The 144,179-nt window shown below is 38.3% G+C and overlaps 1 protein-coding gene across 5 annotated transcripts; it reads right to left on the reverse strand.

The window, feature by feature from the left end:
* Nucleotides 1–8,460: 8,460 nt before the first annotated feature.
* Rps6ka3 (ribosomal protein S6 kinase A3) lies at nucleotides 8,461–101,103 on the reverse strand. 5 transcript variants are annotated; one of them, XM_090326400.1, is made up of 25 exons: nucleotides 101,009–101,084; nucleotides 75,565–75,658; nucleotides 74,561–74,597; nucleotides 67,159–67,179; nucleotides 66,444–66,500; nucleotides 52,510–52,626; nucleotides 45,404–45,485; nucleotides 43,421–43,501; nucleotides 41,884–41,963; nucleotides 41,261–41,367; nucleotides 37,716–37,753; nucleotides 37,049–37,191; nucleotides 36,292–36,362; nucleotides 27,428–27,516; nucleotides 27,154–27,218; nucleotides 26,409–26,511; nucleotides 24,557–24,681; nucleotides 21,678–21,803; nucleotides 20,669–20,758; nucleotides 18,478–18,636; nucleotides 14,390–14,551; nucleotides 14,070–14,146; nucleotides 13,471–13,588; nucleotides 9,788–9,928; nucleotides 8,461–9,254 (listed from the first exon to the last, which is right to left on the reverse strand). In XM_090326400.1, exons 5-25 carry the CDS (start codon nucleotides 66,483–66,485, stop codon nucleotides 9,132–9,134), a joined length of 2,139 nt encoding a protein of 712 aa, XP_090182526.1. In that variant the 5' UTR covers nucleotides 66,486–66,500; nucleotides 67,159–67,179; nucleotides 74,561–74,597; nucleotides 75,565–75,658; nucleotides 101,009–101,084; the 3' UTR covers nucleotides 8,461–9,131. The 5 variants fall into 5 exon arrangements, with proteins under 5 accessions (XP_090182526.1, XP_090182525.1, XP_090182527.1 ...); XM_090326399.1 differs by lacking the exon at nucleotides 67,159–67,179; XM_090326401.1 differs by lacking the exons at nucleotides 67,159–67,179; nucleotides 74,561–74,597.
* Between the last annotated feature and the right edge of the window lie 43,076 nt (nucleotides 101,104–144,179).

Consider the following 144,179-nt stretch of genomic DNA (forward strand, 5'->3'; position numbering starts at 1 on the left):
GGGTGTCTCCTAAATCAGCTTTTTGTTTTTGTTGGTTGTGGGCTTGAACTCAGGACCTGGGAACTGTCCCTGAGATCTTTTTGTTCAAGGCTAGCACATGACCACTTAAAGCCACAATGCCACTTCTGGCTTTTTCTGTGGTTAACTGGAGATAAGACTGTTACAGACTTTCCTGCCGGGGCTGGCTTTGAATTGCGATCCTCAGATCTCAGCCTTTCGAGTAGTCAAGATTACAGGTGTGAGCCACCAGCACTTGGCTTAGGAAATTCCATCCTAAACAAGTTGTGCAGGATAGCACGTGTTTGTGATCTCAGCTATGAATGGACAAGACAAGGAGGATCGTTAAGGCTGGTTCAAGGCAACAACATAGACTCTGAAAAATAACTAAGGTGCATGCCTAGCAAATGCAAGGTCCTGAGTTCAAATCCTAATGCCACAAAAAATCCCCTTAAAATTAACTGAAGCAGAAAAGGCTAGGTATGTGGCTCACATAGTAGAGCACCTGCCTAGTAAGCAAAAGGCTGTTCTCTCTCTCTCTCTCTCTCTCTCTCTCTCTCTCTCTCTCTGACACATAGAATTTAAAAAAGAACTGAGTGGCAGTGGCTCACTCCTGTAATCCTAGTTATGTGGGAGGTAGAGACTGGGAGCATAGAGGTATCAGGCCAATTGGGCCAACAAAGTGGAGACTCCCTCTTGGGATGGGAGCTGGAGGTGGTTATGCATGTCTGTGATTGCACTAATGATGGGAAACTTGAACTCTGAGAATCAGTTTCAGCATATGCCAGGGGTAAAAGACCCTAACTTAAAACAACCAGAGAAAAACAGGGCTTGGAGGCATAGCTCTGCGCTCAGAAGTAGAGCATTTGCATGCACGCATGTAACGGAGTTAAAATGAGGCCATTTGGACATGGATTGAATACAACATAACAAGGAGCCCCAGTGACATCAGATACGCCAAGCAGCAGCAAGAGGGTCAGGAAGTCATATGCAGGGGAGAGAGAGAGAGAGAGAGAGAGAGAGAGAGAGAGAGAGAGAGAGAGAGAGAGAGAGAGAGAGAGAGACAGACAGACAGAGAGAGACAGAGAGAGAGAGAGACAGAGAGACAGGGAGAAAGGGGGGGAGGGGGGGAGGGAGGCAGAAGAACCTAACTTCGCAGACAATTTTTTTTCTTCTCTTTTCTCTTTCTCTTTCTCTTTCCTTCTTTCTTTCTTTCTTTTCCTTCCTTTCTCTTCTTTCTTTTTTTTTTTTTGCCAGTCCTGTGGCTTGAACTCAGGGCATGAAGCACTGTCTTTGGGCTTTCTCAAGGCTAGCGCTCTATCGCTTGAGTCACAGCACCATTTCTGGCTTTTTTCTTTGTATGTGGTGCTGAGGAATTGAACCCGGGTCTTTGTGCATGCTAGGCAAGCACTCTACCACTAGGCTAAACTCCCGGCCCTGCAGGCACTTTTAATGGTGAATCTGTGAGAAAATAAGTTTCTATTTGGTAAGCCACTCAATGTGTGGCATCCATAATATAAAAGTACTCAAAAATGTCAACTAGGGAAACAGGGCAAACTTTCAGCCTATCTACTATATTCTTTCTCAGCCAGCTCTCAATAACTCGAATTTTCTTTCAAATATGCAGAGGTTTACTAGCACAAAGAAAATGCGAAGTTTGGGCTGGGAATGTGGCTTAATGGCATGCTTAGCATGCATGAAGCCCTCCCTGGGTTCGATTGCTCAGTACCACATAAACAGAAAAAGCTGGAAGTGGTACTGTGGCTCAAATAGTAGAGTGCTAGCGCAAAGAGGCTCAGGGACAGTGTGCAGGCCCTTAGTTCAAACTCCAGAACTGGCAAAAACAGCAAGAAAATAAAAAAGCCCAACAACAACAACAAAAACCAAAAATGCAAGAAAAATAAAAACAAAAACAAAACAATGCAAATGTTTTGTAAAATGGTTTTAGTAGATACACTTAAGATGGTTTACTGGATTTGAGTAATTGGATGGAGAATATAGTGTAAATAATGAATTATGAAAAGGGCATTTCCTTTTTCCTCCTCCACTTTTTTGGCAATATTGGGGTTTGGCATTCTACCATTTGAGCCACACCTCCATCCCTATAGAGGGTTGTAAAAGTGAATTATTCACCAGGAGTTTGGCCTAGTGATAGAATGCTTGCCTAGTATGCATGAAGTATGCATGGGTTCGATTCCTCGGTATCACATACATAGAACAAAAAAGCTGGAAGTGGCACTGTGGTTCAAATGGTAGAGTTCTAGCCTTGAGAAAGCCCAAGGACAGTGCCCAGGCCCCAGTTCAAGCCAGAACTGGCAAAAAAAGTGAATGACTCCTGTGTGTGTGTGTGTGTGTGTGTGTGTGTGTGTGTGTGTGTGTGTGTGTGTGTGTATGCCAGTCCTGGGGCTTGAACTCGGGGCTGGGGCACTGTTTCTATGATTTTTGCTCAAGGCTAGCTCTCTACCACTTGACCCACAGTGGCACTTCTGGCTTTTCCTGATCATGTGGTACTGAGGATTTTGGGCATGCTAGGCAAGTGTTCTACTGCTAAAGCCACATTCCTAGCCCCCCTGTTTTTTTTTTTTCCAAAACCAGATATTCACATATTAACCCTCAAACTAGCACTTTGATCCTGAATCAAAAATACATTATATAGGCCTGGAGTTTGGCCTAGTGGTAAGAGTGGTTGCTTAGCATGCACAAAGACCCAGGTTAGATTCCTTGGTACCACATATATAGAAAACGCTGGAAATGGTGCTGTGGCTCAAGTGGTAGAGCACTAGCCTTGAGAAAGCCCAAGAACAGTGCTCAGGCCCTGAGTTCAAGGCCCAGCACTGGCAAAAAATACATTATATGAGGGAGAAGGGGCATTTTAGGGCAAAGTCTGGTAGTTTTAGACTTCAAGAAGTTAATGTTTCATTTGTGCCTTTTGACCATTCTGATCCATTGAATCATTAAGCCTGATATTGGATAAAATGTAGGACTCACATGAGTCTGATTTGATAAGTCCTTTAAGATGATGCATGGCAATTTTTTTTGTATTTTTTTCTTTTTCTTTCATTTTTGGTTTTTTAGTTTGTTGTGAGGCTTGAACTCAGAACCTGGGTGGTATCCCTGAGTTTTTTTTTTGCCAGTCCTGGGCTTGAGCTCAGGGCCTGAGCACTGTCCTTGGACTTTCTCAAGGCTAGAGCTCTACCACTTGAGCCTCAGCACCACTTCCGGCTTTTTTTTCTATGTATGTGGTACCGAGGAATCGAACCCGGGTCTTCATGCATGCTAGACGAGCACTTTAACCACTAGGCCAAACTCCCGGCCCTCCCTGAGCTCTTTTGCTCAAGACTAGTGCTGTTCCACGTTGAGCCAGAGTTCCCCTTCTGGGTTTCTGGTGATTCATTGGAGTTGAGTCACGGACTTTCCTACTTGGGCTAGCTTTGTGATCCTCACATCTCAGTCTTCTGAGTAGCTAGGATTACAGGCGTGACCCGCCAGCGCCTCACTCAATTTTGTAATCTTTTTTGTTTGTTTTTGGTGGGTGCTGGGCAAGCACTCATACCTCCAGCCTATTTCGTATCTAACTCAGAAGTATTCCTGTTTTAATGTTCTAGCGATACAATCTTTTTTCACAAATAAACTTTGGATAGAATCATTTATTATAAGGGTTTAATTATATAATCAAAACAGACTGATAAAAGGGACATACATGCATTTATTTGAAATTTTATTATATAAATTTCCATTTCTTTTAAAGATTACAAAACCTGTTCTATGACAGGAATACAAGCAACATTGTTCCAGGATTATTCATGGATACACCTACAAGAGCTTTGATTACACATTAATAGTATGATTTGCAAACTTCTCAGATTAGACTCAAGTGAAACAATTGAAAGTATTCAGTGATATTTGATCCTTTACAAGCATGTCATAATTACGGCGGCAGTGCCAAGCATCTGATGCGATTTAACCACCAACAGAAGGTACAATACATAAGAACTTGTGATGTGGTACCTTGGGCTTCTGGCATGCCTTACTAGAGAAACTAGTATAAAGTAAGATCATATATAATAGTAGAAAAATATTTGTGATTTTTTTTAAAAACTGCTTAAGTAGACACCCACCCCATTCCCACCCATGGCCAAAAATGCAAAATAATTACATCCCTTAAGTGTATACCTTCCCTTTTATTTAGGGCAAGAATTAAGATAAACTAATATGTGTATATAATTTTGAGTTACAACTCATCGCCCATGATTATTAAGGATGCTAATGAATGGCAACACACTGACGCCTTTTAAGTTTAAAAAAAAAAACAAACCATAAAGCTTTAGATGGTAAACTACGCTTACAGAAACACAAACCAAACTCTTTATCCTTATACCCTTGCCTTGTATTTAAGTTTTATTTTAAATACTTGTGAAAAAACCCAGTATACAGTTCATTCAGTTCTACAGCAATAATAGGAGTAAAGATGTTCATTTCTACTAGATATTGAACTAATCTACTTAGAGAGGACTATTATAGTGACTCTCTTCATATACATTACATAGACTGTACTCAAATGGTATGTGCTCTAAAGACAGTTTCTTGAGGCTTGCACCTGTGGACTTACATCTCTAAATGTTCTTTTCCACTAATCTCTATTCAAAATGTTATATACTTTGTTAGTTGCTCTGGGATAAGTCATGGTTGCTTAATCAGCTTATCATGCAATTCAAGGTTATATGGCAAAACAATGAGGAAAGTGCCTTAAGAGGTAGGAAGTAAGCTCGCATCCCAACCCTTGGTATGCCCCATTATAAACAGTTAAAAGACTGGAATCAAAGTGGTAAATTTGAGACTGATAGTCATATCAGACTTAAAAAAACAAAACACTAAATTGACTTAGTTACTAGCATTACTTGAGAACACTCAGTCACATTGGAACTAGTTACAAGTCACTTGAACACACAGAATACAGCAGTGTCAAAAATACACAAAGCACACTGGAGATACAAACTCTTCTTGGCCATCCGTTTTTGGGTATTATCATTGTGTAGATTCTTCACTGGAAAAAGTGGTTAAGTGTGGCTTTATAGAATACCACAGTCTCAAGAGAGTGAATTCATTCCTTCATTAATTGGTCTCCACCAATGGCCACTTGGGGAGACTGGCAAAATGTAAGCAATCTGGCGCTGAAGAGAGAACTGTTTTCATTAGTTGAAATAAAAAGTTAAGTCAACTTCTCTGTGAATTAAATAAGGCTGAAAGCATATATCCAGTTTAGTCACAGGGCATGAGACCTTCCAGAGGGACAGATCTCTAGGACTAGACCAGAACCTCCTGGTTTAAGCACCAAGATACAGCCAAGGAATCTATATTTGGGAATCACAGACAAAAACCTTTTCTCACCCTTCATATTCCTGAGCTATCTGTCCTAATACCTTTGTAAGTCTCACATGGGTAACACTACCCTAAGATGTAATTGACTTGTAGAATAGAGGAAAGCAAGCCTGTAATCCTAGCTACTCAGGAGGCTGAGATAGGAGGATCAAGGTTCAAAGCAACCCAGGCACAAAAGGACCTGAGACTCTTATCTCCAATTAACTTCTAGAAAACGGGAAGTGGGGACTTGCCCCCCCCAAAAATAGAGGAAAGCAAGTCAAAATAAGTCAATTAGAAAGGGAAAGTAGATGTAGAGGCTGTTGGCCTTCCATAGCAAGCAAAGCTTCCAAATTTTGAATGCTGTTCTGCCATTTTTTTTTGTTGTTGGTCGTGGGACTTGAACTCTGGGCCTGGGCATTGTCTCTGAGCTCAAGGTTACCACCCTACCCCTTGAGCCAATCACCTCTTGTAGTTTTCGGGTGATTAACTGGAGATGAGTCTCGTGGACTTTTTAGTGTCTGGGCTGGCTTTGAACTGTGATACTCAGATCTCAGCCTCCTGAGTAGCTAGGATTACAGGTGTGAGCCACTGTGCCCGGCTGTTCTGCCATTTTTTAAAAATCCCAGGCAGGGCTTACCCCACTTCCATTCCTTCCAAATATTCTGCCTATTCTTGAAGCATTCATCACCCTCTGTTCAGTTTTCCTACACAAACAGTGCTAGGCACAGCAATGCGGACAGGCCCCCATGTCTTGATGTTCTCTGACTCCAACAACAGTCACTTTTTAGGAAGATGAGAAATGGTTGATCTAAAGCTGTTCTTTGGAGCATGCTTCATGTATCATATGGAAATAGTCATGCACACTCCGTATCTTCCCTCCAAACACACGTAAGTACACAAGTGACTTCCCACACTCTGTCCTTGTGGCATCTGAACTTTAGGCCTTGCAAAATGATTATATCCTTACACTTCAGAGCTTGCTTGTGAATAAATACATCCATGCCACAAATTTGTTAAAGGGTCTAATGAACTTAGATGCTATCTTTATCCACCAGAAGGAGCTGAAAGAATTCACAAAAAGTGAAAATAAAAAAGGCCAAAAAAATCCCCACTTACCTTAATATCATCACTCGAAAAGATACAAAACACATGGTCATGCATTCAGCAGTGTAAAACACAATCCTATCATTTTTGATATTAAACTGTATTTTAAGCTAAGAGAAAAGGGTGTCAAGGACAAGAGTCCTGATGGTTTAGTTCCTTCTTTCACAGTGAAATATCTTTAAGACTGGACTGACAACTCCTGGGAGGAGTCCCAGAAACTGGCAGCAACTGGTGAAGGGCAGAAGACTTCAGGCGCTTCAATACTGTAAGTATAGAGGCCCGGAAGATTGCAATTTGGGCAACTGATGCAGAGGCTAATCCAACACAAACACTAGGGCACACTGCTTGGCATGACTGCCCAAAGGCAATGAGAATACCAAAACCACTGCGAGACTCATTGATGTTCCTAAGCTGCTTTTTAGGCAAAGGGCCTTCCATTTTGTGTGAATACAACTTGCTTTTCTCCATGAAAAATGTCAGCTTGACTAGACAAAGAAGGCAATTATTCTGAAATGAAAGAAACTTGGCATCATAAGACAGCAAAGGACTGCCCCAAGAAATCTAAGGTGTTTTGAATTCAGCTACTGGTCAGGTGGTGATATAAGGAAAGGCAGCAATGGTGTTATGAGGAAAAAGGAACTAAATAGGAAGAAGTAGGAATTCAATATCAGTCTCAGCTTCTTTACATACAATATGGGAAATTGGGGATAATTTACAGGAAGTTAAATGTTTACTTCTAGTTCTAAAAGACTTATGGACAATACAGCTAAGCAATTATGGAATAGCATAACCAGCAAAAATCTCAAAATAGATCTATTTTCTGCTCAGAGTTACATTAACATTTAAAAAGTGACAAGAATTTGGGATTACTATGGTTTGAAACACTGAAGAGGAAAAGACAAAAAAGCCCTCTTTCCTGGCAATGGAAAACAGCTTTTACTAGGTAGCACTCAAAACTTCAAAAACTTTTCGCTAGATCTTCGGATATCCTTTCTCATATTCACTTTTCTTGTGTTTGAGACTGAATTATATTTGATTTCTATGCAATAACCATTTTCTGTTACTTGGGCGGAGTATTATAGATTTTCTCTTTAATGGCATAGAAGAGAAATTAAGGAATAACATACAGTGATTTCCATAACATTTGGTTTGGTATGCTTAGGGGAAGATTTAAAGCTTCTGGCAGAAGATTTTTGATGTGTAATACCTGAGTATGTATCTATTTGGACACTCTTTCTTTGCTGTATATTTTCACATTACATATTGATATGTACTAAACAGCCTGACAAATTTAGGGGTACTGATGTGTGCAGAAGTTTATTTTGTCAAATAGTGTAAATTTGTGGAAAATAACAAATTGTATGTAGATAATGGATGCTGCAATGGATCTAGGGGGCAACTATGAAAAATGAGCATCTTTGTAGTCGAGGGAAACATCATATGGCTATAAATCAGGAGGGATTCAGAAGACACTAAATGCAGAACATTTACTTAGCCTACCTTAGCTATAATTTCAGGTTAGAAGAGATAACTGCTTGATCAAGAATGCTTTATTCCCTACCATAAGAAAATTGAAATCAAACTTCAAATAGAGGCCCATGGCCTTTATTACATTCAAATTAGTGTTTAATATAGAATGTCTAATTAAACATAAATTTCCAATAGGACTTCTATTACTAGTTTTAACTTTTCCTTCACCAATCTCTTGACAATGACTTTTAAAGGACTTTGATGTATACTGACAAAAATCCCAAGTGATATGCCAGATTTTAAGAATGGACATTATGTGAGTTTAAAAGTGCAAGGAGTATTTCCTTAATCAAGGAAAAAGAAGAACCCAAAGGAGTTGCAAAGTAGATGGAATCACTTCACAGGTGTATTCTTGATTTCATGCCACACACATACAACTTTCTAGACCATAATGGCTCTCTTAAGTTAGTCTGACACAACACCTGATTTTAAGAAACAAAACAAATGAACAAACCAGTGAAACAGACACAGGGAAAGATATATACATTTTGAAATAGTACATTCAACAGCTGTTCCACAATCTGGCCATGTTTAGGGCTGTCCAACAATACTGTTAATCCAAGTGAATTAGTTAACCAGATTTAATAGTCATTGATTAATAATAGATTCCAAGTTAAACAAGGCATGTATACATTAAAGAAAGCAGTACAGAAATGTACTGTATATGAACTGTTTACAAAAACATACAAAATGTTGGATGGCACAAGGGATACAGTGCTAATATAAATGGACTGTTTAAGCTAAGTGCTTAACATAAACTGTCCATCCCTATAACTAACAAAGAATATTTAAGGGACATGAAATAGTTCCTATAAAAATAATGCTATATGGTGTAGAGTACTTTATTCAGTGTATTTTAGGTGGTATTCATATGTTCATTATTTTTCTAGTTGATTCAGTGATTATATCTCCATCATGTTTCCATATTCATTTAATCCGAAGCTCCAGGAAATCTAACTTGCTAACAATCATTTAAAGCGAGAAGAGACGAAAGCAGGAGCAGCAGCAGGAGCAGCAGCATTATGGGTACCAGCTGGGACAGTGTGTGCTTGCAGGTGTCTCTCAGATATGTGCTACCTGTCGCCAGAACTTGTGCTATCAGCTTACATCATGGTACCAAATATCTCACTGAGGTCACTTCACAGGGCTGTTGAGGTGATTTTTTTAATACCTCTCCGCTGAGCAAGAGTAGAGCGGCCTACTGGTTCCAAAACTGGTGACTGATTACGGTTTAAAGCAGAATATGTAGCTGCCATGGCACCCTGACAAAAAGGAAAGAAAGGTAAAATGACATGTATAGAAATGTAAAATCAAGATGTTTTCAGATAATTTTTCATATGCAAAGTTATTTTTTCTCATAATGAAAACAGCCACATTGGTTAAATTCTCAGGCTTAATGAAAACACAGGTCAATGTGGGAGGGTAAAACTGTACATGAGAGGACAGGGATGGGCTCAAAACAAGTGGTCCTCACTTTTCTCAGGGCTCTTTAACTTGTCTTGGCAATGTTCTGAGAGGTTGCAGGGCAAGCTCTTTCAGTTAGAAAATCTATAAGCTTATCTGTTCTAACTGATGATGAATATCTACTTATGTAGACTGACAAAAATTCAAAAGTTCCCCTAAGTTAATTCCATTACTGGTATTTTGACATGCTTAGACCTCTTTCATAAGTTAGCCATGTAAGAGCACTTCATACTTGAACTGGATTCAGGCTGAAAGGGGAAAGGTTTCTGAGTCTCAGCTGGCCCTGTCTATACTGTGGATATGGAGAAAACAGTGACTGTGAAGTGCTTACCTTTACTAGATGTGGTGCATCTTGTCGGTTTAATTGGTATTGTGGTAGTTGGTCCCAGTGGACAATCCAAGGATGTCTGAGCACAAGAGCAGCAGTCAGTCTTTGATGAGGGTCTACATGAAGCATCTTTGACACCAGGTCCTGTCAGATAAAGGGAACAAACCAAGCTTCATTGTTTGCTTTTATTTCTATTTGATTCTGGTAAGCATTCTTCTACAGCTTGTATGCGCTAGTCCTGGGCCTTGAACTCAGGGCTTGGGTGCTATTCCTGAGCCTCTTTTTGCTCATGGCTAGCAACTCTACCACATGGGCCACAGCTCCACTTCTGGCTCTTTGGTAGTTAATTACAAGTAGTTTCACAAACTTTCCTGCCTGAGCTGGCCTCAGACCTCAGCCTCTTGAGTAGCTGGGATTATAGATGTGAGCCATGAGTGCCAGGCTCTTCTTTAGCTTTCATAATATTTTCCCCTTTGGTTTGATAAATGTAGTAATGTAGGGAAAATACTCTTCCCTGAATGACAAAGTGCTACCTTATCACATTTCTTTCTCTTTTTTTTTTTGTCGGTTGTGGGACTTGAACTCTCTGGGCTTGGGTCTTGTCCCTGAGCTCTTCAGCTCAAGACTACCACTCTACCTCTTGAGCCACAGCCCCACTCCCCCTTTTCTAGTGATTAATTGGAGATGAGTTCTCTAGGTCTTTAGTTCCGGGGCTGGCACTGAACCAAAATCCTCAGATCTCAGCCTCCTGAGTAGCTAGGATTACAGGTGTGAGCTGCTGCGCCCAGCTCACATTTCTCTTTTTTATTAGGTATATTCATTGTACAAAGGAGTTTCACTGTGGCATTTTCATACATGCATACAATGCAATTTCATCAAAATGGACCCTCCTATTACTCTTTCTTAGGTTCTTCCCCACATTTAGAAACAATTTTAACGGGTTTTATTATTATATTCTTATACATGCTTATGAAGAACTTAAATGACTACATTTTATGTATCTTTAAGTACTCTAGGGGCTAGGAGTTTGGCCTACTGGTTGAGTGCTAGCCTAGCATGCACGAAGACCTGGGTTGGATTCCTCAGTACCACATACATAGAAAAAGCTGTAAGTGGTGCTGTGGTTCAAGTGGTAGAGCCCTAGCCTTGAGAAAGCCCAAGGACAGTACACAGGCCCTGAGTTCAAGCCCCAGGACTGGCAAAAATATAAAAAAGTACTCTGGCTTTTGATTCAAATCAGATTTTTATGAAATGTCCTATATATTTGGAGGTCTAAATACTCCAAACACTTCAGACTTTTATTGTGCTATGAGTAATACTGAAAAGCAGAACATAAATATCCACTAAAGGAATTGATTTAGAGGGCTTTAAATGTCCCCCAAAAGAGTGTAGTCTTTTATTTTTTTCTACTTCAAAAGCAACTAATAGCATTACAGATAAATTAACATGCACAATCCAGTTCTTTTAAACTTAATACCATTATCGGTGCCTAGCTATCTGAATATCATCTTATGATATTCAGCTATGTGGTTTTACACATTTCAAAGAAATAATGTTAATTGTGATTTATAAAGTCCAGAGAAGAACTCTTGCTTTATGAAGGATTCGTTCAGTTAGGGAGAAACTAATCAATTACATTGCAATAAGGGTTTTTTTTTTTTGCCAGTCCTGGGCTTGAGCTCAGGGCCTGAGCACTGTCCTTGGACTTTCTCAAGGCTAGAGCTCTACCACTTGAGCCTCAGCACCACTTCTGGCTTTTTTCTATGTATGTGGTACCAAGGAATCGAACCCAGGTCTTCATGCATGCTAGGCAAGCACTTTAACCACTAGGCCAAACTCCTGGCTCTTGCAATAAGGTTTTATCAAGTTCTTCTTCTTCCTTCTCCTCCTCCTCTCCTTTCCTCTCCTTCCTTCCTTTCCTTTCTTTTCCTTTCCCTCCCTTCCTCCCTTCCTTCCTTCCTCTTTCCTCCTCCTCCTAATTTTTTCTTCGGGCAGTACTGGCATTTGACTTCAGGACCTCGAACTTCTGAACCACGTTTTCAGCCAATTCTTGTGCTGGTTATATTTTTTGCCAGTCCTGGGGCTTGAACTCAGGGCCTGAGCACTGTCGTTGGGCTTTCTTCAAGGCTAGTGCTCTACCACTTGCTCCACAGCACCACTTCTAGCTTTTTCTGTGTATGTGGAACCAAGGAATTGAACTCAGGGGCTCATGCATGCTAGGCAAGCCCTCTACCACTAGGCCATGCTCCTGGCCCTGTGCTGGTTGGTTATTTATTTATTTATTAATTTATTATTTGGGTCCTAGGGCTTGAACTCTCGGCCTGGGTGCTGTCCCTGAGTTCTTCAGCTCAAGGCTACGGCCCTACCCTTGAGCTAAGCCCCATTTTCCGTTTCTTCTAGAGGTTAATTGGAGATAAGAGTCTTAGGTCCTTTTGTGCCCAGGCTGACTTTGAACCTTGATCCTTAGATCTCAGTCTCCTGAGTAGCTAGGAATCAAACCCTGGGCTTTATGCATGCTAGGCAAGCATTCTACTAATAAGCCAAATTCCTAGCCCTGATGTTAACTTAGATAATTTGAATCCTCAAGACAAAAACTCAGTGAGTTTCTTTATAATGTTTCTTTATCTCCTCCCACTCTCCCTCCCACCCTCTTTTGTTGGTGGGGCTTGAACTCTGAGCCTGAGTGCTATCCATGAGCTCTTCAGCTCAAGGCTATGGCCCTACCCCTAGGTCTGAGTGTTGTCCCTGAGCTCTTCAGTTCAAGGCTACTGCCCTACCCCTTGAGCTACAGCACCACTTATGTTTTTTTTAGTAGTTAATTGGAGATGGGACTTTAGTGGCAATGCTGGCTTTGAAGCGTGATCCTCGGATCTCAGCTTCTTGAATAGCTAGGGTTAAAGGCATGAACAACCGCACCTGGAGCCTCTATGTTTTTGTTATTTTAAAGAGGGACAGTTCATATTTTAAAAAGAATTTTCTACAAATAAAGTAAAAATAGAGCAGAGCTGGAAAGTAAATCAGTGCTATTCTGGGGATAGCAGATCTAGAAGGGCTTTTCAACTGATTTTAAGCATCATCATGCTCATAAGAAATAGCTTTAAGGCCAAACCAGTATCTTCTGGGAAAAGAAACAAAGGAAATAGTCCATTTTGGAGCTCAAGTTATTTGGTTACTTAACTTTAACATAATGGTACTTTGCTATCACACTACTCTTTAAACTACAGTACCGCTTCCAGTTTTCTGGTAGTTGATTGGAGATAAGAGTCTCAGGGACTTTAGTGCCCGGGCTGGCTTTGAACCTTGATCCTCAGATCTCAGCCTCTTGAGTAGCTAGGATTACAGGCATGAGCCACTGGTGCCCAGCTAACATATTCCTTCATAAGTAAAGTTTGCTATGGATAGTGTATCTGCTCATTATGGATTAGGACAAATGACAGTCTCAGAATGTTCTAATGGGACCTAGGCATATAACTCAGGGGTAGAGCACTTGCCTAAGCTTTCACAAGGCCCTTGATTCTATCCCTCGCACCACAAGGGAACAAAATTAAAAATAAAATAAAGCTTGTTAATAGGGGTGGGTGTATAGCTCAGTGAGTAGTAGACTGCAAACTTGGCATACAAGGCTCTGGAATCAAGTCCTAGTACTAAAAATAAAGTAAGTATATATAACAGGAAATCACACTTACTTTTGCTGTATCAGAAACCGAATTCCAGTAACCGCCACTGAGTGAGAACTTCCCACTACCTATTCGTGCCAGTATTTCTTCTGGTGTATCATCAGGACCATTTGCAAAGGGAGTGTAACTAAATTATAATAAAATTAAAACAATGAATAAAATGTCTTTAAGTTAGTAATCTATACATTTAATTGCAATTTCCAAAAGTACTCTGAGTAATTCAGTTAATACAATATTTTATTAACACCTATAAAAATCCCTATAAAAGAAATCAATAAAATTAAAGTTCTCTAAGCCACAGTATGTTACAAAACATTGGATTTATAAATGACACATTACGGGAAAAAAGAACTAAAAATAATGTTTGTGACGGGAAAAAAAGAGGTATTCTTAACTAACAAAATGAACAAAAAGGTTTCAGGATCTTGAGATAAAGCTTGAGATGAATATAATACATTTTTACGATGTTCTTACATTAAAATATTATATGTACTATATAGCTTGAGAACACATGAAGAGACATTACAGTATAAGAATTTTAAAAAATCCTATATAATTTAGGCAAAAAGTTGTTGAATAAATGCTTTCAATACATGTCACACACTTACCCGGTAAGCATTGTATACAGGAGGACACCAAGACTCCATATATCACAAGCAGCGTCATAGCCTTGTCGTTTTAAAACCTAGAAAAAAGGAAGGAGCATTATTACTATTCTATTTTCTGTATGTATAAGCTGTGAACTAACATTTTTCACACAGATATATCTAAGAAAAACTTCAACAGAACATGATTAAAATGAGAGTTTACCAATCCTATCACAGGACGTTCTACTATTAATTCATATATTAATTCGTATATTATTAACTATTCTATATGAAATCCAGCAAACAAGAACTTAGATATATCAAGACTGTTTCATAATTACCTCTGGTGCAACAAAATTTGCAGTGTAACAGGGAGTCATGAGAAGACCATTTTCTGCTCTCAGCTGTTTTGCAAAGCCAAAGTCACAAATTCGAATAGACTCTGGATTACCAGATTCATCGACATACAGAATGTTGCTAGGTTTCAAATCTCTGTGAACCACCTAATTGAAATACAAATTTAAAAGTCATATTAAGAATACATTTACTTACTAAATGTTCTTTATTCACAAGTGCTTAACAAGATAATTAATGCCAACCTTTAGATTATTGCAACATTATACTATGTTGATAGAGTACCACAAGCCTATCTTTAACACAGATCTAGGAAGGTTAAGGAAAAGAAGAAAGAAGGAACTGTACTTATTCCTACCCAAATGAGAAGTTGGGTTAAGGTAAATTCCAATAACTTGTCCAAGTTATTCACTCATTCACAGTAATTACTGTCTATCATGTTCCATGGTAAGTTGTAAGGGAGCATAGTCAGTGTGGTAGAAAAACAATCTGTGAGATCCTAGCTATTTCATACTAGGAACTTGCCTGGTAGCGGAAAAGGCAGAGAACAGATATACTAGGAGATGGGGAATAAGGATATGGTTAATTATTTATTTGTAGTACTGGGGTTTGAACTCAGAGTCTTGTGTTTGCCACTCACTATGATGCCAGCCTGTATTTGTTTTTGAAAAGGGTCTTTCTTTCTGTGTTATTGGCATGGACTGTTATCCTCTTTTTTAAATTTCTATATAGCAGGGATAAAGGGTGTTAATCACCACATACATTTTTTTTTATTGGTTGAGATAGAAGGAGGGGTGGCTCTCAAACTTTTGCCTGGGCTGGTCTCAAACCACAAGCTTCCCAATGTCAGTCTCACAAGTAGCTAGGATTACAGTTGTTTTAAAAGCTTGGTAAAGGAGGATTTTTGGGAGAGAATGCCATCTGACTCAAGATTCCAAAAACTGAAAAAGCCATGAAAGCAGCAGATAGGTAAGATTGTTCTAAACAGAAGGAACAATGTGCACAACACGTTACATATATAGTAAAATATGTAGTACTTTTTTGTCAGCTGTAGGACTTGAACTCAGGGCTTGGCCACTGTTACTGAGCTTCTGTGCTCAAGGCTGCCACTCTACTACTTTGAGCCACAGCTCCACTTCCAGATTTTTGGTGGTTAATTGAAGATAAGATTTTCACAATATTTCCTGATTAAGTTGGTTTGGAATCACAAGCCTCAGATCTCACCCTCCTGAGTAGGGCTACACGCGTGATGCACCGGCACCAGCACCTGGCTACATGGCTACATAGTACCTTTTTGGTACCGGGGTTTGAACTTTCAGCCTGTGTTTAGTAGGTAGGCATTATCATTTGAGCCATGCCAAGCCCTTTTTTTTCTTTGTCAGTAGAGACTTGTATTTTTTGCCTGGAGTGGTCCTTAGATCATGATTCTCTTATCTGCAGTCTACAGTATAGCTAAGGTCACAAGCATGAACCACATGCCTGACATACAAATATGTTGACAGATTAAATGCAATACCTATGACCATCAGGAGTAAAAAGAAAAAAAATGCAAATTCAGCCTTCAAGCATTGTGTATATGATATACAAGACAGCAAAATGTACAAAAACATATCTTTTGCCAGGTACTGAAAGCTCATGTCTATAATTTTAGCTTCTCAGAAGGCCGAGAGCTGAGTATTGTGGTTTGAAGCCATCCTGGGACAGGAAAGTCTATGAAAATTTTACCTCTAATCAAATCATTCCAAAACCGAGACACAGAAGTATAGCTTAAGTGGCAGAATGCCAGAGTTGAGCAAAGAGGCTAAGGGACAGTACCCAGGCCTTGAGTTCAAGCTTCAGGACTGACACAAATATTTTTTATGTATTTATTCTTTAGTTTTATATTATTTTCTCCTTCTTTAACAATCTCACAGAATACTTCTGTCATAAGCTTCTCTGATATGCCTTTCTAGATGTAAATGTTTCTTCCTTCACAAAATTTTAGAGTCGATATTCTATTGTTTGTCTTTTTTTGCCAGTCCTGGGGCATGGTACTGAGGAATTGAACTTGGGTCTTTGTGCATGCTAGGCAAGCATTCTACCAGTAGGCCAAACTCCTGGCCCTAGAGTTTATATTCTAATTAATCATCCTAGTTTTATTTTCTAACATCTAAAACACTACTCCTCTTTACTATTTTGCTAATTACTGACAGGACATCAGAAAAAGAACACAGATGATTGCAAATGATAAATTCTTCAGCCAATTACTGAGTTCTACTAATTTCAATGTACAATATTGGGGAAAATGTTGACAAGCTAGCAGCTGGAAGCGCAAGAATATTTGTGTGTGTGTGTGTGCATGTGTGCGTGCACCTTGGGCATCAGTCCTGGGGGTTGAACTCAGGGCCTAGGCATTGTCCCTGAGCCTTTTCTGCTTAAGGCTAGCTCTCTATCACCACTCGAGTCACAGCTCTTTTTTTTGGTTGTGGGACTTGAACTCTAGTCTTGGAGGCTGTCCCTAAGCTCTTCAGCTCAAGGATATCACCCTACCCCTTGAGCCTCAGCCTCACTTCCCATTTTCTAGTGGTTAATCTCACATTCTTTAGTGCCCAGGCTGGCTTTGAACCGTGATCCTCAGATCTCAGCCTCCTGAGTAGCTAGGATTACAGGCGTGAGCCACCGCGCTTGGCTCATGAGCCACCATGCCCGGCTTATACAATGATCTCTAGTTAACCACCAGAAAACTGGAATTGGTGCAATAGCTCAAGTGATAGAGCAATAGCTTTGAGATCAAGAACTCAGTGCCCAGGCCCAGAGTTAAGCCCAATGACCAAAAAAAAAAGGCTCACAAACTTTCCTGCCTGGGCTGGCTTCATAGTCTTCAGGGCTCAGCCTTCTGAGTAGTTAAGATTTACAGGTAAAGCAGGGGTGCAATGGCTCACGCCTGTAATCCTAGCTACCACAGGAGGCTGAGATCTGAAGATCAAGATTCAAAAGCCAGCCCAGCACAAAAGGACCGGAGACCCTTATCTCCAATTAATCTCTAGAAAATGGGAAGTGGGTCTTGGCTCAAGGGTAAGGCAGTAGCCTTGAGCTGAAGACCTCAGGGACAGTTCCCAGGCCAAGTTCAAGCCCTATGACCCACAAATAAAAAAAGATTTACAGGCAGGAGTCATAAGCACCCAGTCCACTTATTAGCTTTTAAGAAAAAAAAAGAACAAATGAATTGAAAATGAAATTCTTAAAAAGTAATCTTAGGTGGTGGGGGAGGGAAACGGGGACAAAAAGAGAAGGGGTATCAATGTGCCAGAAGTAATGCACCTACTACCTGATTACCATGACAAGAAAAAAGAAGTAATCTTTAACATACCTATAATCCTAGCACATGAAAAATGAAGATGGGGATATGTACATAGTGAGACTCTGTCTCAAAAAATGATAATTTTTTATTTTTTAAATTTTTTTGCCAGTCCTGGGCTTGAGCTCAGGGCCTGAGCACTGTCCTTGGACTTTCTCAAGGCTAGAACTCTACAACTTGAGCCTCAGCACCATTTCTGGCTTTTTTCTATGTATGTGGTGCTGAGGAATTGAACCCAGGTCTTCGTGCATGCTAGGTAAGCACTTTAACCACTAGGCCAAACTCCAGGCCCCAATGATAATCTTTTATATTATGTTGTATACTGTAAGTATATACCATTGTATTTGTAAATTAAAACCGTAAAAATATATTTTAAACATGTAAAAAAAAATCAATGGAATGGTTATCCCAGCTTTCGGTCCCTTTCCACTCCTCTGCTATTCTCCATAGACTTCCATGCTTTTAAAATAATTTTTGCCATTTACTAAAAATCTGTTATCTGGAAGAAATGAGGAAAGCATCCACCAGCTAGTAGCCAGGTGGATGGCTTTGCCTTACTAGTTTAGATGTGATTACAAACTAGGGTTACCTAGTGTGGCTCTGCTTCTAACTTGAAAGGCCTCTAACAGTATTGCTTATTACATACAGATAGTAACTTCCACATACGTAAATTGTTTCAAATATTAAGAAAGGTGTGCGTACATGTGAGGGAGTACAACTAATAGTAAAAAGACTTACCCCTTGAGCATGAAGATATTCAACAGTCTTGGTTATAGTAAACAGGACAGCACTAGCCTCTCGTTCCGAGAAAAATTTCTGTCTAAGAATTTTGTCCAGTAATTCACCTCCTTTCATGAGTTCTGTTACTACATACACATATTTCCCATCATCATATACCTATGAAATTCAATATCAAAACATAAGTACAATGATATGAGGCTTTATTAATGTTCCCATTTAAAGTTTAACACACTAAAGAGAATTAACTTACAGTGTATTCAAAAATTTTCCGCATCACAACCAATACAGAATATAAAACTCGGAAACAAAACTTAAAGACATGAGACATTTATCTCCAATTAACCATCAAAAAAGCTGGAAATGGAACTGTGATTCAAAGTGACAGAGCACTAGCCTTGAGCACAAAAGTTCAGGCAGGGACAGTGCCCAGGCCCTGAGTTCATGCCCCAGGATAGGCACAAATAAGAAAAATTTCTGAAAGCTTACTAGAATTTTGGATTTGTACTCCAGGAAATTTCTAACTGAAATTTTAGACTTTTTAATTTTCCTCTCAACATAGTTACTAGAATTAGTTCCATAAGAGTTTCAAGGTATGCTACAAGTGCCAAAGGTATCAAACACAGAGAAAAATAAAGTATGGGCTCTCAAATTTTTTACTCTGGTATCGAGAGGAGCAAACGTAGATAAGAGCAAAACAGCATTGAAGATGCTGTAACACAAGTCAGAAAAAAATTTAGAGTCTTTGGAATTGCAAGTGAAGGAAAGAACAAAGATGTTAAAAAAAAAAAGATACACACAAACACACATAGTGACAGCTTAGAAGGTTTCCAAGATTAGGTTAGAACTAAAATTTTCTAGACTACTTTTTTTTTTTTGCCAGTCCTGGGCTTGGGCTCAGGGCTTGAGCACTGTCCTTGGACTTTCTCAAGGCTAACACTCTACCACTTGAGCCTCAGCACCACTTCCAGCTTTTTGTTATGTATGTGGTACTGAAGAATCGAACCCGGGTCTTCATGCATGCGAGGTAAGCGCTCTACCACTAGGCCAAACTCCTGGCCCATCTAGACTACTTTTTGAATTTTTTGGATGAACTTTTGGATATTATGGTAATTAAAGAATCACTTAAGTTGAATACCTTCACATTTTAATATGGTTAACATTCTAACAATGTGCAGTGAAGTGAAAAGCTAATCTGAGGAAATTAAGAGTTTTGACAATACTCAGACATGACCTTAATTCCTGTGTGAACATCAGTAGTAAAAGAAGACTGAATGCGGGCCGGGAGTTTGGCCTAGTGGTTAAAGTGCTTGCCTAGCATGCATGAAGACCCGGGTTCGATTCCTCGGTACCACATACACAGAAAAAAGCTGGGAATGGTGCTGAGGCTCAAGTGGTAGAGCTCTAACCTTGAGAAAACCCAAGGACAGTGCTCAGGCCCTGAGCTCAAGCCCAGGACTGGAAAAAAAAAAGAAGACTGAATGCTACTTAGGGAGTAGACATGAAGAAAGGAAGTATGCTTAACTATAACATGACTGGAACACATGAAAAATACCACAGAATGACGTAGGCGCTTGGAGGGCTAGAGAGAATGAACTGCAAGCAGGAAAGTAACACAGGGAGACACGAGCACTAGCTCATTCTATGTGGAAGATAGCTTGGGGAGCCTCCAGAAAGACTAATCAATCCTGAATTATATATATACATATATATATATTATTGTAATGTATAGAGGTTCACTGTTATATTCACCAGAGGGTATATCACTTCTCCGCATTGATCAATCCTGAATTTTAATAAAGATTAATATTAGTTATCTGTGCATATATTCATGTAAATTGACATACTAAAATAATTAACATTAAAATACCTACTATTCGGGCCGGGAGTTTGGCCTAGTGGTTAAAGTGCTTGCCTAGCATGCATGAAGACCCGGGTTCGATTCCTTGGTACCACATACATAGAAAATAAGCCGGAAGTGGTGTTGAGGCTCAAGTGGTAGAGCTCTAGCCTTGAGAAAGTCCAAGGACAGTGCTCAGGCCCTGAGCTCAAGCCCAGGACTGGCAAAAAAAAAATACCTACTATTCATTTCTACTATCTGCTTTGTTAACTTATTATACTGAGATCTTTGTCTACCTTGATCCGATCTGAAAATATCTTCAAATAATTGCTTTGTTCAAAATCTACTTACATCCTTTAGAGTAATAATGTTTGGATGTTGTCCATAACGAAGAAGAATTTCAATTTCTTCTGTTGGATCTCTCTTACTTTTATCAATAATCTAAAAGATAAATATTTGGCATAAAAATCTCATGAACATAAACTTTAAAATTTTTAGACACATAACTTAGGTTTCATCTTCAGTAAACATTCTACATACAAGCCACTTATAAACCAGGTTTACTCAACTATTTGGTCAGATTGTTTAATTAGAAAGCGAGTCAATACAGATGAAAAGTCCATAAATTCTAATCCATGAATCACATCCCTGGCATGACTCTCCAATATAAGTTTGTGCATGTTTAGGGCTTGATGAAAAATTCAAATGCTTGGGGTCTGGAGTTTGGCCAGGGCTTGCCTAGCATGCATGAAGACCCAGGTTCGGTTCCTTGGTACCACATCCATAGGAAAAGCTGGAAGTCATGCTGTGGCTCAAGTGACAGAGTGCGAGCCTTCAGAAGGCCTAAAGACAGTGCTCAGGGCCTGAGTTCAAGCCCCAGGACTCACCTCCCCCAAAACAAAAATAGTTTTGTCAAAGAAAAGACTGTATTTTTTTGAAATAGAGCCAGCTGTCCTCAAAACTTGTTATTCTCTTGCTTCAGCCTCCTAGGAGTTGGAATTATTAGTCATGTACCATTGTCCATGCTCCTAGAAGAGTATACTTTTTAATTGATACTGATATGCATGAGTAAGAACTGCTAGTACTGAGCCAGGTGTGACCCTAACTACCCAGGAGGCTGAGATCTGAGGATTGTGGTTCAAAGTCAGCCTCGGCACTAAATGCTAAATGACCGTGAGACCCTTATCTCCAATTAACCACTAGAAAACGGGAAGTGGAGCTGTGGCTCAAGGGGTAGGGCGGTAGCCTTTAGCAGAAGAGCTTAGGGACAATGCCCAGGCCCAGAGTTCAAGCCCCATGACTGACCAAAAAAAAAAAAAAAGAACTGCTAATAATGGATTTTAAATCTAAAACTATTTACCTTCACTGCAAACTCCATGTTTGTAGCTTTATGTATACATCTCTTGCAAACAGAGTATGAGCCAACTCCAATATCTTCTTTTACTTCATATCCATCGGTAAACTGAATACTGTTCCTGTGCAACTGCTACAAATAGAATTATAAATTGATGAAGGAGTACTGTAATGCCTTTAGTGTATTTCATAAAAGGGGAATACGTTACTCAACATGCACTACTAATATTAAATATCAATAGGCAAAAATACCTAAACAAAATAAATACATAAAATGCAAAAGTGCTTCTTTAGCTGGGCATGGTAGCTCATGCCTGTAATCCTAGCTACTCAGGAGGCTGAGATCTGAGGATCAAGGTTCAAAGCCAGGTTGGGCATAAAAGGACCAGAGACTCTTACCTTCAATTAACCTCTAGAAAAGGGAAGTGGGGCTTGGCTCCAGGGTAACGCCGTAGCCTTGAGCTGAAGAGCTCAGGGACAGCGCCCAGGCCGAGTTCAAGCCCTATCACCCACAAAAGAAAAAGTGCTTCTTTAAAGCACTTACTTTTCTACAAGTACATATTTATATCAAGAAATATACCCTTTAAACAGTTTATGTTAACAGTAAGAAACGATATATACAAAAAAGAAAGCAGAAATACTTGATAGGTGGCCTATAGTCTTGTCTGTGATTTAATCTCTTTGACGCCCCAAATCATTTATAGGTTATTTGAAGCACTATTGCAAATGCAGAGAAGATGGAAACTTGTGGTGTAGAGGAAAAGGTTTCCAAGTGATACTGGTTATCATTTTGGTCTTTTAGTAGCCACACACCACTTTCTTTACCTTCAAGTTAATGTTTTATTCAAATTCTAATAATAACATATAGTAGATGAAGAACAGCAAATTATTGTTTCCACAAAAAGGCTAAGGGAGGCTGTGTTGCCACTCCCAGCTATAATTGACATGAAAACCTCTACAACCACAAATAACCTTTGTATAAGGCAGAACTTGAATTCTAAAGAATATATACTTGTAAGTTGGGTGTCGGTTGCTCAGAAATATAATCTTAGGTATTTGTGAGGCCGTGATCTGGAAGATTGTGGCTTGAAACCAGCCAGGGTAGAAAAGTCTTTTGCTAACACCATCTCCAATTAAAAAGGTGACAGTTAATGCTAATGTAGTAGTGTATTAGCCATGACGCAAGAAAGTGGAATGAGAGTATGATATCCTCAATTCCAGTACTGGCCAAAAGGAAAGAGAAAGAAAAACCAACTAAAATAAAACAACAACAACAAAAATGAAGAATAGTTCAGTTTTAGTGGTGCATGCCTATAATCTTAACAGCTTAGAAAGCTGCCATCTGAGGACTGAGGTTTGCCAGCCCAGGTAGAAAAGTCTGTGAAATTCTTATCTCTAACCAGGTATGTCGCAAGTAGAAAGCCTGGCTATGAACAAAAAAAGCTGAGCCAGAGCACAAATCTGTAAGTTCAAGCTCCAATACCAGCACCAAAGACAACAAAACAAGACAAGAATATAGCCAGGCACTGGTGGCTCATGCCTGTAATCCTAGCTACTCAGGAGGCTGAGATCAGAAGATCAAGGTTCAAAGCCAGCCAGGGCAGGAAAGTTTGTGAGACTCTTATCTCCAATTAGACATCAACTGGGCAGAAATGGAGCTGTGGCTCAAGTGGTAGTGCTAACCTTGAGCAAAGTGATCAGGGACAGCACTCAGGCCCTGAGTTCACGCTCCAGGATCAGTGTGTACCTACACACATACAACTTAAGTTTGTGGGCACATCTAGTTCCCTCTTTGATAAAAATATGAATTAATTTTTAGAAATAACTATTCATGCTAGTACTGAGGCTGGAATTCAGAGCTTAGCTTTGATCTTTTGCTCATTTTTTTTATCCCCCCCTTTTGGTCCATAGGGATTGGACTCTGAGCCTGGGTGCTGTCCCTGAGCTTTTCAGCTCAAGGCTACTGCCCTACCCCTTGAGCCTCAGCCCCATTTTCCTTGTTAACTGGAGATAAGAGTCTCTCAGACTTTAGTGCCCAGGCTGGCTTTGAACCTCGATTTCTCAGGTCTCAGCCTCCTTTGAGTAGCAAGGATTACAGGTGTAAGCCACTGAGTCCAGCTTTGCTCAGTTTTTTTCTGATTACAGTTACAGCTCTACTATTTGAGCTATGCTTCCATTTGATGCTTTTTGATGGTTAATTGGAGATAATATCTTGGAGTTATTTGATCTGGCTGTCTTTGAATTTCCATCTTCAGATCTCAGCCTCCAGAGTAGTTAGGATTATAGATGTGAGATACCAGCACCTTTTTTCCCCTCTCAGATAGGATCTTACTGTATAGCCCAACCTGGCCTCAAACTAACAATTCTACTTCCTTGACTTCCTAAGTACTGAGATTATATGTCACAACCATGCTAGACACTATGGCTGCTTTTGTGCTACAACATCTGAGCTGAGGAGCCATAAGAGACACCAGATAGCTTACAAAGCCTCCTTATTTTCTAAATCTTTACAGAAAATAAAGCTGACTTCTGCTCTAAGGCTTCAAGGAAACAAGGGATCTCAATCCATCACAGCTGACCTACAAGGCGGGAAATACACTAGGCCTGATAAACATTTTGAGGCACAAGAGAGGTCAGACAAAATGTGTGTGTGTGTGTGTGTGTCTGTATGTGCATCACTTTTCCTAGAATTTCACTTTCAAATCATATATTTAGGTTCATTCAATCTTTAAATGGACATCTAAAAGGGTTTCTAAGACTAATGTTCACAATGATATAAAATGCACGTTGAGTTGCTCATGTAAAGCTAGCACATAAAATTTTATTATTCAGAGTAAAATGTATCTACAACATTTCAAATGTAAAATTATTGCGATATCCACTCACCTGGACAATTGAATGTACACCAACTGTCTGCATAGCTTGGCTTTCATCATCTGAGGTAATAGCAACAAAACTAAACCCTCGAAAAAGCTGATGTGCATTAGCACTAGGTGGAATGCCTGGTGAATCTGAAAAGAATGAAAAATTACTAACAATCTGAGAAGAATATTATTTATTCTGGAGGTCTTCTCAGACCACTATACATCTCATACATACATACATACATACATACATACATACATACATACATAGAAGCAACACACATTCTTAAATATAATACCTCACTAACATATCACACCACATATGTACTGACTGCCTTTTGCTATCATTACTTTCTTAATACAGAAACTAGTTATTTTAGCACGATCCCATTGATCTGCCTGAAATGATGGAAATTTTCTTACCTGTGAGGTCCAATATGATAGCCAGTAGCCCCATATAGCTACTGAGCATCTGAAATGTATCTAGTGTGGTTTAGAATGTAAATTTTAACTAATTTAAATTTGGTTAAGGTAGTTACTGGCTGCCATACTGGACAGTGCAGCTTTATAAGACAACTTATCAATGCTACATTTGAAGATTCTTTATTTCTTTTGTGGGTTGTGGGGCTTGAACTCTGGGCCTGGGTGTTGTTCCTGAGCTCTTCAGCTCTAGGCTACCACCCTACCCCATGAGCCACAGCACTACTTCTGGTTTTCTAGTGGTTAATTGGAAATAAGAGTCTCACAGACTTTAGAACTTTTGTGCCGGGTTTGCTTTGAGCCGCAATCCTCAGATCTCAGCCTCCTGAGTAGCTAGGATTACAGGTGTGAGCCACCACGCCTGGCACATGTGAAGATTCTAGTGTAGAATTCTTGTGCAATTCATGTTGCTGGGCGAATAGATAATAATGTCAGTTCATATTCTTCTAATAGACTTTTTCATCTTTCAAAATTTTATGAAGAACATTAATGCAAGAATAATGGTTTTTGTTGGGTTTGCTTTTGCTGGTTTTTTTCTTTTTAGAGGAAGTAAAAGGGGGTTATAGAGAGAGAAGGAGGAAGGCTGAACAAAATGCATTCATGCTATTTAATATGTGGAAAATTAACTATGTAACTTGTAGGCAGGGCTGGGAGGGGAAAACTGCTGGAAAGCGAAGCAAGTGGTGACATTGTTCAAAAAAGAAATGTATTCATTATCTGACTCATGACATGGTAACTCCTCTGTCTAACACTTTAATAACAATAAAATTATATTAAAAATTTTTTGACCTGTTAAATCCTCTCCACAAGGAGGCTTTAGGCATATCAAACTATAAAATAACAACTGAGTAAGAAAAAGAAAGAATATTATCTGAGCCCTTTGTTCTGGTGGTTATTGAGACATTCCCTTTTTGCTTGTTACTCTTTTTCTTTTTCTGGTCCTGGGGCTTGAACTCAGGACATGGATGCTGTTCCTGAGCCTCTTTGTGCTCAAGGACAGTGCCCTACCATCTGAACCACAGTGCCACTTTCAGCCTTTTGTGAGTAGTTTATTGGAGATAAGAGTTACATGGATTTTTCTGTCTGGGCTGGCTCAAACCACAATCCTCAGATCTCAGCATCATGAGTAGCCAGGATTATAGGCATGAGCCACTGGCACCCAGCTTTGTTAATATTTCTTCATGGTTCATAAGAGGGAAGAAGATAAAAGTTTTATATATATAGAAAATTTAGGAGATTCAGGGTTAGCATACTGAATTACCATGGAAAAGATTTTTTGATTGTGTCTGTATGAATACTGGGGTTTGAATTCTGAACCTTTTACTTGCTAGGTAGGCACTGTACTATTTGAACTATGCCCTAATCTTGAATACATTTTTATAATTTTGACTTACCTTTGGGAGTTTTTGCAGTAAACTCAGGATCAAAATAAAATGTATCTTCAGGCCTGCCAGTTGCAGGTTTAAAAGGAGGGTGAATTTCTCTTCTATACAGTTTCTGGAGGAAAAAAAGAAAAAAAAAGAAAGATTTCAGATATATGTTAGTTCTAAAAAGTATTTCAAGCAAGCAAGTATTCTTTTGATAGCGATGGAACTGAGACCTTTTTTTTGTGGGTCATGGGGCTTGAACTCAGGACCTGGATGCTGTCCCTGAGCTCTTCAGCTCAAGGATACCTCTACCCCTTGAGCCTCAGCCCCACTTCCCGTTTTATTTTTTTTCCTAGTGGTTAATCAGAGATAAGTCTCAGGTTTCTGGAGCTAGGGAGTTTGGCCTAGTGGTAGAGCACTAGCCTAGCATACACGAAGACCCGGGTTCAATCCCTCAATACCACATACACAGAAAAAGCCTGAAGTGGTATTGTGGCTCAAGTGGTAGAGCTCTAGCCTTAAAGAAAGCCCAAAGGGCAATGCTCAGGCCCCAAGTTCAAGCCCCATAAAAACAACAACAACAAAAGAGTCTCATGTTCTTCAGTGCCTGGGCTGGCTTTGAACTGTGATCCTCAGAGCTCAGCTTCCTGAATAGCTATGATTACAGGTGTGAGCCATAGTGCCTAGCTGGAACCGAGACCTTTTGCATGCTAGTCAAGTACTCTACTGAGTGACATCCCTATCCCTCAAGCAAATTTCCATACATACTTACATTCCAGTCTATTGTTGAAAAAAATAAATGTCTTTTAATTTCTTCAACTCCATCTGGTCCTGCACCTATTAAAAATTGAATGGAAGCTTTATTTCAAGGAGATTTTATCTTTCTTTCTTTCCATAGATATCTATGTGCGTGTATGAGCATTTTTGTTATTGCCTTTAATATTTGTCTAAATAGCAACACAAAAACACATTCAATATTCACCCCGCTCAAGAAACCTTCAAACACAAACAAACATACAAAAGAAACAACTAATTAAAAATTTTACCTAATCTGTTTGCAGGATTTCTCTTGAAAAGCATTCGCAGAAGGCTCTGGGCTTCAGGACTCAAAAACTGTGGCATCCCAAGTTTGGCTCTAAATAATAAATCCACATAATATTTCATTTTTGAGATACTTTTAAAAAAATATTTCCTTCTTTTTTGTGTGCCAGTCTTGTGGCTTGAACTCCAGAGCCTGAGTACTGTTCCTGAGCTTTCTTGCTCAAAGCTAGTACTCTACCACTTGAGCCACAGATTCATTCTCAGCTTTTCTGGTGGTTCATTGGAGATAAGAGTCTCATGACCAATGTCTGGGGTGGTTCTGAACATTAATATTCAGTTTTCAAATTCTTGAGCAGCTAGGATTACGAGTATAAGCTACCCATGCCTGGCTGAGACATTTTTACTTTTAAAATGTCAAAAGCTAAGTTCTTTATTTAAAAATACTTATAGAATCCTTCTGAACTGAACTACAGTGTATTATCAGTAGAGATCAGTTTCCTTAATGCTAACAGCTAGCAAAGCTATAGTGCTGATACATTATTGAACCACAATCAAGATGGTGACTTTGGGATAATTCATAGATCTCATTCAGATTACCCTAGTTTTACTTGCACTTACTTGTGCTTTTAGGTATTTACCATGTCATCTTATCATGTACATAAACAAGCACCTGTACAGATATGTCACAATTTAAGATACCTGCATCATGTCTAGTTTGGGAATTATGAATAGAGCTGCTATGAACATTTATGTACAGATTCCAAGGTGAACACATAATAAGGATATCAGTTCATATTTTAGTTTATTTTATTATTTTTTGCTTGAGCTCAGGGCCTGAACACTGTCCTTGGACGTTCTCAAGGCTAGAGCTCTACCACTTGAACCTCAGCACCACTTCTGGCTTTTTTCTACGTATGTGGCACCAAAGAATCAAACCTGGGTCTTTGTGCATGCTAGGCTACCACTAAGCCAAACTCCTGGCCCCAGTTCATATTTTAATGGATTTTTTCAACTTTCAGAATTTTATTAAAAACATTAGTGTAAGAAAAATGTCCAAGCCTTAGTTCTGGTAGTTACTAAGTACTTTTTCCTGCTTGTTACCCGCTTTGTCAAGAGCAAACAGATTAGATTCTAGACCAATGGCTCCCAAATTGTAGAATTAGAATCCCTTTTCGAAAGGAATTTAAGGAACCCAATATTAAAAACTATGCCGACAAAATGGGCTTCATGTTATCTTCCTCTTCTCAGTCCTTGAATAGTCCTTGCAAGAAGGGGAACTAAATGGGAAAAATTTTGTCTGAACATTGAAGACTCCAAAGCCTAGTCTGGAAAACACTGGCCTAGATAAACTTAAGGTCTTTATTTCAGCTGTAGTAGTATGTAATTTTTTTTGTGGGTCATGGGACTTGAACTTTGGGCCTGGGCGCTCACTGTCCCTGGGCTCTTTAGCTCAAGGCTACTACCCTACCCCTTAAGCCCCACTTCCCCTTTTCTAGTGATTAATTGGAGATAAGAGTCTCTTGGTCTTTGGTCTTCAGTGCCCAGACTGGCTTTGAACCACGATCCTCAGATCTCAGCCTCTTAAGTAGTTAGGATTACAGGCGTGAGCCACCAAGCCCGGCTCAGTAGTATATAATTTTATTCTTTCCCATACCTACAAATTAAGGAAACCAATAATCCTGTGTGACAATAATAATACAGCTGGAGAAAATGGCTAGTAGAGAAATTCCTATTTCAGAAATAGATCCACTTATTACTCAATGAGTTGTTACTAAATCATTGTACTCCATCCACACTGCTTAGTGTTATGGATATACATCTAAAGTTAGGTCTCATACTCAGTGAGAAAGGTAGATATAGATAACCCTACTATACAAAGAAATAAATCCAGAAGGACATCTGAAAGGAGCGTTAGGGAAACAATGTTAAATTTAACATGGGTCATTGTGAAAGTCTTCAAAGCAATCAAAAGGCTGAATTTATATTAGACTCACTCATTTGGCCTGCATTTACCAAAATGATACTGAATAACATAACATAACCAAAGACTAAAGAATATTTCATGATCCACTGACTTTGTATAATGACATTTACTATATCCCTCTGTTGGAGACACAGAATAAAATACACTACATATATAAAAAGACTGAAAAAACTGCACAAGCAATCATTATTTTCTAGGTATGTGTCTTTAGTACCTCTTTCTCAGAGACTATTAACACATTGTAGAATTATTATGGTTCTCCTGAATAAAAGTGGGATAGCTTGAATAAAACTTAGATAGCTCTGTTATATTTGGTAATAGAAATATAGAGGTAGGTCTTGAAATGGCATTAATATAACAAATCTTATTTCCAAGGTATTTCCAAGGGTAGCAGAGAAGAATCTGTGGTGGAAAGAAATAGATGTGGTCCAGTCACAAGGGTAAATCTGGGTAAGGTGTCTCCATGGCCTGAGACCTGTGAGCAATGCAATGTAGAAGAAGGGCTGGAACGATGATGATGAGCCACAGCACCACTTTCAGTTTTCTGAGATAAAAAATTAGAACACTTGGTAATGTTCAAGAGCAAGGAGGAAGGAGGTAGACAGTAAGAATGGCTTCCAGATTTCTGGCATAAGAAAGAGGATGGATAGAAATGATAACTGGGAGTTCAAAAACAGGAAAAAGAGTAAATAGACAAACTTAAAGATGTTAAGTAATGTATACCATATGTTTTGGGAAAATCATGAAGGTGAGTAAATGGAAATATAGGTCTGGTCCCTGGTATATGGATTTAAGAATGATCTGGGCATAATTAAAATGACAAAAGTAGCTACAGGGAAGGCTGAGACCAGTTAGGGAAGTGAGAAGGGGGAGGTGGGTACGGGAACATAATAGATGGAATATTGGTGTGAACTTAAAAAAAGTGGTCAAAAAAGTACATACTTAGCATTAATGATGTCCTGGGTTCAACCTCCCCAATCAAATGTAAACAAAAGAAAAGAGTTGGCCACACACTGCTTATTTGATGAGGGCAAGTTCACTGTTTCAGAAAACACCAACTGATAAGTGAGGCAGAATTAATAGAAAAATAATCATGTTTGAATCCCTTTGAAGACGCTAATTTCAAATAATGATTATCAGTGGATTAAACCATTACCCAAAGCCTGACATTGGGACGTTCCCATGGTATATTAGTTGGAAATCAATCATTGAAAGTGAGGCAATCATAATTCAACTAACTCAGTGAAAATGGAGCTCAGAAACAGAATATGAGCTATGAAATAATCTTGACAAAAATGCCTAAACAGAAACAAAACACAAGAATAAGTTAATATCACAAGGAGAATAAAAGTTTACAGAATTCTAAGAAAAGATTGTTTTTGTAACCATGGAATCAATGAAAACTTGCCTGGAAAACACTTCTAAGTCAACTGATCATTAATTTTTTGTCTCTGAAAATTAGCCAAACAAGAATAGCCTTACTCAAAGAAAAAAGAAAAAAGAAAAAGAAACCTTCCCTAGGGCTGAAGGCATGGCTCAGTGGTAGAACGCTGGCTAATGAGCAGAAGCATCTGATATCTAAGAGTACCAGTGTCTAACAAAAAAAGAAAAAAATGAAGAACCTCACTCAAACACACTTGAGTGTTAAATGATCAAGAGTCTTGTTTTTGTCAGTCATGGGCCTGGGTGCTATTCCTGAGCTCTTTAGCTCAAGGCTAGTGCTCTACCACTGTGAGCCACAGCACCACTTCCAGTCTCCTGATGGTTAATTGGGGAGATAGGAGTCTCACAGACTTTTGTCTGGGCTGGCTTTGAACTGCAATCCTCAGATCTCAGCCTCCTGAATAGCTAGCATTATAGGTGTGAGCCACTAACACCCTGCTTGATGATTGAGTCTTATTTATGTAATTACCTTTTTATGAAAAAAGTCAGCTTATAGACATTAAAAGTCTTAAATTCTCTTTTTCCTTCCTTCCTTTTCTCTCTTCTTACCTTCCTTCCTCTCTGAATATAGGGGTATGAGTTTGGGATCTTGTTCTTGCCAGATAGGCAATTGGAACCTATTTCTTATGAATTCATGGCCTAAGAGATGCATAACCGCCCCCCCAAAAAAAATCCCAAACCCCCAAAACCAAAAAAAACCCAACCCAACAAAAAAAAATCCCTGGACTACAGCTTTGAGAAAAGCCCAAGGGCAGTGCTCAGTTCCTGAGTTCAACCCTCAAGACTGGCAAAAAAAAAAAAAGACCAAGAAAGCAATGGTCAAAGGTTAAGAAAAACAGACGAGAGAAGGAAAATATCTTTTTGTGTGGGTCACGGGGCTTGAACTTGGCTCTTCAGCTCAAGGCTACCGCCCTACCTTGGGCCTAGGTACTGTCCCTGAGCTCTTCAGCTCAAGGCTACCTCCCTATCCTTGAGCCAAGCCCCAATTCCCGTTTTCTAGAGGTTAACTGGACATAAGAGTCTCAGGTTCTTTTGTGATGGGGCTGGCTTTGAACCTTGATCCTCAGATCTCAGCATCCTGAGTAGCTAGGATTACAGGCATGAGCCACAGTGCTGGCCAGAGAAGGAATATATTTCTAAGGGAAGGAAGGAGTGTCTAACAGTGTCAATCACTCCTTTATCTTCCCCTGTCCTTAACTGCTGCCTGCCCCATTCCCTTCTTCACAGACTAAGGGGATTACTATTAGAGAACCCTGGCTTATTATCCTGTAGCTCCCACTATTACCTGCAATTATGATATTTCTTTGTTTAAATGAGTTCTTCATCTCTCTCATCAAAACAAGGTATGTGAGATCACTGGAGATTTTTCTATCTTGTTTATACTTTATCTGCAGTGTGCTTAGCAAGAATTACCTGTTGAACACATTGTGTGAAAGAATGTGGTCATCTTTCAGACAACCAGCCATGAGTTTTAGCAACCAGATGACCAATGACAACAATAGTGAAAGCAGTTTCGGTAGAGTGGTGGGAGAAATGACTGGCTGTGGAATCAAAGTAGTTAAAATGTTATGGAAAGCAGACACTACTCTTCAAAGTGGGTTTGTACTGAAATACTATAGGAAGGAAGGCTAGGTGATAGAAACAGTTTGGTTTTGTCAATATTAGAGCATGCCTATTAGCTGAAAGGAGAAAGAAGCTAAAATGAAGGTTTAGTAATGTGAATATACATTTACTCATTTACGTAGTACTCACCTTTTAACCATTTGTATTGCAATAATAACAAAATGCCCCCCAAAAATTCCTCTCAAAACAAAATAACCACCCAAAGTACATAGTTCAGTGATTCACCACAAAGTGAATAAGCTATCTGACCATGACATATAACATTCCCAGAAACCTTCATTCAACACAATCACTTTCCCTCTTTTGATTGTGGCTTTTTTAATTTTTTTTTGCCAGTCTTTGTCCTTGAGCTCAGGGCCTGAGCACTGTCCTTGAGCTTTCTCAATTCTATAACTCTACCACTTGAGCCACAGCACCACTTCTGGCTTTTTTCTATGTATGTGGTACCGAGGAATCGAACCCAGGCCTTCGTGCATGCTAGGCAAGCACTCTACCACTAGGCCAAACTCCTGGCCTGATTGTGGCTTTTACTGTCCAAATATGGGCCCTAAAATACTTTAGTTTTGCCTGTTTAGTAAATGTTATAGAAAGAATCACATAGTATTTACAATTTTACAGGGTGTCCTAAAATCCTAGAGTATTTGCATGTAAATACAATTCCTATTGTATTCAACTCTATGAATATACTATGGTTTATCTACTGCTAGTGATCCAGTTTCCAGTGTTATCAAAAATGTTGCTATGCATGGCTTTGTTTTCTGGTGTACCTTGATGCATATAAATTGACTACATGCCTAGGAGTGGGATAAATGTATGAAAATATGGATATATTTGTCTGAGGACAAGAACTGCTTTCCAAAGTGGTTATACAAGCATTTATTTATTTGTGTGTGCATGCACACACATTTGCACAAGTGTGCGGGTACTGGGCTTGAACTAATGACTCATGGCCCAAGCACTTTTTTTTTGCCAGTCCTGGGCTTGAGCTCAGGGCCTGAGCACTGTCCTTGGATTTTCTCAAGGCTAGAGCTCTACCACTTGAGCCTCAGCACCACTTCTGGCTTTTTCTAAGTATGTGGTACCAAGGAATTGAACCCGGGTCTTCGTGCATGCTAGGCAAGCACTCTACCACTAGGCCAAACTCCCAGCCCCACTTTTGGGTTTTTAAAATTTCTTTTTTGGTCTACTGATCTTAATTCCATCTTTAGATGATAAGCTTTTTTCCAGCATTATTTTCTGCTTCGTATTACTTCTCCATAGTAAAATAAGGATGGATGGACATATATGTAGGTTTCTGGCCTCTATTCTATTGCTTATGACTACTATCTATACTAATTTCAATGCCACATTGTCCAAATTATAAGACTTGATACAAGTAAACCAAGTCTTCCTATTTTTTTCTTTTCTCTTTTTTGCCAGTCTTAGAGCTTGGACTCAGGGCTTAGGCACAGTTCCTGAGCATCTTTTGCTTAAAGCTAGCATTCTACCACTAAAACCACAGCACACCACTTCCAGCTTTTTCTATGTATGTGGTATTGAGAAACTGAACCCAGGGCCTCATGCATGCTAGGCAAGCATTCTATCACTAACAACATTCCTAGCCAAGTCTTCTTATCTTGAGCAAGAGGGTTTTAGTTATTCTTCAAACATTATCAATAGTATATCAAGTTCTAGATAAAAATTACCAGGATTTTTATTTAATTTTCACTGAAACTCTAGGTTTATTACCCAGTGTAGTAGTCACTAGCTACATATGACCACGATGTACTCAAAATGTTGCCAGTACAAATTGTAAGTGAAAAATACATGCTAAATTTTAAATTTCAAAAAATAACACCTCAATCTCTTTCAAAGGCAATTTACATGTTAAAATGCTAATACTCTGAATGTCGGCTTAAAATTTTTTTATTATTTACTTTTTAATGTACATACTAGAAAACATACATGGCTTGAACTACATTCCATTGGATAATACTGGGTTATGGAACCAAAATCTTTGTAACACTGGGTCTTTTATAATATAAACATGGGTTTTCCTCCAAGATATTTAAATTTTTTGTTTTTTGTTTTCTGGGTTTTTTTTTTGTTGGTCCTGGGGCTTGAACTTTGGGCCTGGACATTGTCCTGAGCTCTTCAGCTCAAGGCTAGTGTTCTACCACTTAGCCACAGTGCCACTTTTGGTTTTCCGGTAGTTAACTGGAGATAAGAGTTTCATGGACTTTCCTGCCAGGCTAGGATTACAGGCATGAGCAACTGGAAACAGGTTTTTTTTTGTTTAAAAATTATCTACTTTAGGGCTGGGAGTTTGGCCTAGTGGTTAAAGTGCTTGCCTAGCATACACAAAGACCCGGGTTCGATTCCTTGGTACCACATACATACAAAAAAACCCGGAAATGGTGCTGAGGCTCAAGTGGTAGAGCTCTAGCCTTGAGAGAGTCCAATGACAGTGCTCAGGCCCTGAGCTGAAGCCCAGGACTGGCCAAAAAAATTTATCTACTTTAATGTGGTGGCTCTCACCTGTAATCCTAGCTACTCAGGAGGTTGAGATATGAGGATCATGGTTCAAAGCCAGCTTAGGCACTAAAAACCGTGAAACTCTTATCTTCAATTAACTACCAGAAAACTGGGAGTGGTACTGTGGCTCAAGGGTTAGGATGGTAGCCTTAAGCTGAAGAGCACAGGGACAGCACCCAGGCCCACGGGTAGGGTGGTAGCACTGAGCTGAAGAGCTCAGGGACAGTGTAAAAAAATATCTATTTTGGGGGTGGTGATATGGTTTAGTGCTAGAGTGCTTGCCTAGCATGTATGAAAACCTGGGTTCAATTTCTCAGTACCACATAAACAGAAAAAGCTAGAAGTGGCATTGTGGCTCAAATGGTAGCACTGTAGCCTTGAGCAAGAAGCTCAGGGGCAGTGCCCAGACCCTAAGTTCAAGTTCCAGGACTGGCAAAAAATTCTCTATTTTTTTGCATGTAAGTCTTGTATAACTTTTTTGCTAGATATTCTCTAGAAATTTGATCATTTTATTTTTTTTGTTGGTTGTAGGACTTGAACTTAGATCTCAGTGCTGCACCTAAGCTCTTTTGCTCAGGGTTAGTACTCTATCACTTGAGCTACAGTGCCACTTCCAGTTTTCTAGTGGCTAACTGGAGATAGGAGTCTCACTTTCCTTCCTGGGCTGGATTTGAACTGTCATCCTCAGATCTCAGTCTTCTGAGTAGCTAGGATTACAGGCATGAGCCACCAGTGCTTGCTATTTTAATATTTTCTTTGTAAACAGTATGTTTTTGAATTTTCATTTTCTGTTACTAGAGTATATAAATGAAAGATTTATATAGTAAGAGTTTTATTTATTGACCTTGTAAAACCTGCAATTTTGCCAAGATTATTCCAGAATTTTTATGATAACTAGATTTTTCTAAGGACATGTTACTTAATAATAACAATTCTATTTGTTCATCTTCCTTTTTTTTTTTGGTGTGAGGGGTGCGGGTCCTGGTCTTGAACTCAGGGCCTAGGCAATGTCTTTGAGCGTTTGTGCTCAAGGCTAGTACTCTACCATTTTGAGCCATGGAGCCATTTCTGGCTTTTAGATAGTTAATTGGAGATAAGGGTCTCACAAACTTTCATGCCTGGGCTGGCTTTGAGCTGCAATTCTCAGGTCTCAGCCTCCTGAGTACCTAGGATTACAGACATGAGACACAAGCATCCAGCTTAGTTATTTCTTATACTGTATCCAGCAATCTAAAATCTCATTTAGATTATTTCAAATTATTTTTTTAAAATCTCATCAAAATATCTTCAATAGGTAATACTTACTTAAGAATCATAGTCATTGTTTCTTTTCGATCTTTTCCTTGGAAAGGTAGTGTACCAGTGAGCATTTCAAACTATAGAAAGGTAAAATAACCATATTAGTTTTAAGTAAGAATAAAAATCTCAAGGCCAGAAGGCAAACAAGCATCACCTTGATTATAACTAAATTTTCTGAAACTATTATCCATCAAAAGGTTATTCATTATTTCTTCTATGTATCTGTGCCAGTACTGGGGTTTGAACTCAGGGCCTTGAGCTCTTGCTTGGCCTTTTCCAGTTTAACACTGCTATTTTTCCATTTGAGCCACACCTTCATTTCAGGGTTTTGGCTGGTTAGAGGTAAGACAGACATTCGTTTGTTCCTTTTTTTTTTGCCAGTTCTGGAGCTGGAACTGAGTCTGGGCACTGTCCTTGAGCTTCTTTTGCTCATAGCTAGCACTCTATCACTTGAGTCACAGCATCACCTGCAGCTTTTTCTGTTTACCTGGCACTGAGGAATTGAACCCAGGGCTTCATGCATGCTAGGCAAGCTCTCTACAAACAAGCCACATTACCAGCTTATTTTTCCCTTTTCAAATGAGGATAAGACTGAAACCATTAATGGGTTACACAGTCCTTCTATATTGTAGGTAAGTATTTTCTGATTATTTATTACATGTACTATAGAATATTAAATGCAAAAAAATGCTAGTTTGTTTCATAATGTTCACTGTTCAAAAAAAAGAATTCCCACCTCCTAAACAGAACAAAACAACCTTACCATTAACACACCAAAAGACCACCAGTCAGCGCTCTGAGTATGACCTCTACGATTAACTACTTCTGGAGCCATGTATTCCACAGTTCCACAAAAAGAATATGCCTTCTTTTCATGGTCAATAGACTCTTTACTTAGGCCAAAATCTGCCAAAATAAGTATTGATTCTGTAAATATCCCACAATAAATTGCATACATCAAATTTAAACTTTCAATTCTAGTATTTATACTAATTATTAGAAATTCTAATAATGCATTTTTTGGGCACCTCTCCTGGGGCTTGAATGCAGGGCCTAGATGCTGTCCCTGAGCTTTTTCTTCCCCTGAACCTAGTGCTCTACCACTTGAGCTACAGCTTCAGTTTCAGATTTTGGGTGATTAATCAGAGATGAACACTTTCTTGACTGGGCTGGCTTTGAACCATGATACTTAGATCTCAGCCTCCTGAGTAGCCAATAAGCATGAGCCACTGGCCTGGTTTACAATTTAACACACCGTATTACTCAATATTCATAATCAATTGTAAAGAAAATTTACATAGGGTAGAAAAAATTTATTTTTCTATTTCCTTACATTAGTTATTCAGGGACATTTGTTATAATTACAAACATTTATAATGTATTACAATTAATCTAGGAAAGACTATTTTAAGTAAGATGAGGATTTTTACCTGTTAACTTGATATGACCTTCTTCATCAAGAAGAATGCTAAAAGAAAAGAAAGTCAGAAAATCTTTTAACTCACCAAATAGAAATTTATATAAGCTACAACTAAAAAAATATATGTTTTAAAATGGTATTGAGATTTGAAACCTGAGCCTTTCAATTATATGGAAAGTACTTTGCCACTTCAGCCACACTCTAATCCCTTTTTGTTTTAGTTGTTACTTTGGATAAGGGTACTAGGTTTTTGCTAAGGGCTATCCTTAAGCCCACAATCCACTTACTATGTCACATGTAGTTGGGATCACAGGCATATTATCATCACACCCACCCCTCTGAAATTACTGAAAGCAAAGTTAGAATAAATGTGATCATTTGACATTTTAGACTGTTAACAAGAAGACAAAGAAAATAGGTGAAATTGTTTTTGACATGTATTTATAAGAGATCCCAAAGGCAAGTCCTTGTAGTAGTGAGCCAGAGGTAACTGAAAATTATTTGGAAATGAACTCAACAAGGACTATTCAAAGATGCTTTCTGTTTGATAGGACTGGGAATTGGACTTTGGGTTGTGCACTTGTAAAGGAGATGCTCTATCACTTCAGCCTCTTATTGCACTGGTTATTTAAAAAATATTCTGTTTGGCCAGGAGTTTGGTTTAGTGGTAGAGTGCTTGCCTAGCATGCACGAAGATCAGGGTTCGATTCCCGAGTACCACATACATAGAAAAAAAGCCAGAAGTGGAGCTGAGGCTCAAGTGGTAGAGCTCTAGCCTTGAGAAAGTCCAAGGACAGTGCTCAGGCCCTGAGTTCAAACCCAGGACTGGCAAAAAAAAGGCCTGGAGTTTGGCCTAGTGTTAGAGTGCTTGCCTAGCATGCACGAAGACCCGGGTTCAATTCCTTGGTACCACATACATAGAAAAAAGCTGAAAGTGGTGCTGAGGCTCAAGTGGTAGAGCTCTAGCCTTGAGAAAATCCAAGGACAGTGCTCAGGCCCTGAGCTCAATCCCAGGACTGGCAAAATATATTTTGTTATTATAGTGTTGTACAGAGGGGTTTTAGTGTCCCCACTAAAAGAAAGCAAAAAACAAACAAACCCCAAAACAAATGAACAAAAAACCCCAAAGCTACCACCACTACAACCAACACCAACACTATCAACAAAAACATTGGTTATTTTTGAGATAGGGTCAGTCTGGACTGGGATCCTCCTACTTTTGTTTCTCCTGGTATTATTAAGGATGACGGGTGTGCAACACTATGTTTAGCCACTGGGTTTCCTGCCTAACTGGGTTAACAGTAGTTGCTAACCACTCTCAGCATTGAGGTGGCGTCTCCAGAACTACTTACTCTCTAGGCTGCCCTTGAGCAGTAAGCTTAACTCTCAGTATTTTCCTACATGTACAAGCAACTGTGCCCAGGTCCAAGGTGTTCTATATTTTAATGCAGGTCGTTCTCTTGGTTAGTTGTGTTTTGTACTGGTCCTAGGGCTTGATCTCTGGGCCTGGAAACTTTCCCTGAGCTTTTGTGTTCAAGGAAGCATTCTATCATTTGTGCCACAGCTTCACTTGCAGTTCTTTGTGGTTAATTGTAGATAAGAATCTCATGGATTTTCCTACTCAGGTTATCTTCAAAACATGATCCTAAGATCTCAGCCTCCTGAGTAAGCTAGTGTTATAGGTTTGAGCCACTAGTACTCAGCTCTCAGTAAATTTTAAGGTAGTTAACACAAGCATGTTTTTCTAATTTTTTTTCCTGACATAACCTATACAATCTGCTTGTCTTTTAATGTATCTTTTTCTGCACATTCCTTGTTTGTCACTGAGCTATCTTTTTTTGGTCAGTCCTGGGTTTGAGCTCAGGGCCTTGAGCACTGTCCTTGGACTTTCTCAAGGCTAGAGCTCTACCACTTGAACCTGGGCCTACACGCATGCTAGGCCAAACTCCTGGCTTCTCACTGAGCTATCTTTTGATGTACACTTTCTCCTGTGTCTTAACTCTTTCCCAGGAAATTGTCAACTCTTAGAGGTTTTGACCTTACTTATTTTGTTGCTCAGTGTCTGCAGAGTACAGACAAAGAACTGCTTGTTAGCCAGTTACTAGTTACTCTGGAAGTTGTGACCTGGGAAGTGGTGATTCAAAGTTAGCACAGGCAAAAAAAAGCAGAGCCTCTATCTACATCAAATAAGCAAAAATCCTTGCTGGAGGTATGGCTCAAGTAGTAGAATGCCAGCTGTGAGCAAGAAAGCCAAGCAAGAGCTAGAGTTCATATGCAGACACAGAAGGTAGAGATAATCAGATCTGTAATTTAAGAAAATAATTTGGAGAGAAAATAAATGGCATTTAGTGAGTAAGCTCTTTGGTCCATGGCCAAGAAGATTGCAAAATGACACTCAGGTTTCTGGCTTGAGAAGATACTCCAGTGGAGAATAATGCCATTAATTATGAAGGTAAAGAAGTAAGTAAGTAAGCAAGCCAGGTGCTGGTGGCTCATACTTTTAATTATAGTTGTTCAGGAGGTTGAGATCTAAGGATCAGAGCTCCAAGGCAGCTTAGACAGGAAAAGTCCATGAGAATTTTATCTCCAATTAGTTACCAAAAAAGTCAGAAGTGAAACTTCTGGTTGAGTGCTAGTCTTGAGCAAAAGAGTTCAGTGACAGTACCCAGGTTCCAAGTTCAAGTCCTATGACTGGTGTACACACACACACACACACACAGGTAAGTACTATAAGCTAATAAATACAGTGATATAGTAAGTACTACAAGCCCATAATAGTATTTCTGGATAGGTGTTTTATTTGCTTATTGTTGATTTATTTATTTTTGTCAGGGCTTAAGCACTGTCTCCTGGGCTTTTGTGCTCAAGGCTAGTGCTCTAGTACTTTCACAGCTCTACTTCCAGTTTTCTGGTGGTTAACTAGAGATAAGAATCTCAAAGACTTTCCTGTTCTGGCTGGCTTTGAACAGCAATTCTCAGATCTCAGCCTCTTGAGTAGCTAGGGTTAAAGGCACAAGGCACCAGTACCCAGCTTGGTAAGTATTTTAGTACGATTTCAATACTCAGAAATTAACCACCAAGAAGCCCAAAGTAGAGGTGCGGTTCAAGTGGTAGAACACCAGGTCTAAGCGAAAAAGCTAAGTGACAGTACACAGGCCTCTGAGATCAAGGCTCAATACTGGCACACACATGCACACATACACATACATACAAATTCAAAGATGAGGGATGTGTAACACTGATCAAAATGTGCTATAGTCATAAACTACATACACATACATACAAATTCAAAGATGAGGGATGTGTGACACTGATCAAAATATACTGTAGTCATAAACTAATTTGTTGAGTTGAAACTCCTTTGTACAACTGCTTAAAGGTAATAAAAAAATCACATCAGAAAAATATCAAAGAATGCAATTTCAAAAGTGTATGTAGTGATGAAGTGCAGGTACCCTAAATGCAATGCTGTGGGAGTTCTTTAAGGTTACTTTTTATACTATCTCCTTAATAATTATATTATACAGTAGTCAACTTAGCAGTAGGATTTCTTACTTTTCTGGTTTTAAGTCTCTATAAATTATTCCCAGGCTATGTAGATGGTCTAAAGCAAGTGCAAGTTCAGCCAAGTAGAATTTGACATCTTCTTCTGTGAACATCACCTAAAATAAAATAATACTTTTTATCTCTTTTCTTTTTGTGTGTGCCATTTTTAAGTATCCATTTGAGAGCTTAAATATTCAAAGAATATTTATTTATAAGTATGATAATTATATATAGCTTTTATCTACAATTTACTTAAGAAAGAAATCTGAAAAATGATCTTATCAGTCAGGTAAAATCACTTATTAAATCTTAACTATGCATTGTGAGGGCCTCAATTTTACACTTAAAGTAATAACTATATTCAGGGTTGTGCTATTGTTGCCTTACCACAGTATTATTTTAGAAGTGAAAGTGATATTTAAAATGCATGCTGAATTGCCACTATTAATTGTTTAAAGATATGCTGCTAATGCATTATTGCTTCTGAAAAATACTATAAAAGAAGCAAGGATGAAAAAAAGATAGATGGTCAAATGAAAATTGTTTTTATTATAAATTCAAAAGAAAGGAAAAGAACTCTTTGGCTCAGGTTCTTCAATGTAACAATCTCTGAATTAGAGAAAATATAATACCTCTTTGGATAAGCGTGTAAACAAATCTCCTCCCCTGAGAAAATCCAAAATAAGATACAGCTTCCCTTCAGTCTGAAAAGCTGAATGAAGAAATGACAATTTCAATTTAATCCATTATAGTTTTAATTTTTAGGTTTACATAGGTCAGTGCATTCACAAGTAAATATTATTTTCAGAAAATTAATAATCATATCACCCTAAATTTTCACTTAGAAGAAAACATTAATTTCTCTTAGTTTCCATGTGGGAATGTCAAATGTAGCCTGCCTGGCTTTTCTTCCTTTCTTTCTCTTCCTTTCTTCCTTCCTTCCTTTTTTTTGCCAGTCTTGGGCTTAAGCTCAGGGCCTGAGCACTGTCCTTGGATCTTTCTCAAGGCTAGAACTCTACCACTTGAGCCTCAGCACCACTTCTGGCTTTTTCTAAGTATGTGGTACCAAGGAATCAAACCTGGGTCTTCCTGCATGCTAGGCAAGCACTCTACCACTAGGCCAAACGCCCAGCCTCATCTTTCTATCTTTCTTTCTTCTTTCTTTCTTTCTTTCTTTCTTTCTTTCTTTCTTTCTTTCTTTCTTTCTTTCTTTCTTTTCCTTCCTTCCTTCCTTCCTTCCTTCCTTCCTTCCTTCCTTCCTTCCTTCCTTCCTTCCTTCCTTCCTTCCTTGCTCTACAACTGGGCAACAGACCCACTTCAGGCCTTTTCTGTGTATGTGGTACTAAGGAATCCAACTCTGGGCTTTGTGCATGCTAGGCAAGCACTTTATCGCTAGGCCAAACTCCCAGCCAAATGCAGCATTTCTACTTTTTTTTTTTGCCAATCCTGGGGCTTGAACTCAGGGCCTGGGTACTGTCCTTGGACACTTTTGTTCAAGGCTAGGACTCTGCCAATTGAGCCATAGCACCACTTCTGGCTTTTTCTGTGTATGTGGTTCTGGAGAATTGAACCCAGGGCTTTGTGCATGCTAGGTGCGCATGCTAGGCCACGCCCGCAGCCTGCAGCATTTCCTATTATGTAAACCAGTAGGTCTTTAACAAGCAAAAATCTTTCAGGAATATAATAGTTCTAAATAAGTTCTGAGCAATAAGAAAAAACACCCAGCGGAAAAAGACTTTCTTAACCATGAGGTAAAATATACAAACCATACCACATGGGTGGGTTGATTAGATTTCATTACACATAGGAAAGAGCTATGGTACCTTTACTCACTAAGAAGAGGCACATGGCTATATAGAAAGTTGATAAAAGTTTAACGATGCTGACATAGAAATCTTAACTTTAGGATGGGATTACATATATGGACTAATAAAACAGTGGTATATCATTTTTAATTATTAGAATAAAAGGATCATTATACATTCTACAGGTACCTCTTAGAAACCATTTTTTGTATTGTTTAAACAGTATAAAATAAAATTTAAGAAGTTTTAATTTCTATGACTTTATCTGCTAAAAAACTACTTTTAGACATTCATATATCACAATACACTTAGGTGGTAGGGGAATGAGGTAATGGGATGAGACAGATAGTAGTTCAACACTTACCATAATGCAACTTGACAATGAAGGGATGGTTAACTTCTACCAAGATATCACGTTCCATTTTTGTTCGAACACGGTCTCGAACTATAAAAAAATTGCATATGTATTACATTGTAATTATCTCAAAGATAATGTTAAAAACAGATTTTAATGTCTACTTTAAAATTTGCCTGTATCTATAAAGTATGATTTTTATTGTTCTTAAATTCACAATACTTGTACTATATTATATAACTAACCCAAAGAAATTACGTAGTTATAAAATCTGTGCTCCAAGTGAAAAAAAGTAAACTGATGACGTCAATGTAAAATCTAAAAGTACTTTAATCAAAGTTGTGAATGAAATTTTTTTAAAAAAATAAGGCATACTATAAATTATTATTTAAAAAAACTAGAACATTTTTACTAACTCTAATGGAGCTGATACTACCGGACCTTTGAAAAATTTGTGACCACTTGATGAGATAACTTGTCTGGCCAAAAAAAAAAAGTAAGCTCAATATCAGTTTTATTTGCATAGAAAGGCTGGAGGAAAGAGTGAGGGTTAGGGAACAAGCTTTAAGAATTTTCTAGTGGACTTTAGGACAAGAAAGAGGGCCTAAACAACACTGGGTATGGAGTATAAGTAAGGTCACGGAGACACGAATGAAAAACAGGAAGGAGACAAATTAGTATGGAAATAAACCTTTATAAGACGGAATGCAGGAAGAATTTATGTTTCATTCTGAGGGTAAATTTCTCTTCTACCAAGGAACAAAGTCTAGGTAGTAGTAATTTGAAATACAAATAACATAATTTTCCGTAATTTTTTTATTTTTCAGTGGTGTATGTTTTTTACATTCTTACTGTTACAATGTTGCAATAATTTTCAGTAATATGAATTCCTTTTTGAGTTTATTCTTTTAGATTAATTTAGCAATATTAATAATAGCTCTTTATACTTATTGTAAACTGCTTTCTAATTTACATTCCAGCCATATGACATGGTATCCCACTATTTTAACATGCATTTCTTTGCTTTTTTTCCAGCAAAACCCAACATCTTTGCAAAGACTATTTTATTTTCTATTTAAACTATTCTGAAGTCCTTCACATGGAGGTTGTAATGATATTTATTACCAACTTCTAACTCTGTCATTCTTTTTATATTTATTAGTTGAAACTCTATTGGAAGGGAGAACTTTCCCATCTTCCTAATTCACTTATGGATTAACTGAGATGGCTACTCAGTTCAATGGGCTATACTTTATAATAATTAATTTGTGAAGTGTTCAAATTATTACAGATTTAGCCAGCTGAAGACGTTTAACAAAGTGTTTAAATTAATTTACTATTTGAGGCAAGTGTTTTCCTCTTTTCCATTTAAACTATTTTTCACTGTACAAAATGTTATTTTTTGTATTGTTAATTAGTTGTAATTTGTTCAATTTTTACAAGCTTCCTAGATATGTTAAGTCATAAAATTCAAATTGGCTGGAGTTTGTTATGGTGTAAGGTTGAAGGGAAGACAGTTTCTAGAATGCTCAGGGACATTTCAAACACAACTTGCGAAACTTCTAGTTCATTTCCCATTCGTCTACAAACATGTTTTGTTATACAACACAGCAGGAACCCAATATCTGTAACAAAAATATTTTATGTTCAAATCAAAGTTTAGTTGGCTTGAAATTCATCAAATAAAAGTTCAATCTTAAATTCCACTTGTCTAAAGCCCAAGATAAGCTTCTTTGCTTTATAATGTGGCAATTCTTCTTTCTCCTCTCTTTTGTTAACAGTACTAGGGGCTGACTTCATGCAAATGCTATTATCATTTGAGCAATGCCCTTAGTACAGAAATTCCTGTTCTTATATGATTCTTAACACAGGACAAAAAAGTCTCTAAAAAAGGCAGTAACAGGAATATAAGTGGCCCTCTCTCACATCAGAGCAATATGGCAACCTTTCCATTTGTTTAGACTACATGACCATTATAGCAGAAGCACTTACCTTTCAGTGTAGCCTTCTTCAATACCTTCATGGCATAAAGCTGTCTAGCATCAGAGCCTGAGATTTTTTTAACTAAGAAAACCTGTATTTAAATAAGAGAAAAAGTATTACCAAATTTTCATAAGCTATGTTTCATGAACTATGCTCCTTTGTTAAAATAAGACTCCTTGGGGGGACCGGGAGTTTGGCCTCGTGGTTAAAGTGCTTGCCTAGCCTGCATGAAGACCCGGGTTCGATTCCTCGGTACCACATACATAGAAAAAAAGCCGGAAGTGGTGCTGAGGCTCAAGTGGTAGAGCTCTAGCCTTGAGAAAGTCCAAGGACAGTGCTCAGGCCCTGAGCTCAAGCCCAGGACTGGCAAAAAAAAAAAAGACTCTTTGGGGCCAAGAGTTTGGCCAAGTGGTAGAGTGCTTGCCTAGCATGCACGAAGACCTGGGTTTGATTCCTCGGTACCACATACATACAAAAAAAGCTGGAAGTGGTGCTGTGGCTCAAGTGGTAGAGCTCTAGCCTTGAGAAAAGTCCAAGGACAGTGCCAGGCCCTGAGTTCAAGCCCCACAACTGGCAAAAAAAAAAGAAAAAGACTCCTTCATAATAAAACTTATTGTATCTATCAGAATGCACATATATATATTCTGATATATTATAATCTCTTATATTCTGTATATATGTACATACATTAAATTCTGTATATATATTCTGATACATCAGATTTATTCAAACGTATCCCTTACAAAGTTATACACAGGAGTTATAACTTGAGGTGTCAATGTAAGCAATTTTTTTCCTCATTTTGTTATTTGCCTTTCCCCAAAGGGCATATAATACAATAAGACAGAGAAAAGTACTACATGTTTAAGTATAATACAAGTTATGGCCTGATTTAACAAAAAATAACTTTTTTTTTGAGTCCGTTGACTTTTTTCTGATCTGGGGATGGAACACAGGGCCTCACATATGCGGGCAAGTATTTCACCACTGATCAACAGTCTCAGCTTCACAACAAAATTCTTTCTTTTTTGTGGATCATGGGGCTTGAACTCTGCTTTGGTGCTGTCCTTGAGCTCTTCCTTAGAGCCCTACCCTTGAGCCAAGCCTCACTTCCCATTTTCTAGGGGTTAATTGGAGATAAGAGTCTCAGGTTCTTTTGTGCCCGGGATGGCTTTGAACCTTGATCCTCATTTCTCAGCCTCCTGAGTAGCTAGGATTACAGGCATGAGGCACCGTGCCGGCTTCAAAATCCTTTTACATACCAGGGGTAGAACACAGATCTTTACACTTGGTAGGGTCATAGCTGGTGCTCTTATCACTCAAACTATGCCTCCAGCCTAGATTTTCATTGGTTATTTTGGAGATGGGAATCTTATGGACATTTCCATCTAGGCTGGCTTTGAATTAGGATACTCCAGATCTCAGCCTCCTGAATAGCTTGGAATACAGATGTGAGCTACTCAGGCCCAACCTCAAAATTCTTATACAAGGCTTTCTCTTGACAATTTTCTGTTGATATAGTCACTGGTGTTCATATCTATATATGGAAACTCATAGAAATGTCACTGTTGGGAACATTTCGAAACATTTATACAGCGAAACACTAGTCATAAATATCTAATATGAATACAACTTCCCTTTTTTTTTGCCAGTCCTAGGGCTTGAACTCAGGGCCTGAGCATTGTCCTTGGGCTTTCTCAAGGCTAGAGCTCTACTACTTAAACCACAGCACCATTTCTGGCTCTTTCTCCATATGTAGTACCGAGGAATCGAACGTGGAATGCTAGGCAAGCATTCTATCACTAGGCCAAACTCCTGGCCATTCCCTAATTTTTTACAATCAAATTGTCACAAAACCTTCAATATAAATTTCCAGGCATATTATTAAATACCTTTATTTTTCAAATATTTTGGCCTGCTTTGAAAAAAAATGTGGGACTTATGCAAAATAAACTCTAAATAACTAATTGTCATGCTGTCTGAAGTCTAAAACAATCCTACTCATTTTTACTATTTCACGGTATTTTTGACCAAACCTTTAAACAAACCCGCTAAATGGACATGAGTTTCAACTCAATTTTCCTACCCTGTATTTGATTTGCCACAGGTGGAAGGGAAGCAATTATAATCAAGAATTAATTTTAGAGTAAATTCTCAATTTCCTGACTTAGCATACCAGGGCTGGCAGCCCGAAGTCACAAAATGATTTACTGAACTAGATTCTAGGGCAAGTTAAGAGTTTTCTTGATTTAAAGAAATGGAACCAAGGTAATAAGAATCAAGTAAAAAGGACCACGACTAACGCAAAAACCCTGAGGCAGAGTATGTATGTTGTTTTCCTCTAATCATGTCTTCCCCACCTTCACCAAGCCCCAACCTTTTGCTCCTTTCAGAAAATTATAGGGAACAATCTAGGAAGAAAAAAGTCTTCTTTTTTTTAATGGGTCATGGGACTTGAACTCTGGGCCTCGGCACAGTCCCTGAGGTCTTCAGCTCAAGACTACCGCTCTAGCCCTGAATCACACCCCTACTTCCCATTTTCTAGAGATTAATTGGAGATAAGAGTCTCACATACTTTAGTGCTGGGCTGGCTTTGAACTGTGATCCTCAGATCTCAGCCTCCTGAGTAGCTAGGATTACAGCCAGCTGAGTATTCTTATGTGCTTCTAATGTAGATTGCTGTTCAGTTAAAGGCAATCATAGATTATCAATACTTTTAAGCAGAAATAAACTTGAATTCAGTGGCGATAATTAGGATTTATCTGAATTTCTTTGCTAAGATTCTTCTATCAGGTCCTTTCCCATAAGAAAAATTCTTGTGGATGCCAAACTTTCTTCAGCAGTTCCTTGAAAACACCTTCGAAACACTTTTCAGCACTTCTTAACTTGCAGAATATTTTAACAAGCAATTACAGTACATCACCATGACAACTTTGGGAGGTAGGCATACGAAACAAAGCCTATTTTATAGCTATCCAAATTAGGGCTTAGAGAAGTTAAACAATTTGCTTAGTGTCACAGTGTTGGTATGGGAATAAGATCTGGACCAGCCACCCACTACTGGGCTTTTTGCTCACAGCATTCTTGAACAGCAGGAGTTCTAGCTGCCACCTGACTTTCCTCACCAGAGCATTTCTGACCTTTCTAACTCCTCCATGAAGCTATTCTGAGCTCTGACAGGTCATCCCTGTTTTCTTGGCTTCCATTGGCCTTTAAGGATGAGTAAGAAAGGAGACACCCTATTTTTAATGTTTGTTATTTATAGTAAGGTATTGAAGTCACTAAAAAAATAAAAAGAGAAGCATGTTAATTCCTAGGAACTTAAATATTGTGTTCTTTTAAATCTAACACATAAAAATAAACTCATCTATTTGTGCTTATTGAGTCACATGATAACATAATTTAACAACAGATATTATGTGTTTGGCTTTATATTATTTCTCACCACTACCCTATGAGGTCAGGGCTATTACTCACTCCTTAATTCTTTTCAGAACTGTATGGTAGGCACCGTGCTACTGGTTAGTGCTGAGGCATGGCTCTTGCACTCATGGAACATAGAGTTTAGTGGGGAACACAGCTAATAAAGAATTTTATGAGGGGAAATTGCAATTATGCTAAGGGTTATAAAGCTGAGGTATGTGATGTTGAAAGGGTGTAACAAGGGATTATGACCCAGGCAAGACAGAAGGGAAATTTCTTTGAGATCACAGGTACAAAAGAAGCTAACCAGCTGAGGAAGGGGATGGGTGGGGCAGGGTATTTCCGGCAAATAAGGAAGAAAGGCTTTCTACTGGAAAGAAGCCTAGCTTGCCTGAGAAAAAAAAGGCCAATGGGATCAGAACACAGAGTGAAAAGTACATAAAGCTTACGTTTTAGAGGTAACTAGGGAATACGCTGAGAGGTTCCTTAGCTATTATAAGAATTTGTCCTTATCATAAAAGCAAATGGAGGTCACTAAAAGGTTAAGAGGTTAAAATCTTAAACTATCATGTAAAAAAATACACTGAGGTAAGAATAATTTAACTTTGGGAAAACCCAGTTCAGAGATTCCTTCAATAGGCTAGGGAGACAGTGGTAGCATATTCTAGAAAGCATTATTTAAGAAATCTATTAAATCAATAGGACTTGGTCATAGATCAGTGTGTGTGCCACACGCACATGTGTATGTGTGTGTGTGTGTGTGTGTTTGAGAGGGACTTAATAACGATGTCAAGAAGGCTTTCCAAGTTTCTGGCTTAACTGGATGCCATTCATAATAAAAAAATGAAATAGGATAGGTTTGAGGATAAGGGAAGATCTTGAGAGTTTGGTCTTAGACTAATGAGGTTACGGCCTTTCTGACAAACAAATCGAAAATGTAGCTGTATAAAGAGTGCTCTGATCTTAAGTGAAGCGGTGGCTCACGCCTGTAATCTTGTAATACTAGCTAATCAGGAGGCTGAGATCTGAGGATGGAGGTTCAAGACCATTCGCTAAAGATTCTTATCTCCAATTAATCACTAGAAAACAGGAAGTGAGGCTGTGGCTCCAGGGGCAAGGTGGTAGCCCTCAGCTAAAGAGCTCAGGGACAGCGCCCAAGCCCAGGGGTAGGGTGGTAGCCTTGAGTTGACGAGCTCAGGGATAGCACTTAGGCCAGTTTAAGCCACACGACCAAAAGACCAAAACAGTTATGAGCTAAGAAGAATAATTTAATTGGATTCATTATATCAGCAGTATGTGAATTACAATTAAGATGGAGCACAGAAACAATCAATTAGTAGGAAGTACATGGAGATGGCAGCTTAAAATCAAACATGAAGGAACTTTAGTATTTAATCACTGGCTAAAGAAAGAAAATGGGGCTTCAAGAGGTTAAATAACGTGCTGAAGAACATACAGTAAATAGAAGAAAATGGAATTCAAATCTGGCTTAGAAGATAGACTTAAACCCATTATGTTCTGCTGGCCACTGAGTCTATATTTGGACTAAAAGCATGCTTTGGGTTTGAAAGACATTAACAACTATAACAAATTATCTATGTTACTCAAGAATTGCTAATAGTCTCAGTAAAATACACAAGAGAGTTAAGCTGGGGCTGTTTTGAAGCTTGTAAAACATGACATCTTTAAATGTTTCCTTATAGAGAAGTATTAGGGAATTACTGCACTGGCAAAGTAGAATACATGCTCTGAATTTTCCTCTTGCTGAAAACAGGTCTAGAATTATAATGTTATACTTCTCAAAATGGAGTAAAAAATGCCCCGGTGGTATTCAGAAGGGGGCTAAGGACTGTTTGAAGAAAACTGACTATGGTGCATGCTACCATCCCAGGGCTTGAACTCAGTGCCTGGGTACTCTCCCTAAGGTTGTTTTTTTTTGCTCCAAGGCTAGCACTCTTCCACTAGAACCACAGATGTACTTCTGGATTTTTCTGAGTAGTTTATTGGAGAAAAGAATCTCACATGAGGGAGGAAGAGGGGACTTGGGGGGGGAAGTGGGAGAAAGTGGAAGAGGTAACACTATTCATATAGAAATGAACTCATTACCTTATCATGTAACTGTAATGCCTTTCCTGCCTGGATTGGATTGGAACCGTAATCTTCAGCTATTAGACTCCTGAGTAGCTAAGATTACAGGTGTGAACCACTAGTGTATGGTTTAGAAAACATTTTTGATAAGCCAGTTAATGCTATAAATAATGAGACCCTGTCTCAAAAACTAACCATCTCCCAGTCCCCCCTCCCAAAAAAAGATCCCTATGCCCTACAGATGTTATAGAATAAAAACTTTACATTCTTTTTTCCATGCTTGAACTCAGAGCCTCAAGCTCTTGTTAAGCTTTTACCCACTCATGGCTAAAGCTCTACCACTGAGCCCTTCCTCCAGTTTTGACTTTTTCTGGAGATAAGACTCATATTTGTCTGCCTGGACTGACTTCAAACCTTCTTAGTCTCCTGAGCAGCTAGGATTATGGGTGGGTGTGAGCCACCAGTGCCTGGCTTTGCACTCATTTTCAATCTACACAGGGACTAGAAAAGAGGCCAATATATAGACAATCATGTGAATTTTAATCATTTAAAAAGCATGACTAAAGAGGTCATGTAGTTGTAAACATAAAATGAATATTAAGTAAATACTTCTAATTTCTTAAAATTTCCAATGTACTTTTTTTTTTTGCCAGTCCTGGGCTTGAGCTCAGCTCCTGAGAACTGTCCTTGGGTTTTCTTAAGGCTACAGCTATAGCACTTGAGCCTCAGCACCACTTCTGGCTTTTTTCTATGTATGTGGTACCGAGGAATCGAACCCAGGTCTTCGTGCATGCTAGGCAAAGCACTCTACCACTAGGCCAAACTCCTGGCTCTTCCAATGTACTTTTGAATAACTTTATTCATTTTTCCACAATTACTAATAGAGCTATAAAAATATAGCAAACTACTGGTAGGTAGATTCTGTGACATTTCATAAATACTTCAACTTTCCATGTGAGGAAATATATATACACGTATATACATAACTCCAAAAATCAACTAAATTATCCCAAGATCTTTTTTCGCTTATATCTTTTAATCTAAACCTTATTTTACGCCTCTTCCTTTACAGTACATATATATGCACATGCATTTTAATGGATACATTATAATTCTACACACTTATGTGGTAATGTGATAATTTGATACATGTATATAATGTATAGTATAATTACCAAATCAAGTTAGCATTAGCATTTAAATTAGCATTCCCTTCTGTTTAAATATTTGTAGCTACGTCTGATGCTATATGCCTACAATCCTGGTATTCTGATGCTAAGAAAGAAAGACTGTGAATTTGAGTCCAGTCTGGATCACATAGTGAGACCCTGTGTCAAAAAATATGTCTTTTTTTTGTGTGTGTGCTGGGAAGCCTCAAATTCCTCCCTTCTAACTCTTAATAAGGTACATCATAAAATTTTGAGATATAATCACACTACTATACTGAGCAACATTAGATATTATTTCTGTGTAATTGTGTTTTGGTTTCCCATTATCTAGCTTTGCAAGGCCTTATCATTCCTATTCTTTAGTGACTACTATTCTAGTTTTTACTTCTATGAAACATCTATGAGCTTTTAAAAAAGAAAACATGCATGACTTACCTTTCCAAATGATCCCTGCCCTAATACTTTCAGAAGTTCAAACTGGGAAGGATCTGCCTTTTCATGTCCTTCCTTTACATGATGTGTGATCGCAATTTCTTTGATACTGCCTTCTTCCTGTTGAAGTAAATATAAGGGAAGAAAACAAATTTAGTGAGAGCTACAGTCTCCCACTAGAGATTAAACAATCGTAATATACTATGACATATTAGAAGCCCCTATACCAACCAATCTATAAAACTACTCTTTACTGAGTAGAAAACATGCCAAGCAAATATACTTTCAAGTTAAACATTAGACAGATATATATATACCATCCCAATTGATAAGTCATATTAGTTTTTTAAGGATATTAGCAGTATTTTCAAGTTTTTAGTCTATTGGAGATAATCAGAATACGTAAGAGGGGGAAAGGATGAACAGAAATCTGAAAGTAAGAAATTTGAGTTATATTGTCCTCCGGCATGGGGCAAATACTATATATTAAAAAAAAGTTTATTGGGGGCAGGGACTGAAAAATATTCCAGGATGAAGAAGTAAGGTTCTTCCCTAAATACAGCTGTTTAAGAAAGTATCTAAATTTTGGCTGGGAATGGTAGTTCATGCTTGCAATCCTACCTCCTGGGACAATGAGATAGGAGGACAGTAGTAGAGGATTGTCCAGGCAAAAAATTAATAAGAACCTATCTTAAAGTGTAAGACAGGACAGAAGGCCTGGCTCAAGTGGTAAAGCCTAGCAAGCACAAGGCCCAGAGTGCAAATCCTAGTATCACCTTCAAGAAAGAAAAAAAATGAAATGAAGAGAAAAGACAAAAGGAAGGAAAGAAGAGCAGAAAAAAAGAAAAAAAGGAAGGAAGGTAAAGAACAAAAAAAAGCCAAGTATGAGGGTGCACACTTATAATCTCAGCTACATAGGAGACCATGGTTCTAGGCTGGCACAGGAAGAATGCACAATACCCTATATGAAAAATTAAAGGAAAAGGGATGAGGATGTGGCTAAGTGGTATTTTCTTCAAGCTACTGCTAGGTATAATTTTACATTTTTGTTAACAATAACAAAACGAAACTCTCAGGCAGATGAGATGGTACATGCCTGTGGTCCCAACACACTTGGAAAGTAAAAGCAGGTACATCTAGAGTTCAAGGCCAGCTTGACCCCATAGTGACATTGTCTCAATCAAAAAAGAAAACTAAATTAAAATCCAACAATCTACACCAAAACTTCATGCATTCTCTACAGCTTCATCCTAAAGTTGAATGCCTATACAACAGCATTACCATGATGTATCGTTCAACTGAAGGTAATATATTAAATCTGTTTATATGAGCCCATAGTAATGATTTCTAGGGCACTAGGAAACTTACAAAAATAACATGCTAGGTGCCAATGGCTGATGTCTATAATTCTAGCCATTCAAGATGCTGAGATCTGAGGATTGAGGTTCAAAGCTAGGCCAGGCAGGAAAATCCATGAGACTTTCATCTGTAATTAACCATAAAAAAGCCAAAAAATGTAGTTGTGGCTCATGTGGTAGAGCATTGGCTTTGAGTGGAAAAGGTAAGGGGCAGTGCTCAATCCTGGAGTTCAAGACTCTGTACTGGATCATGTGTATACATGTATACACAATTTATTCTCTCTCTCTCTCTCTCTCTCTCTCTCTCTCTCTCTCTCTCTCTCTCTCTCTCTCTCTCTCTCTCTGTCTCTCTCTCTCTCTCTCATCAAATGCTTAAATTCCCAATGATTTTTATTTGGACTATATAGTTTCCTATTTTTCGGGTTTCTAACAGTCCTTTATCATTCTTGAGGGAGAAAGAGAAGTTAATTTGATCATTAATCTGTTTGTAGCCCTTAACCCATAATTCCTATTTCTATGAGAGCCCCTTACTACCTTGGAAACCTCTCTTATTCTCCCACCAGGATTAGTAGCTTGCTACAAATCCAATTATCTTGGGTTAGCTTTTCTGGATAAACCTATCATTTTTAATTCTCTATATGTCTCCTTTCTAAATTATCCCTTATAATTTGCTAAGAAAGGTGACAGGGATGAAAACTGAACATTGCAAATCTGTAATGTCATTATTTTGGCTCATATATGTATAGTGTGGCTTGCTATCAAATTTCAGAGGATAATCTTGCATCAGAACTTTGATGCCACTTTCCTACTGCCTTCTAGTATCCAATGTTGTTCCTAAGATGAATGACAGGCACATGGCAAGTGGCAGAAAACCTAGCACAAAGTTCAGACCCCGACAATACCATGTCCCCCCACCAACTGGAGATAAAGGATGCCAGTCTGGTGACCTGTTTCTTGTCCTTGTTTCCCTGAAACTCCACACTGAAGAACTCAGTATCTTCTTAGTCTCAGAATACTAGGTGCTTTGTGAATTTTATCATCTAATTGACCTGAATTATTTAATCTCGTTATGGGAATTCCAACATTTCTGACAGTTTCCCTCCATCTATTTTTTGTTGTTGTTGGTTTGGTCCCGGGTCTTGAACTCAGGATCTGGGAGCTTTCTCAAGGCTAGCACTTTATCACTTGAGCCACAGTTCCATTTCTGGCTTTTTCAAAGTTAGAGATAAGACTTTCCTGCTTGGGCTGGCTTTGAACCACAACCCTCAAGTTTCAGGTCCTGAATAGCTAGGATTAGGCACAAACCATCAGTGCCTAGCTCTTGGTAATTTTTTTTTGTGGGTCATGGGCTTGAACTCAGACTGTGTGCTGTCCCTGAGCTCTTCGGCTACTGCCCTACCCTTTGAGCCAAGCCCCACTTCTGGTTTTCTAGAGGTTAACTGGAGATAAGAGTCTCAGGTCCTTTAGTGCCCCGGCTGGCTTTGAACCTTGATCCTCAGATGTCAGCCTCTTGAGTAGCTAGGATTACAGGCATAAGCTACTGGTGCCTGGCTTTGCTGAATTTCTTTTTTAAAGAATTTTCCTCCAACCTTCACCCTCTCCCTGAAAAATGAACACAATAATTACAAATCTCTTTGAGGATTCAAATTAGCATTTAAAAATGTTCTTTAAACTGGGCTTCAGAGAACACAGAAAATCTTCCTTGGGGGTGAAAGAGAAAAGAAAATCAAAATGGGTGGCAAGGGGTTAGGAGCGCAGCCTAGTGGTAGAGTGCTTGCCTAGCATGCATGAAGCCCTAGGTTCAATTCCTTAGCACCACATACTCAGAAAAAGCCAGAAGTGGAGCTGTGCCTCAAGTAGCAGAGCACTAGTCTTGAGCAAAAATGTCCAAGAACAGGCCCTGAGTTCAAGCCCCAGGACTGGCAAAAAAATGTGAATGTGTGGCAAATTTGACATTGGTTGACTTCTAAAACTGTTATGGTTTTGTTCTAAATATTTTTGTTCCTTCTAAAGCTCAAATTTTGTAAGATCTATTTTTTTACTTATCAAATAAACTCTTCTTTATTGACTTATGTATTATAAGCTTGCAAAATATTTTGTTTCATATCTCAGTGCTCAGATTGTGCTTAATGCCACTAGGTTATAAGGCCACGAGTATTTTAGAAAAGATCTATAGTTCAACTAGGTCAGAATACTAATACTTAGGTAATCCTGGGCAACAAGTAGCAATTAAACAATATTCTTCTAATGCATACCTGGAAGCCAATATGAAGAACGCAAATTTCCAACATGCCAGTAAACCAAGCAGGAACTGACATATATGTATATGACAAAAATATGCCATTAAATCATTCTGAAATATATCTGTTACATTAAAAACATAAAACTACAGTTTGACAGCTTGTGAAATTGTGTTTGTGCCTGTAAAGTACATGATTAAACAGCTATAATTTTATTAAAAAAAGAATTTTGTCAACAATGTGGAGTGTAGACATAAAGTCATATTGTGTTCTAATTGCTATACATAGCTCAGGTATTTTACCTTGTCTAGCACAACCTTAGTTATATTATTTGTCTACTCATTATCACAAAACACCGTGTATTTAAGATATAGTTATAAACTTATACTGTTATTTTTACAGTCTGTTTATTTGATAAGTAAAGATCCCATTACAGACAAAATTTTGAGGCTGGCAGTGAATCTGTAATTACAATCTGTCATGTTCCGAAGTGGTGCTGTAGCTCAAAGTAGTAGAACGCTATCCTTAAAGAGCTCAGGGACAATGCCCAGGCCCAGAGTTTAAGCCCTGCAACCAAAACAACAACGACAACAACAAAAAATTGTGTTTAAAGTTTAACTTGTTAATCAGGGAAAACCATTAACCTAATACTTCCTTTTCAAGCTGTGAGGGGAAAACATAATTTGGATCTTTACATGTAAAAGGGACTAAAGGAACTGCAATTAGTGTTGTTTGCTTGAGTAAAAAAAATCCTTAATAGTGCAACATACTAACATTAAGGAAACAAAATGAGGGATACTGATTTTTTTTTTGCCAGTCCTGGGTTTGAGCTCAGGGCCTGAGCACTGTCCTTGGACTTTTTCAAGGCTAGAGCTTTACCACTTGAGCCTCAGCACCATTTCCGGCTTTTTTCTATGTATGTGCTACCGAGTAATCGAACCCAGGTCTTCATGCATGCTAGGCAAGCATGCTACCACTAGGCCAAACTCCCGGCCTGGGATACCGATTTTAAAGAATGATTCAACCTTTGGCATTATGCCCTGCCTTGTATACATGATTTCCTTTTTCCTCCCCTCCCTCGAGTCAGGAAGTGTGGTCTTGAGGCATTTGTATTTTCTAAATTGTTTTAAATGCCAAAAAAACACAGTTAAATCTTGGGAGTAAAATATTTAAACATTCTTTGGTAATATTGATAGAAAGGATTTTAGAACCATGGATATGCAACCATTTTTTGGTAACATAAAAGAGATGTTACAAATGAAAAAAAATGTTTTTACCTCTTAAAAGTTAAAGAAATTAAAGCATCATTTCCTTATGGATATCTAGTTTTTAATTTGAAAAAAGATAAATTAACTTTTAGTTTTTATGTGGTCAAGAGCCGTAAAATTTGGCAATGATACAAAATTAGGCTAGTTATTCAAGCTATTGAGAAAAACTACATTCTAATTTATTCTAGATTACAGTTTCCTTCATTTGCAAGTGAAATAATAAATGTACTCAGTACTTTACATTTGTAACTAAATTCTTTAAGACAAACAAGCCAGCTGTGTATATGTCTAAGAAAATTTCACTGCTGGTCTTCAGATCAACAGTCTCAATTGTGGTGGCCATGAGCAGTTTTCTTCCAATTCAAAATCTTATCAAATGAAATTTTCTTTAAAGGCAGCAGCACAACACAATTCTCATAGAAAAATATAAGACTGATTTTGGCAGAATTTTAAATACAATGCAAAACCATCTACTAAATTGACATGGTGACTCTGAAAATTGTGCACACTCTAAATTAGATAAAATTAGTTCCTTAAAGTTACTGAAACAGAAGTATTTAGAATCGTTCAAGTTTTTACAAAAATTTTTAACAGATATCTGATTTTAAGTTTTTGATTGCTTAAAATAACACATTCTCCTATGTATCGTTAAATTTTCAACTCTGTTCATTCTTGGTTTAATACTGGGAGTAAAAGTAATTTTTGTTATAAAATTTCAAATTACTCTAGCACAAAACTAAATATACAAATAAGTTAACTAAAAATACACAAAGTTGAACAGTATAGTATAACTAGCTCACTTTTAGTAAATATTCTTAAAAGTTCTATAAAAAACTTTTTGAAATGTCAAGTTTTTAAAAAAAGAATATATAAAATCGAAGTTATTAAATTAGCTTAACAATACTTAGCTCCATCTAAAAACATTCTCTTCTTTAAAAGAAGTAAACTTACCTGTATAGAGCGAACACGAAAAGACAAAAACTTAAACATGGCTATGAAACCATGTTGATAACAGAATTTCTGAGGGTAAAGCTTAAGTTAGAATAGGAAGGCCAAGTGCCTGCAAGTTTTCTCCTACCAGCTGTTCCGGCAATTAGAAAATTTCCTGTCAGGCGGGTCCTGAAAATGCTAGAAAAAAAGAGGCTGGACACTTTTCCTGTGGTAAAAGAAAGGAGAAATCTGCCAATAGGGGCACTAGTGCAGCTGATAGGTAGGGAGGCCAGAACAGGAAACCACAACAGATTTTCTGATAACCAAATCCTGTTGAAATGTTCTCTTCTTTGTTCCCAGAAGTCCAGACAACTTTCACAACCAGTAAAATGAATGTCCTTATTTTAGAATCATGAGAAATGCCAACATTTCTTAACTATATGTATAAAGCAGCTAAAACTAGTCAACACTATTAAAGTAAGAAAAGTTGCTGAGGCACATGTGGAAGTTTACCCTTTGTAATGTTTATATACACATTCCAGATATGGTCTCAAGTTGAATGTAAGGTTATATATAGACATGCTACTGTTTCCTGTCAATAAGGGAGAATTTCACAACTATACACAGAAAATGAAGACCACACACAAAAATATTTTCAAGTGTGATTTAAAGACAAATTCTTCCCATCCTAAATGAAAGTAAATTATATTTAAATTTCCTTGGGTTACAAACATTTATCAACCAAGTTATAGACTGAGGCCCATAGCTTAAATTTCATTCCCGATGGCTAAAGTCTAAATGAGAAGACAACCTACAAAAGCAGGTGTCAAATAATCATAACCATCTATTTTATCCATTAATATTTTATACAAGTTCTGCTTTTTTTCCCTTCCTTTCTTTTCTTTCTTTCTAGGGGAACAGTTTTGAATTAAGGCCTTAAACTTGTTAGGCAGGTACTTTTATCATTTGACCCATGTCCCTCAGAAGTTCTTCAAAATTATTTTGGTTTTTGGTTTGAAAAATACTTTTAGCTGGATGGAGTTGCTTACACCTGTAATCCTAGCTACTCAGGAGGTTGAGATTTGAGGATTGTGGTTCAAAGCCGGCTGGGGCACGAAAAAGTCATGAGACTCTTCTTATCTCCAATTAATCACTAGAAACCAGGAAGTGGTGCTGTGCTCAAGGTGTAGGGAAGTAGCCTTGAGCTGAAGAGCTCAGGGACAGCACCCACATCCAGAGCTCAAACACCAGATCGACAAAAAAAATTTTGGTACCTATCTTAGGGCTAGAAGTGAATCAGGGCGTGGTTACTATTTGTGAAGTTTTTGGTTTAGGCTAGCTGTATATGCCATTTGAGCCAAAGTTCCATTAATGGCTTTTTGGTGGTTAATTGGAGGTAAGAGTCTTCCAAACTTTTGTGTCTGGATTGGCTCTGAACCATGATCCTCAGATCTCAGTTTCCGGAGGAATTGGGACTACAGGCGTGAGCCACTAATACTCAAGACCATCATAATAGTGGAACTTAAACAAATAGCCAAAGGACCAACAGCTTTAAGAGCTGAGAGAAAATGATCCACTTAATGTTGATTTAACCATAAAAATCTCAGATGTTAATCTATAGAACCTATAAGAATTTTTAAAACCTGGAGGGGTACTAGAAAACTGTAAGAACATAGGTTAAGGATGTAGCTTAGTGATTGAGTGTATGTTTAACACATAGGTTAAGGATGTAGCTTAGTGATTGAGTGTATGTTTAACGTGTGAGGCCCTGGCTAGAATTCCCAGCCCAAGCAAAGGAAAAAGGAAAAGAAAAGGAAACAGCAAGAACAATAAGCTCATTTTCTAGATGAAGGAACTGTGGTCAGATGCTTTTTAAAACAGCTTAAGAGAACCTTCAAGGAAATGAGATAAAAACAAGTAGATAAATGCCAAGTGCTGATGACTCATGCTTATAACCCTAGCTACTCAGGAGGCTGAGACCTGGAAGATCATAATTCCAAACCGTCCCAGACAGAAGTCCATGAAACTACGGCTCCAATTAACCAACAAAAAAAGTCAGATTGGGGTTGTGGCTTAAGTGGTAAAGCACCTGCTATGAGGAAATAAGCTCACAGCTTACAAGGGCTTGGGTTCAAGCCCTAGTACCAACATATACACAGGTAAAAATTCCCTGAGTATTATGAAGGGTCAAGTAACCTTATATAATTAAGGAACAATAGCTGGAATAATCATGCATGAAAGATGGATGAAACTACTGCTAACATCTCCAACATGACTTAGGAGGATCTGAGCAAAGCAGGCCATTGTCTATGTAGTCTTGGTGTGTGTGTATGTGTGTGTACACACATGTGTGCGCCCACGCACACATTTGTCAGTCTTGCGGTTGAACTCAGGGCTTGGGTGCTGTTCCTGAGTTTTGTGCTCAAGGCTAGTGCTCTAACACTTGAGCCACAGCTCTACTTCCAGCTTTTTGCTGGTTAATGGGAGATAGGAGTCCCATGGATTCTGGCTGAATTGCTTTGAACTGTGATCGTCCGATTTCAGCCTCCTGAGTAGCTAGGATTACAGGTATAATCTACCAGTGCCTGGCATATTTTCTCATTTAAAGGACCTCAGAATGCAATGCGGTGACTCAAACAAAACCTGCTTTTTCTGCCTACATAAAAGTTTGTAGGTAAGAGGGTAGAGTTTAGGTGCAGTAGATGATTGGATTATTAAGGGACTCCATTTTTTCCACACATTTTTCTTTACCCCCTCTACTATCTCTTGTCTTCACCAAAACATGCGTATTTGCTAGGCACCTATAATACTAGCTACTCAGGAGGCTAAGATCTGAGGATCACAGTTCAAAGGTAGCCCAGGCAGGAAAGTCCAGGAGACTTTTATCTCCAATTAATCACCAAAAACAGCTAGAAGTAGAGCTGTGATTCAAGTGGTAGAGCACTAGCCATCAGCTGAAAAAGCTCAAGGGATAGTGCCTAGGCCCTGAATTCAAGCCCAGTAGTAGAAAAAAATATGTATAGATAACATAAATTGTGACTATCGTGTGGGTTTAATACCAATAAAGAAAAATTAAATACTGGGGCCAGGAGTGTGGCTCAGTGGTATAATGCTTGCCTAGCATGCACGAAAACTTGGGTTTAATTCCTTGGTACCACAAACAAAGAAAAAGCAAGAAGTGGTGCTATGGCTCAAGTGGTAGAGCGCTAGCCTTGAGAAAAGCCCAAGAACAGAGCTTAGCCCTGAGTTTAAGCCCTAGGGCTGGCAAAAAAAGAAAAATTAAATACTAAGCTTTTTGTTTCATGTATAAAGCTAATTCATAAAATCTAGAACGACTTAACAATCAAACCCACATTGCTCATATCTTATTCCCTAGAGCAGTCTATCTTGTTTACAGAATGCAATTTTGTCCCAGATGCAAATGTTACAAATGCATAAGAGAAAATACAAGTCATTTAACAATAGAATGGAAAAATACTTTAACTTCAGGCTGGAGAAAGCAGATTTTTCCTTTCAAAGGAATTATAAAAGAAGGCAGCCAGTGGTAGGAAAATAATTATTAATACTTATTGTTTTTACATTTGCTTCCATGTAAATATATATTATAGATCAATGAAGAAAATAATGGCTCAAAAGGTTTGGGAAGGATAGGAATATATATCAAACCCAAAGGAAGTACCAGGCTCTAGGACTCTTAATACTTTTTCAGGTATACAAAGGCAGATATGGCAGCACAAAAGAAAAATGCTTAATTCAACATCTAAGTGAAAGTGCTAACTTGTGTTGGGAAGATATTTCAGTTGAAATGATACCTAAGTTACATCTGAAATATGATCAGGAGTTAAGTGGAAGGAGATGATCAGGGAAAAGAAATATAAGGAGGAAACATGATCTGTGAAAACATAGAAGCAAAAAGAGAAACTGATACATCCGAGTGAGTGACTTAAGGGCAGGTGTGTGGGGCTAAGAAGGATATGGAGAAAAGTATGCAAAGGTAGGTCACATTGTGAGTTTAGACTGGAACTACAAAAATACTGAAGGGGAAGTGGTGCCGTGAATCAAGGGGTAGGTTGGTAGCCTTGACAATGCCCAGACCCAGAGTTCAAGTCCCATGACTGACCAAAAAAAAATACTGAAGGGGGCCGGGAGTTTGGCTTAGTGTTAGAGTGCTTGCCTAGCATGCACAAAGACCAGGGTTCAATTCCTCGGTACCACATACATAGAAGAACCAAAAGTGATGCTTGGCTCAAATGGTAGAGCTCTAACCTTGAGGAAAGCTCAAGGACAGTGTTCAGGCCCTGAGTTCAAGCCCCAGGACTGGTATAAAAAATATTGAAGGGTTTTAAGGTGAGTAAAATGACCTTATTTTTCTATATTGGATAATTTAATTTCTGAAAAATGAACTTTTCCAAGATGTTGAAAAGCTAACAGAATATGCGTGCTCTCTCTCTCTTTTTCTCTCTCTGTCATACACATACACACACACACAATCATTTTAAAGTAGACTGTTCAATTCATCTAGAAAATTCAATGCAGGGTGAAGGGAGATTGACTAGAATATATTGTAAAGTTGTGGAAACTGAAAAAGTATATAACATTGAAATATTCAAGGGGATTAAGGTTAAGCTGTCATTCAAATAGGCCAAGTTCAAGTCTCTACTACAGGCTAATGGGACCTTATTTTAAATACAGTCATTGAAAATGTAATTAAATGAGATTATTCTGTGTAGGATGCTGGGGCTATAATCCAATGACTGATGTCCTTATGAAAAGAAATTTGGAGACAGAGACACAGGAACAGAATACTATGTAATGACTGAGGTAGGAATTGGAGTGATATGTCTATAAGCCAGGGAGTACTACCTGGCAACCATCAGAGACTGGAATACGTAAAGAAGGACCTGCTGCTAGATATGCCAGAGAACACAGTTCTGTAGAAACGTTACGTTCAGACATTTAGCTTCTAAAACAGTGAGAGAATAATCTTTTATTGTTTTAAGTCTTCCACTTGGTGATAATTTTTCTTTTCTTTTTTTTGCCAGTCCTGGGCTTGAGCTCAGGGCCTGAGCACTGTCTTTGGGCTTTCTCAAGGCTAGAGCTCTACCACTTGAGCCTCAGCACCACTTCCAGCTTTTTTCTATGCATGTGGTACGGAGGAATCGAACCAGGGTTTTCGTGCATGCTAGGCAAGCACTCTACCACTAGGCCAAACTCCCGGCTGCTGGTGGTAATTTCTTAAGGTAGCTCTGGGAATCTTACACAGGGATTAGAAAACAATTTAAAATAAAAGTTATTTCAACTGAATAAAGAAAGAATGGATTTTGTTTGTGCAATAGACAACAGTTGATCGACTCGGAAAAAAGTAAGATTTCTACTAAAAATGCCATTATCACGGTTTATGCCCATCATCCATAGCTACTCAGGAGGTGGAGATCAGGAAGACTGCAGTTCAAGGCCACTGTAGGCAAAAACTAATAATGAGATTCCCATCTTTTTTAACCAGGCATGATGATGCACATCTGTAATTCAGGCTATGCAGCTATGAGGTAGAGGTAGAGTACTCCTCTAGCAAGTACAGAACCCTTACCATGTTTTTGTTGCCAATCATGGGACTTGAACTCAGGGCCTGGGCACTGTTCTTAAGTTTCCTCAAGACTAGTGCTCTACCACTTGAGCCACAGCACCACTTCTGGCTTTTTCTGTGTATGTGGTAGAGAGGAAATCGAACTCAGGACTTCAAGCATGCTAAGCGAACACTCTACCACTAGTCCACAGTCCTAGCCTAGAACCCTACCTTTTTGGCTTGAACCTTGGGTTCTGTACTTGCTAGGAAAGTACTCTACCTCTACCTCATACCTGTATTCTATCTGTCAAAGATGTACATCTCTAAAGATGTAAATGAAAAAACAAAAGATAATAAACCACCACAATAAAATCCCCAAGAAATATTAAGTAATCATGCAAATTTTTTACAAGAGGACATTCTAAGCAAAACATGGATCTCTTCCTTGTCAATAAATAAATAAATAAATAAGAAAAACGGAAAATAAGGAAGAATTCCAGAAGCTAAATATGTTTAATATTATTTCTGTATAAATACATAATGCAATGTTTAGAGATAAAATTTTGGAAGACCCATAACTAGAATATATTCAGAGATTGTACAAAACAACAAGAGAAGCAATTCAACAGAAAATTGGATGATATGTGGAAATGAAAGGGAACCACAGAAATAGCAGGATAAACTAATGCAACATTGATACTCACTTGACACTATGTTGGATATGAACAGTGTGTGGAAGAGATGAGTAGGGAGGGGTAAGAGGGAGAAAATGAGGGATGGGGTAATAATGTTTAAAAACAAATGTACTCATTACTATAGTGATGTAACTGTAGCCCCCCTGTTCATCACTTTTCAAAAAATACATTAAAAATAAAAATAAATCAAAGCACCCATAATATGTGAATATTTAATCTTTCTAATATTCAAACAGGATGCAAATTAAAATGATGAAGTATTAATATTTTCAGTGATTCAAATAAAATATTTTTTGGTAACATACAAGGAATGGTTGAATAGCACATGTACTGAAGTTTTTCTTTTTTCTTTTTCTGGTCGGTCATGGAGCTTGCACTCTGTGCCTGGGCACTGTCCCAGAGCTCTTCAGCTCAAGACTACCACCTTACTCTTGAGCTACAGTGCCACTTCTGGTTTTCTGGTGATTAATTGGAGATAAGAGACTCATGGACTTTTTAGTACGCCAGCTGGCTTTGAACTGTGATCCTCAGATCTCAACCTCCTGAGTATCTAGGATTATAGGCATAAGCCACTGCACCTGGCATGTGCTGAAATTTTTACAATCTTTTTGGTAGGTCTAATTTTATAGACTTTGTGGTAATTCCCATTAAGATGTAAATGTTAATAGTTTATAGTCCAACACATCTTCTAAGGTTATATTATACTGAAATGTACACTTATGAAAATAAGGGAAAACAAAACAAAAACAAAAACAAAAAGGGAAAATGGCATTAAATGTCAGATATATATATATATATATATATATATATATATATATCAATGAATGTTTATAATGTAATAGATACTAGTGATTCAGGAGTGAATAAAAGAGATGAGGGAGCCAGGAGTGGTGACTCATGCCTGTAATCCTAGCTACTCGGGAGATTGAGATCTGAGGACCACAGTTCAAAGCCATCCCAGGCAATAAAGTCCCTGAGACTCTTATCTCTAATTAACCCCTAGAAAACCTGAAATGGTGTTGTTGCTCCAGGGGTAGGGTGGTAGCCCTGAGCTGAAGAGCACAGGGATAATGCCCAGGTCCAGAGTTTAAGCCCCATGAATGACCCAAAACAAACAAACAAAAAACCCATAGAGGTGTGGGAATGGTTAATATTCACTCTCTATGTTAAAAATTTCTATAAAATTATATATATGAGGGAGGGAAAAGGACAGAGTTGAACAAGAAGATAGATACTTTTATGTAGCCCAGGCTGGCCTCAAATTTGTGGTCTTTTTGCTTCAACTTTCCATTGTGTTAGCATTTTAAAATCAATCTTAACAAACAGTTTTATTGAATGGTTATTAGCATATTCAGGAATATACATGCATTCTTTTTTGGAAGTGTAGGGTTTGAATTCAGGGTTCCATGCTTACTAGGTACTCTACCATTTGAGCTCATTATGCTTTAGTTTTGTTTCCTTTTTGGATAGCCCTGGGACTTGAACTTAGGGTTCTACACTTGCTAGAGAGGTTACTCTACTTAAACTATGCTTCTAGTTGCTTTAATAATTTCCAGATAGGCTGGTAAGCTTTTTCCCAGAGCTGACCTAGGACTACAGCAAGCCTACCTGTATCTCCTGCATAGCTTAAATTACAGATGTGAATACCACACCTAGCTAAAAGAGATGGAAATCTCATGAACAGTTTTTGCCTAGGCTGGCCTTGAACAGTGATCTTCCTAATCTCCAGCTCCTGAGAAGCTATGGATAAAAAGGCACGAATCATGACAATTGGTGACAAGTTTCTAATATTATAAAGTAATTATTCTGCTCAGTTTAAAAATAAGAGTAATTTTATGGTATCTGATTTGTCTCTATCCTTTGTGATACTGTATTTTACTTACAGTTTGTGGATTAATCTCCTCCTCTCCCATAGGTTCATCCATAATTTGCTGTCCATTCTGTGAAAAGCATAGCAAATAGAAAGTTAGCAGAACACAGTATACATCAAAAGAACATGAAGGCAGACAAAATGTCATTCAGGAATATTTTCACCCTTAAAGGGCTCTAAATAAAGCGAAGAACCATCATGTAAGAAGGCACTTGCAAATTTGTAACAGGTTGTGCTTCAAAAAGTTATATGCAATTATTTAAAACCATAAAACATTTTTCATGGAAATAATAAATGATGATTACCTTTACAGGTGAGCTCTTGAGTTTATTTGAATAGTTAAATGCATTACAAATGGTCTTAGCTAAGCCTCAACAAACATTTACAACACTTTGTAGTGCAAAACAATTCCATTAATAATTAATCAGTTTTTCTGATTAATTATTTCAGGGAAAATTAAAGTTAATCTCTACATCAAAATAAATTCCAGATGGGTTAAACATTTAAATGTCTAAAATAAAATTATGTAAGCATTAGAATATAGATGAATAATAACCATGAAGGACGGTAGAAATCATAAAGAAAAAAATGACAATTCAATCCATAAAAGTTTAAAATTTCTGCTGCCAGACACACAAAAAATATAAAAGACAAACTGATTACAAAAAAGTAAAGCAACATGACAAAGAGTTGGTATCCTTGATACATAAAGAGCTTGTTTTACAAACCTGTAAGAAAAAACGATGAACCTCAACAGAAATGAGCAATAAAGGAAAAAAGAGTTCAGCCTTAGTACCAATCAGAGAAATGCATTTAACCCAAAGATACTTCTTGCCCTTCAAACTGGCAATGGTTTACAAAATAAATACTTGGTGTGCTAACATGGGCAAAGGAAAAAGAGTACCTTGGAGTTACTGTTAGAGAAAATATAAATCAGCACAACCTTTCAGGAAGACAATTTGATTCTGTATTAAAAAGTAAGTAGAACAACTACTAGATAAAATTTTGGAATGTCCCATGAATTCTACTTTGTTTTTTAAATGGGCAAGTGTACGAGGATGTATACACAACAATGCTCACCATTTTTCCAAAAGAACTCCAAATTGGAGACTTAAATTCCTAACAATAGAGAACTAGTTAAATATATTATGGTACATCCATATTATGGAATACTACGTGGTTATTAAAATGATGATAAAGATGTAAATTTATTGACATGGAAAGACAGTCACATGTAATAAGTGAAAAAAGCAGTTTACAAAACAATATGAATTGTATGATCCCATTTTAGACAAATATATACATGTTTCAATGTATATATTTGTATGGGAAAAACTCTGGAAGGATATATACACCAAAATGTTAATAAATGGCTATCTCTAAGTGGTAGAGATTTTACACAATTTAAGATTTTTGTCTGCTTATTTGAAATTTCTAATGTGCCTACAATATTGACAACCAATTTGGTAAATTTGCACATGGTGGTGCAGCCCTGGTGAAGCTGAGGCATAAAAATTGCACGTTAAAGGCCTAACTGGACTACATTGTAAGATTCTGTCTCGTACCCAACCCAGAAGTCAGGAATACATAGGGTTTTCTTTCATCTTCACCCACTACTGGAATAAAGGAATGGCTCCCTACCTATCTGTTACTTCAACAAGTACACAAGTATCTAAGCTCATCATTTTTGGAGCATTGTAACTGGGAAGTAAAAGGCAGCCTCACACCACTCCATACACCACATAAGGCAAATAAAACATGGTCCTCATCCTAGAAGATCTACTGACCTACACAAAGGGTATCTTTCATTTTTACCCATTCATAGAGGATGTTACTAGGTTGGGGATGGTCTACATAACACCACAAAGTATAGAAATAGTGCCAAATGCAGCAAACAGGTATAAAATCATTTTTCCCCCACAAAGATATTATCGGAACCTATAATATTGCCTGTTCTATTGTATGGATAGCTGAACTATTTCTAGGATGCTTCTCCTAAAGGCTAAATCAGTGTTTAACTGACTAGTGGTTGTTTGTAGTTCCATACCCAATCAGTATTTAACTGATTAGTGATTGTTTTTGGTCCCATACCCCAAAGAAATTTTAAAGTAGCACTTAGAAATGCTGACTTTGTCTGGGCAAGGATGGCTCATGACTGTAATCCTAGCTCAGGAGGCTGAGATCTGAGGATTGTGGTTCAAAGCCATTCTGGGAAGAAAAGTTTGTGAGACTCTTACCTCCAATTAACCATGAAAAAGCCAAAAGAGGAGCTGTGGCTCAAGCATGCTATCCTTGAGCAACAAAAGCTCAAGATAGCACCCAGGTCCTTAATTCAAGCCCCAGGACACCATAAAAAAGGAGGGGGAGGGAAAGTAGGAGAAAAACATGTGAAAAGGTAATAACCAGAAGTAATGTACTTAATACCTTACAAATGTAACTGTAACCCCTGTATACATCAATTTGACAATAAAATAAAATTTACAAAAAAGGAATGCCGACACTGGAGATTCACATGTAGCTTCAAAATTCTATTCTTTTTAAAAATATTTTTCTTATTGTAAAGATTATGTACAGAGGGGATACTGTTATATAAGTCAGGTAAAGAGCATATTTCTTTCTTGGACAGTGTCACTCCCAAATCCTGTTCTTGGGGCTGGAAGCGTAGTCTAGTGGTAGAGTGCTTGACCAGCATGCACAAGGCCCTAGATTCGATTCCTCAGTACCACAATCACAGAAAAAGCTGGAAGTGGTGCTGTTGCCCAAGTGGCAGAGCACTAGCCTTGAGCAAAAAGTGTCCAAAGACCGTGCCCAAGCCCAGAGTTCAAGGCCCAGGACTAGCAAAAATAATCAACAAAAACAAACCCAACCTGTTCTTACCACTACTGATTATGATGCCTGTGACAGGTTATTTTTTTGACAGGTTATTAAGTTTTAGTTTCCTTCTAAATGGAAACTGAAAGAAGTCTTATCTTCAGAGGTTTATTGTGAAGACAAAATGATATAAATGATAGAAAACCATGAGTACTTGGCATACTACACACTTGGTAAATGTGAATTACTTTTTTTTTTACTATGTTCAAAATTCAAATACTTTACCCATGGCCCATCAATCTGCTACCTCTCCTTTATTTTCTATCTTAGTGAATGGAACCATTATTCACTGAGTAGTTTGAAGTATAACTTCTCTATAACACAGATCTGCTTAATGGCTACCTATTAGGATTTAGCTTTTAGAACTTGGTCTAACTTGAGCTATACTTATATTTGCCGTGGGAATACAGTTTGAGAACCATCTGCTCCTTGCAATGTTTAATATATGCAAGCAAAAGAAACACAACTTCTAATTTACTTTTAAGTCAAACAGGTACCATAGAAAGCACAGTGAACTTTTGATAGGGCCATAGCTACCTTTAAGCTTTATGATCTTAAATAACCAATTCAGAATTTTTCAACCTATCACCTTATGATGTGGTCAAAGTGAGGATATCTGCCCTGTCTACCCAAAGGTTATTATTTAATGCAAAAATGAAGAATTTCATAGATTCCCTTCTTGAATACTTGTTTGTTAAACATGTCATTTGAAACATGATGTAAATTCTTTAATAAAAATGAGATCTTGTAAGAAAGCATGTATAAACTTTAAAGAGTTATACTAATGAAAATTACTATTAAGGCAAAGTAGCTTCATGATGATAAAATGGTACTTATGTCCTTTTGAGCTTAGAATTAAAAGGAAAAGATCAGTAAGGGATCTCAGAAGTTTTCTATTCCAACTTCTATGTCATATGTTTCAATTCTTTCTACCCCGTTTTCACCTATACTCAAAAAGTATTATGACAAAAAAAATCACAGGCTCATCAGGCAGCCTCTTATATTGTCTCAGAAAAAGTACTGCATTGCTAGATTTAATTCTTCAATCCATAGTAATTTTCTTTAGCTGCAAATTCTCTTTTGGAGAATTGTTAATAAATGAAGACTAACTAGCATGGAGGCTACATGCAAAGTCATAGGAAGTAAACCTACATCTATAAATGTAAATCAAGATAGCTTAAATGTCATCATGTATCATCCTCTTTTCTGAGAACAATGATTCATCTTCAAGAACAGGATATAAAGCTGGGCATAGTTCCATCTGCCAGTCATCCTAAACTATATGGGGAGCTAGGATTGTGAGAATCATGGTTACAGGGCAGCTTGGACAGAAAAGGTCATGAAATTCCATCTCAATGGTGGGGTGTGTTGGTCATCCCAGTAACTAAGTACCCTGGCAAGAAGTAAAATCCTCTCTTAAAAATATGTAGCGAGGGGCTGGGAGTTTGGCCTAGTGGTTAAAGTGTTTGCCTAGCATACATGAAGACCTGGGTTCAATTCCTCGGTACCACATACATAGAAAAAAGCCGGAAGTGGTGCTGAGGCTCAAGTGGTAAAGCTCTAGCCTTGAGAATGTCCAAGGACAGTGCTCAGGCCCTGAGCTCAAGCCCAGGACTGGCAAAAAAAAATATGTAGCAAGAGAGGGAAATGGGGATAAAAACATGATAAGGGGTATCATTGTGTGAGAAATAATGCACCTACTACCTGGTGAATGTAACTGTAATCCTCTATAATTATCCCAACAGTAAAAAATTAAAAAAATGCAGTGAAAAACAGGGCTGGAGGCAAGTACAGGGCCCTGAGTTAAAATTCCAGTACTGTAACAAAAATAGGTGCTATAAAGAATTACAAGCAATCAACAGCCAATGCTGGTATAACCAATGCAAAGTGAAGGGCATACTCCTTCCCCCTTTAGCCTAGACATTAAACTTATATTAATTCCTTTCACATTTACATTATTTTTGGTGTGTCTACAACACATTGTCCATGCTGAAATTTTCTACTGATTTAATCCTCAACTTATACTCTAAAGTCCTGTACCCTCTATGCTATACCTATTGTTCTTCCCAGTCTTATGAACAAAGCCACTATCTATCTATCTATCTATCTATCTATCTATCTATCTATCTATCTATCATCTATCTATCTATCTATCTATCTATCAATCAATAGAGTTTAAATTCAGGGTTTTGTGCTCATGTGGTATGGTTTCCCCTGCAAGCTATCACTTAAGTTACACATTTTGTCTAGGTTTTTTTTGTCATCATGGGACTTGAACTCAGGGCCTGGGCACCGTCTTTGGGATTCCTCAAGCCTAGTGCTCTACCACTTGAGTCACAGCACCACTTTTGTTTTTTTTATGTATGTGGTACTAGGAATCGAACTCAGGGCTTTGTGCATGCTAGGCAGAGGCACGCTATTACTAGGCTATGCTCCTGCCCCATTTTTTTTTGGTCGGTCATGAGGCTTGAATTCTGGGCTTGGGCATTGTCCCTGAGCTCTTCAGCTCAAGCCTAATGCTCTACCATGTGAGACACAGTGCCACTTCCGGTTTGGGGTGGTTAATTGGAGATGAGAGTCTCACAGACTTCCATGCTTGGGCTGGCTTTGAACCTCGATTCTCACATCTCAGCCTCCTGAGTAGCTAGGACTATAACGGTGAGCCATAGGCGTCCTGATATTTTTTGCTAGTTAACTGGGAGATAAGTTTTATGGACTTTTCTGTCCAGACTGGCTTTGAATCATGAACCTCAGCCTCCTTATTAACTAGGATTATAGGTGTGAATCACCAATGGTCCATGGAGCCTTATAAATTATTATTATTATCATTTTGTTGATCATGGGGCTTGGACTCTGGGTCTGGGCGCGGTCCTTAAGCTCTTCAGCTCAAGGCTACTGCCCTACCCCTGGGCCTGGACATTGTCCCTGAGCTCTTCAGCTCAAGGCTACCATCCTACCTCTTGAGCCACAGTGTCACTTCTGGTTTTCTGGTGATTAAATGGAGATAGGAGTCTCACAGACTTTTGAACATTTTAGTGCTCAGGCTAGCTTTGAACCCTGATCTTCAGATCTCAGCCTCCTAAGTAGCTAGGATTACAGGAGTGAGCCAATGCACCTGGCTGAACCTTATAAATTTTGAATCATCTTTTTTCTAGCTCTGATACACGGTTACAGTTTCTATAGTGGATTCCAAATTTGTTGATTTCTTTACTATTTTCAGCTTCATTTTTAAAAATTGCTTTAGTTTTTTCAGCTTCATTTTATAATGTATTTTATTTCCTGAACTATCCAGTTAAGAGTATATACAAACAAAGCAATTAAAGGAAAAATTTAAATGAGCCTATCTCAAAGCTATTTTATTCTCCATTGTTTTGAAAAATATCAGTTGCCTTTCTAAGTTTAGCAAAGATTTAAAATTTTAAACTTAATTTTTCAAGTAGAAAAATATGAAAGCCTATATTATTTTACATACCAGAGAAACACTACAAAGTTTTTTCCATCAAATCATCTTCATTTCAATGAACTGATTTTCATTAAAAAAAAAACAAGGATTCAAATGTTATTCATTAGAAATGATAAAGTTACTTCTACAATGGGAAATTTTCAGTTTTCTTTAAAAACTAATCCTCATGGGTAAATCTGTTTGAAGTATAGTGTATGCATCTATTGAACTATCCAAATGAAATCCCCTTGTAAAATATAAGCTAATAAAGAGAAAAATGACCCTAAGCTTTTCTTTCTTTTAATATTAGGTTAAATGGATCATGTCCAAGTCAATACTGTACTTTTCTAGTCCCCTAAGTTCAATGAGTAGGACTTATTAAACAACAAAACATATTTCTCTTATTTTTAGAAACAAATAGAAAAACACGTGTTCTGAAACTGGACTGGACTAAGTCTGAACCAGTATTTTATCATTTACTGGCATATTTACATGATCATCATTTAAGTTAGTTAAAATTCTGAGCCTCAGTTTCTCTATTCATGAGATGTACAAAATGCCTACCACACAGGGATGTTGTAATTAGAGATATTTGCCAAGAGACCCTAAATCTTCGGAAAAATGCTACTTTTCTTTTGTCTCGATTTGACCATGTGATATTTATGTTTCTTCAGATAAATTCTAAAGATGTACCACAATAAAAATAAGTATAGGAGAGATGCTTGTCTCACAACTTTTTGCAGAAAATTTCCTGCAACACATGTGGCTAAAGAATGAGTATGGACAAAAAATAGTATAAAGGCAAGACAAATGTATTTATCCTCTCTCATCCCACCATAATGCATGCCAGCCAAAAACACTGTGGAGTCTGGCAGATTGCACATATGCGAATATGTGAGATAATGAAAAAGGTTAAGAGATACTAATCATGCTTTGTTAGTTTGAAATATATAAAGTTACAAATCAGAATAATCTACAATATGGTCATCAGAACAAATATAAAAAAGACTGTTCACTCAGTTTCAGCAGAAACTGTTTTCAAAACAACTTTCAATTTTGCATAAAATTATCACTAGGATCATCTTTCAGGTTTAGAGTAGAACAATGTAATCAGTTACTAGGAACTGAGGCTTTCAGAACCTCAAGAGAATTTCCAAGTATTTTAAGGGAAATAGGGACATGTTTAAGAATATTTTCATAATTAATAAACTTTCTTTTTAAGCAACCTTATCACTGACACTTTGTTGTAATGCCATGTTACAATGCACAGTCACAGACTCTTGACTTTTATTCTAGAAAGATCATCATGTACAAATATAGTAGGACTTAGAAATTATCTGTGGTTGATACAATTTGACCTTTATCTTTGTAGAACATACTAACTACTGACATACTCTTACCTAGAAATAAACTGTTCATAGGAACATAGGGAGAAAAAAGATTCCTCAAAGAGAATAAGTCTGCAATAATAGGAAGGGAAAAGGAAAGGAAAGGGTTCAGAACCATAGTGTGTTGCTATGGAGACCCACATTGTAGGAATAAACAGGGACCACACTTTTGAATAAGATCTTCAAGTTTCCACAAGTGTATCTGCCTTCCAAACTCCCTGACATCAGCAGTGGCTTTTCTGCCTAAAGCATATGCCAACAGGAGTTCCAACATGAAGGTGCTGAGAATGAGGTACCAGAGACCTCTTTCCAACTCTGGTTAAAATACCATTGCACTTTGTATATCCAAAGAATCTTCTATGCAATCACATTGAAACAATAAGAAACAAGCATTTTATATTCTTAATAAGGAATGTATATAATCCTTACCAATGTGACAGGGTTAAGAATCAGCTCCTCATTTATCCTAAGGAAATATCAGAGATGTGCATAAAGACTTATGTACAGTGATATTCATCATACTCATTATACTGAAAAATAGAAAACAATCTAAATGACCAACAGGGGACTGGTTAAATAAATCATATACATCTATTCATATGTAGGATACTATGCAATGGTTAAAATTAGGGCCTCAACAAAAAATTAATGATGCAAAAATATGCTTGCAATATATCAAATTATAAAGGATATTAAACGGTAAGTAGGACCCCAATTTTGCACCCTCCCTCCCAACATGGGTGCATGTAAGTGGTAAAACATATAAAACCTTATTAGTATTTACCTGGGCCATAGGGTTTTCTTCTTTGTACTGTCTTTTCAAAATATATGCATTTCTTATGTATTATTTTTATAAAGAGAAAAACTGCCAATTGTAATTGGAAAAATCAGCTTATTTTAGTCACAGTGCCCTATGCCTGCTGTGATAACTTTCTAGCTACTAAAGACCTGTTAGCACCCCAAACTGTTCTATTTTCTAGAAAAGGGTAGGAATGACCTCTGGTTATATATCTATATTTTTAAGTTTATGCGGACCCTTTCTGAAGCTTTCATTTTTTTTCTGGTCCTGCAGTTGTGGCCTCAGAAAATAAGTTTTAGGTCTGAACCCACCTCGTGTTTTTTGAAGTGTACCTCTAAGGGGAATTTTGCTTATGAAACAAGGTATGTTGAGGCAAGAATAAAGAAATGAAAACACAGTAGCCAAAATTAAGTCTGTATTGCAAATAGCAAGTATTAGAACAAACACTGCAGAAAACAATTCATGCCACAGAGGACAAACTTGAGTAAATGAAAAAAGGAAAGAAAAGATTTAAAACTATGGAAGACAGACAAAGAAATAATCTATGAATAACAAATGTTCCTAAAGAAAAAGAAACAGAGCAGTTTAATTAATCAAAAGCATAAGAAAACTTTCCAGTTCTGAAAAAAAATACCTGAGACTGCAGAGTGAGAAGGTTCAACAGAGATCATCAACACCAAGACATGTCCTGGCAAATGTTTTTAAATTTCAAGGATAAAGATATAATCCTACAAGCATACAAGCAGAAAAAAATAGGTTATTTCAAAGCAACTAAAATCAGATTGATCTCAGATTTCTCCTCTGTGACAATAAAATGTCAGAAGACAACGAAGCAGTGACCTACAGAAAGTCAAAAGGGAAAAGTTAAGATCCAAGAATTTTATACCTCATCCTATGTTTTCATGTACAAGTCACAGAAGATTATTCTTAGATCTGCAAAGTCTTACAAAATGTCACCATCCTGGTAGTATCATTTTAAAAAGAAATTGTTCAACCTAGACCATCAAAACAGAATCAAAAAAGAGGTCAAGAATATTGAAGTAGGAAAGATCTAGGGGAGCATACTGACATCAACTTAACATCTAGAAATAACTGAATAAAAGAATCAATCCCACTAAAAGAAAACTAGTAAATAATGAAGAATAATTGATACAAGTACAAAAACAACATAAAAGAAAAAGCACTTGAGAAAGTTAAAGTTTGTAACTTCAGGCTAAATTAATCAAGGCTTAGAACAAAAGGTTGTGGGAGAAGGAAAGATTCCAAATTCTCCATTTTTCTTAAAAGGATTTTTAGCAATGGTTAGTTTTAGTAATTATCTAACAGATTTTGAAAACCATACAGTAATCAAAAATAGATATTACAGTTTGAATCACTAGATTGAATAATAAATGGCTGATAATGGTATTTTGTACAGACATCACATTCAATCCTAAGAGCATGACATAGCATAATTATTTCCCCTTTACAGTAGGGGAAATGATGTCTAAGCAAAATTAATCAGTGAATGGCAGAAGCAGGATTCAAACCCAGGTCTTTCCAGCACCATAATTCTTCTATATCTCACTATCCCCTCAAAGAGAACAGTTCAAATGGCAGAAGAAAATAGTCCACAAGGAAAGAATACATAAAATGACAGAAATCCTTCTAAAAATAATAATGCAAGAAGTGTAAAGTTTAATGGGAATGCAGTGGGTCACACCTGCAATCCTAGCTACTTGGGAGGCAGAAATTTGAGGAACATGGGCTGGGAGCGAGGCTTAGTGGTAGAGTGCTTACCTAGCATGCATGCAGCCCTGGGCTCAATTCCTTGGTACCACATACACAGAAAAAGCGGGAAGTAGTGCTGTGGCTCAAGTACTAGAGCTCTAGCTTTGAAAAAGCCCAAGGAAAAAGCCCGGGCCCTGAGATCAAGCCCCTGTACTGGTAAAATTAAAAAAAAGAAAGAAATTTGAGGAACATGATTAAAAGCTAGCTCAATCAAAAAAGTTAGTGAGACTACGTTTAAAACAAAACAAGCCCGGTGTGGGGTCATGTGTCTGCAATCTCAGCTTTACAGAAGGCAGAAGGGGATCATAGTCTGAAAGCTGGCCTTGGGCAAAAGCATGAGACCTTATCTGAAAAATAGCTTAAAAAATTAAAAAAGGGCTAAGGGGTGTGGTTCAAGTAGTAAGAAGTGTAAGGTCCTGAGTTCAAACTCCAGTACCATAAAACAGAAGTTTAAAGTGTCTAATTTATGGAAGTGGCACTGTAGCTCAAAGTGGTAGAGGTTAGCCTTGAGCTGAAGAGCTCAGGGACAGTGCCTAGATCCAGAGTTCAAGCCACATGACTGACCAAAAAAATAAAACAAAACATAAATAAATAAATATAATATATATAGGATTAGCTTAGAAATAATCCACTGGAGCTAGGAATGGAAAGTATGTTGGATGAAGCAAGAATGAAATGATTGATCATGAATCGATAATCCTTAACTCTGGTTATGGAGATATGGTGACTCATACTATTCTCACTACTCTGGTATGTATTTAAAATAGTTCACAATCAAAATTTTAAAAGTTGGCTTATATTTTCTAAGAATTAAAAGAGAAACATTGTTTAAAACCGTAAGACGTAATACAGTGACAGGCACTGATGTCTCAACCCTATAATCCTAACTACATAGGAGGCTGAGATCTAGAGGATTGCTGTTTGAAGAAAGCTGGGGGTAAGTGGGGCACATGGGAGTGGGGGTAGGGGGAAGCCCTCAAGACTTCACTTCCAATTAATCAGCAAAAACTTGAAGATGTGGCTTAAGTATGACAGAATGCCAGCCAGGAACCAACAAAATAAATTGAGCTGTGGACTCCAGACAAGCCTCACTTCCAGAGATTATACCTCACTATGAGAGGTATACATAGGAGGACTTTATCTGAAACCAGCTCAGGCAAAAGTGAGACACCCTATCAGAGAAACAAACATTTCTGCTTAGCTCAAAAAGGCTGGGGAATGACTCAAGTGCTTACTTAGGAAGCACAAGGCACTGAGTTCAAACATCAGTACTGCCAAAAAAAAACACCCCAAAATAAAACAAGAAAATCAAAGGGGTAAACAAAGTATGAAACCCTAGCCACATGCTGGTGTTTCACTCTTGCAATCCTAACGACTGAGGAGGTAGATATCCAGGGATCATAGTTAGAAGCTCGCCTGGGAAGGAAAGTCCAGTGACTCTTTTCTCTGAATTACTCAGCAAAAATCTAAAAGCAGAGCTGTGGCTCAAGTAGTAGAGCATTAACCATGAACAAAAAAAGTCTCAGGGACAGCACCCAGACCCTAAGTTAAGCCACAGTACTAGCATATGCCAAGTATGAAGATCATTTTGTACAATATATACTAATTTTTACAAAAGCAAATATTTTTAACATTAATGCCCCAACATAAAATAAAACATTAATCTAATCAAAAGCCTGCTTTATTTGGACTGAAGAAATAATTAGTATTGAATATACACAGTAATAACAATTGCTGTCATTTTGCTACCAGGCAAACTCTAAGCACTATTAATGATCTTTGATGCTTATTTTATGATGTATTAGCCCCAAACTGAAAACAGTGAAAACTAAGCCAAGATAGATAGATCACTATTTTTAAGTAGTATAATTTCCACTAAAATGCCTGGCAAAAGTAGGTGCTCAGTTAATATCTGCTGAATATATGAAAAACGTCTAATATCTTGTTTAACACTAGTAAGTAGAGCCTACATTTAAACCCAAATCAAATCTAAACTCCTGAGCTCTTCAGCTCAAGGCCCTAGCCCTTGAGCCACAGCTCCACTTTCAGTTTTCTAGTAGTTAACTGGAGATCACAGCTCCACTTTCGTTTTCTAGTAGTTAATTGGAGATAAGAGTCTCATGGTTTTTAGTGCCTGGGCTGGCTTTGAACTGCGATTCTCAGATCTCAGTTTCCTGAGTAGCTAGGATTATAGGTGTGAGCTACTGCACTCGGCGTAAACCCCCAACACTTAATTACATACAATTCTAAAAATAATACTTCAGAGTAAAAGTGCAGATGTTTAACTTTTATGTAACTCTTATCTGTATCATGTACAATTAGCATGTTTTATTTTCTAAACATGAAAGTCATGAAAAGTAGTAAATGTTTATATATATATATATAATAGTATTAAATATTTAGCCACAAACTAAACAAATCTCAAACATAAAAGCAGATGCTCTAGGACGATAACATGAAATAAATGGAAACAAATAGATGTGAAAGTTTCAGCACAGCAGTATCAACTAACATAATGAACAAATAAGGGCATATCACTTGGAATATTTTATATTAGAATAGGTAAATACTGAACTTAAAAATACTTTGAGGGGGCCAGTAGTTTGGCCTAGTGGTAGAGTGCTTGCCTAGCATGCACGAAGACCCAGGTTCGATTCCTCGGTACCACATACATAGAAAAAAGCTGGAAGTGGTGCTGAGGCTCAAGTGGTAGAGCTCTAGCCTTGAGAAAGTCCAAGGACAGTGCTCAGGCCCTGAGCTCAAGCCCAGGACTGGCAAAAAAAAACCTTTGAGCTCTTTACAAAAAAGAATTATGTGATAGGCCATGAAGTATACCTAAATTCTTTTTAAGTTTTTATTGTTATTTTAAAAGCGGTTGTTTTTAAAGTTATTATTTGTTATTACAGAAGAGTTTTAGTTAAATATGTCAGGGAATGAGGACATTTCTTTTTCTGTTATTGTTGGCTGTTGGGCTTGACCTTAGGGCCTGGATGCTGTCTCTGAGCTCTTTCACTCAAGGCTAGCACTCTACCACTAGGAGTCACACCCCCAGTTTTTGAGTGGTTAAATGGATATGAGTCTTACTGGGACTTTTCTGCCTGGGCTGGCTTTGAACCATGATCTTCAGATCTCCACCTCCTGGGTAGCCAGGATTACAAGCATGAGCCACTGGTGCTCAGCATGAATACATTTCTTGTTTGACATGTCACCTTCCCGCCCTCCTAATTTCTCCTTCACGCCTCCTAATTTCTCCTTCCTGCTCCCACTCACAAGTTGTATGGTTTAGTTTCAACATAGTATCTAGTTGAGTACCACTGTTGCATTTGTTCACTCTTTGTCCCTTCATATCTTTGTTCCCTTTACCTTCCTCAAGGAGATAAATTTACAAAGAAAAAAACCTTCTTGTTTCCATTTCCTGGAGTTCATTTTATCTAAACATTTTTTTCCTGTAGTTTATGGGGCTTGAACTCTGGGCCCGGGTGCTGTCTCTGAGGTCTTCACCTCAAGCTTTACCGCTTTTGAGCCACAGTACCACTTCTGTTTTTCTGATTAACTGGAGATGAGTCTCATGGACTTTCTTGCCCAGGCTGCCTTTGAACAGTGATCCTCAGATCTCAGCCACCTGAATAGCTAGGATTACAGGTGTAAGCCACTGGTGCCTGCACTATCTCTTAAAAGCAAAAATCAAACATACTTTCTGATCATGACAAAAACAGAAGAAAATAAAGCACTTGTAAATTAATATTCTCTTAACTACTGACACAAGGAAATACTAATAATTATAAAAGGTTAAAAGTTAATAATTTGTCCAAGACACCAGAGCTAGTTTGTTAAAAAAATAACTAAGCCCAAGTCTAAATCCAAAGACTCTACTATCTGTATCTACCAGGAGAGCATGTCTTTTTAGTGTTAGAACTAATGTGCAGGCATAGCTCTGCTCATGACTCTATTCATAAAAGAAAATTTTGTAATAAAAAGCAGAGAAGGCCGGGAGTTTGGCCTAGTGGTTAAAGTGCTTGCCTAGCATGCATGAAGACCCGGGTTTGATTCCTCGGTACCACATATAGAAAAAAAAGCCAGAAGTGGTGCTGAGGCTCAAGTGGTAGAGCTCTAGTCTTGAGAAAGTCCAAGGACAGTGCTCAGGCCCTGAGCTCAAGCCCAGGACTGGCAAAAAAAAAGCAGAGAAAACTAGACTTCTTTAATACATCATGTTCTAAAAGCGTACATTTGTAAATATACTACTCTAATAAGCTTAAGGTTCATTTTCCTAACATATCACTGGTTGGATGTAATATTTCAAATTATATAATCTCTTACAAATATTTCTTATAAGTATATTCATTCTCAATAGGACAATAAAAATCAAAGAAAAGCATGAAACCAGTTAAACTGAGTATGTGATAAAAATTGAACATGCTTTGCACTAAATTTCTATAAACTAGCATGACTTTAAAGCATCATTTTTTCTGATATTTACTACAATTCAGGACAATTCTATAGATTGTTGGTCAGCATGGATTTGAAATTATGCCCTAAGCCTTTCTGAGCTGTTGCTTCTTGGCCATAAAACATGTGGCTAAGAGCTCTACTTGAAAAAATGTTATAATCCTTTGACTTAAAGGATTAAAGTTTTAGTGTAAGATTATTTAAGAATCTGTGTGGTTTCTGTACCTGAGAAAATTAAGATTTTGTACATAATGCAGTTTTTATTTTTTACCTCTTTCTCTTTTACTTGCATTCAAAACAGCTTTCTCTATAATCATCTGTAAAGTATTAGTTCCTATGTAACCAACAAAAAATGTCAAAGTCCCAAAAAGAAAAATAGTATTATTTTTCTGTGCAGATTAAAGAATCAAATTCACATTTATAGTGTCTATTATCCAATCTTATAGTATTCTTATTTTACTAATATAGACAACTTGTACATTTCCAACTTCTTAAAAACTGATTTCCTGCCTCTTTAAACCCTATCGTGTGTGTGTGTGCGTGATATAATCCTAGGCTCTGAGATTTTTTTGCTCAAGGAGAGTGCTCTACAATTTGAATGACAGCTCCACTTTCGCCTTCTAAGTAGATTATTGGAGATAAGAGTCTCAGGATCCGGGCCGGGAGTTTGGCCTAGTGGTAGACTCCTTGCCTAGCATGCACGAAGACCCGGGTTCGATTCCTTGGTACCACATACATAGAAAAAAGCCAGAAGTGGTGCTGAGGCTCAAGTGGTAGGGCTCTAGCCTTGAGAAAGTCCAAGGACAGTGCTCAGACCCTGAGCTTAAGCCCAGGACTGGCAAAAAAAAAGTCTCAGGGTTTTTCTTGTCTGAGATGGCTTTGAACTGGGATCTCAGCCTCCTGAGTCACTAGAATTACCTCTTAATACAAAATAGTAGTATTTGTCATTTCCCCTGGCAAGATAAATAGAAAGAGCTGGGCTCTGGTGGCTCATATATGTTATTTTAGCTACTTAAGAAGTTGAGATCTGGGCCGGGAGTTTGGCCTAGTGGTTAAAGTGCTTGCCTAGCATGCACGAAGACCCGGGTTCGATTCCTTGGTACCACATACATAGAAAAAAGCCGGAAGTGGTGCTGAGGCTCAAGTGGTAGAGCTCTAGCCTTGAGAAAGTCCAAGGACAGTGCTCAGGCCCTGAGCTCAAGCCCAGGACTGGCAAAAAAAAAAAAAAAAGAAGTTGAGATCTGAGGATCAAGGTTCAAAGCCAGCCTGGGCATGAAAATCCCCAAGAATCTTATCTCCAATGAACCACCAGAAAACAGGAAGTGGCAGTGTGGCTCAAAGTGGTAGAATGCTAACCCAGGGACAGTGCCCACGCCCCCCCAAATATAAACAGAAAGAAAGGTGAGTTGATACATAGCAACTAACATCTGGTTTAGCCCGGCACTCACCACAACTTCCAACACATTTAGTATCCAAATCTTATGGAAAACAAAACTGTAATGTCTCTTGTCCAAAGTTATACCTATAACAATGGGCAAAGCCAGGTCTTGAAACTTGACATATAACAGAGTTTATAACTGTGTACTATGAACTATATCTTGAAATACAGGTTTCAAGTGAATTTGAGGGAATTTACTAAGAAACAATCTGAAAATCACTCTTAAGAGCAGAGCAAGAAAATCATATTAAGTGAAGTAAGCCAGACTCAAAGGAACTTAGGCTCAATGGTTTCCCTCATTCGTCATAATCAGTAGAAACCTTGGGCTCTACTAGCAGAGATCTGCAATAGAGCAAAATCTTGATACATAAGGCCATATAGTATGAAGCTAATTGAAAGGACCTCCAGGATATTGAAACAAAAGCCATATAACGAATGATTGTTGTCCTTAATGTACTATGTTGTCTCTCATCTCCTTTGCTGTCCCTTGGTTATCTCATATTGTTATAGTATCTCACTTTGTTATCTGATATATTGAATTTATTTGTATTTGGTTATTTGAAATTTGATAGGGAAGGGGGGAAAACCAAGACGGGTGGGGGTGTGGGGGGGAGGGTAATGGGTACCAAGACATGTGAAAGGGTATCAATGTATGTGAATTAATGCACCTTCTATCTGGCAAATATCATGTAACCCTTTTACTAATTACAATAAAAAAAAAGAGCAGAGCAAGCTAGTGCATGACTGTAATTCCAACGACCTGCAGATTATGACTTCCAGGCCAGTCTGGGCAAGGTTAGAAGACCTCATCTCAAAAAAGAAAATAACTCAAATGATAGAGCCCTTCCCTAGTAAGTATGAAGCTCTGGTTCCATGTTGGAATAAACAAAATCTGACAGCAAAGCCAAGACTTACTTAGTTCTGAAAAGATATCCACAAATAAATGTACTTTCTAATTACTGTTCCGTGATTAATTCTACCTGCATATTTATTACGCCTAACACTAACACTACTTTACTAAAAACTGTTAGTAATAGCTGTTCATGTAAACAATAAACCATTTACAGAAAACTAAGGAAAATTTAAGAATTTTAAGTCTGAGAGCATTCATTCAAGATACAAGGAAAGTTACTTTGAATTCTTAAAAAACAAAACAAAACCAAAAACCTCAAACTCTAAATTACATTAAACCATGGACTTCTCTCATTTTGTTTCAAAATATTCTTCAATGCAACTTAGTAAAAGCTACTTTATTGATTTTGGAATATATTTAGTTTAGTATCATTTGTTGATTAACCTTTGTTTTAGCAAATCTTTTTTTAGTAGGCTCCTTCAGATTATCTGAATAGATGGTTATATCTATAAAGTTATCTTTTATTCTTTTTTGGATACTTTTTTTGACTAATTACATTAGCAAGGTCTTCTAGAATACATAAGTAGAACTGAAAATAGCAGGCATATTTAATGTGTCTGTATGATCCCATCAATCATAATGCTGGCTTACTGGATTGAGATGACATTTTAATATTAAGGACACATTCTTGACAAGATAGAATTGCAGAAATGAATAAATATGTAGTTACCAGATATTAAGAAGAAACTGAAGTCATAACAGGGTAACACGAGGAATCCTGGTCTTGATACACTGTTTTGCTGTGGTGATAGATACTGAGACTTACAAATGTGATAAGAAACTTATACAGAACACACATACACAAACATGTCCCTGTAAAACTAGGGAAATCTGAATAATTTCTGTGCCTCACACCAGTATCAATTCTTGGGTTTTGATAGGAAGTTATATAAGATGTTATAATGGAGACAAACTAAGCTAAGTGTATGTGAGACTTCTCTTATTTTTGCAACTTCCTATAACTGGTCATTTCTAAATAAAAGATAATAGAAAGTATTAGGTTATGTTAAATATTTATTTTTGTTTAAAAAAACTACTGTTGCTACTATTTGCGATCTATTCTTTTTTGAAATATGTTTATCCCTTCTGTCCATTTTCTATTGTCTGTTTTTGCTCCTGTTCAGTTTTTTTGCCAGTCTTAGGGCTTGAACTCAGGGCCTGACCAGTGTCCTTGGGCTTTTTCAAGGCTAGAGCTCTACCACTGGGCCACACTACCACCTCTGGCTTTTTCTAGGGGGAATCAAACCTGGGTCTTTGTGCATGCTAGGCAAGCACTCTACCACTAGGCCAAATTCCCAGCTCTCCTGTTGAGTTTTGAGTTCTTACAAATACCTCAGATATAGCTTTTTTTTTTGGTTGGTTGTAGGGTTTGAACTCGGCCTGGGCACTGAAATCTTCAACTCAAGGCTATGGCCCTATCCCTGGGCCTGGGTGTTGTCCCTGAGCTCTTCTGCTCAAGGCTACCACCCTACCTACCCCTTGAGTCACAGCACCACTTCCTGTTTTCTAGTGGTTAATTAGAGATAAGAGCCTCACAGTTCTCAGTGCTAGGGCTGGCTTCCAACCATGATCCTAAGATCTCAATCTCCTGAGTAGCTAGGATTAAAGGCATGAGCCACTGCACCCAGCTCTCAGATACAGTTTTTAAACATACTCAATTAGTAATTATCTTTTCATCCTCTTCAAAGAGCTTTATTCAGAGAGAAATGTTACAACCTTGATGAAGTCTAATTTTGAGTGTACAGTTCAGTGTATTCACATTATTATGCAACTAATATTTCTAAACAACTGAAGTATCCATTAAACAAAAACTTAATTCTACAGGTTTGGTTTTGAATCTAGGAGTAGGTAACTTTAGCTTATCTTGTTTGAGGTTAGGGTTGTGCCTTTTATCACATTTGAAGATCTTTCAGCCCTTAAATTTGTGTTGGTCCATTTTCTTCTTTCTGGGAATTAGATGACAAGAAATTTTTGATGTCTCTTAGGCCAATGTTCACATTGTGCAATTTCTATTGTTTCATCTTCAATATTACAATTTCTTTCTAATCATGTCCATTTTTTTCACTGAGCTCATCATAGTCATCTTGTTATTGCATTTCTCAGTTTTAAAATTTCCATTTAGTTCTTTGTACCTTGTATTTAAATTTTGGCAGTTACAGAGTCTGAAATCAGGGTCTCATGCTTGCTAAGCAGGCACTCTACCACTTGAATCATCCCTCTAGCCCTTTCTGTCCTTGTTATTTTTTTGAATAGAGTGTTTCTTTTTGCCAGGGTAAGCATGGCATACTATTAATGGGATGATAGGGAAATAGAACCACACCCACTTTAAAAGATTGGTTTAGGGGTTTGGGCATGTAGCCTAGTGGTAGAGTGCTGCCTAGCATGCATGAAGCTCTGGGTTCGATTCCTTGGTACCACATAGTCAGAAAAAGCTGGAAGTGGACCTGCTCAAGTGGCAGAGTGTTATTCTTAAGCAATCAAGTGTCCAAGAATAGTGCCCAGGACCTGAGTTCAAGCCATAGGACTGGCAAAGAAAAATTGGTTTAGATGGACCCTTGAAAACTTTGTCTTTTTTTTGCCATTTGTGGGGCTTGAACTCAGGGCCTGAGCACTGTCCTTGGACTTTTTTTTGCCAGTCCTGGGCTTCAGCTCAGAGCCTAAGCACTGTCCTTGGACTTTCTCAAGGCTAGAGCTCTACCACTTGAACCTCAGCACCACTTTCGGCTTTTTTCCTATATATATGGTACCAAAGCATCAAACTCAGGCCTTTGTATATGCTAGACAAGCACTCTACCACTAGGCCAAACTCCCAGCCTCGAAAACATTTTTGAGCTTGATGTTCTTGAACCTTAATCACACTGATCTCAACCTCCTGGATAGGTAGGATTACAGACATGAGATACCATATCTACCCCTCTTCATTTATTTTCTGAGACAAAAACTTCATTTAAGTGTGTTTATGAATGTTCACTAATTTCTACGATTGCTGCTTTAAAATCCTGGTTAGGTATTTCCAACACATGAATCATCACAATATTGGTGTCTGTGGATATACTTTCTAATTTATTGTTATTTTTCTGGCTCTTAGAGTATAGGTGATTTTTGAGAGTCTAATAAATGCTTTGGCTAGATTTTATTTAATCCTGTGTGTGTGTGTGTGTGTGTGTGTGTGTGTGTGTGTGTGTACTAATGCTGAGCTTGAACTCCAGACCTGGGCTTTTTTTTTGTCAAACCTAGCACTCTACTGCCTCAGCCATAGTTCCATTTCTACGTTTTTGTATGTTAGCTGGAGGTAGGAGTCTCAGACTTTGCTGCCTGGGATAGCTTTGAAACCACAATCCTCAGATCTTAGCCTCCTGAGTAGCTAAGATTACTGGTGTGAACCATTGGCATCTGACCTAATCTGCTTTTTGGTAGATACACTGTTGAGGTACAGTATAAGGGTAAGGTGAGTGCTTTTGTATAGCTTCTCTTTGGGTTTCATCAAGACCACTCAGACAAAAGTAGAGCAATGAGCTGGGAGTGGTGGCTCACACCTGTAATCCTAGCTACTCAGGAGGCTGAGATCTGAGGATCAAGGTTCAAAGCCAGCCTGGGCACTTTTAACCTGAGACTTTTAACCTCTAGAAAATGGGAATTTGGGCTTGGCTCAAGGATAGGGCGGTAGCCTTGAGCTGAAAAGCTCAGAGAGAGCGCCCAGGCTGAGTTCAAGTCCCATGACCCACAAAAAAAAAATAGAGCAATGACTCAAATATTTTGTTGGAGGATGGACGATGGAGGTTCATCTCTACTCTTGAGTGGAGCACCAACCTGTATCACCTTATTACCTCTGAGGAGGGTATTAAGTACAGTTTCTGGCTGGGCCCCACTGACAAAAGGGAAGAAAAAAGATGACAGCTGACTCATAGTTCTTTGTTGTTGCACTACAAAATTAAAAGCTTAGCTCCCTCAAGGTGTTCTTTATAAAAAAAATACCTGACACTTTGGGGGCTTGAACTCAGATCCTTGTGCTAGGCAGGCACTCTTACTGCTGAGCTACATCTGTGGAGAACTAACACAAAAAGAATTGAGAAGACAGACTTCCAACTGGTCCCACATCAGTTGATGGATGGGGCTGGGAAGCAGTGTTTAGTACTCTACCTTCACTATCTTGTTCAGCTTTGGTGACGCTGGTTAGGTGAGTATGGAGATTTAGTTTGAGTATAGAGGTTTACTGGAGACTAGCCCTGTCTCCTGTCACCACTGAGTCTTGTTACTTTGGCAATTGGGGTGGAGGCTCAACTTGCTACTGGACTCTGCTGACAGTACCCTTAGGAGAGCACAAACTCCTTCTATAGGAAATAGAATATTGAGGAGAAAATTGCCATTTTGTCAAAATCACTCAGCAGGGAGAACCCAAGTAGTGTATGCCTTTGCCAGGCAGAGAATGAGTAACTGACACTTGTCCTGAGTCAACACCACTGGATTAGGGAGTCAGACCACTGACTTATTAAATGGAGTGCAATGAGGTTTTTCTGTGTTTTGCTAGGGTACGGTAAGTATCATCAGAACAGATTTAGTCTCATTTAGCTACCGTTATTAGTTGTTTGGGTAAAGAGATAGGTTGTTTGGGAGAGTTCTTTGTGTGTGAGCTGATACTTCATAGCACCCTATCTGCAATTTATGGGAGGCAATAGGAAAATCTAGGGAACTGTACTTGTATTCTTTCTTGAGTCTCAATTTCCACAGACAGTCTGCTTTTCTCCGACTTTTACAGTATTTCTGTGCTCATTTATCATGCTATGTCTAGGGCATTTAGTTGTGAGGACCTAGAAGAACCTGGGTTCTTCAGACCTGAAGACTTCTCCAAGAGATTTTTTTCTGTCAGTCATGGAGCATGCATGAACTCAGGTCCTAGGTGCCATCCCTGAGCATTTGGGCTGAAGGCTGGCCATTCTACTACTGCTCCACATGTAGCTTTTTCAGTGCTTAATGGGAGATAGTCTCACAAATTCTCCTGCCTGGGCTGGCTTCAAACTGTGATCCTCAGATCTCAGAATCCTGAGTAAGTAGGATTACAGGTGTGAGCCACCAGTGTCCAGCTTCTCCAAGTGACTTTTAAATTGAAAATGACATTTATGTGTTTCCACATTATGATTTAAAATGAACTACAGAAAACTTACATTATAGATCATAATTTTCTCCTAAACATTCAATTACATCTGTTTACATTATTCCTAATTTAGCTTGCTTAATGCTATTCAGCTGTCTAGACAAGCTGGTACTTTTAGACAGGAAAAGATTTCTATTTAACTCATTATCATCTAGTACTCTATTAAACCTACTCAGAAGGATTAGGAGGAAAAAATGTCATCTAAAACAAATTTATTAGTTCTTTTTCTGTCCTGGTCTCTGGTTTCAAGTCAAGGCCTGGGTGCTTTCCTTTAGCTTTTATGCTCAAGATTAGTACTCTACTACTTGGAGTCACAGCTCCGTCTCCAGCTTTTTGATGGTTAAGCTCTGCATGGCTTGCTTTGAACATGATCTTCAGATCTCTAGGTAGGACTATAGGTGTAGCTGGAAACAATTTTTTGGTCATTGTGGGGCTTGAAATCAAGGTCTGGGAGTTGCCCTTGAGCCTCTTTGTGCTCAAGGTTAGTGTTCTATTACTTGAGTCACAGTGCCACCTTTGGTTTTTGAATGGTTTATTGGAGATAAGAGTCTCACAGGAACTTTTCTGCCTGGGCTGACTTTGAACTGCGATCCTCAGATCTCAGCCTCCTGAATAGCTAGGATTATAGGTGTGAGCCACCAGCAGCTGGCAAGATTTATTTTATTTTTTATAAGTCATGGGGCTTGAACCCAGGGCCTGAGAGCTATCCCAGAGATTTCTCACTCAAGGCTAGTGCTCTACTTGAAGCCACAGTGGCACTAACAAATCTTATTTTTACTTGCCAATGGCATATTTCTCTTTAAGCAATTCTCTTATATAAACATCGATTATGAGTTATTCCTCGTGAGTTCTACCAATAGCAAAAAAACAATTTGAAGGAAAGGAGACAAATAGAATTCTATTTGTACTTTTACTTCTTCAAACAAAATGCCTATATAATCTCCCTTTAAGATAATTTTTAAGATAATTCATTTACATGTTGATTTACATTTAATTTCAGAGATTTTTGATATTTTAACTTTCAATGAATTCCTGTACTTTGCTTTAAATAAGAAACTAAAGAGTAGTAATAAAACTGAGGAAACTATATCACTGTAACTTTTTATAAGTTCTTTAGGAAGCCTCTTTGGTTCAGATACTTTCTGGGTAGGATATTTTCATAGAACTTAGGGCTCTAAGAACCTAGAAAAAGTCTTTTTTAAATTATATCTATAAATAAAAGAAGTATGTCAAAAATACACATTAAAATCAAGCTTTCTGAGAATATACATATACTATAAATAACTTCTAATACCATTATCAGAGAAAAACTCCATTTAAGTTCACAAATCAGGTACAAAATAAGCACAAGATTTAAATCTTGTAGGACAATAAGCACATGTAAAGATCCTGAATATCATTGGTCGTTAGTAAAACACAAATTAAATCAATGAGCTACCACTTCATACCTGCTATGACGGTTACATGTAAAAATAAAGACAGTAACACATGTTGGAGAGGATGTAGAAAACTAGAACTCTTATACATTGCTGATAGGAATGTAAAATAGGACAGGTGAGTTAGAAAAGTTTGGCAGTTCCTCAAAATATTAAATATAGACTTGAACACATAACTCAGCAACTTCTTTCCTAGGTATATTAACCAGAGAACTGAAAACTCATGTGCCCTGAAAAGCTTATACTCAAATGTTCAAAGTAGCATTATTCATAGTAGCCAAAAGCAGAAACAACTCAAATTCAACTGATGAATGGATAAACAAAATGTGGCATGCCTGTACAATGGAATATCAACTACAACACAATGAAGCATTGACACATGTTATAACATGAATAAACCTTAAAAATATCATGGCAACAGACACGAGATACAAAAGCCACATATCGTAGGATTCCATTAATATGAAATGTTCACAATAGGCAAGAATAGAAGTAGAAGATAGATGAATGGTTCCCAGGGACTGGGGGAAAGGGACATAAGGGGAATGTTTCCTGATGACTGTGACACTTTCTCCTGGAATAACAGACATGTTCTGGAATTCTATTTTGCAAATATATTAAGGACCAATGAATAGCATGATTTACAGAGGTGAAGCTTATGGTGTAAAATTATATCTTTTTTGATCTAATTATAGATTTTTTTTGATCTAATAGTTTCTAAAAGTCTAAAGGAAAAATCCAACGACTATACAATTTTATTATTTTCCTTTTTCTTATACTATAGCAAGGTAATTGCTTTAAAAAATCAGTGTTCCAGGGTACCAGTGGTTCATGCCTGGAATCCTAGCTATTTAGGAGGCTGAGATCTGAGGATCAAGGTTCAAAACCAGCCCAGGCAGGAAAGTGTGTGAGACTATTTTCTCCAATCAACCAGCAGAAAAACGGAAGTGGTGCTGTGGCTCAAAGTGGTAGAGCACCACCAGTCTTGAGCAAAATAGCTCAGGGACAGTGACCAGGCCCTGAGTTCAAGCCCCATAACCGAGAAAAATAAAATCAGTGTGTTGCATATGAGCCATATCCTGTTTTCTAGCAATTTGAAGGACTATGTCAAATACATATTTTAGAAAAGAGGAAGCAACTACATACAGGTAATATTTTAATAAGCTGCAAATAACAGCACATTTACTCAAGCATATACCTAGAAGCATCTGCAAAAAGAAATGTTAAGTAGTATCTATGTGGCCTGTCTCTGTCTCTGTCTCTGATACATATCTTGAAGCTTGAACTCAGGGGCTGGGCACTGTCACTAAGTTCTTTTTGCTTGAGGCTACTGCTGTATCACTTGAGCCACAGCTCTGCTTTTTTTTTTTTTGTAGCTTACTGGAGATGAGAGACTCGCAGACTTTCCTGTTTCAGTGAGTTGGCTCAAGTGATCTCAGATCTAAGACTCTAATAACTAGGATTGCAGGTGTGAGTGCTGTTACGTCTAGGTGCTAGGCCTTTTTCTTCATCTTCAAATAAGACATTTTCTCATTTGTAAGATAGTTATTTTTCAGAAAACTCAAGGCATTTTCCCATATAATGTCAAATGTTCTTTCTTAGGCCAGCTTATAAAAGCCCACTTGGCTCCCACTATTTAGAAAGTATATTGAGTTTACTAAATTTTCTAGCTTCATTGACTACTTAAATATTGTGTCTGTTATGAACAGTGTTTCTAGCTCCTGTCAGGATCACAGTTTTTTCACAGGCCCACTCAAGTAAGAGGAATGTTTCACACTAAATATATGTAAGAAGATACCTGTCTTTAGAAGAGAACTGTTTTTTTTTTCTGATCTCTTACTCTGGAATGGCTGAAATCACAGGCATGTACTATTACACACAGTCCTACCTAAAGCAGTTTTTGACAGCTAAATTTCATCAGTGCTTCAGTGTTATCAACTTAAATGAGGCTTTCCACTATAAAACTAGTATAGCAGAAAGAACAGAATGGTGATTTGTAGGGTACCACTTAAAAGTAAAAAATTTAAAAATGATCAAATCTATTTATGAGAAACTAGCTTATTCATTTCAAAATATAAAGAACTAAAAAAGCACATACAGCAATTTATAGAAATCATATAATCTAGGATTGTACTATTTAGTGTATTAGCAGACAGACACTGGTGATTATTTTAAGTTAAAGTAAAAATTCAGAGCTGGAGACTTAGTTGAGTGGTAGAGCACTTGAAGTCCAGAATTCCACCTCCAATGTAAAAAGCAAAGTGAAATTAAAAAAAAAAATCAGGCCAGGCTCTGGTGTAAAAAAAAAAGATATGTAGCCAAAACAGTCCCCAAAGTGGGTGCACTGAAATATTATTAAACTTTGGCTATCTATTTTCTGGGAACTACAAATTAGATGAAATCAATTTAAGAAAGGGCAGTGGTGGAGGCATGCAGATTGTTGGAATAAAGTGGTGTATAAAAAGAGAAAATTTTAGGGCCGGGAGTTTGGCCTAGTGGTAGAGTACTTGCCTAGCATGCACGAAGACCCAGGTTCGATTCTTTGGTACCACGTACTTAGAAAAAGCCAGAAGTGGTGCTGAGGCTCAAGTCGTAGAGCTCTAGCCTTGAGAAAAATCCAAGGACAGTGCTCAGGCCCTGAGCTTAAGCCCAGGACTGGAAAAAAAAAAAGAGAAAATTTTATGGGGCCAGGAGGTTAGCCTAGGGGTAAAGTGCTTGCCTAGCATGCACCAAGACCAGGGTTTGATTCCTCGGTACCACATATATAGCAAAAAGCCAGAAATGGTGCTGTGGCTCAAGTGCTAGAGCTCTAGCCTTGAGAAAGCCCAGGGATAGTGCTCAGGCCCTGAGTTTTTTGCCCAGGACTGGCAAAAAATGAGAGAAAACTTTAAACAAAGACTATTAGGCTTAAATTACATTGAGAGCAAGTCGATATAAGGGCCATTTGTTGACTTTACCATCACCAGTGATTGAACTCAAGGCTTTGAGCTCTCATTCATTCAGCTTTTTCTGCTCATAAATGGTGCTCTCCATTTGAGCCATACTTCTAGTCTCACATTTTTTGTGGTTAACTGGTCTCTCTTACACCTCTTATTTAAATTATAAATTTTTAGTTCACTATTAAGCTGGAAATTACTGTACAAAATTTTGGCTTTATTAGGGTTTGGACTCAAGTCACCTCATTGCTAGGTAGGTGCTCTACTGCTGAACCACACCTTCAGTATGTTTTCTGTGCTGGTTATTGTGGAGATGAGGCCTTGCTTTCTTTTTGGGTGCACACTTGGACTGCAACTTGGCTATTTTAAGCTTTCCATTGTATGTGTTCAGTGCATCCAGCTCTCAATTATGAGAAGGTCTTGTGGACTTTTCTTCCCAGGCTGGCACTGGACACTCATTCTTCTAATTTCAGCCTCCCAAGTAGCTAGCATTATAACTGTGAACCACCAACTCTGGGCTTTTGTATAATTTAACCCATAAAGATTTCAATCAAGGGGCCAGGAATGTGGCCTAGTGGTAGAGTGCTGGCCTAGCATGCACAAAGTTCTGGGTTTGATTCCTTGGTACCACACACATAGAAAAAGGTGGAAGTGGTTCTGTGGCTCAAGTGGTAGAATTCTAGCCTTGAGAAAGCCCAAGAACAGTGCTCAGGCCTTGAGTAGAAGCCCCAGGACTGGCAATGAAAAAAAAAAGATTTCAGTCAAAAGTAAAATGAAAATGCTTGGCAAAACAAAAAGAATTGATATAGTCAGTTACATATAATGGCTCATTTCCAGGTAATACTGGATCAAGTGGCTACAATTACTAGATTTCACAAAATCATGGTATTCGAAGCCCTTTGCCCTTTGACCCTGTTCATCTGAAATGAAGTCTCATTTTAAAAGTTCTAAGAAATTAAGCTATAAAATCACCATTTATACCTTGTTTAACTCCACTTTCCAAACTTATTTCATCATGCCATGTTCTCTTGTTCTTTTAGAAGGGAAATGATAGTTGAGGCACATTTGAGGCACAGATATACCTCTTTTTTTGTCGGTTGTGGGGCTTGAACTCTGGGTCTGGGTGCTGTCCCCGAGCTTTTCAGTTCAAGGCTAGTGTTCTACTACTTGGAGTCACATTGCCATTCTGGTTTTCTGGTGGTTAATTGGAGATAAAAGTCTCCTGCCTGGGCTGGCTTTGATCCTCAGATTCTAGCCTCCTGGGTAGCTAGGATTACAGGCGTAAGTCCTGAACAGTTGGCCAACAGATACACTATTTTTTTTTGCCAGCCCTGGGGCTTGAACTCAGGGCCTAGGCACTGTCCTTGGACACTTTTTGCTCAAGGCTAGCACTCTATCACTTGAAGCACAGCACCACTTCTGGATTTCTCTGTGTGTGTAGTTCTGGGGAATAGAACCCAGGGCTTTGCGCATGCTAAGCAAGCACACGGCCACTAGGCCATGCTCCCAGCCCCCAAATATATCTTTTTAACATTATGTCGTCATAGATTTCTCTGTTCGGAAAATACCACGAAGTATTTAAAGTTTCTTAAGAACCAATATCTTTTAACAGACAACAGTCCAAAGGAATGGATTTCTAGACAGGAAAATCCAGTTGTTCATGGCATAGTCAAACAATTAGAATAAATGAATTTACAGTAACAGTGAGTTGCTCTATATTAGCTCATTTCCCTAAAATGAAATAAACAGATCTTATTAATCTTAATATAGGAAAAGTAAATGATTCTACCTATTGATGTTGTATATTGACTTTTAATCTTTTCTTCAGGGACACATTACCTTCAAGAGGTTGGCTTGCAGAATCTAACATATTTTACTAACCATAAGACACCATGTGTGTAAGATATATTATTACTTATATGTCACTAATGAGAAAAGTCCACTTCTATTTAAACTATGACATTCAACAAATTGTGAGACATCTTCCAATTCATACAATGTTAAAATGTGAACATACTGTTTTTCTTCCTTCTTAACAATATTGTTTATTGGAAAAGAAAAAAATGTATATACTAATATACACATATATGAGAAAACTTTAAGAGATTTCTATTTACCTTACCATTACAAACATTTTCAGGTATTACAATGACTGATTAACAGATCAAACAAAGAAATAACTTTCAACTGCTCTGCTAGATTCTGAAAAAATATCCCAGAGGTAAAACTATCTCAGACAGTTCTTCATTGTAAGATTATTAAATACTTAAGCCATGTATTGTACAAGTGTTTTACATATGCATTCATTTCATTTAATTGTCACAACTCTATAAAACAGATCCTTATTTAGCAGATTATTAAATAATTATATGCAATTATGAAGTTATCAAGTAACTGAGAGACTCTCACAGGTCTTTATGGTTCCAAAGTTTTAACATTTTATTTTATTTTATTTTTGCCAGTCCTGGGCTTGAGCTCAGGGCCTGAGCCCTGTCCTTGGACATTCTCAAGGCTAGAGCTCTACCACTTGAGCCTCAGCACCACTTCCGGCTTTTTTCTATGTATGTGGTACCAAGTAATCTAACCCGGGTCTTCATGCATGCTAGGCAAGCACTTTAACCACTAGGCCAAACTCCCGGCCCCAAAGCTTTAACATTTTAACATTTATCCAAATTATATTTTCCTCTATAAATTTAAGGAGATAAGCAAAACTGAAACCCTTAAAGTAACTAGTGTATTCACTCAGAATAGGATAAATGCAAATAAATAATCATTACATGCCATTAGGGTATTTTTTTTCCTAAATTTGCTTTCTAAACTACATGTAGTATATTTTTGTTTTGTCAAATATTAAGTCATTTTACTTAGCAAGTAGGATTTATGGTTTATCCCTTTCATCTATACTTTTTGGTTCTAAATTGATAAATTTAAGAAATGTGATATTTGTTCCAGATTAATGATATATATTTCATTAACTCTAAAAGAACACAAGTTGATAGATGAGAAGGGAAGTACTTCTAATGCTAAGTAGTAAAATGTACTCATGTGAGCTGTAGGAATGAGATGTGTTTGTGTAATATACAGCTGTTACCAATATTTTAAAAGTTGTTATCCACTAAAATACATCAAGAACAGAATATATTAGTACATTTATGCATTACTTAGGTAGACTAACAAGATGTGACAAACGTTCATTATAATCTGAACCATATAAAAGCCTAAAACAGCCCATCTGCACTGGGTGAAGTAGGCCATTCTGACCTTGCCTGTCATTTGCAGCCTGACAGATCACATACATGTCCCTGAGCATGGGATTTTGGAGCAAATTTTATTAATTATAGCAATCATATGAATTTTTTAGTTGATTATAAATTTTAAAACATCTTAGCAATTCTGCAATTTGAACTTTTGGGTAAATTATTTGCTGTATTTTTAATCTTTTTAAAGTGTCATGTTCTTGGTCAAGACTGCACATCTTAATTATGCTGCCCTTTTTATGTAAAAATAAGATACATTCTAAAGAAAAAGTAAAGTCTGCCTATACTTTTTGGGGGATACTGGTCCTGGGGCTTGAACTTGGACCACGGTGCTCTCTCAACTTTTTGCTCAAGGGTAGAACTCAGCCACTTTACGCACAGCTCCAATTACGACTTTTTGCTGGTTATTTGGAGATATGAGTATTACATATATTCCTACCTGGCCTATCATGATCCTTAGACTCAGCCTCCTGAATAGCTAGGACTAGAAGCATGAGCCATGAATACCCATCTTATACTTGTTTAATTAAGTAAAATTTTTATCATTTTTTTCTTAAAGCTTAAATGCACACAAGAAGTTTCACATTTTGGATTTAGACCATTAGTTCAAAATCAAACCGCTAAAATAAAACATTTTCTTAGATTCTGAAAAACTGCCATTCCATATCACAAACAATCACTGAAAATAATGATGTGTTCAGTAATGTGTCATAGTTGTTAATAGACAGTTTATGTGTAACAATACCTGTCCTCTCCTCAGATCTTCACTTGGGGGAAAGAAAAAAAAACCTGAAAAGTGGTAAAAAATGAACAGAAAAGGGAAAGAAACTTAATGAAACATTTTTCAAAGCCATAAACAGTTTAATAGTACATTCTCCTATAGACAAAATGTGAAAACCTACGAAATACTGATGTAGAATAGAATCTCTGTACTATATTCTGTATCATACTATCCTAAGAGTGCTATACAATCTTTTGAAGTTAAATGATTACACATTCACTAAAGATGGTCTCTAAAACAAAGTGATTATTTTTATGACCAAGCATTTAGTTGACATTTTGAATGGTTTTTAGGTAGCTGTTTTTTTAAAGGCTGTCAAGATGGCTGTTTTTATCCAAGACATTGTACAAAACACATTGTTTAGATTATATACAACATACTGCATTGAGGCTATTTTTATACAACACATTTCTACAGAACAAGAATAGCTCCCTTAATTGTTTTTGCCAGTCCTAGGGCTTTAACTTAGGGCCTGAGCACTGTCCTTGGGCTTTCTCAAGGCTAGAACTCTACCACTTGAGCCACAGCACCACTTCCAGCTTTTTCTATAAATGTGGTACAGAGGAATCATAACTAGGTCTTTCTTTGTGCATGCTAGGTCAAACTCCTGGCCCAGCTTGCTTAATTTTTGAAGACTGTTCATATTTACATCTACTATCATTTACACGTAGTCCACTGCAATTGAAAAAAGTGTTATTCTAAGACCGAATTATAATCTAGTAACTGTTGTCCCTGACAGAAGTGGTAAGGAATTTGTAGAACAGAAGAGCCACAATTGCTTGATACCTCTTTCCTAAGCAGTTATATATTCAGAAACATACTAGCATAATTAAATAATTCACTAAAGAACTCTGAATTCACCTAGACTACATAGAAAGTGATTTTGTTGTTTTTGAATCTTGCAACAACCCTCACTTTGCTTACATAGTACTTCCTTTATTATCATCCTAAATTTGGGTCTTTAAACATTTGGCCTAGTTCTAGCCTATCATATTCTGACCCATGTTGAGTTCAACCACAAGGGTTTTTTGTTTTGAACACCATGAGACTTGTGTGAGGTCTTAAGGCAGGAAGGCTTGTGTAAAGGAATGAAGAAAGTGCCTGTGTAGTTAGTGAGGCATTTAGGTTTTTTAAAAATTGTTAATATTTCAATGTATGATTAAAACAATAACCACAGGAATAAGATTCCTAATCACTCTATTCCTAACCTTATGATTCATTCAGCAGACATTTACTGAGTCCGTAACATGCATGTGCCAGCACTGAATTAAATGCTGAGGATACAGACAGAACTGTCTCTGCTTTCAAAAGTTCACAGTACACTAAGGATGAAACCCTAAATGAAAATTCCTATGTAGACAATCCTGAAATCTTTTAGCCTGGAGAGAAAAATTTTGACATAGCTGCTCAAGTAAATAACTATTATAAAACGATGTTATCCAGATAAAGTAAATAGTTCTCTGATGTCAATCTTCTCAGGAAGACAGGCATAATAATGTTATCAATACTAGATCGGAGTGAAAACTCTCCCAATCCTTCCTTCATTACTTTCAATATTTCCAAATTATATCAGAAATAATGAGAAACAGGTGAATAACCAAGTTTAACAAAAATATCTAAAGGCAATTTCTGGAAGTTTAGTTTTAATAAATCTAGGCAATGGCTGGCTCTGTTTGACATACCTCATGCCAGAATAGCAAGAAAATTATTTGAAAATGGCCAATTGTGAAATCATATTTGCCAGGTCTTGGAAAACATGACAGTAACTGAAATAACAAGGCATTACCAAAGACATCTCTTATAATACTTTATTTCTGAAAAAAAATGCATGACCTCTAAATACTGGCATATTTATACCCTGAATTTTTCCATAAAACATTTGAAGCAGCTATCCTAAAGTACAAGAATTGTATCCACTTGGCTTTGAATTATGGTTCTCCCATTTACTGCTTGTTAATTTTTGTGCCCTTTAACTATTGAGTTGTTTCCTAATCTGTAAAAATGGTAACCATAATCCTCCCTGCTGGGTCACAGGAAGGATAAAATGAAATAGCATGAGTAACACAGTACCTAGTAGATGCCAAGTAAATATTCATTTTGCACCTTCCTTTGTCCAAGTGAATGCTATGCAAAAGAGGGATAAGGTGGAATTTTAAATGACTTCCCTACATATTAATACATGACGAACAGAAATGGAAAATTAATTTTGAGTTGCAATTGTTATTATCTGTATGTAAAAATCAGGCTCAAAGCAAATTCAATTTCTTTCACAGGTGAAACCTTTGAGAACATTTTATTCCCTTTTAAGCTGTATTTTAATGCAATTTTTTTCTGAAGGAAAAAACACAGGAGAGATCAAAGATTTTTAGTCCTAGATAGCTAAAAAAACGAAATTCTGCCAGGGTTAAAAAAAAAAGCCAACAATTTGCTTTTTTAAAAAAAATCAGGTAACACACGAATATCTTTCTTACTGATGAGCATTTAGTTTCAGGTTTTAAAAGCATTATCCAAGTATCAAAATATTAAGCACCCCACTCGTAAGCACTATTACAACTCGGCTTGCTTTAAGGAGAACAAGTAAATATTTTTATCCAGCAGTGGAGGCGACTGGAGGGGGGGAGAGGAGGGAATTGAAAAGCGATTTGAACTCTTTTCCCCTCCCCCTTCATCAGCCTTGAGAATGCAAGTGTCCCGCATCTCAGAGCAAACTTAGCTTCAGTTTTACTGACGTAACCAGTAACCCTATCCACCTCTCACACTGCGGAGGCTAGCAGGGCAGAGGCTGCCGCCAAGTACACCACTCATCAGAGCCTGCCCCATTCCACCCCCGCGTTTCACTCATGCTTTCCAGAAATGGGGTCACTCACTCTGTAACTATTACACACAGGTAGCCTATCATCCTGTAATTCCCCCAAAGTCGGCTGCGAGGAAAGAAGGCAGCAAAAAAGTAAAGAAGGAAAAAAAAATCACAGGACGCACCACCATCAGGAATTGATTTTCCACTGTGGAGAGGAGAGGAGATGCCCTGCAATGGGGTCTCCTCTGGATTATTTTCCCACAACCTGAGTTGGTTCTGGGAAAGAAGACGACTGCGAGGAGCTCAGTACTGTGATGTGTCCGGGGGAAACTGTTTTGCCCAGTTTGGGTGTATTATTTGGGGAATTTGATACTCGGGTGGGTGTCCTAGGGACGGTCACCATTTCCCGGGCAAGGAAAACCAGAACGCCCTTTACCGCGGTCGCTGATCTCCTTGAAATATCACCCACTCACCTCCACGGACAGGAAACTCAAGTTAAAGTCTCAGAGACAGGGGTCCTCAGACTCAGAGACTTTAGAAACCAGAGGGCAGGGGGTGGAGGACCTGAGGCTTCTACTTTTTTCCCCCCTTTGCAGCAGCAGAAGTCGCTGCGGCAGATGGGGGGGGGTTCGAAACCCTCGGCAGTCCCGCACCCCTAATTTAAAACCCTCACTGGTGGCCATTCCGGCCCCCACGACGAGTCCGTCTCCTGAAGCCACCCCTACTCCCGTGGCCAGATCGGAATTTCTATTCCCGAATGAAGCCAACCCTCTTTCATTCCTTCAAGTCGCCAAGGTCCGGGGAAGCCACCGATCCCACAGGGCCAAACTTCCCAAGTCTCCGCCAGCCCCCACTCCGCCTCCTGCTCTCCCCCCCCACGCAAAGTTGATTAAAATCGGCTTCTCGCAAAGCCTCCGCTCCCACTCCAAACCCCACGCGCCACCACACCGGCAGACCCCAAAGCGAGGGAACGAGGTGAGGGTGAGGATGGGAGGAATAGACAGATGAACCCCAACAACCCAAACCAGTTATCCTGTACCGGGGACGGAGGGGGGGGGTGGACAGGACCGAATGCCCAGCTGCGGGAGAAGAACGGGACGGGAGGGACTGGGAGAGGGGGCGCGCCGGCCCTAGGCGCCCCGCTGTACTCACCTCAGCACTGTCGGACGGGCTCTCCACAGCCATCTTCTGCCACGGGTCCGCCAGCTGCGCCAGCGGCATCTTCCCCCCCGGCCCGCCGCCTTCACCGCCTCCTCCCTCCCCGCCCGCCCCGCTCTGTCGCCGCCCGAGCCCCACGGCAGCAGCGGCGACAGCGGCAGAAGCAGTCGAACAGCAGCAGCAGCGGCGGCGGCTCCAGACAGAGCTCAATGCCGTCACTGACCGACCAAAAGAGAAGCGCCTGGCCAGAGACGCCCGCGCACCGAGCTCTGAGCCTTGCGCCGCCGCTCGGCACCCAGGCTCGCCCCTTTCTTCCTCTCCTCCTTCCGCCGCCGGGACTACAGCTCCGCCCCCTACCCCGCTCCGGTTCCCGCGCCCGCTCCCAGCAGAACAGCGACCGCCGCGCGCTCCCCTACTTCCGCTCACAACATGGCGCCTAAGCGATACCTGTCTCTCAGAGCGAGGCTGGGCCGCCGCTGCCACCGCCGCGCGCACCCAGGGGCAGGGCTACGAGAAGCCACGCCCCGAACCGGGGCGCTGAGCTCCTCCCTTCTCCCATCCCACCCCTCCCTTTTGGCCCCAGCCTCAGCTTCTGGGCCGCGCCTACTTTCAGGAAGGGCGAGCCCAAGAGATCTGGGGGCGTCGGCGGGAGACGAAGGAAAGAAATGGGAAACGCAGGAAGGGCGAAAAGCTGAGCGCCTTTAATTGCCACGAGGCTAGTGGAGATAGGAGGCTCCGTGGGATGAAGAGAAAAGTGGTCCCTGCCCAGCTGGGGAAGCGCCTACCTTGCATTTGTCCCTGGGCAGAGGCGTGAAATGTCTTTGGGTTTTCTTCCCCAGGCTGTGCGTCCTGTTGACGTGCCTACTATAAGGACACTTAGCCTGATGACCTAGGTACCCACCCCTCCAGAGTCACTCGCCGAGCATTCACCTGAACTCCCCCCCCCCCCAACTCCTGCTCTAACAGGGACTGGGGAGGCTTTGTGCATGGCAGCGCTGGGGAGATTCCTGGTTTCATTCAAGGCTCGCCAAGTTGATAGTCCCGTGTTTAAATTTTGGTTCTCAGAGGTCTTTGGTTTTTGTTTTTGGGGTTTTTTTTGCCCTCCAGGATCCCTCTTCCCCGCTAGAAAACCCCTCCCCAAGTATGTATGTAGAGACTCGAGCTTCAGCCCGGACCCTCGACACAATCTTCCTTACTTTGAGTCTTCAAAGAAACACTTGAGGTTTCTTAACGTCACCCTTCCCGGCAGAGATTGGGGAGTTAGTAAAAATATCTTGTAAGCTGGAGCGCGGGGTTCTTGCTCCACTGTTGACTTGAAATACAAATTTTGATTTTTTTTTTTAAAGCGGGTTGATCGTGGGAGGAGAAAGGGAGGGGAAGAGTTCTGACTCCTCCTCCTGCCCAAGATGGGGGAAAGCCCTGAGTTAAGGAAACCCAATCCCCAAATGGTGATCAAGCTCCAGAATCACTAGAGAGATTGAAGATAGGGGCCTTAGCGTCCTAAGTGGGCCTTGGGAAGGTTCCAGGAGGCCATTCACTGAGCCAGGTGTCCTGGCATTCAATGTAAGCCGGAGTAGAAATGTGTAAAAGTCACTGGCTGAGTGGAAAGCTACTGCAGCCCCTGGCTAATCGCCCTTTTAGGCGAAGGGAAAATGCAAAGTGAAATCTCCCAGCCGGCCTGCCTCTCCCCCGCCCCCCCTCCCGTCCCCAGAGCCTTGGCGGAGGCATCCTAGTCCTCCCACGCCTGGCTACCACAGCGCGTCCCCCCGCTGCTGCGTGCCTTTTAACAGCTGCCTTTCATCATCCCAAGACTCCAACACACCTGGAGAGCCCTCGCCTTCCTCCTGCATGCAGGTGTAGGAATGACATTAGAGACCCACACCCAGCCGGCAAGATGTGTCTGTAGTGGTGCCGCGAGGCTTTCTAGCACGGCTCATGGGAAGCAAGTGTTGGACTCTTTTTTAAACTGCTTTCCTCAGTGTTTCTCTTCCCTTAGCCTCCAGGCCTGGGAACCTGGAGGCCATGTGAGGAGGCTCTGACTGTTTTCAGAGAGCACATGAAGCCAGCTGGAATCCTTGCTGCTGGACCTCTTTAGCTTTTGACTCAGCTCTGGTTCGGCAATAACTTGGTGAGGGCTGGGAAAGCAGGGCAGGTGGGGCTACTAGGCTCTTGGGGTTGCCATTTCTCTCAACATACTTGATTCCCTAGCTGCAAAGGTAACCTGGCCCCAAACTCGGCTCATGATGCAGCACCTTCGTGGAATTCTAGACAACAAAAGGAAATTGAAGGAATTTGAAGTAAAGAGTTGTGTATTATTTTGCATTTTTGCCCAGACTAATTAAGCGTTCACGTACATTGCCAAACTATATTACCACTGCTTATGGCGAAAAGGAGTACGATCGTCAGTTTGGTTTGTTTAAGGTAAATTAGCTCCCCAGTGATCAATTATTCCAGTTAACTTGGTTGCTTTAGTAAAAAACATACATAGTTCAAGAGACATTTATTACCTATCTAATACTCTCCAAAGCTAATTACTCTACCTAAAACATGAAATAACCTTGTAAAATTAAAGCATATTGTAGGCCATTTTCAGTATCAACTTTTATTCATTTGTTTACCTTGAGATCCAATACGAAGAACTTAAACCAAGTTAACTGATCTGTAAAAGTAAACAGTGATCACAATGGTGGGAATCAAACATTAAATGGACTGTGAACAAAGGGTTAAGGTACCAAAGATGTCATGTACACATAGTATCAACTTGAAAACTGCAAGAACTGATATAGAAAAACACTGTTCTTTATTTTGCTCTAAAGGAAAAGCAAGTAATTATTTTTTTGCATTGGGGGGAGGACGAAGTGAAAGTTAACAAAAAGTTATTTTTCTTTTATTTCTTTGATTAAGTCCAAGAGTAAGGATTCAACCATTCTCTTTGGGAATTTAGAAACAATCAAAGGATGCTGGAGCTGTGTGTGAGTGTGTGCACACTAATGCTGGGGATTGAATCCAGGGCCTGGGGGCTGTCTCAAAGCTTTTTTGCTGAAGGCTAGCCCTCTACCACTTGAGCCACAGCTCTACTTTCTGCTTTATTTGTTGCTGGTCAATTGGAGATGAGAGTCTCATGGACTTTCCTGCCTCAGCTGACTTTGAACTATGATCCTCAGATCTCAGATTTCTAATTATCTAGGTAGTGGGAGGAGTAGGCATGAGCCACCAGTGCCAGGCTAATGCTGGAGGATTTTTAAACATAGTAGCTGATGTTGCCATAAGCAGGATTACTTTTTTCCCCCCAACAAAGCAAAACTCTAAGTGTAACTATTAAAATAGCTGTCCCATGTTGCTAGATTTGCACAGTTGGTGACCACCAGCAACATGGAACTACTGACCATTAAAATGAGGTTGGCTGATTGAAATGGAGATATAAAAAGAAAAAAGAAATTGAGATGTGCTGTAAGTATAAAGGTCATACCAGATCTCAAAAACTGACTGAAAAAAAGAATGTGAAGTCAATCACTAACAATTTCTATATTAAGTACATATTGACATATTTTGAATCAGTTGGGTTAAATAAAATATTTCATTAAAATTTATTTTTGGGAGGGGCAGAGGGTTAAGACAAAATCTCACTCACTCTGTAGACCAGACTACATTTTAACTCAGGACCCTCCTGCTTCTGCCTCTTGAGTGCTAAGATTACAGACATTCACCACCATTCCTGGCCTCCAATTTCACTTTTTTTGGGTGCCAATTCTGGGTCTTGGACTCAGGGTCTGGGTGCTGTCTCTGAGCTTTTTACTCAATGTTAGTGCTCAACCATTTCAGCCACATATCCACTTCTAGCTTTTTTTTAAAAAAAAATAGATTAATTGGGAGTGAAAGTCATGGATTTTTCTGCCTGGGCTGGCTTCCAACCTTGATCTTCAGATCTCAGCCTCCTGAGTATCTAGATTTACAGACATGAGCTATAGGCCTGAGCTACTGGTGCCTGGCTCCAACTTTATTTTTTTGTGTTGTTACTATAAATGTAGCCAACAGCCTAGCTCTAGAGCTGTCTTTCAGCATTGCCCCTTGTATTCCTACAAGTCATATAACCTTAAATGGTGCCTTCAGATTTCTATCTTTTTGGCATCAGTTGCAAAATCAGCAGAAAGGTCTAATTTGGTTATCTCCTGATCTCACTACCTCAAGATTCCAGAGCCAAAATATTGGAAAGCAGAGAAATCAGCAAACCTCAGTAGAAACTAAAGCAGAGAAAACAGCAAACCTCAGTAGAAAAATCTAAACTAGGTTTCCAAGAAATCATTCCTAATGTATGACAGGGCAACTAGATTTAACCTCCTCTGCCCCCAACAATTTCCTGCTATAATTATAACCTTTGTATTCCAGTTTAAATGGGCATTTAGTTAACAAAATAACATTTGTTCCAAAATGGAGTTAGCTCAGTCTGGAAAAGTTGCAAGACGACTAACTATGGCTCATGGTGTAAACTCTACCTCACATTCAAATTCTTAACTCTATACCTACAGATAGGCCTATGTGTAGATATTTTCTACTCTAGAAAACTCAGGAAACATGATCAACACCTCTTTTTTTACATTATCTGAATCATATTTATTTTTCACACAAAAAAGTAATCACTAGAGAGGTTACTTAACTGCTTCTTTTCAGAGCGAAAGCAAGATAAAATTTAGGCCTATTTTATGTGACATCCGATAGTTATTTAATAAAATACACGATGGCATGTATTTCATGTATATGAATGTTTTTCTTTGAAGTGTCTCAAATAAAAAGTATTCAGAATATTTTTCCTGGCCTTGGATGTCATTCAGTGGCATAGCCCTTTCTTAGCCTGAATGAGATCTCAACTTCAATTTCTGACATTGAAAAAGAAAAAAAAAGATTGAAGAAATGAACAAAAAAGAAAGAAATTCCTGATTGACACACATCTTAAGAAAGAGCAGGAGAGATCTATTTGAGGATGTGAGAGTGATCTGGTTGCAACATCTGTCACCACATTAATCAACAGAGTGATTTGGCTGATCTGGGTAGCTAGGTATGTTTTCCTTCCTCCTTCACCTCTCCTTGCACTCCACTTTGTTGAAGATATAACCATCTCACAGTAGAGAAGAATTGTTCTTTGGTCAAAGGTATAAAGGCAGCTGTTCTCCTTTGCTAGAACCTCCAAACAAGTTCTCAGAGAAAGATTTACTTGAAAAAAAAATATGAGCTTTTGAAAATATCAGGCACTTCCCTAGGTTACTTTCCAGATATGAGGTTTAATTACTTTATATTATATGTTTTTATTTTATTTTATTTTGTCGGTCGTGCGACTTGAACCCTGGGCCTGGGTGCTGTCCCTGAGCTCTTCAGCTCACGGCTACTACCTTATCCCTTGAGCCACAGCACCACTTCCGGTTTTCTGGTGGTTAATTGGAGATAGGAGTCTCTCAGACTTTAGTGTCCGGGCTGGCTTTGACCCATCATCTTCAGATCTTAACCTCCTGAGTAGCTAGGATTACAGTTGTGAGCTACCGAGCCTGGCTTATATGTCTTATATGTATATATTTATTTTTATTTTCTTTTTTTAATTTCTTTTTTTCTTTTTTTTTTTGCCAGTCTTGGGCTTAAGCTCAGGGCCTGAGGACTGTCCTTGGATTTTTCTCAAGGCTAGAACTCTACCACTTGAGCCTCAGCACCACCTCTGGCTTTTTCTAAGTATGTGGTACCAAGGAATCGAACCCGGGTCTTCGTGCATGCTAGGCAAGCACTCTACCACTAGGCCAAACTCCCGGCCCTTATTTTTATTTTCATGGGGTTTGAACTCAAAGCCTAGACACTGTCCCTGAGCGGTTTGTTTTTTCCCCTCAAGGCTAGCTTTCATCACTTTGAGCCATAGTGACAATTTGGGTTTTCTGGTGGTTAATTGGAAAGAAGAGTCTCATGGACTTTCTTGCCCAGGCTGGTTTTGAACTGCGATCCTCAGATCTCAGCCTCCTGAGTAGCTGGGTTTACGGGTGTAAGCCACTGGTGCCTGACTTTATGTTATATACTAATTGTTTAAATTTTAGGTGTTGTATATGATAAAAGACATTAAGGTGAAAATACTTTAATGTCTAAATGTCACACTAAGTTGAAAATATTTTATGATACAAATATACAAGCAGGGTGTGGTGGCACACACCTATAATTCCAGCACTCAGCAGGCTAAGGCAAGAGGATTTTAAGTTCCAGTCAACCTGGGCTACACAGACAGAGCCTGTTACAAACAAATAAACAAACACATGAAATATGGTCTTTCACATTCTTTCCATTAAGGTAGGAAGTGGCTCTGATAAAAGCAGTAACAGGCTTATGTTAAAATTCTAGGTTCTTGTCAGGCAATTGTGGCTCATCCCTGTAATTCTAGCTACTTGAGAGGTTGAGATCATGGTTCAATGCCAACCAGGGCAGTGAAGTATGTGAGAGCCCTTCTCAAATCCTAGTTTGGTGTGAGCCTCTCATCCTAGCAAATTGAGATGCTAAGAACAGGAGTATTGAGGTTCTAGGCCAGCCTGGGCATTAAAGTCTGAGAGACTCCATCTTAACAGAAGTTTGGTATACATCTATCATCCTAGCTATGATAGGAAGCCAAAATTAGGCATCAAGGTCCAATTATAGGCCTGGTAGGAATCAAGATGCTATCTCAAAAAATAACCAGCATCTAAAAGAGCTGCTCAGTGGTAGAGTGCTTGCCTAGCAACCATGGGGCACTTGAGTTCAAGCTCTAGCAACTCATTCAAAATTCTAGGTAACCTTATCTCTTCTAAACTTTAACTTCACCTAGCACAGGGACTGGTACAGATAATAGTTGCTCACCAAATAGAATACTCAAAATAAGCTGTGTTCCTTATCTAATAATAGGTATAGTCATGCCTTACAGGATTGTTTGGAAGATTACAGACAACATTTGTAAAGCATTAAATATAGGATCTGCCACATTAAAAACATCTAATAAGTAAACTATTGTTAACAGTTTCAGAAAGGAGCATTCCCTCCTATATAATGTAACTGAAAAACATTACTCTTGAAAGTCATCTCTAAGTGGTTGACACTGGTCAAAAAGACATGTCCTCATTACCTAACTTACATAGCTGTGGCCACTCTGTACATCACCTTTACAATAAAAATTTAAAACAAAAAAGGAAGTCATCTTTTTCCATTTGTTGCGTGAGCATTTTCTTGCAGTATTATCTATTTCTTTAGGGCAGTCATATTACACAAAAGATACTGACTAACTTCCTGTGGAATTCAAATAAAAAAAAAGCATGAAGATAACTGACTGTTCTGTTTTTCAAGCTACATGTGTTGAAATGCAAATGATTACAGGTCAGTTGCCTCATAGGCTATGATCAAAACCTTGTTTATGTAATACTCAAAAGAAACTAACAAATGTTTGATTCAAAGTTAACATTACCTGACTCATACTTATGTAGGGGATGTGGGAGGAACAGGGAAGTATGGGGCCTGTGTCAGACATGCTTTAATGTTTGCTTCCTTTATTAGTTTCCAAAATGTTTAATCCTTAGAGGTGTCATTTTGTTTCACAGTCCTTTGAAGGAAAAGAATTATGGAGCTTTGAGACTTGACAAGGAATGGAGAAACCATTCTGGGAGCTTTAATAAGCTACTGTTTCTCTTCAGTTTTCATTTTACTAGAAGAGAAAAGGCCCTCTGAATGTTCTTGTTTATAAACACTAATTCATAAGAGGGAGATAATACATTAAAATTTCATGTTCAATCTGATATTAAAAACGGCTGCTTTAACATTAAGCAAAAGTGGCAGTAGAAAGTATTCTTTCAGAGGATAAACATTCCCGTTTTATAACTATCAATTTACTTTGGTTAGTTAGAGCAGTGGTTCTCATTTTAAAAAATTTTCAGTCCACAAACCATTTTGAAGTAAAAATCCAAGGACCAGTTTCTACTTGTTACAAGGGGCGGGAGAGAGACAAAGGAAAGGGAAGGGAAGACAAGGGTAAGGAAGGAAAGGGAAAGAAGGAAAAAGATAGAAGGAAGGAAGAAGGAAGGAAGGAAGGAAGGAAGGAAGGAAGGAAGGAAGGAAGGAAGGAAGGAAGGAAGGGAAGGAATCCTTAATGTTATGGAACATGGCTGTTATTATGGTTAATAGTTTAAAGTTTGTATTTATGCTTTTGAATATAGATGTGAATCTGCAGTTAGAAAAATTTGTACTTTTGTTTTTACTGACTCACATTTAAGATAATTTCATATGAAGACCTCAATTGGAAGTGACACTATGGAATCAACTGGAACCCCTTTGCACAGCTACCAACCGAATGTCAAACCTCTGTGCTTGAGAAATCTGTGGCTGTAATATCCAAAATTGTATAAACAAAGCTGTCAGTGTCAGCTCAGGTCTGTTACTGGAAAACTGGTGATTATGCTATCTTTTATGAATGAAATAACTCATCAAAGTACACATTATAATTTCAGTAGCTTATTTTCAAGTCATGTTCATGGTAATTAGTAAGATAAAAAACCTTAGGTGGCACAAATTGTAAGTTATTTCTTTTGTTAAAATCTGAATTGAAATAACAACTGCCTACTAAATAAGGGATGAATTCTATCAATTCAATGGCTTTCTCGAAAATTAAAGGCATCTCACCTAATGAAACCATATACTGCACCTGGCACTGGTGGCTCACGCCTGGAACTCTATCTATTCAGGAAGCTGAGATCTGACATCATGATTTGAAGCCATCCCAGGTGATAAAGTGCTAGCTTTGCCCAAAAATCTCAGGGACAGGACCTAGGCTCTGAGTTCAAGTCCCATAACCAGCCCCCCTACACACACACAATGAGTTTGTGTTTAAGAAAAATAAGTCAACTGAAAGTAGAATCTGGCAATTTCAGACACTTTAACATCTTTTAAAGTGATAATAGCAACAGGTATTTTCTTAGTACTTGCTATTTGCCAGTCATTGGTGTCTTACACATGTCTTAATCTCTTCAGTCATTGCAATCTTAGCACTAATTACTATATGTTACTAGCAGCTATGAACTACTGAGTGCATTTAAACTATTAGATAGTTTATTTACATTTTTGGTGCCAATCCTGGGTTGTGAACGCAGAGCCTGGGTACTGTCCCTGAGCCGCTTTGTACTCAAGGCTAGTGCTCTACCAATTGAGCCACAGCACCACTTCTGGATTTTTGAGTAGTTTATGGGAGATAAGAGTTTTACAGAGACTGTTCTGCCTGGGCTGACTTCAAACTGTGATCCTTAGATCTCAGCCTCCTGAGTAGCCAGGATTATAGTCATGAGCCACTGGTGCCTGCCTAGTCCCTGAACTTTTTGCTCAAGGCTAGCACTCTATCACTTGAGCCATAGCTCCTCTTCCAGCTTTTTTTCTGCAAGTCCTGGGCATGGGCTCGGGGTATGAGCACAGTCCTTGGGTTTTCTCAAGGCTAGAGCTCTACCACTTGAGCCACAGTACCCCTTCTGGCTTTTTTCTATGTATGTGGTACTAAGGAATCGAACCCAGGTCTTCATGCATGCTAGACAAGCACTCTACCACTAGGTCAAACTCCCAGCCCCCTCTTCCAGCTTTTGGCTGGTTAACATAGACTTTCCTTCATAGGCTGGCTTCCAACTGCCATCTTCACATCTTAGTCTCCTGAGTAGGTATGATTACTGATGTAAGCCACCAGTGCCATGCTTGCTCTGTCTCTTATTAATTTAGTTTTTAGTGGCATTGGAGTTCAAGCTATTTCTCTTTTTTTGCTAGTCCTAGGGCTTGAACTCAGGGCCTGAGCACTGTCCTTGGGCTTTCTCAAGGCTAGAGCTCTAACACCTGAGCCATAGCACCATTTCCAGCTTTTTTTTTTCTGTGTATGTGGTACTGAGGAATCGAACCTAGGTCTTTGTGCATGCTAGGCAAGCACTCTACCACTAGGCCAAACTCCCAGCCCTATTTCTCTTTTATTCTTAATTTTATTTCACTTTTCTGGGGGCAGATTCTGTGAAGCATCATTAAAAATATATGGGTTGGGCACTACCTGATGAATGTAACTGTAAGCCTCTGTATATCATCCTAACAATAAAATAAAACAATGTGGGCTGGACTATTTACCAAGCAAAGATAGGAACCAACCCAGATGCCACTCAGTTGATGAGTGGATCAATAAGATGTGGTATTTATACACAATGGAATCCTATGCTGCTATCTGAAAGAACGACATCGCCCCATTTGTAAGGAAAAATCATATTAAGTGAAGTAAGCCAGACTCAAAGGAACATAGACTCAATGGTTTCCCTTACTTGTCATAATCAGTAGAAACCGTGGGCTCTCCTAGCAGGAGTCGGGGGAGGGAAATGGAGACCAAAACATGAGAAAGGGTATCAATGTTTGTGAAGTAATGCACCTTCTATCTAATGAATATAATGTAACCCTTTTATTAATTACAATAAAATATATATGAAAAAAATGTGGGCTGGGAGCATGGCCCAGTGGTAGAGTGCTTGCCTAGCATGCATGAAGCCCTGGGTTTGATTGTTTGGTACCACATACACAGAAAAAGCCGGAAATGGTGCTGTGGCTCAAGTGGTAGAGCACTAGCCTTGAGGAAAAAACCCAAGGACAGCACTCAGGCCCTGAGTTCAAGCCTCAGGTCTTGAGAAAAAAATGCATAGACAAGTCAAAAGTGGTGCTTTGGCTCAAGTAGTAGCCTTGAGAAAGCTTTGCCCAGGACCTGTGTTCAAGCCCTAGGACTGGGAAAAAAGTGAAAATGTTTGCTTTTTCCAAAGAGCAATGTAAACTCTTTGAGAGCTGGGGATGCAGTTCAGTGGTAGAGTACTTGCTTAGTATATGTGAGACCCTGAATTCACCCCTGGGATCACAAAGAAATAAAGGTTGTGCACTATGACTCATGCCTAGAATCCCAATTACTTGGGAGGCAGAGAATGAGAAAATCCCAGTTTGAGTCTAGCCCTGACCAGAAGTTAATGAGATCCCATCTCAACCAATTGCTGGCTGCAATAGTGTGCACCTGTCATCTCAGCTGTTTAGGAAGCATAAATAGAAGGGTTAAGGTTCAGGTCAGCCTAGACATAAATGTAACACACTGTCCCCAAGATAACTAGAGCAAAAAAGGGCTGGAAGTGTTGCTACATTCACAGAGTGCATATTTAACAAGCACGAGGACCTGAGTTTAAAGCCCAGTAACACTAAAAAAATGGCTTTGGAAGAATATTACAAAATTTGTTTCCGTAAGCAAATTATTTTGGTCTTGCAGATTGAACCCAGGGACTCTAGATGATAGGCAAGTGCTCTACCACTTTAGCCATTCTCCCCAACTCCTCTGTTTATATTTTGTTTTTATGTGTGCATCTCACTAACTTCACCCAGGCTGGCCTGGAACTCAGCCTCTTCCTGCCTCCATCTCCACAGGAGGTGGGATCACAGGTAGATGACCCCACACTTGGCTATCCTAGCTCTGCTGACAACTGTTATGAGTTGAATTATATCCCTCTCCCTTGAAAGATATATTGAAATCCAAATCCCCAAATCCTTTGGAATGTGACCTTATTTGGAAATAGTGTCTTTGCAGATGTAATTAGTTAAAATGAGGTCATACTTGAATTAGAGTGGTTCTCCCTAATCCCATATGACTGATGTTCTTATAAGAAGATGACCATGTAAAGACAGAGACACAGGGAGAATGTCATGTAATGATGGAAGATTAGAATGATGTATCTAACCAGCCAAAGACTGCCAAAGATTGTTGTCCTACTGCCAGAAGCTAGGAAGCTGCAAGGAGGACTCAAGAGGCAGGAGGAATTTCCTACAGGTTTCAGGCAGAACACAATCCTGCTACTACCGCCTTGATCCTGCAGCTTCTAGTCTCCAGATCTCTGAGACAATAAATCTCAGGTGTTTGCTATACAGCTCAAGCTAATGTTTCAACTCACTATCTTCCTGCCTCAGGCCTCTTAAATATTGAGATTACAGGCATGCACCACCACACCTGGTGACTTTCTGTTGTTTAAAGCCATGTAGGATGTGGCAGCCCAGGCTGAGACAACTTTTGTTTATACACCTGTGCAACATTTTTCACTTCTGAAAGTACTCTATCTATTACTAAGGATGTCCTAAAATAGCAGATGTATCTCTGTAAGCAACAGGAACATAACAATAGAGAGGAATTTGAAATATGCTTAAAATGGATTGATTAGTTTAGCCTAGACTGAATTTTTTTCAGGTTAAACACTTACATGGCAACAAAACAAAAATCCCTGATTCTTCTTTAGAGAGCTTTGGAATCCAGATCATACTATATGAACAACTTTCCACTTCAGATGGCTTAGTATTACCATTATTAGACTAAAGTGACAAAGTATATTAGAGCTTCTTAAATCTTCCTTTGTGTCGAGGAGGTTTGGGCAGGTTTAGTATTGCATTTAGAAGTGGATTCTTTTCAACTTCTCTTTCTGAATGAAAGTCTCAAAGGTGTTTGTGGCATCAGTTTCTTTGGCTTACCAAATTAGAAATAGAGGATTTAGGAGCTGGAGAGTGCAGCTCAGTGTTAGAACGAGTGCTTAGTTTATTCAAGGTCTTGGGCTCAATCCCAAGCACCAACATTGAAAAGAAATGCAGCATTTATTGTGTTATCCTATCTTCATTTCTCTCTCCTATATTATTTGACAAATAGATTACATGGATTCTGCTTTCTAATGTGAATTCTGTCAAACTCTTTTCCATTCTATTCTTCACCTCACCTCCATGTTCTAGCCTACAAAGCAAAATCTCATCTTCATTCTCCACTTAAAGCCCACAATGGCTTTTCATAAATCCGAATACAACTCTAGCACCTTTGCAGCGATGGGAGCTGGTGAAAATGAGGAAAAATTTGGGTCTGGGGTTGGAATTTGTACCAGGATATTTTAAGCATGGAAAAGAAGATAAATGGTAGAATCCTGGAGAGGTGAGGGTCACATGAGCAGATGGCTCTTGTCTTTCTTCCTCTGAGTAAAAGGGAAATTTTGGAACCCCTTCACAGTGCTCCTTAAAAAGAGAAGAGTGGAGAACCATTTTCAAATCCTACTTGCTAGCTTGATTTCCATTAGTTCCAGATTTAGCAAATTTTGTTTCCTTTGTTTCTTCTTTTTTTCTCCTCTTCTAAAATATAGGTCATCTCTAAAGTTCTGTCTTTTAAATATTTTATTGTTGTGACAATAAATACATCATGTAAAATTTACCACCATTCATTTTTAAGTGTGCAGTTCAGTAGTGCTAAGTAATTCACACTGTCGCACAATCTTCAGAACATTCTTAATGTGCAAAACTGAAATTCTGTATCCATTAAACATCATGCAGCCCATTTCCTTTTTGCCTCAGCACCTAGTAACCACCATTTCTGTCTCGAATTTTTATGTGTACTTTAGATATATCATATAAATGCACTCAGTCATGAATGACTTATCTTTTTTTGCACTATTTATTCCACTTAACATCACATCCCCAAGTGTCCTTTCTGTTGTATGCAGCATGTGACAGCACTGTTTTCCTTTTTAAGGCTAACTAGTATTCCATTGCATGTTGTCATATTGTTTTTGGTCTTTGCCATAGGGTCCTGACAGAGAGCTTCTAAAATCCTAAGCTATAGGTATGTCTTTTATTCTAATGGGTGATTTTTGGTGGGCTTCTGGGGGGGCGCTAATTATCAGAAAAACTGAACATGAGTAGAAGCTCGAAACCTTCAGCCTTCCCTTCAGCAATCCGGGAATGAGAGACATGGTGGAGACTGAGTTAAACATCTTCCCTAAATAATAAAGCCTCCACTCAAATTTCCTTAAACTATGAGGCTTGGAGAGCTTTCAGGATGGTGAAATATATCTATACACCAGGAGGTTGCTGCAGCCCAACTCTCCAGGGCTAGGAACTCCTAGTGTCCTTGTGGACTGTTTCCTATGGATCCCCTTATCTGGGTGCTCATCAATATCCTTTGCAATATTCTTGGTAATAGATATCATCAACAAAATTATATTTTGTTGATTCATCAACAAAACGATATTTTGTTGATTCACTTGCCTGTTAGTGGACAATTGGGTTGCTTTCCCCTTTGGTTATCATGAATATGTGTGTAAGTCCATAGTTCCATTCCTGGCTATATGATAAGTTGAAAAATGGTTGTAAATGATTCTCCTTCCTGTATCTGCAATATGACTTGGCTGGCAGTTTCTTTTATCAAAGTCCAGTTTGCTTTTTGTATTAGTTTGAGTCTGAGATGGCCTGACGACTGGCTTTGGCTGACAGAATATGATGAAATCAACGTGGCACAGGATTCAAGTCTGAACCTCAACAGCTCTTGGAAGCCCTTCATCATGTTTGGGTTAGAAATACCCAGGGATGAGAGAGAATACGAAGTAGACATGAGCCATCTTAAATGAAGCCCGTAAGAACAGAGAGCACCCAGCTAAGATCAGCAAAATTGATTGCAGAGGCATGAGGGACTCCACCAAAGACAAGTACAAATATTCAGCTAAACTTAGCCCAAATTTCCAATCCATGTGATTATAAGTCAAATAAATGGTTGATGCTTTAAGCAGTTGTGATTTGCTACATGGCAACAGGTTTTATATATATATATATATCTTATCTTTTAACTATACATATTATCCTTTGGAAATCTAATCTCCTAGGGACTTGATACTGTTGGTAACATTAACATGGTTTCAATAAACCATACTCAAAACCTATGTCATTTCTTCTTTCTGTAGAAATGTGGTATCTTTCTAAGTATCTTTATATTTGTCAACTTTCCTGTCTGTCTGTCTGTCTGTCTGTCTGTCTGTCTGTCTATCTGTCTATAGCTTGCTTACTGTTCTCTCATCGCTGGCCTATGCAGCTTCAAATTTTAAGATTTCTTCTAAGATATAAAATAATGAGTTTACATCTCAGCTTTATTCACGTGAATATTATTTCAGCATCTGGCTCTCTTCATTGATTTTTCTCCATTGATTAGCTTTACTTGTATCAGCTATGTTTTCCTAATTCTTCATATGTCTAAAAAGTTTGGATTTTATCTTAGATATTATAAATGACATGTGGTAGGGATTCTGGATTCTGTTATATTCCTTTAAAGGAGTTTTTGTCTTTTTGTTTATTTTTGCAGGCAATGAACTTAGCTGAACTCAAATTCCAAACTGTGTCTACCCTGTGGTAGGTAGCAGCTGAAGTCTTAGCCCATTTTTTTAAGTCTTAGGATGGAGTTTAATTTGTCCTGTTCATGTGCTTCCAGGATCAATGAAAGACTCAAGAAAACATTAAAGACAGAATTTAAAAATACCAATAATCTGTCTTTCTCATTTCAGGGCTTTCTACTTCCCTCCTTAAGTGTTGCTTTTTGGCTCTTTTAATTCAGTAAGATTGCTGTTTTTAGCTCTCCTGGTTGGTAAAGATGGAAATGTGTCTTTAGGCAAAAGTTAATAAATATGCAAAGCTCACAAAGAGCTGGTGCTTAGATTCACAGACTGACTCCCTTTGCTCCTCAAACATTATGAGAGACAGATCACTCCATTGAAGTTTATGGACCAAACGTAAGACGATATCTACAATAGACTCTCACAAATGGGTCACACATTCCCACTTACACTAAGTTCGCCCTTAACTTTTTTTTTTGCCAGTTATGGGCTTGAGCTCAGGGCCTGAGCACTGTCCTTGGACTTTCTCAAGGTCAGAGCTCTACCACTTGAGCCTCAGCACCACTTCAGGCTTTTTTCTATGTATGTGGTACCGAGGAATCGAACCCGGGTCTTCATGCATGCTAGGCAAGCACTTTAACCACTAGGCCAAACTCCCGGCCCCTCGCCCTTAACTTTTGATCATTTTGTAAAATGATCTTTCCTGTTTTATTTTTTTGCCAGTCCTGGGCTTGAGCTCAGGGCCTGAGTACTGTCCTTGGACTTTCTCAAGGCTAGAGCTCTACCACTTGAGCCTCAGCACCACTTCCGGCTTTTTTTTTTTATGTATGTGATACCAGGGAATCAAACCTGGGTTTTTGTGCATGCTAGGCAAGCACTATGCCACAAGGCCAAACTCCCGGCCCCAACCTTTCCTGTGAGATGTCCTTTTCATCTCTGCCTATCAAAATAGTATTCATCTTTGATGTTCCCTGGAATTGGTCTTTGGTCTTTCGTCCTACCTTATAATTTCTCCCTATTGATCTTTCCTAGGTCTTTGCCTTTTGATATTATGTACATCTTAATGATATACATAATACTCCTTGAATATCCAACAAGCATCTCAAACTTAACATGATCATATTAGAATTCTTGTTGATCTCTTCTCTCAACTTTATTCTCTACACTCCTCAGTATCAGTAGTACATATCACAAACATTTGTAAGCAAAAGCCTAGGAGTCATCCTAATTCCTGGACTTCCTTTATACCTCACAGCCAATCCATCTGGTTTCAAATATATCCACTTTTCTCTAGGCCCTTGGCTACATGTGGAACTTAAGGCACTATGATCTTACCTGGACACTTTCAGTAGTCTCCTCACGTGTTCTTGCTCCCTTTCCTGCCTCCTTACAGTCCACTCTCCATCCTATAGCCATAATGACTTTCTGAAAATGTAAGCTAGCTCATGCTGCTCTCCTATTCAATCCTTCGATGTACTGTGTAAAATCAAACTACTACTTAGTGTAAGATCCAATCCTTCTCCTGTCCCATGTGGTCTTATGTGATATGAACCCTAGCTGCCCTTCAACTTCATCTCTTCTACTTTTTTTTTACCAGTCCTGGGCTCGAGCTCAGGCCTGAGCACTGTTCTTGGACTTTCTCAAGGCTAGAGCTCTACCACTTGAGCCTCAGCACCACTTCCGGCTTTGTCTATATATGTGGTACCAAGGAATCGAACCCAGGTCTTCATGCATGCTAGGCAAGCACTTTAACCACTAGGCCAAACTCCCGGCCCTCATCTCCTCTACATTTTTCTATGCACTTTGCCCATTCATATTGGCCCTGTTTTTGTTTCAAGTCTCTAAGTTCTTACCTATTTCTTGAATGTTCTACTCCCAAATCTTTACTTGTGTATTGTCTTTCTTTCACGTTAGATTGCCCTTATTTTGAGAGTAAGGACCTTTCTTCTTTGAAAGAAGAAATGAATTCATTTTAAATACACTTTCTCCACAATGTCTTTGCTGGATTTTTTTATGGGAATGCATTCTCACTCTCCTTGAACTTTATGTCCTTATCTCTTTTAGCACTCATCATTTCCTATCTCATGTTAACTCATGTATCTGTGGTTTTTTTTTGGCCAGTCCTGGCTTGAACACAGGGCCTGAGCGCTGTCCTTGGGCTTTCCTTAAGGTTTGTGCTCTACCAGTTGGGCCACAGCACCACTTCCAGCTTTTCTATGAATGTGCTACCGAGGAATTGAACCGGGTCTTTGTGCATGCTCAGCAAGCACGCTACTACTAGGCCAAACTCCTGGCCCCTGTATCTGTGTGTTTTATCTTCCAAACTAACTATAACATCAGAATGGACAGAGTCCTTGCCTGACTCATTTGAGTATTCTCTATAAGACCTTCTTTAAGTAGTTGGTAGAGAATAATGCTGATATACATTGAGTAAATGAATAAATAGCTAGGTCAATATTTCCAGCCACTGAAGAGGAATATTGTTATTAACATTAAAACAGTGCCAACAATAGTCTTAGTTATGTTATTCCTAAATTTCTTTGGAATAAATGTAACATGACTTAGTTATTTAAGTCTATATAACGAAATTCTCTTTATATGGCTCTTAATGTTGTAGTGCTTAAGTAGAACTGTTAGAATTTACCCAAGTATTCTAAGGCAAACATAAACAACACTGCCTGAAATGGTCACAAAACTAATAATATGTTTAAACATTATTTAAAACAAACCAATGAATCATGATTAATTTAACTAGAAGCATTCCACAGATATATTCTGTATCATGGATAGGTAGTAATTAGGTAGGAATTTTATCAAAATCCATTTGGACCTAATTCTAGTCCCCTAAATAGAAAAGTTTTCACTTTAATTACACAGATTTCTGACATAGACCTTAAATAGACTGCTCTTTATGATCTCATCTTCCTCTTTGGCTCCATTGTATTTATTCTTTCTAGTTTTCCAGCCCTCTCTGATGAACTATGCTTTTTCCCAGTACACTTTCAAGCTCCTACTCAACATCTACATTCATTCACCAAAACCATTAGTGCCACAACAGTTTCACTTCAGACAAAAACACTCTTTAAATGTTTTTCATCTAACAGAGTTATTCACAACTATTACTATCACATTTTGCTGGTCATTTTTATTCCTTTTCATATGCTTTATTAACTATAGAGCTAGGTCAACATTCTAAATTACAACTTATTATGTGAGGTGATGGCTCACTTAGTTCCATTTTCCTCTGCTTTTGTATTTCAATGAGGGTCAACCCAGAAGATTTTAATAAATTGAAAAGAGAAATTGAAGCATAGCTAAGATAGAAAAATATATGATCAAAAACTATGTGACCAAGATAAATTAAATGCAAAGCTGAGATGCTTCTAATCTTGACCTGCAAAAGGCATCACTCATAAATGACAGTGTGGAACAAAGTATTAAATAATTCAAGACCATTGATGTCATTGTTATCTGCGCAAATACATTCAACTGAAGATGAATGATCTTTTTCTCTCTTCAAGTTATTTTGTAGAAAAGAATTTTCCCTTACAATTCTATTCATCTTTTTTATCTCGGTGGTTAGGCTTTTAGAGACATGCACAAAAGCTAATGTGAAATGAAACTAAAGTATTATCCTTTTGTACCAGAGAAAGCTTCTCAATTGGGATACTTTTGACTGCAAATTGCTGAATACGCATAGTAAAAGTAATGTGAGGAATAATGGCACTTGCTTTCTTACATAGCAAAGAACTACTGGTAGAGCGATTGCAAGGTTAGTTAATGAATTGATTTGACAATGTCATTGAGAGCCCAGAACCACTACATTTTTATCCTACCATTTTCGGATAATTAGTTTGGCCCTCAGGCTTGCCCCAAAATGCTTGCATAATATATATATATATATATATATATATATATATATATACCAGTTCCAAATGCCATATGTAAACAACTTGGTATCCGGAGGATAGTATCTCTTTCTAGGTGTATTTCTTTAAATTCAAGAAAAATTGTCACCACACAAACTATATATTTCTTCTTTAGGCCCCATTGGTCAGAATTGGGTTATATGTGCATACACTAGCTACGAGGGAGGCTGAGAAAGCAAGCATCGGTCACTTGTAGACTTCAAGCCTGAGAACACCTTCAAATCCCTATGTAGTGTTCCTGATCTTTCCCTTTTTACTTTTCTTTTTCTTCCTTCAAAACAATATACAGAGCATCAGTACATAGCCTATGTTGACCTGGAACTCATTATGAAGCACAGGCTGATCTTAAACTTGTGATCTTCTTACCTCAACCTCTGGAGTACTGGGATCACAGGTCTGTGCCTCCACACCTTGCTATAGTCCTTATTTCCTGTATTCTCCTCTCTCTCTCTCTCTCTCTCTCTCTCTCTTTCTCTCTCTCTCTCTCTTTCTTGAATTCTCTACTCAGCTACACTTTGCTTTTTTTTTGAAATAGGACATGTGTATAGTATTTTCAATGCTTGGACAGGTCTTCCTTCAGCTCTCTTCACTCAGGTATCTATAATGTATTATAATGATAATGAATATATTACATAATAAATATACTATATAGATTATAATATTATATATTATATTGTATGACAGTGGGGATTGAACCCTGGGCTTTCCAAATGTTAAGAAAGTGCTCTAAACAAGGACATACTAAACCCACTAGCACAACGATGTTCATTGCAGCACTATTTACCATAGCAAAGATATGGAACCAACCCAGATGCCCTTCAGTTGATGAGTGGATCAACAAGATGTGGCATTTATACACAATGGAATTCTATGCTGCAGTCAGAAAGAACGATATCACCCCATTTATAAGGAAATGGAAAGACTTAGAAAAAATCATATTAAGTGAAGTAAGCCAGACTCAAAGGAACATAGGCTAAATGATTTTCCTCATTTGTAATAATTGGTACAAACCTTGGACTCTCCTAGCAGAGGATTACAATAGCTCAAAAACCTAGATACATAAGGCCATATAGATTGAGGCTAAATGAAAAGACCTCCAGGATATTAAAACAAGAGCTATATAATGAGTGAATGTTGTTCCTAATATACTATGTTATTTCAAATCTCTTTTGTTGTCCCTTGGTTATTCTCATATTGTTATAGTATCTTATCTTGTGATCTGGTATATTGTATATGTGTTTATTTGAAATAGGAAAGGGAAGGGGGAAAACAAGATGAGGGGAAGGTGGGGGAGGGAAATGGGGACAAAAACGTGAGAAGGGGTATCAATGTATGTGAAGTAATGCTCCTTCTATCTGGTGAATATAACTGTAACCCCTCTATTAATTACAATAAAATATATGTAAAAAAGTACTCTACCACTAAATTGTACCCACAGCTTATTTTGAGAGAGAGACTATTTCTTATGAGATTTTAAGTTCTACTTGAACAAAGCGCTATGTCTTTTGTTCCTTGCTGTACCTCCAGTAAATACAACAGTGCTAGCTACTTGGAAAATACTGAACAATGTTTGTTGATGAGAAAGGAAGAAGACAAGGTGGAAAGGGATGTGTATGAAAGTACCTACGCTGGTCAGCTGGTAAGAGATTGTTTATGGGGTATAGGAGAGGTGGGAGCTATAAGAACATGACCCAGTTTTTCTAGTGGCAATCTCCCATAGCGTCTAGCACCATCTTAAGAAGTAAGGAGATAATCAACCCCTGAAATAAATTGCTTATATTTGACTTTTTCAGTGTTTCCCTAAGAGGCTCTAGAAAACAGTCACATCAGGATGTACTTTCCATCGGCTGACCTATCTTGGAGATAACTCCATACTTCAAATATTTAGGTATGGCAATTTCCTGAGGCTCCTTTTCATTTGTACTGTGGTTGTATTCCTTTCCACAGTCTGAGTAATTTGAGACAATATAAATTTGTTCTCTTATAATTATCTTGGCTATATGTCCAATATCAGGTGTGGGAAGGGTTGGTTTTCCCTGGAGGTTCTCAGTGTAAATCGATTTCTTGCCATTATTCTGCCTTCTGGCAACCCATTATGTTACTGGCCACCCATAATGTTCCTTAGTTGTACCTACCTTACCTTTCCCTCTGTAGTCACATACTTTACACCCTCATTTGTCTCTGTGCCTCTTCATGGTTTTCGTGTAAGAACATGTCATTAGATTAGGGTTACCTTGATGGAGTAGCAACACATCTTAACAAATGATACCTGCAAGACCCTGTTTCACGTATAGTCATGTTCTGAGGTTCTGGGTGGATACTAAGTTTGGAAAGATACTATTCAGCAGTATTTGAGGTTTTGTACTTTCTAGATTTATATGACCTTGCCAACTTAATGAGAAAGAAAGAATTGTTTTAAATGTAGACCAATTGACAATCTGAAGGAAAGTGGTAAAAAAAAACATTGTAATGAATTTATTCCATTATTGCTGTGTAGTTCATTGGTCAAAGGCTTGTCTAGCATGTGCAAGGATTGGGATTGGATCTGAAGCACCACATAAAAAGTATAGTCCTATATATTAAGTGTTTAGCATTTTCTTATACATACCATTTTGTCATGTAAGTTTTATTTCTGAAGGTATTGAGTAACTGCCTAATGCTCATGCCCATGTGTGCAAATATTTATATGACTACATAAATATTCCAAGAGGAAGATAGTTGGCTTGATAATGAATGATTAATGGCAAATACAGATGTTACAAAGTTTCAAAAATTATATTGCAAGAAAACAAAAACAAGAAACAGCAAATACTAATCACAAAGTACTTATCAAAGAAGAATCTGAAATAAAATACAATTTCTCCAAATATGTTCAATTGGTTATGAAGTACTTGGGTCAGCATTGATAGATGAAGGGGTAAAGAAAATAGGGGAGCAAGAAGCTAGTTAATATATAAAAAAATCCTTTTTGAGGCTGGGAGTTTGGCCTACTGGTAGAGTGCTTGCTTGGCAGGCACGAAGACCTGGGTTTGATTCCTCAGTACCACATACATAGGAAAAGGCCAGAAGTGGTGTTGTGGCTCAAGTGGTAGAGCTCTAGCCTTGAGAAAGCCCAAGGACAGTGCTCAGGCCCTGAGCTCAAGCTCAGAACTGCCAAAAAAAATACTGGCAATAAATATCATGTTCTTCCTGTGTCCAGAGAATCAGGAAGAATTGCCTAAAACATTGTCACAATCATAAGAACACCCTGGTTCTTTCTTTCTTGTAATGGTCATTATATTGTAATTACTTATTATCTCCTGGGGCTTACATTAGCTCCATGAGAAAAGGGATTGAATCTCTTGTTAGTTTTTCTCCAGTTTATCCCAGTGACTGGCCAAGGGAAATAATCAAATATTTGTTCAAGTGAATGAAAATGTCCTTAACTTTCTTTCTTTCTTTCTTTCTTTCTTTCTTTCTTTCTTTCTTTCTTTCTTTCTTTCTTTCTTTCTTTCTTTTTTGTTTTTGTTGTTTTGGGTTGTTTTTTTCATATATTTTAATTGTAATTAATAGAAGGGTTACATTATATTCGCCAGATAGAAGGTGCATTGGCTTTAATTTCTTATGGATATGGTAACTCCACTGCTTGTTGTTGTTGTTGTTGTTATTATTATTATTATTTTAGTCAGGTCCTCTACTACTTGAGCCACACTCCCAGCTCTTACAATTAAAGGTTAAATAAAATTTCTTGACACACTATTAGTATTGATTCTTTTAGATTGTGTCATTATGAATTAGGACTACCCATCCAAGCACTCACAATGCCATTTACCATCTTGTTGCTTGAATCATAGATGCAATGCATGGGACTCTAGTAAGATCACAAGGATAGAAGATATACCATAGGGATGTAAAATACCAGAATTTTGGGCTGGGAATGTGTCTTAGTGGTAGAGTGAAGCTCTGGGTTCGAATCCTCAGTATCACATACACAGAAAAAGCCCGAAATGATGCTGTGTCCCAAGAGGTAGAGTGCCAGCCTTGGGCAAAAGAAGCTCACGGACAGTGCCTAGGCCCTGAGTTCAAGCCCCAGGTTTGAGCTGGTAAAAAAATAGAATTTGAATTTTTATGGATTGTTAGTCTGCAAGGTACCACAGACTTATGCTTCCAGTCATGTTTGTGTTTTGTGTTTTTTTTTTTTGCCAGTCTGGGGCCTGAGCACTGTCGTTGGGCTTTCTCAAGGCTAGAGCCCTATCACTTGAGCCACAGCACCACTTCCACCTTTTTCTATGTATATGGTACCAAGGAATTAAACCCAGGTCTTCCTGCATGCTAGGTAAGCACTCTATCACTAGGCCAAACTCCTGGCCCCTGCAGTCATTGTTTTAGGACAGGATCTTGCTTCCTTCATAGACTTTCCTGCGATGGCAGGTCTGGAACACTGATGCTCCCAATTTCAATCTTTCACATAGCAAGGGATGACAGGAGCGTGCCACGGAACTCACTTGAGAAAGGATCTTAAAGGCTTTTCTGCTAGGGTTGGTCTCAAACTACAATGCTCCATATCCTAAGTAGGTAGGATTACAGGAGAGGATTTTGTGAAGCAAGGCTGCTATATTAGCCTCAGATTGTTTACTTCTCAAATTGTGTGTGGAGAATAAGTATTTATATTGTGTAAGCCACAAATATTTTGGGTCTGTGTTATTTAAATAAGATTTTAGGACATTAACAGCAGAAAGATAACTCACTTGGAGCTTATGTAGTTCACTGCTCTCATTTGAATGGCTGCTGACCTGAGAGGTCATGTATACCAAGGTCACGAACATTGAAGAGAAGTAAATCCAGGCTTGAAGTCAAGTTCACTTCAGACCTCTCTTTCCTCGTCTCTATTGCTCATGTAAATGATACATCTATCAAAATAGTTTGTCATTCAATTCCTAGTTTTTCATTGACATTGCTTAACAATATTCTCTAGTTACAAGTAGGTAATTTTTAGTCACCTGACTTATTTAGTAAAAAAGATGTTCTTTCATATTTGTTGATTACTTAACTGCATCTTTGAAAGTCACAAAGCCTGTGTTCATGAGAATATTAAATTGAGCTAATGCAGATGGATTATCAGTGCATGGTTCACTAATTAGTATACCATATAAAGTACTACCTATTTCAACTTGACTATTCTTAAGACATTAATATAGATTTAGGAGAAATCTTTAACTATAAAATATATTAATAGTGATCATGGACAAGGGAAGGGACTTCACTTGTGAGTTCTCTTTCCCAGTGTGAAATGCTTCATGCTCCATTTTTCTTTCTTTTTTTTTCCCCCTAGAGCCTTAAAAAAAGACAAGGTCTTGCTTTCTAGCCTAATCTGGCCTCCAGCTTGCTATGCTATGCTCCATTTAAAACTGGTATAAATCTTGAAACTATCTTTGCTACACTTTCATCAGTGACTACACAGGTAATGAGGATTCTTTTCTAATCAAAGGTAGGATTTGGTGCCTCCCCTTACAGTAAACAAAATGGTACCAGAAGACCAGAAAAATACCTGTACTCTAAAGGAATGGCGATGAAATGTTTCTGTCTGAGAGGATACAGTGCTTAGTTTGGATTAAAATAATTTACAACTCCTGGGGATTTTACATGTATTTATCTTGCTCAGTCCTTAAGAAAATTTGAACAGATAGAAATACTGAAGAGAATATGTATATCTTACCTCGTCGCTATTGGGAGAATATTGAAGGACATTGGCTACACTAAGACAATAGTTCATACATGCTTTCAGATCAAAATTCCACAGGAATTGGATGCAATATATGGATACATTCCAAGAAAATGTCTGTATACAAGACAGCAGGCATATATGCTGGGATTATCTGCTAAGTATTTTCCTTCTGGAAATGATTGTCAGTAGAGGACCAGAGTCTCTGTCCAAGACTTTTCAGATCTAGAAAGAAGCAAGAGGACCATTTTCTCATTGGATGCTTGAAAAAGTAAGGCACAAAGCTCTGAATCAGTTCTAGTGTAGAAGACAAAAAAAGAGTATCTTTCCTTACTATTGCTAGGTTCACGGCTGAGGCTCTTATAACAAAAGACAGATTGATAAGAGAAGAATCACAGAAATTTTTAATGTTTTATGTGACATGGGAAATTTTTTTCCATTTCATCTAATTTCTTTTTTTTAAAATTGTAATTAGTAAAAGGGTTACATGATATTTGCCAGATAGAAGGTGCATTCATTCACATACATTGATACCCTTTCTCATGTCTTGGTACCCATTACCCTCCCCCCCAAACCCCCCACACACATGGGAAATTTTATAATGAAATGAAAACCTCAAGTAACAGGTCAACCTGTATATTTAGGATACTAGGTTTGGTAGAGAAATGGATTGTTGTGAGAAGTATAACATAGTAGTATCTGGAAGTAGAGGTCTAAATGGTAGAGAGCTAGCTTTCAGTGAAAAAGCCAAGTGAGAGCACAAGGCCCTGAGTTCAAGCCCTAGTACTGACACCCCAAAAATCAAGTCATCTAAAAAAGTATTACTGGAAAACAAACTGGAAGAGGAGACTTATTAAGGCCTATTTCTCCAGATTTCTTTGTGCTAAGATCTTCCAATGAGGAGGTCCACCTCTTGAATGAAGTTTTCATGCTGTGTCAAGGGAAAGTCAGAAAATACTTCTTAGGTTTAATGACCTGCTTAAGAGAGGGGCAGAGGAAGGTCAGAGAGTATCCTTCCTGCTTCTGTGGTTTTTCTCAAATGCTAAGTTACTATACTTTGGAGTGGTGTGTTCGGAACCATATCATTATCCATGTTTTTCTATCACATGTTGGGAGTTGATTTGTAGTAAGGAAGAATAGAACCAATGAGCAGAGAGAAGTATTATTGAACCCACCAAATATATCTCTTAAACTAGAAGCTTTTTCTTTTTTTTTCCTGAGACATGATTTATTTAATATTGTCCAGGTTGTCTTGAGGGCATGAGCTCAAGTGATCCAACTCAGGGTTTTGAGCTTGGTAGGCAAGCTTTTCACTACTAGGACCACACCTCCTGGCTAAATTTAGTCTAAACTGAGTTTTTGTTGCTGGTACTATAGTCTGAACTGAGAGCTTCATATTTCACAGGTAGATACTCTACCATTTGAGCCATGATTCAAGCCCTCCAGATTTTCTAGTGGATTTTAATGTTCAGCTTATTACATATTTGATTTTAGATATTTTTGAGAAATACTTACCTTCCTTTTTCTGCTTGACTAATTCTCACTTATAACAGAAACACTACTACTGAAAGTACACAGATATATTGGAAACTGTCCTTGCCATATCAGGAGTGTCACGAGGGACTAAGAACTCTTCTGTGTATTAGTGTAATTACTTGTAAAAAATGGATTTTGCTAATTAGACATGAACGCTCTATTAAATGAAATAAAGTCAGCATGTCTCTATTTACAAAAGTCAATTATCAGACTTTAAGTGTATTAAACCAATTTGTAGTTAGTAGTATCTTACTGTTTAGACTCCCATTTCTCATACTATTCCATTTTATTTATTAATTTTGGTTGGTGGTACTGGGGTTTGAACTCAGTGCCATGAGATTGCAGGTCAGGTGCTCTACCACTTGAACCATATTTCCAGCCCTTTTGTTTTCATTATTTTTCAAATAGGGTCTTGATTTTTGCCTTGGCTGGCCTGTCCCAGATCCTCTTGTGTATGCTTCTAGTATGGTTGTGAAGAAAAGGACAAACTATCATGGGCAGTTTTTTTTTTTATTCCATGAGATGAGGTATTGTGAGCTCTTTTGCTAGGCTGGCCTTGACTCCCCCCTCCTCACCATTCTCTTTGTGCTCAGTGTCCCAAGTAACTGAGATTACAAGGGTGAGCCACTGCAGCTGGCTCATTTGTCAAGATTTTAATAAAAGTTTTCAGTGCTTTTAACATACAGTATTGATTTTCCTTTGGACTATGAAATGAGAGAGAAAAGATACAATAGTGAACTAGTTTATTTCTTCCTGCTCTGGGAAGCAATCAACTCCCAGAAAACCATAAAATAAAATTTATAGATGTCTAGTTTGTGAAGCAGAATCAAGTTTTATTTATTTATAGAGGGGTGTAGACTTTTACAGTGAATTGAACAGTAAAGTCTTATCTCCAAGACTATCCCTTTCTGATATGACTAGAAGCCATCTTACTTATTAGCAGTTGGTGTTGATGTGGATGGAATTAAAGAGAGAAGAAATAATGATGATGTGTAATATAGTATTCAAGCAATAATAGATCACACTGAACCCCTCCAATACAAAATTATAATTGGTGAAAAAGTTCTACATATATTTTTCATGGACAATGGTTTCTTTCCTTTTTCTTTATGTGCTGGTATTAGGGCTTGAATTCAGGGCCTTAGGTGATGTTTTTGCTCATGGTGAGCAGTCTATCACATGAGCCACAGCTCTATTTCCTGTTGTTTGCTGCTTAATTGGAGATAAGAAACTCTCATATTTCTCTAGTTAGGTTGGCTTTGAACTATGATTCTTAGATCTCAGCCTCTTGAGTAGCTAGGATTACAGGTGGGAGCCATTGCAACCTTTATTTTTGCACAGTTTTACTACCAGATGAATCATTGATTTTCTTGAATTTTATTAACCTCCAAAAGAGATATTACTTTCTGACTTTTGCCTTATTTACTACTCATTTCCCTCCTGGCTTCTGCCTTCCCCTCCTGGGATGGAAGCCTTGTATTATTCCTCAGGTTCAGTCCATTTGAGTGGAAGGTCCACAGAAATCAAGCAACTCCACCTCCCACAATATCAATAAATATAGAAAAAGATCGATAATAATATATGCAAATTGTTGGGTCACAGTATGAGAAAAAGCTTGTAACCTAACATTGAAAGACTCTGAGGCGATTGAGTTCTTAGAGGATGAGTCATTCTTCCCAACTAAGTCTGCTCCCATTTCATTTCAATGAGGTGTCCCCTTTTATAAATAGGTATATGTAATAGAGTCTCCATACTGAGTGATATTGTCATTAATTGCTTGCAATACAGCAAGAACTACAGTATTTCTAATTCATTCAAAATCAGGAGGCTCCCTATATTTCCCGTTTTTAAATAGTCACCCTTCCTTTTTTACTATCCTCTTGATTTTATATAGTATTTCCTCAAAGAGTATTTCTAAGCTTTAAAAATACACATGGGTTATGACATTTGTAGCCAAGGTTTGACATTTAGATGGATTCATATTCCAAATATGTTTTTCAAAATTACCATAGAGGTCAAGGGAAAAAATGGAGAAAAGTGGCAGTACATATGCTTCAGGGTTTTGCTTCAAGCATTAGAGTAAGAATTGGCATTGGATGTATAATATCATAAATATCAACAGCAGTGTTCTAATGAGTAAACAATTCTTAAAAATGAATCTTCTAGCCCCACCAGGCCTTCAGATGACTGTAGATCTGGCTGCCATCTTGGCAATAATCCCAAGAGAGAGCAAAAGGTTGAACTTCTCAATTAAACTACTAAGACATTACCACTCCAGAGGCTGTGAGATGTTTTAAGTTGCTAACTTTGAGGTAACAGGTTTTGTACCAATAGATAACTGATGAAGCATATAAGGTAGTAAATGGTAGAAGTATCTCAAGACTACTTCTCTCTCTCTCTCTCTCTCTCTCTCTCTCTCTCTCTCTCTCTCTCTCTCTCTCTCTCTCTCTCTCTCTCTCTCTCTCTCTCTCTCTCTCTCTCTCTCTCTCTCTCTCTCTCTCTCTCTCTCTCTCTCTCTCTCTCTCTCTCTCTCAGGTTGTGGGGCTTGAACTCAGCCTGGGTACTGTCCCTGTGCTCTTCAGCTCAAGGCTATCACCCTACCCCTTGAGTCAAGCCCCACTTCCCATTTTCTAGAGGTTAACTGGAGATAAGAGTCTCAGGTTCTTTTTTTCATATATTTTTATTGTAATTAATAGAAAGGTTACATTATCTTGACCAGATAGAAGGTACATTCCTTCACATATATTGATACCCTTTCTCATGTCATGGTCCCCATTTCCCTCCCTCCCCCCCCCCCAGCCACCACTGCTCATGTTGTTTTCCCACCTTCCCTATCCAATTTCAAATAACTAATCAAGTATATATAAAATATATCAGATAACAAGGTGAAATACTGTAACAATATGAGATAACCAAGGGACAGCAAAAGAGATGAGAGATAACATAGTACATTAAGGACAACAATCACTCATTATATGGCTTTTGTTTCTATATCCTGGAGGTCCTTTCATTTAGCGTCATAATATATGGCCTTATGTTCTTTTGTGCCTGAGCTTGCTTTGAACCTTGATCCTCAGATCACGGCCTCCTGAGTAGCTAGGGTTACAGGCGTGAGCCACCGTGCCCAGCTTTTTTCTTCCATTTTGAGGCAGAGTCTTTATGAAGCCCAGGCCAGATTGGAACTTAAAGTTATAGCCTGCAGTGACCTCAGTGTTCCTGCCTTAGCTTCCTGAATTCTGAATTACAGACATTTATTAACTTATCTGGCTTTGAAGGTACAATGTGTTTTGTTAAATCGGTGAACATATTTTAAGGTCCAATTATTATGGTAACAAAGTAAGAATAGACAAATATTTAAACAGAATAAAATATTTTAGATTCCAACATATAGAAGAATTTAAGATTTGATCAGCAAATGTAGGTGAAACAGGAAATTGTGAGAAAGAATGGATAATTTTGAAAGAGAACAGATTTGGCGGTGAAACAAAGAATTACGTGAAAAAAGGAAATTCTGAAAAAAGATCATTGGGTGAAAGGCAGAACATTTCTGGAGATATAGGGAATTAGAGTACGTAGTTGAATGTGCAAGAGAGAAGGGAAAAACAAAATTTTGAAGAGTAATAGATTGTGGAGACTGATTTGTGAGGAAAATATAGAACTGGGTAAAATGGAGAATTATGTAGGAGAAGAAGGAGGATTGTGGGAAAGAAATGAGAATTGTGATATAAAGTGTTGATTTGTGGAAGACAATACAGAAGGACAATGAGATATCAGAGAATGTTAGGAAAAAATGATTTGTGAAAGAAAATTACACATTGTGTGAGAGATGAGGGAGAGTGTGGGAAAAGTAGAGAGCCATGGGGGAGACAAAGCATTATGGGAAAGATGTGGAATTGTGGAAGAAAGTGAAGAACTGTGTGAGAAACTAGAGAATTGTGAGAAAGAAAAGGTATTATGATAGATACAAGCAGATGTGGGAAAGATCAAGTTCTGGAGAAAATGGAGAATTGTAGGAGAGATGAGAGAATGTGGGAGAAACTAAGGAACTGTGGGAAAGACAAAGGATTTGGGAAGAAATTGGAGAATCATTAGAGGCAATTTTGGGTAAGCAAGGAAACCTATTGAGAGATATAAATGGTAGGATAATTGTGGGAAAGAAAAGGAACTACACGAGTGAAAGGAATTATGTACGGCTGGGATTTGGGAGAGAGAATAGAGAATTGTGTCATATGGAATTTGGGGAGAAACAAGGAATTGTGGGAGAATATGGAGAACTGTATGAAAGAGGGAACTGAGGGAAATGTAAGATTTCTAAAAGAAGCTGGGTGCAGTGGCTCACACCTGAAATCCTAGCTACTCAGAAGGCTGAGAGCTGAGGATTGAAGTTCATAGCCAGACGTGGCACTAAAGTCCTTGAGATTCTTATCTCCAATTAACCACTAGAAAAGCAGAAGTGGTGCTGTGGCTCAAGTGGTTGGGTTGTAGCCTTGAGCTGAAGCGCTCAGGGACAGCACCCAGGCCCAGACTCCAAGCCCCAGACAGACCAAAAAACAAAACAAAACAAAACAAAAAAAAACCAAACAAGATTTATAAAAAAGCAGAAAAAAGTATGGGGGAAAGATAGACTCCCTTGCATATGGGTCGAGTTTCACTGGCATGTGAATAAGATAAAAACAGCTGTATCACAAAGGAAACAATCAATAGAGTGAAGAAATAATCTACTGCATGGATGAAAATATTTGCCAGATATTTATCTGACAGAGTTGATTATCTGGGTTGATATTCAGAATATGTAATGAACTAGAAAAATACTCAACAAAAAACAAGTAATCCAATTGAAAATAGGCAAATAATTTGAATAGATACTCCTCAAAAGAAGAAATACAAATGACCAATAAATATATGAAATTATATTCTTTATCATTAACAGGGAAAGACAAGTTGAAACTACAAGGAGGCAGTATCTCATCCAAGTCAGAATAGCTACTGTGGAAAAGCAAAACATAACAGACTGGCAAGGACGTGAGGAAAATAGAAGTTGTACATTGAAGGTGGGAATGTAAATTAGTGCAGCTACTATGGTAAACAGTATGGAAAATCCCCAAAGAAACTAGAAATGGAACTACCACGTGATCTAGCAGTCCCCTTATGGTCATATACCTGAAGGAAATGAGACAGCATGCTCTTGTTTATAGAAGCACTATTCATAATAGCCAAGCTATGAAATCACAATTTTGTCTCTTAACCAATGAATGGGTAAGAAAACATTATATAGATATAATGTATGTATAATATATATGCATACATCAATATGTGTGTATATATACACATGATAGAACATTATTTAGCCATAAAGAAGAAGGAAATAATACCATTTGCAGGAAAATTGATGGAGCTGGAAATCACAATGCTAAGTAAAATAAACCAGGTTCAGAAAAAAATATTGCATGCTCTCTGTCATATGTGGAAACTAAAAATAACAGAGCCAACGTGAAAACAATAAAGTCAATGTGAAAATATAGTAGTGATTTCTAGGGACTAGAAAGATGCCATGGGTAAGTGGGAAGGAGAGGGGAAGAAGGGAGGTTGTATATGATCAAAATAAATATTATAACGTGTGGGAACATCACACTGAATTGCATTATGTATAATTAGCTTGTGTTAACACCTTCCCCCAGTTACCAACTCAGAAAAAAGTTAAGATCAAGGGTTGGGCATGGTGCGTAGTTGTAATAAAAGTTATCCAGGAGGCAGAAACAGTTGGGTCCTTGAGGCCAGGCTGGATACAAATTAGTATGATCCCATCTCAAAAACAAGCCTGGTAGGGAAGCTTATGTCAATGGTTCCAGCTACTCAGGAAGTAAAGGTAGGAGAATTGTGGTTCAACATCATCCAGGGCAAAAATTAAGTTCAAGATTCTATTTGAAAAACAAAGAGACCAAAGGAGATGGCTAAAGTAGTAAAGCACTTGCCTAACAAGCATGAGGTCCAAAGTTCAAACCTCAGTACTAAAAATATGAAACAAAACAAGCAACCAAACAAAGCCAGACATTATCCATGGTGGACAATAATACATACATTTAAGACAGAGTAAATGTTTAAATGCAAAAAGCAAAATACCCATTAGAAAAATCTAGGAAATTATATGTAGAAACAAGCTGGGATAGGCTATGCCTTCATAACCAAAACTGGTAATAAGTATTTTTTAAAATGCAATAAGTTCTGAGGTCGGGAGTTTAGCTTAGAGTGTTTGCCTAGCATGCCTAGGACTGGCAAAAAAACACAGTAAGTCCAAAAGTAATGTACAAGCTATATATATATATATTAGTAATAATAGACAAATATATATATTTTTGCCAGTCCTGGGGCTTGAACTCAGGGCCTGAGCACTGTCCTTGGGCTTTTTCCTCAAGGCTAGCACTCTGCCATTTGAGCCACAGCACGCACTATTTCCAGCTTTTTCTATTTATGTGGTACGGAGGAATCGAACTCAGGTCTTCGTGCATGCTAGGCAAGAACTCTACCACTAGGCCAAACTCCCGATCCAAAGACACAATATTAAAATTTTTTTTGCCAGTCCTGGGCTTGAGCTCATGGGCTGAGCACTGTCCTTGGACTTTCTCAAGGCTAGAGCTCTACCACTTGAGCCTCAGCACCACTTCCAGCTTTTTTTCTATGTATCTGGTACCAAGGAATTGAACCTGGGTCTTCCTGCTAGGCAAGCACTCTACCACTAGGCCAAACTCCGGCCCAAGAACAATATTTTTAAAGAACATTTTGAAGTCAACATAAAAATGGACAAAGGAGTTAAAGACACAATTACTTTCTTTTCTTTTTGGCCATTTCTGGAGCTTGAACTCAGGGCTTAGGCACTGTCCTTGGACACTTTTTGCTCAAGGCTAGTGCTCTGTCACTTGAGCCACAGTGCCATTTCTGGCTTTTTCAGTTTATGTGATACTGAGGAATTGAAACCAGGGCTTTGTGCATGCTAGGCGAGCACTCTACCACTAGGTCACACTCGCGGATGAAAGGCAATTATTTCAAAACTCACTCTTGAAAATAATTTCTTAACCTAATTTTTCATATAATTTTTATTGTAATTAATAGAAGGATTACATTACGTTCACCAGATAGAAGGTGCATTACTTCACAAACATTGATACCCTTTCTCATGTCTTGGTCCCCATTTCCCTCCCCCCACTCCTGCCCCTCATCTTATTTTCCTCCCTTCCCTATCCTATTTCAAATAGCCAAATAAACATATATACAATATATCAGATAATAAGATGAAATACTGTAACAATATGATACAACCAAGGGACAGCAAAAGAGATGAGAGATAACATAGTACATTAAAGACAACAATTACTCATTATATGGCTTTTGTTTCTGTATCCTGGAGGTCGTTTCATTTAGCATCATCCTATATGGCCTTATGGATTAACCTAATTTTTGAAGGGGCACATTTTTTTTGGTTGTGGGACTTGAACTCTGGGTCTGGGTGTTGTCCCTGAGCTCTTCAGTTCAAGGCTACCACCCTACCCCTTCAGCCACAGCGCCATTTCCAGTTTTCTGGTGATTAATTGAAGATGAGTTTCACAGACTTTAGTGCCCAGATTGGCTTTGAACTGAGACCCTCAGATCTCAGCTTCCTGAGCAGCTAGGATTATGGGCATGAGCCACCTCACCTGGCTTGGACATATGTTTTTATGGAATAAATGCAAAAAAATTTAAATCAAGATCAGCTTGCACTTTGTATGTCTTAGCGATGTTCTTTTCATAATATAAAAATGGATGATAAAAACAAAAAACATTGCATTTACATGTCATAGGTTTTCAACTTTTGTCCACATATTTTATCTGCAAATAGAAAAATAGGCCTGATAGCAAAGTCAGATGCTCAGTAACACAGAAGAAGATTCTCTTAGCAAAGGAAAGTGCAAAACAGAATATAATATTGCCTATGAAACAGGTACAAAATTGATGATCTATAGCACTGGTTTCTGGTTGGATGCAGGGGCAAGCACACTCATTATTACTGCAGAAAATTTGATCTATACAGCTGTTTGGAAGATGATTTGGCAATATCTGTTAGACCTAAAAATATTCATACCACTTGGATGTAGTCATTCCCTTTTCATTAACAATTATGAACACACACATAGAGCTTAATATCAGTAGAAGATTATTGCCAAAGTAAATGCCCATCAATAGGGAGCAGTTGAATAAAGTATTGTATATTCACTGAGAGTAATATTCAATTGCCTAAAAAATGAATGAGTGATGTATTAGAGTACTTGAACTTTTTCAGACAGAATTTCTTTCTGTAATGGGGTTGGATCTCAGAATCTTACCCTTGCTAGGCAGGCACTCTACCATTTGAGCTATACCCATAGCCCTTTTTTGTTTTTCAAGATAGAGTTTTGGATTTTTTGTCCAGAGGCAGTTAGGTCTATGATCCTCACTTTTACAGATTCTTCTAGTATAGCTTTGTTTGTTGAAATGGGGTCTTGATAACTTTTTGACTGAGCTGCTCTTGTACCACAACTGTCCTTATTTCTACCTCTTAAGTAACTGGGATAATATGCATGTGCCACCATGTCTGGCTCCATATGGCATTTTTGAATGAGTAAAGCAAGATATAATGAGCATGTATTAATACAATCTCATCATTCCAAAACAATGACTAAAATAACCTCACTTGTATGTTTGTGCATATATATGTGTGTGTAATAAGTTTATATGATCAGAGAGAAAATATATATTAGCCAGGTGTGGTGGTTCAAGCATGTATTCTTAGCTACCTAAGAGGAAGAGATCAGGGCATTCTGGTTCAAGGCTAGCAAAGGCAAAACTGTGAGCGAGACCCTCATCTCACTTGTGGCTGGGTGACATGGCACATGCATATTATCCCCGCTCTGGGGAAGTACAATGTCTAGGCACAGTGGCATATGCATGTCATCCCCAGTAACTCAGGAAGCCATAAATAGGCAGATCATGGCTCAGGATAGTCTGAGCATAAAGCAAGATCTCACCTTGAAAATAACAAACAGAAAAAGTGGGTGGAAGCATGGCTGAAGCAGTAAAGCACCTTCCTAGAAAGCTCAATCCCTGGTACCACACAAAAATAGAGAGAAAATACTTATAGAGATTAAATTGCTATTATGGATTATTTGGAAGGAAGATATATATGGGGGATATATATATGGGGGTGGCGAACAAGAGATGAGGAGAGGGAAACCAAGCAGAACAGGAAAAAAAAAACAAGAACTATACCCCAAATCCAAATGGATACGATATGGTATGATATGAATTATGCATTTTTGTAAAATTTTATTCATAGGTAGAAATATAAAAAGGAAAAAATTTAGATGTAAATACCAGATTTTTATGAAAGGAAGCTAAGTGTTCTAAGCTCAGGGCATAATTTGAAAATATTTTTATAAGGTGAATTCTTGCCATGAAAGTCTTTTTTTTTCTTTTTTCCCTTTTTTCTTTTACTACAAGCCAAAGACCAGAAAAAGTAGTGACACAGAAATTGTGATTGAGTTATGGTGATCATAAATCTTCTTTAAGGAAAGTGAATTACATTTGCCAATGTGCTCAGAAATTTTCCACAAAGATGCCTGTTAGCAGAAAACAATAAATTTATATTTTGCAGTCTACTTTTTAAGACAGCTATGTTTGTGATAAAATAAGTATATTTAAATCAGTGAAATCATTTCATGTCCTATTTACTGCCAGTCTGTTTGGGCCTTGCCTGGAAGCTGATGGTACATTCAGACTGGGTAGGTAGGGAGAGTTTGATAGAGCAAGCACTTACAAAAGCATCAAAGGGCATTAGAGACACTGTAAATGCACAGTGCTCTGCCTTGGAATAGTAACCACTTGTAAGCTTGGAGTAACAAAGGGAGGGAGTGTTAGGGAGACTAGATGCCTGGAGAATGTGATCCGGTAGTAGCTGTGGCCTCCCAGAGAGGGATATAGCCAATACAGAGATGGGCACACAACCCCATGTTCTCTGAGTTCTCAGATCTTGCTGATACACTTTATTCTTGGAACCCAACTGGAAGCCAGAAGACAAGGGAGGCCATTGGTGCCTACATTGTTAGAGATGATTCTTTTACTTTGGGTCTTATTTAAAAACAGGAATTACAAAGGAATCTCCTAGGACTCTTTATTGTGGTATAGAAGTGCCTTGACTTGAACTCCATCAGCAAGTTGGTAAGTATGAACGAATCTATGCTGCATCTTGCTCATGCTTTATCACTTAATAATGCAGCCTTAAACGGAGAACCTAAGGGCAAATTACAGCATCTTACTATATTCCCCTTGCTGCTGCTACACATGTTCTGTGATCTATGCATTTCACTTTTGTTTCAGTCCTCTTTCGTTAATTTTTGTTGGTGGTGGTGGTGGAGGGACTTGAACTCTGGGCTTGGGCGCTGTCCTTGAGCTCTTCTGCTCAAGGCTACTACTCTATCCCTTGAGCCTCAGTGCCACTTCCAGTTTTCTTGTGGTTAATTGGAGATAAGAGTCTCAAGGACTTTCGTGCCCAGGCTGGCTTTGAACCAGGATCCTCAGATCTCAGCCTCCTGAGTAGGTAGGATTATAGGCGTGAGCCACCACACCTGGATTCTTTTGTTATTTTTATAAACACATTTTGGTAACAAACCAAGAAATGAAAACATAAAAGGAATTATCACTAACTCTTGGAAAAAACTGAATGCGAGTAGAGACACGTGTTATTTTTGCTGTGTTTATAACTCAATATCATTCCTTATTACACGATTCCAGTGATATTTAACTGCATTGATTTATTCCTCCAGTCCCTCAAAAACATTCTGAAGATAAAGAAATAGCTTTGTAGTCATTTAGTAGTGGCTAGAGGATAATATAGTGTTTAGTATGAGCAAAGCCCTGGGTTCAACCCCAGCCCTCAAATAAAATAAAATGAAAAAGAAATAACACATTACATTCACCGAAGCCAAAGCATAAATATACTCAAAGTTTATCTACTAGGATGCCAATTGTCCTTGACTTAATTGTGTTTGTTTATATTTTACTCATATTTCCATGCAAGAATGGGGAATAATAATTCAGGCACCGCTAAGGAAATGAGCATAATTATTGATTTGCAGTTTTATTTATGGGGAAACTACTAGCAGGATGCATTTATGTTTAGAGTTTATTTTTGTCTTGATTGGGAAGTAACCTCATGAAATTAATGTTATTATAAATGGATTACTTATCTCACTTGTTTACTGAAGTGCTGGGCTCATCATGGGCCTGGCCCTAAGGGGAATAATATTTTCTGAGTGCAGAGATTTAATACTAGTTTTGAAGAGATCTTTGTCTCCTTATAAGAATTGAACTTCTGGGCTCTGGGCTTCCAATTTTACCCTTGGAAAAGCCACATGTATATTTTATGAGATAATTTTAGCAATACATTTATTATTTTTAATCTTTAAAATACTGTGTATTCCTAAGAGGTTTTATTGGCTTTTTCTTGCAACTTGATCCAGACTTTGAGCTTCCTGTAAAATGGCTCAATTTCTCTTATTGAGAGATTTAAGAAAAGGAAAAAGGCTGTCAAGACATTTGTTATAAGTGGAATGCAGCTACTGTGACCACGTTGACTTACTTAGGACATTTGTTAAAGGTCAGAGAGATGCTGCTTCAAGGTGTTGATGGAATGAATGCTGATTGGAAATTCAAAAGGACATTATATCCTCTCTGGGGTATTTTTGGCTTTTTCTCCTTCTTCTTTGTCCTGTCCTGATCCTCAAGTTTGATTCTAAAACTATCGGATGAATAGAACGAGAAGTGTGGTTCAAGCGTAGAGTACCAATTGTGAGTGGAAAAACTAGGTGACAATGTGAGGCCCTGAGTTCAAACCCTGGGACTGGCACAAAAAAAGGGGGGAAAAGGAAAAGAAGAGAAAAAAATATATTAGCATCTAAGACTGTTAGAGAAACAGTAAGTCAAATTCCTAATACCACTACTATCTTGTCAGTTTGTTCCCTTCTATTCTTTGACACTAAGGGATATATAACACTGTATTCTTTTGATTTAAACTTGTTCATAATGGATATGCAAAAAGATAAAAATTGTACATATCAGATGTTGTTTTGATATATTGTATAATGTTTAAACCAGGGAACATTTGTCTTCTTAAGAATTTATTTATTTATTTTAGGGTGAAAATATTCACAATTTTCTTCTATTTTTTTTTCTGTATGTATGTGTGCTGGTCCTGCGGGCTTGAGCTCAGGGCCCGGGAGCTGTCCTTGAGCTTCCTTTGTTCAAGGCTAGTGTTCTACCACTAGAGTCAGAATTCCACTTCAGCTTTTTTTGTGATTAACTAGAGATAAGAATGTCATGGACCTTACTGCCTGGGCTGGCTTCAAACCACCCATCCTCAGATCTCAGCCTACTGAGTAGCTAGGATTACAGGTGTAAGCCACCAGCACTTGGCTCTTATATCATTTTGAAATGCAGTACATTATCATCTGTAGTTACTTTATTGTACAACATGTTTTGAAATGTATACATTGTTAAATGACTATTAGAGATAATTAACATATGCATTACTGTACTATTTTTGTAATGAGTACTTAAATCTATTTCTAGCATTTTTTAAAAATTTTTTGCCAGTCCTGGGCCATGAACTCAGTCCTTGGGATTTCTCAAGGATAGAACTCTACCACTTGAGAGCCACAGCACCATTTCTGCTTTTTTTTCTATGTATGTGGTACCAAGGAATCGAATCCAGGTCTTCGTGTATGCTAGGCAAGCACTCTACCACTACGCTAAACTCCAGGCCCCTGTATTTTGATTTTTAAAATTGTCATAAAGGTGATATTTTCAGCATTTTAAATAATTCAGTATCTCATTACATTCACCATAGTGTACACAATTTTTACTTTTGTGCCTGTACTTGTGCATAGGCTCAGGGCCTCACACACTCTCTTGGCTATTTGCTCAAGGCTGGCGATTGAGCCATGCCTTCAGTTCTGGCTTTTTGCTAGCTAATTGGAGACAAGTGTCTCACAGATTTGTCTGCCTGGGCTGTCTTTGAACTTAGATCCTCAGATCTGGCAGGAAAGTCCATTAGATTCTCATCTTCAATTATCCACCAAAAAGCTGGAAATGGAGCTATGGTTCAAGTGGTAGAGTGCTACTCTTGAGTACAAAAGCTCAGAGATAGTGCCAAGGCACAGAGTTCATAGTTAAAAAAATCCCAAATTCAGGGACATCACCCAGGCCCTGAGTTCAAGTCCTAGGACTAGCACTAAAAAAAGTGTAAAGTGATGATCTTAACCATATATTTGAACCCAAACATCTTGGCTTGAAAAGGGTATGGAATGCAATTAAACTAAATTTTGTGAATGAAAGTAGAGCATTTTCTTTCTGCCAGATTGTTAATTAAATGCCATGGAAGACTTGCATATTTAATTTTAGCCATGTAAAGAATGTGCAATAGTTGGTAGGCAAGAGTTTTGGCCAGGGAAGAAATAAAACTATATTTTTAGATCATTTTGCCATCTCACCTAATTCATTATCCTGTGATGTAGCTGAAGTATAGAAATGGGAACATTTCTTGATTTGTTTCAGAGTTCGAGATTTGCCAGATAGAAGGAGTACTTGAAAGGATTGATGAAAGAATGGTTGATGCTATGGGCCTTGTAGTTCTTTTCAGAGGAGGGAAGGAGATGGAGGCAGGTGAAGGTTGATAGATGAAGATGAAGATAAAGGAGGATAAAATAGAACAAAAGAACAAGAAGAGCAGAAGATGGTATTTAGTAGATTGATTAACATGAAACAAAAGGTGCAAGTGAATTAGCCAATGTTTTTGTCTTTCCTAAAATTTGTCATGTTTTGAAACATGAGGACCAGAATAGAGAGTAAGACATGGGAACTGAAATCTGTTCACAAAATCATTCCTGATTTAATAAAAGAAACACCTTACTTCACCACTCTAGATACTATATTGGCTGCTGGGATCTACTCATGAACAAGGAAGAACATTTTCTGATTATTTGGGAGTTATACTCAAATTGGAGGAGTTAAGACACCTATTAAATGAAATAATAAGTTGAATAAGAAATAATAAGTTGGAGTAAGAAAAAGAAATTATAGTAAAGCTACAGAAGCATGAGAAACCATTTTAAACATGATGGTTATTAGACAAATGAAGAGAAGAAAGGACATCCTAGGTAAGAGAGCCAAGGTCCTGGGTGGGGAGTATGCTAGGTAGGCCAATCCAGTATACTAAGGCAAGATTACATGTACTGTATAGTTACATGTTAGAATTTATAAAGCATATCCGCCATTCTTTGAGGGGATTAAAATACTCCAATACCAGCCTAGAAATCCAGATTGCAAATTGTTGGCCTCCTCAGAGTCCTAGTGATACAGAGTGAACCATTCCTTAGTTCTCAGGCCTAGTTCAAGGTCAATTGTTTTTTTTCCCCCTATGCCAGGATTCTCATGTAGCCATGAAGGGCCTAACAAACAAATATGGGTGAATATCCTGTCTACTACACAATCCCAAGCTTTCTCCATGTAGTCCCAAACAGATGTTCTTTGGTGGCATTTGGGGATTTGGGGACATACACATTCATGACATAGTCCCAGGCAAGGAACCCCGGCAGCTTGGCCCTGGTGAGAAGCACTTAAGTTATTTGGGAAACATGCTTTGGGGATTCTGGCACATAGAATGGAGTCTAAATGGGACACAGGCTCTAGGTGGGCAACGCCTCTTGATGCACTGACTTGTGTGTAGCTGGAGAGGGGACAGAGCAGAGGCCTTGATCTCATGGGGCTCACAGCAATAGTCCCTTGGCCAGGACCTAAGAGTGGCAGCACTTTTTCTTATCACGTTTGAGGAGGCTATTCCTATATCCTCAGGATCTGAATGGTGATGATGGAGGAGATACGAAGCTTCCGTTCTGTGGAGGGGCTATAAAAAGTAAAGGAAGGAAGAAAAAGAAACCAGAATGTATGGAGCATCTGCGCTGAGCTCGGCTGTGTGAAATATACTTTTGCTCGTGTGATCTAATTTAATCTTCCAAATAACCCTGGGAAGTAAGCTCTGTTCTTTCCTGTGTAAGGTTAAGAAAATAAACTCCAGGAGGTCACTTCCTTGCCCAGAATCAGCCAGTGATCTAGGGAGCAGTGGCTCAAACCCAGGACTTGAGCTGTTTCGAAAGCCCATATTCTTCTGTTATATTACAATGCCTTCAAAAGATGTCCTCAAAGAATTTATTTGTAAATGAGACTAACGAATAATATAGAAAGTATATGCCTATATTGTTCAGGGGTGAAAATGACTATAAGATTTCTATCCTGAGATTCGCAAATCTCTTATGAATCCATGAAGATAGTTATATGAGTGTATAGGCATATTAGTTTTGGAAATTGAGATGAAATTTACATAATATGAAGTGTGTGTGTGTGTGTGTGTGTGTGTGTGTGTGTGTGTGTGTATGTGTGCTGCTCCTAGAGCTTGAACCCAAGGCTTAGGCACTGTCTTTAAGTTGTTTGTTTTGCTCAAGGATAACGCTCTACCACTTGAGTCAGGGCTCCATGTCCAGCTTTTATGGAGTAGTTTATTGAAGAGCCTCACAAAATTTCCTGCCCAGTCTGTCTTTGAACTGTGATCCTCAAATTTCAGCCTCCTGAGTAGCTAGGATTACTGGCTTGAGCCATCAGCTTGAGATATACAAATCTCAAATGTACATTTCAAAGGGATTTTCTTCCCAAAATATAAACACCTGTGTGACCAAAGACTCTAATCAAGGTATTTCCTGAAGCCATGTTGCTCACTCCAGAAACTTCCCTGTGCCTCTGCAGGCAGTCTCCCCCTTCCTCCACAAAGCAGGCAACAACTGTTCTGGTTTGTATCACTACGGATTTGTTTGGCCTGTTTTATAACTTAATGTAAATTGAAACACGCCGTATGTTTTCTTTTGTATCTGGCTTCTTTGGCTCAGTATAGGTTTTTTTTTTTGAGATTTAGCCATATTATTGGCTAAAAAGAATTCTCTCCCTTTTATGGCTAAGGCACATTCCATTGTTTGAATATATCACACTTTGTTTATTATTCACCTATTGGGCATTGGTCTGTCTTCTATTTGTGGTTATTATAAATGAAGCTGATATAAACACCTTGTACATGTCTTTCTTGTGAGTGCATGCATTCATTTATCTTGGATTTATACCTAGGATGACAATTGGTAGGTCTGTAAGTTTGTTTGGCTGCCAATCTTTTCTAAAGTGGGTTTATCATTTTACACCGCCTACTAGCAATGTATGAAAGTTTTTGTTGATGAACTTATTTTGAATTTATTTTCTAGTTTTTACATATAAAAAGGCAGGATAATATTCATAACTGACAGTCACATACCAAAGTCACCGATTTAATTGTTAAGTAATTTCCTGTGTTTGTGCCATATCTTAATAAATGAAATATTACAGATACATTTGGAGACTATTTACCCCATATCCTTCCTTTTCCTCCTTCCTGGAAGTTAGCATCATGAAGCTGGTGTGTATGCTTCCCACGTCTGTCTATTTTTAAAATATATGACATGGTATATGAAGCATTTTTAATATTTCATTAAGTCTAACAGAGATGGCATATCTTTCTGTGATGAGTGTGGGCACGGTGTTCGAAATAGCAGCCATCTTGGTCAATCAATCAATTTAGTCCTTGAAATATTTTTATTTTGTGCTTATTGTTTAATTTTAATATGGATTGATTAGATTGTTTACCCTGCAATTCATAGAAAATGAGA

Source organism: Megascapheus bottae, chromosome X, assembly GCF_031878675.1.
Source record: "Megascapheus bottae isolate mThoBot1 chromosome X, mThoBot2.hap1, whole genome shotgun sequence".
In the NCBI taxonomy this organism is placed as follows: domain Eukaryota; kingdom Metazoa; phylum Chordata; class Mammalia; order Rodentia; family Geomyidae; genus Megascapheus; species Megascapheus bottae.

What these genes read in the sequence shown, in the direction of transcription:
- Rps6ka3 (XM_090326403.1), bottom strand. Translation starts at nt 101,077, where the DNA reads ATGCCGCTGGCGCAGCTGGCGGACCCGTGGCAGAAGATGGCTGTGGAG. An exon ending in AGAGACTTAAAACCAGAAAA is followed by an intron (nt 37,754 to 41,260) that starts GTAAGAAATCCT and finishes CTTTTCTTTTAG; the next exon opens with CATTCTTCTTGATGAAGAAG. An exon ending in ACATTATTACTCTAAAGGAT is followed by an intron (nt 18,637 to 20,668) that starts GTAAGTAGATTT and finishes TGAATTTCATAG; the next exon opens with GTATATGATGATGGGAAATA.